Raw genomic sequence first — 114,262 nt, 5'->3', positions numbered from 1 at the left:
CCACACAGGACTTCTCTCACCAGGTGGGATACACAGCCAAGTGCTGGGACCAGCTAGCCTGGCCCCTGGTTGCTAAATTTTAGGAAACTTTGTGACCTGATTGTTACACACAATCATTACTAAAAATTAGTTTTACCAAATTAATTATTAAAAATTAAATTCAGTAAAATATGCTAAATAAAAGTAACCATACTCAAAATTCACTTCCTATTTTATTATAGTTTACTATTATCAATGGTCTCAAGGTTAGTTACAACTATTGTACCTGTAGGAAGAAAATGCTATTTTAATGCAGTCGTTTAAGAAATGAAATTGGCAAACTATGACCACAGGCTGTCTACTTTTGTAAATAAAGTTTTATTAGAACAGGGCCAGGATTAGACTAGGGCAAGGAGGCCCAAGTAAAGGTCAGATCCTGCCATTAATTTTTTAATACTTTTCCATCTTGGATTTCTTTTTTGCATTAGTTTGGATTTTTTTTTTTTAATTGCCGTAAGGGCTTCCCTGGTGGCCCAGTGGTTAAGAATCCCCCTTGCAATTTAATGCAATGAATTGACCTGTCTGCGAGTCCCACAAGGTCAGGGACTCAAGTGAGACACGTCTCTAGATCATCCCCACCACTCAGCTCAGGGAACAGCACCCACAGAGCGCTAGCTCTCTGCCTCCTCTGCTCACCCAGCTGCATGAATTTAGACAAGTCAGTCACTCTTTCTTTGCCTCCATTTCCCACTCTGTAAAATGGGAAGGGTAACGTGAAGTCAGCAGGTGAGTGGTGGACTGAACAGCGGTTCGTCTGCCTGGTGAAGACAGTCCTGGGCGCTGGGAAGGAAATGATGGCTGAGTCCCTCCAGGGTTCTAGTCCCTCAGCCCACTGGAGCCCCAGATGCTGGCTTTCTCCAGCGAGACTTACTGCCTTTCATCCTCATCACCACCACTCCCCAAAACACTTCCTCCACAGAGGAGCCAGAGGAATCTTAAAAGTAGACCAAGCCATGCCACTTCCCTCTAAAACCTCCTGAGGGTCCTCACTGCAGGTACAGACAATCCCAGCTTGTTAGATTTATCTCCTAGCACCTACATGATCTGGATCTTGACTGTGTCTCTTTTTGGGGGGAGGGGGAGAATTTTGGCCCACCTGATGCAAAGAACTGACTCATTGGAAAAGACCCTGATGCTGGGAAAGATTGAAGGCAGGAGGAGAAGGGGACGACAGAGGATGAGATGGTTGGATGGCATCACTGACTCGATGGACATGAGTTTGAGTAGGCTCTGGGAGTTGGTGATGGACAGGGGAAGCCTGGCATGCTGCAGTCCATGTGGTCACAAAGAGTCAGACACAACTGAGCAACTGAACTGACTGAATGACTAATGACACATGCCTTCTGAGATCTTAGTTCCCTGACCAGAGATTGAAACTGCACCCCAGATGATGAAAGGAAGGGCAAAAATAGAAGGGAGGGAAATATGGGTATGAAAATCTACCTAAACCATGGGCAAGGGAGCAGATAAATTCATGAATAACTACGTAAATTCTCACTGACTCCTCAGAGCAAAGATGCAGTAGGTATTACCATTATCACGATTTTTTCAGATGAGGAAACTGAAGCTTTGAGGGCTAAGTGAATGAATCGATGAAGAAGTGAATGGGAGAGTGGGTTGGTGACAGGGTGGCTGGATGAAGGGTGGGTGAGTGGGTGGGTGAGTGTGAATTTCCAGGATGGGCAGCCCTGTCCTCATTCGCCCCTGTGTGATCCCACCCCTGGAGGGCCCCTCTTGGGTTCCCAGCCCCCACCCCTGTGCACCCCCATCAAGGAGCATTGGTCCAGGCCAGCCAAGTTGCTGAATATTTATTTGGTCCCAGGAGTGGTGTAGGAATCAGACTGGGGACAGGAGTGGGTGATCCTGCACAGGAAAGGGGCATTGGGAGCCAAGGGGATAGTAGGCTGGGATCACTGATTGTCAAAGCAGAGGGCGGGACCCCGGGGTGGGGGGAGGCCAGACTGCCTCCCTTTCCCCAGGGGCCCCTGGGGCTTCTGGGTATGTGCTGTATCGGGGGAGTTGGCAAGTTATCATGATTGGCATATGGTGGGGGAGAAGGCAGGAATGGGTAGAGTGGGGGAGTGTTGGCCTTAAAGGTGGGCATGGGCGTGGCTTTGGGCAGGGGCCTGGGGGCAGGGGCTTGAGGGTGGGCATCATGGTGCTGGCGGTGGCCTCACTCGGTCAGGCGGCCGCAGCGAGTGCCACTGGGCGATGGGCCGCCTGGGGTTGGCCAGCATGTCTGCCCAGTGCCGCAGGCCAGCGCCCCCGGCCGCTGCCCCCACGGCCACCCTCCCGATGGCCTCGTTCTTGCCCAGCTTGTCGTAGTCCAGCACGGTCAGCTCCACCTGCACCTTCTGGGGTGGGCAGGGGGGGAAGAGGAGGCAGAAAGTGGGGTAAGAACGCACAGGGACTCGTTATTATTGCCAAGGAGACCCCCTCCCTGAGTTCTGGGGAGCCTCCATAGGTGCCTGGGCTAAGGTTTCATCTGGAGCTTGGAGACGGAGGGGGTGAGGGCCCTGCTGGACGGTTACAGGAGTGCACTGGAGTCTTCCTGCCACCAGGTTTTAAAGCAAATAAACCCTCAGGACCTCTGTTGCTCAGAGGCTCCTCAGCGTGCAGGGTCCTAATGGGGGCACATCTTCAAGACTGTTAAATGGGTGGGTGGGCCTGGCCTTAGGGTTGCGGGTCTCTTTTTCTCAGTAACCAGAGCTCCTACGGGCGCTGGGCGACGCTTCCTGGTCCTCATCGGGGAAACAGACTGAGGACACAATTAGACCCCTTAGACCTGGCTCCTAGGGGCTGCTAAGGAGTCTCTCCTCCCGTAGCAATGGGGGTTTCTAAGGGCCTGGGGCTCAGGGGGAAGGGCTGCTCTGGCAGGGGCGATGGGCAGGTGTGCCCTCACCTGGACCTGGTCGCAGGGCACCTCGAAGCTGAAGGCCTCGTTGTAATAGGGGTTCAGAGTGTTCTTCTTGATGGTGGTTTTCTTCTTCCGCACCTTTTTGCCGCCCTGCAGCAGGTGGACCTTGACATACGGATCTGGGGGGAGGGAGGAGGACTCTTTTAGCCCCCCTCACTCTGCTGAGTCCAAGGAGAACGCCAGAGGCTCTTCTTCGGAACAACATAGAGGTAGCCCACGGACCCCTCAGGCCCCCCTCTCTCTGTGCCCAAATCGAATCTAAACCGTCCACGGCAGCCTGGACCGTCCTCTCCCCTGTGAGACCCTCGAGGGCCCAGAAACTGCGGGAGCCTTAGTCTGAGACCCGGCTCCGCCCACCACCGCCGTCGTTTGTGGCTTCCCGCACACCTGACAGCCCTCCCACGTCCATCTTCTTCAGGTTTTTGGCTTCCAGGACGATGACGGTGAGCTTCCCGGCCGTGGGGACATAGCGGAGGGAGAAGCAGATGTCTCCTAGTTTCTCCTGCTGAGAAAGGAAGAGGGACCGGTCCCCGGAGCCCGGGCTCCGCCTGCAGCCCCTCTTCGACCTTCCTTCCCGCCCACTCGACTCGGAATGGTACGGTCCGGAGCGAGCCCCGCCCCCACCCCGGAGGCCTGTGCTCTGATTGGCCTGGGCCTGCGGTGGGCGGGCCCAGCCGTGGGGGCGTAGCCACGAGCGCTCACCTCCTCGCGAGGCGCCGCCTGCAGCTCGCGCCAGGCCAGCACTGGCCGCCCCAAGTCCACGGAGCTCATGGGGACCCGCACCTCCCCGATGGCGTCGTTGCGGGAGAAGCGGTCGAAGTCGTACACCGCCATGACCAGGACCCGGCCCCCCAGCTCCACGTAGGGGACCTGGGTGAGGGGAGGGCGCACAGAAAGCACAAAGTGAGGCGCAGCACATCCACGTGGAAAGCGGTCAGTGGGGGCAGTGGGGGTCCAAAGGAAGAGTCGGGGGAGTCCATGGAGCCCAAATGGGACAGCCCAAGGGCCAGCGGAGCAGTCCAGGGGCCAGCAGTGCTCTCGAAGGGACAGCACAGGGTCCAGTGGAATAGTCCACAGAGCTAGTGGTAGCTGCCGCCAGTAAAAGCTGAAGGGACTGTGGCGCCCAGTGTTCTAGACTGGGGACGGGCTGCCGGGCACGGAGCCCTGAGGCCATGAGCTCACCTTGAAGGCAAAAGTCTCCCCAAAGTGAGGGTTCAGCGTCTGCCGATGCACCCTGGTCTCGTGCCGCCTCCGTTTGTCTGGCAGCAGGTAGACCCGCACGTAGGGGTCAGAGGAGCCACCTATGTCCAAGGCTGCCAGCCCCTCAGCTTGCACGATGCCCACCAGCAGCTGGACAGTGATGAGAGGACCCTCTTCTCAGCTTCGCTTCTGGAGCCTCCTCCAAGAAGGGACTAGAACTCCTGGCGCCCTCCCGTCCAAAGCTTCCCCCCGCCTCCACACCCACCTGGCCACTCTGGAAATCATAGTCCAGTGAGTACTGCAATCGTCCTAGTTCATTCTTCTCGGCCACCTGCTGCCCTGGCCCCGAGGGCGTCGGCTCCAGCTCCTCCACTTCTGGCTGCACCTTAGGGAGCCAGGGGCAAGGGCTGGTGAACTCCTCCCCTGACAGTGGTGTCCTCCAGGCCCGGAAGCCAAGGGAGAGCCACAGAACCCTCTGGCTAAACCTGAACATTTGCAAGCTAAGCAGAGTCGGTGTTTGACTGGTGATGTCTGCCAGAGGCGGGGGCGCGACATAACAACACACACGGTGGCATGCTGGTCAGTGTTTGATCAGTGATGTCTGTTACCGGTAGCACACACATGCTGTGACGCACGTGCGGTGTGTTTGTCATGCCTAGACTAAAAGAACAGGCGCTGACGGCGTCTCGCTGCCTACAGGATGGACGCAGGTTTTAGTTCACACGTTAATGGACGTATTGGGGTGATGGTCCAAATTGCTACGTTGATTAGTGATCTTGGGCAGAAAAACATGGAGGGAAAGCAGCATATCTAGTGCATATTTGCCATTCTAAACTAGCACAACGAAGTCAGAAGACTTCTAGTCACTGATTTTCAAAATGTAATGTGAATAGTAGTAGTAGTGTGGTAGAATGCCTACACTTGAGAGATTCTGACTCAGTTAGTCTGGCGCAAGATCCAGGACTTGCATCTCAACAAGGACCCAAAGTGATTCTGATGCTGACGGGGTTTGGAGCTACCGGCTTTAGGGGAGAGGGCTGGAGAGTGGACACCAGGACCCTAAAGGGCATCCCTTACGGGTGATAATTGTAACAGCTATTTGTTGAAAAGGGAGGAGAGGAAATACTAGTAATGGACTATGACCTCCAGGCTCAGAGACAGAAACAGTAAATTTCTCAAGGTCACAGAGCCAGTTACTCTGTTGGAAACCTAGGACTCTCTGGCTCCCAGGAGAGCCTCATTCCGCTCTGCATTCAGAGGTATAATGCTCAGATACCTGAACCTGTAGCTTTCCGCGCCAATGGCCTCTTCCTACTCATGTTTGCGTCAACCTCTCCGGACTGCCCTACAGCCTCCTCCTTGGCCTCCTTGCCCCAGATCTGTCCTCCACGTGGGCTCCAGGGGATTCATCTTAAAGCCCATGTGACCTTGTCCCTCTCTCGCTCAAAACTTCTGTGGCTCCCAGCTCCCTTCATTACGTGGGTACCACTGAGCTCTCTAGAAGCCTCACCCTCAAGCACAGAATATACGTGTGTGTGCTAAGTCGCTTCAGTTGTGTCCGACTCTCTGTGACCCCATGGACTCTAGCCCGTCAGGCTCCTGCATCCGCGGGATTCTCCAGGCAAGAATACTGGAGTGGGTTGCTGTGCCCTCCTCCAGGGGATCTTCCCAACCCAGGGATCAAACCCACATCTCTTCTGTCTCCTGCATTGGCAGACAGGTTCTTTACCACTGGCGCCATCTGGGAAGCCTAGAGTACAGGATACCTTTATGCTATATCCCAGCTATTGTGAAAAACGAGCTTGTTCTCCGCATATCCCTCAGAATCTGGATTCCAAGCCTCAGCACGTGCTCTTCCTTTGAGGTAGAATGTCATTCTCTCTGCTCTGTTAACTGAGTCCCTCTGGGTCTCTACATGGAAGTCACCTCCGGAAGTCTTCTCAGACCCTCCGGGCTGTCAGCTCCTCCTTTCTCTGTGCTCCCACATGCCCTCTACTGCCTCTAACGTGGCACATGTGGCCCTGTGTCCTGAATGTCTGTGTGAACGTCTGACTTCCCCGTCTGATTGGAGGTTCTTGGGAGTGTCTGGTTCATCTCCAGGTCCCCAGATCCACTTTAGGGCTAGACACACAGGGGAGCTGCTGGGCCATTGAGAGGAGCATGGGCGCAGGAACGGGCAGGGTTGAGGGACTGGGTCAGGCCACACCTTGTCTATGTAGCTCCGGCCCAGCTCCTTCACTTCCTGAAGGTGAACCTGGGCTTGGGCCTGGCTCTTCTTGCCCATTCGCCTCCGACAACGCTTCCGGTAGAGACAGAAACAGCAGCTCAAGACGAGGAGGGCTGAGACCAGCACGATGGTGGCCAGAGCCCAGGGGGGCACTGCAGAGGGCATGGAAACAGCAAACACTGAGGTCCTGAGAAGCAACCTGGTCATTCAGACCTGGACCGGGTGCTAGCTGAAATCCTGGCCTTGTTTTCCCTCCAGCCATGTCCATTCCATTTTAGTCCCATGTTTTCCTTCCAGCTCATCTCATATATAAAACTGAAGCCTTATGGCAGGCTGACACCATCTAGATTTTCTTGCTTATTAGTTCTACCTCCTCTTCTACCCTCATTCTAATTTTTCTGCTCAACCCCTGTGCTTTAAGAAGGTTTAACCTCTCCCTGAGTCTCCCTATCTTTAAAAGAAGGGAGAGGTGAATCTTCCAATTCACCAATCCAAGGTTCCATTCCATTCCACACCCTTGATGTGGGTCTTCATTTTCTTGCAAACCTGTTCCTTATTCATTTCATTTAGATTCCAATCCAAGATTCCTACTATGACCTTACCCGCATTTGTCAGCCCACCAGCCTGAAAACACCCGATCCGGATCCCGCCCCCGAGAATCCCGACGAGGCTTTCCCTCTACTCCACCCCGGGTCTCGCTCACCAGGGCCATGGCTGATGCGACTCGAGTCAGGAGGCGTGTCGGGCGCTGGAGGCCCGGGTGTTGGGGGCTCCGGGAACATGACGGCGGGGTCTTATGGTTTTTCCTGCGGAGGCACGCAAACGCCCTAGCACCGCCCCCCCACCCCCAACCCCAACCACCCCGTGAGTCCATTGAGCCCCCCGAACAACAAAGAACTACAACTCCCATCGGCCCCCTGGGCAGCCGGCCGTGTAGGAACCGATCGGCTACCGCGAGGCGTGCTGGGAGTTGTAGTTTTAGCCTTTCTGCTATGGAGGGCGGAGGCTAGGCGTGGGTTCCGGGACCATGTTCCTGTCCAAAGGGACGCCCCCTCCCTTTAGGCCGCCCAGGAATCCAATCCCGATGACTTCTGCTCCTTCCTTGCCCTTCCCCGGGGCCTGAACCAGTCGTGGGCTAAGACGGGCGTGGGAACCGGCGCGCCGGGTTGCCCAAAGCAACGGCTGGCTCAGCTCGGGCGGGGTGAAGGGAGTGCTGGTTGCCCCGGCAACGGCCTGTTGCTAAGACAACGGGTGGGGCTTACGCACACCAGTGGAGTCCCGGAGGCGCGAGCTGGTTGGGAGCCCTGTTCCGCCTGGGACCCCAGACCCAGACACCCGAGACAGGCGGAGCTGGGGACGACGCGGCCTTGCCGGTCCGTGCTCGCGCCCGCAGCTGGCTCTTCCCTCCACACCTGCCCCGGAACGGGGCGTGAAGACTCAGGCTGCCCTCCGTCTCCCACTCCTGCGGGGAATGTGGGCGGCGGGCGGCTGCCCTGCTGCCTTGGCTGGGCCCCCGCATCCTTTACAGTCTGTTTATCTCGCCCGCGCGCCCCGAGCTCTGTCTTCACACCTGTCCTCGTGACCGACTGGGCCTCTATTCCTCTCCAAACCGACGCCTTCCCTATTTCTGTCCATCTCCCCATCGGCTTCTCGCCGCTCCCCCGTCTGGGTTGGCTGGCCTCTGCCTGCTGTCTGGTCCCCGTCTACCGAGGTCTCGCACCCTCTCCCCCGCCTGCGCCTCCTTTCCTAGTGGCTCTTTGTCTTCACACCTGTCTCTAAGTCCCATTCTCTCGGAATCAGGCTCCAGCCCTCCCCCTCCATCTGTTGGTCTCCCCCGGTATCCCCTCCACCACACACACACACACACACACACACACACACACACACACACACACACACACACACACACACACACACACACACACACACACACACACACACACACACACACACACACACACACGGCATCTCTCTAGGGATGGGAATGAGCATGGAGCTTGGGGAGGGGGTCCCAGCGGCTCCTACCTGTTCGGCGGCTAGACAGGACCGTTCGGAGAGACACAGAGGCGCCGGCCCCGCCCGGACCCCGCCCCCGCACGCGGGTGACTGGCGCTGTCCCCAGTGCTGATCGCGGAGCGCTGCGGGGCGGGGGCGCGGCCGAATGGAGCCACCCCGGTGTGTGCGCGTGTGCGCCTTCGTATATGAATGTGAGAGAGAGCCTCTGTGTGTGTGTGTGTGTGTGTGTGTGTGCGCGCGCGCGCGCGTGCATGTTCCGTAGGTGGAGAGGCAGCCCTGCCCCTCGTCTAGCCCCCGAGCCTGGAACCACCAGGGCGCCCACGGATATTTATCCTGGTCCGGAGGATTTTCTGCCTTCTAGTCTAGCCATCCTGGCATCCAGCCCGCTTCTCTCCACCTCAGACTCCGCGGCTGCCCAAAGAGACACTCCGGGCTCCAGGATACCGGGTTCTAGGACCCAGAAGACCCTCTCCGGAGGCCAGGGTTTTCAGATATCCAGACAGGAGACTAAGCCTGAAATTCACCAGCAAATTGGCCTCACTCCACCCTCTAAGTTCCACTAGGGCTAGGCCCAGAAGGCAAGCCTCCATGCTCCCAGCTCAGGGCACGGAGCCCATGTTGCCCACACCCTGGGCCTTCTCAGAGAGACTCAACTGTCCAAACCTACATTTTCAGGTGCCAACGGTGAATCCCCCTAGCTACCTTCCTGGGATGTTTGCCTCAGTACCTGTACATCAGGAACCCACCTCAATATTATTTCCAGACCCAGAAATCCACTGCGGGGATGGGTGTCTCTGGGGAAAATAGTGATTTAATAAGTTATGGGATAAAAGAAAAAAATATGTACAGGCAGCAGGGTAAGGGGAAACCTCAGATTCTTGAAGACTGATTTGGTTTCTGGAGCAAAAGACGGACAGGTCCCTGCCCACCCTTATTCCTCAGGTGGCCAGAATTCTGGAGCCTCATTACTTCCTTTCTTCCTCAGAATTCAGCTTGTTTCCTTGAGACCCTACTTCCTCCTCCTCCCTCAAACAAAAACCAAGAGACTCCTGGACCGCATCCCTCTCCTTCTCCAAGGAACTGGAAATCCAGGATCAGGGCTCACCCCCTCTCCAGGAAGTAGGAATCTAGGCTGCCGGTCCCCTCACTTCCTTCAGGGCCCGGGAGTCTGGGACCCCGGTGCTCAGCTGTCCCATGGGGCCCAGGCATCTGGGCTGAAGCAGAGGTGCAGAGTCTGTCTAGAAGGGCGGGGGTCTCAGCCCTCCCACAGCTCAGGCCTCTGTAGCAGCTGTATTCTCCATCAGCAGGTTCTCATAGGTGGCCCCCTTCTGAGCCTGCGCTGCGGCTGACTGTTGCAGAAACCGAAGGATGCACTGGTGCAGGAACACGTACTGGGCCTGGAGACAGAGCAGGGCGGGAGGCGCCCTCCTGAGCCTCGGGCCAGCTCTCCCTGCCCGCCTGCCCACCCAGCCAGGCCCGGGGACGCCCCTCACCTCGGTCTGCACCATCAGCGGGCGGCTCTCCCGCATCTTCTTCACGTAGCCAAAGGGCCCCACGAGACCCTCGCATTCCAGCTGCCGCAGCATCACATCCAAGGCAATGAGGGTGCCCGTGCGGCCCACACCGGCGCTAGGCAGGGACAAGGAGGCATCAGGCCATGGGGGCGCCGGGAGCCCCCGCTGACTGGAGGGCTCTGTCTTTGGAGTACCCAGGGGTCGGGTATTTAGCGGGGCTATTCTGGAGGCTACGGTGCAAGTGGGAAGTAATAAGCAATGACTGCACACAGTTCTATCTGCGAGGCCCCGTTCCGGATGCCTCATGTCTTCTGTGCACTTGTCCCACCCTTCAGAAGTAGGAGCTGTCAGCTGAGTGTGTCCACTATACAGAGAGGGCAATGTGGTGAGTGAGGTGAAGCCCACTGTCCCAGGACACTCAGCTGGTCAGTGACCAGCTGGGGTTCAGACAGAGCAGATGAGCTCCCAAGCCAGTCATTTTTCTTTAAACATAAGATGAGCCATTTTAATTTTTAAATTATTATTATTGTTATTTTGCCAAGCCGTGAGACTTGTGGGGTCTTAGCTCCCCGACCAGGGGAATGAACGCCGGCTCTTGGCAGTGAAAGCACCGTGTCCTAACCACTGGACCACCAGGGAGTTTCCCCAAGGAGGTGTTTTAAACATTTCTTAAGACCTCTGGCCATTTCTCCCTCTTGTCCTTCACCGCTCCTCCCCGCCCATGCCGCTGCCTCCTTTATTTCTTTTCCCTCCTTTCCCATGCCTTCATCTTCATCCTCATTCGCAACCTGCACCACCACCCCTTCACCTCCTGCCTCCATCTCCTGCATGCCTTCCTGGTCTCCTCCACAAGTCCCCGAAGGACCCGAGGGGCCGGACTCTGAGGCGCAGGGCAGGGGTCCGGCCCCTCCTCACCTGCAGTGCACGATCGGAGGCCCGCCCCCCACCGTCTGGTCCAGCCACTGCCGGAGCATCCTCCAGAAGGCCAGCAAAGGGTCTGGGGAGTGGGGCACACCGTGGTCTGGCCAGGTCACGTAGTGGAACTGACGCACGGGCAAAGTCTTCTTCTGTTGCTCCTAGAGGCAGGGGTTGAGGGGACCTCAGTCCGGGGCCGGTTTCTGATGCGTGGGGGCACCGCTGGGGCCCCCGGAGGCCCCTGGTGGGAGCGATGGCGCTCGGGAGGGGGGAGGAACCGCCAGCCGAGGGGGGTGGGGCTTACATGGCGGAGCGTCAGGTTTCGGACAGTCCAGTTCTCTGTCACCTCCTCCCCCATCAGGGTCACCTGCAGGGGCCCATGGGTGCAGGGCTGGGCGTCCAGAGGCCAGTAATGCTCACACTTCACCTGGGGGGAGACGGGGGTGGGTCAGGGTACAGGCGGCTGCGGAGACCCTCCCCCGGAGCACCCCCGCGGGTGGCTCTGGCTTTCAGCATCGGGGACTCGCCCCGGCCCGCGAACCAAGTGGAGAGCCACCCCAGCCAGGAGGCCTCCCCCCTCCTCAGGTCTTCCAGAGCAGCTTCGCCCCATACGAGGCCCAGCGGGTGGACTGGGGGAGGCGGGAGGGGTGCAGTCGTGCTGGGAACCCCCGAGGTTGGGTCAGGGTCCTCCCCGGGACCCGTGTCTGGGGCAGGATCACAGGCTGGAGCCTGGAGGGCGGCCCCCCCAGCCCGGGGCCCGGGGCTCCCCTCACCCGGCCGGACTCCACGCAGTTGGTCAGCATGACCAGGGTGTGGCTCTGCTGCTCCCACACCAGGCGCCAGAAGTCGCCCACAGTCTGCGGCAGGGGGCCCTGGGCCGCGATGAACTCCCGGGAGCTCCAGAGACCCTGGTGGAGGGAGGCAGGCGGGTCAGGTCCCCCCTGCCCCCAGCCCTTACCTTCCGAGGCTCCCGAGCCCAGCCTGACCCCAGCCTTACGGGGATGAAGCTGGCGTTGATGTACTCGGAGCCGGGCTGTCCGAGGAGGGCCCGCAGGGGCACACGGGACCAGTCGTCTAAGGGGAGACGCTGGAGTTAGCGCCGCGGAGGGAGCGGGGAAGGCGGGGACGGGCGGACACAAGGAGCTGGGAGTGGGGCGAGGGACCCCGTCGGGAGGAGCCGGCCGAGGGGCTCCCCGCTCACGGGGGCAGGGGCTTTATCTCTCGAGGGGAACAAGGGAGGAGGGTGTTGCCTCGTGTTGGGTGTTGCCGTTCTTGCCCGCCGACGCGGGCGAGAACGGCAGAGGCTCGAGACTCACAGGGCAGCACGTTCCTGTAGCGGTTCTTGGCGCTGTTCTCCGGGGCTGAGGCCACCATCTGGGACTGGCCGAGGTCCTCCAGGGCCAGTTGCTGGGGGCGGAGGAAGGGGAGGGTGCACGGGCGCTGGATTTCCTCGGCCCACCCCCACCCGGGGCCAGCCCCGTGGCGCCACCCACTCACCCCTTGCCCCTCGGAGTTCTGCAGCACCCACAGAGATAGGAGGCGTGTGCCCACCGCCCCCGGGGGCGTCTGAGACGGCTGCTGGAAGAAAGGGGCCCGGGGTGGGGGCAGGCGAGAGCGGAGGGACCCGGCTACCGGACACCAGCGTGAGAGTCAAAAAGGTGGCCGATCGTGGCTGAGGATTTCTATGTGAGCCACCCAGCTGGGCATGCCTGCTTCAGCTCAGCCCCGCAGGGGCGGGAGGGGCTGGTGGGCGCGTGGGGCCCGGCTCACCCCACCTGGTACTCCTCGGCAAAGCCATAGTTGCTGTCCCTCTCATTTTTCCAGACGTGCTGGGCAAAGTCTTCTGCCAGGATGTCCCCTGGGAACCTGCGGGGGGAGAGGGGTGAGTCGGTTGAACCACCTTTAACCGCATGTTCTTGGGATAAAAGGAGAGGATTTTGCTTTTTTTTTTTTTTACCACCCCAGGACTTACTTATCTTATAATTGGAAGTTTGGACCTTTTATCCTCCTTCACCCATGTCACCCTCTGCCTCTGGCACCCACCACTGTGTCCTCTGTATAAGTCTGAGGTTTAATTTAAATTTTTTTTTTTTTTTTACCGTGCCACAAAGCTTGCAGGATCTTAGTTCCCTGACCACGGATTGAACCCAAGCCTCTGGCAGTAAAAGCACTGACCACCAGGGAATTCCCTCGACCACTCCACATGTAAGTGACATCATACAGTATTTGTCCTCCTCTGACTAATCTCACTTAGCATAATGCCCTAAAGGTCCATCCGTGGTGTCACAAATGGCATCATTTCATTCCTTTTTTATGGCTCAGTAATATTCTAGCATCTATGTATGTTACATCTTCTCTGTTCATTCATCCACTGATGGACATCCAGGTTGTTACCATATCTTGGCTATGGTGGATACTGCTGCTATGAACATGGGAGGTGCAGACATCTTTTGCATTAGGGATTTTGTTTCTCATTCATCCAATCCGTCTGCGGGTATACACCCAAAAGAATTGAAAGCAATGTCTCAGATATTTGTACACCTGTGTTCATAGCCGCATTATTCACAGTAGCTAAAAAGTGAAAGCAAACCAAGTGTCCATTGATAGATGAATGGATCAAGAAGATGTGGTCTATGTATACAGTGGAATATTATTCATCCTTAAGGAGGAAAGAAATTCTGACCCATAAGGCAACATGGATGAACATGAGGGTCTGCTGCTGAGTGAAATGAGCTGGTCACAAGAGGACAAATACGATTCCATCTATATGAGGCAGCTAGTCATCAAACTCATACAACCAGAAAGTAGAAGGGGGTTTCAGGGGCTGGGGAGATTGGGGAAATGGGGAGTTAGTTTTTACTGGGTACAGAGTTTCATTTTTGCCAGGTGAAGAGAGTTCTCTAGGGAACTCTCCCGGCAGTCCAGTGGTTAGGACTCCAAACTTTCACTGCCAAGGGTGCCAGTTTGATCCCTGACTGGGGAACCAAGGTCCCACAAGTCATGCAACTTGGCCTAAATAAACAAAGCTGTGTTTTTTTTTAGAGTTCTATGGATAGATGATGGTGCCGGTTGCACAACAATGGGAGTGGATTTAGGGCCACTGAACTGGACAGTTAAAAACAGTCTGCAGTGGTGAATTACAGGTTGTCTGTCTTTTTACCACAATCAAATTTGCTTGTTTGTTTTTTGGCTATGCTGGGTCTTAGTTGTGACGTGTGGTATCAAGTTCCCTGAGGAGGGATGGAAGCCAGGCCCGCTGCACTGGGACCCCTGGACCACCAGGGAAGTTCCTTGGGATTTGTCTTGACTCAAAAAGAGGGAGAGGTGTTCCTCTGCCCTTTTGGGGCCTCTGCCCATGTCTAGGCCCCAATCCCCTGTGGCCCTGCGTGGGTCTTCCCTCTCCTCCCCGTTCGTGTGTGAACATGCTACTCTCACTTTCGAACTGAAAAAAGGAATCCTCTGGGGCTTCCTCTGGGCTCAGTGGTAAAGAACCCGCCTGCCAATGCAGGGGACACAGGTTCGATCCCTGGTGCCCGGCAACAAGAGACGTCACCGCGGTGAGAAGCCTGCGCTCTGCAACCGCAGAAAAGCCTACAGGGCAGCTGAGACGCGGCACAGCCAAAAATAAAAAGCGTCCCGCCAGCTCGAGGGGTTCCCACCTCAGGGGCCCACGCCCCCTCCCTTGGAGTGCAGTGCTACAAGGACAGTCGTCCAGACTCGGTTTTGAGTCCCTGGCTGGAGGCTCACCAGTTCAGTCCTCGTTTTGTTTTTTCTTGTTTTTCTTTTTTTTTTTTTTAACGTAATTGGTTTTTGGTTTATTTTTACACTTTTCGTTTGTATTTATTCATTTGGCCGAGCTGCGTGGCCTGCAGGAGATCCCCGGCCCGCGACTGAACCTGGCCCTGGCGGTGAACCGGACGCCAGGGAGCTCTCCAGTTCTCCTTCCTGACGAGCTGATTAAATTGCACACCCACACCACTGCCCCTTTCAGGACCACACATGCTGGGCCGTCTGCTCAGACTGCCACCAGCAACAGGGAACAGCCCTCAGGGTCCGCTGAGGTGATTCCAGTTGAACTAGTTTGGCGTGCACTGCCCACTTTCCCGAATGAAAACCAGGATACAGCCTCTTCCTTGGGGGTCCCCCGCCTCCCAGCCGACCCTGGTCTGTGTCTGTGTGGCCCTGCCTGGTGTGACATGTGACCCTCGCTGGGATCTGTGCGTGCAGGACACTGCCTACGCATGGTGTGTCTCCAGACCCAGTGGCCTCATCATACCCACACAACGACGAGACGGACGAAAACGCCCCTTTGCGTTCAGGCTCCTCAGGCAGGCCGGTTTTCTCTGCTTCCTTCCCACCCATCACCGAAGCCTGCTGTCTGCACCACGACTTCAGGGGAACAAGGACTGTTTTCAAAGTCCCCTATCTGATTTGCCTCCTTATCTCCAGTTCCAAAGGCCGCCTCTCAGGCCATCCTTCGAGTCAGTGCTCCGCAGAGTTCGGCGCCGCTGATGGCACTTCTTTTCGGGATCCACCCTCTCCTGGTTGGCACCACCACCGGCCTCTCTGCCCGCTGCTCCTCCTCCTCGGTGGGCCCCTCACCCTCCATCCATCCTAAAAGGGGGGCGTTCCCGGGAGTCCGTCCTCGAGTCCCCCTTTCCCACTGGACACACGCTTCTCATGGGGTTTGACCACTTCTGTAGCTTCATCTTCATCTGCGATTTCTAAATCTCCAGTCCCTATTTCTCCCTGTCCTGCGCTTCAGACCTGTTTCCCACCAGCTTCCAGGAATCTCCACCCGCGAGTGCCCGAGGGTCGTCGCTGGGACATGCAAACATGCACACCCAGGTGGAGGATGGCAAAATGCTCGACCTATAGGCGGGACCAGACTTGGAATCCAGCGGGTGCAGACATGTGTCGCAGGTGCCGTATAATGGGCACAGGGTCGGGGGGAGAGGTCAGAGGGTGACTGGAGGCAGGATGCTGGCCAGGACAGATTCTACGGCGAAGGAGAAGCTGGGCATCGTCGTCCCCCACACCTGTATTTACTCCTCCTCAGGCACCTACCTCTGGTGGCCATCCCCTCTTTCTTTTTGTGCCCACGAGTCCCAGGGACAGCAAGGCGATCAAACCAGTCAATCCTAACAGAAATCAGTCCTGAATATTCATTGGGAGGACTGATGCTGAAGCTGAAACTCCAATATCTTGGCCACCTGATGTGAAGAACTGACTCGTTGGAAAAGACCCTGATGCTGGGAAAGATTGAGGGAAGGAGGAGAAGGGGACATAGAGGATGAGATGGTTGGATGGCATCACCGACTCAATGGACATGAGTTTGAGCAAACTCTTGGATGTAGTGAAGGACAGGGGAGCCTGGCATGCTGCAGCCCATGGGGTGACAGAGTCGGACTCCACTGAGCAACTGAACAACAACCTCACAGCTGGTCTCCCGGCTTTCCTTAACTCCTTGCCCTGACTCTCCTCTGTTAATCCCTGGGGACTGTTCTAATGAAGAGATTTAATGACGATTGACCCAGAGTGATGAAGACATCTGCACAAATGTTCTCCTGAACTGCAGAACTTTATGCTTGTTCATAAAGTTCATACGGCTTGTTCATCTTCGCCTTCACCCGCACATCCAACAAGCATTTCAAAGTAGTGTGTCCACCGCTGAGTTCCTGACACTTTTCCCCCAAACCTGCCCCCACCATAGACATTCCACCTCGAGTCGTGGCAATTCCAGCCTTCCTGGGGCTCAGCCTAAATGCCGTGGGGTCACTCCTGAGCCCTCTCTGAGCTCCACACCAACACATCCAATCTTGAACCAGATCTGCTGTTTAAACACTCAGATGACATCTTGAATCTGATTCCCTCTAACCGCTTCCTGCTCTAAGGCTTAACAACGTCTGCATTATTAAACACATCTTGCTGCTTCCCTGCTTTTTTGCCTTTGCTTCTTAACTGTATCACGGGTCTACTCAAAACCTTACAAACACTGTGATCTCCAGATAAAATGCAAAGTCTTCACTCTCATCTGACCCCACCTGATACCTCTCCAACCCCACTTCCTGCCCGCCTCCCTTCACCCACACTCTGCTCAGCCTCAGAGACACGCCTTGTTCTCCCAACACCCCAAGAGGGGAACTGCCTCAGGGCCTCCGCCTGGAATGTCTTTTCCCCAGGTGGGCACAGGGCTCTTCCCCTCATTCGCTTCAGGTCTGTCCTCAAATGGTTTTCTCTTAGTCATCTGCTGAGTGAGGCTGCTCCTGGACACCCTATTTAAAATACTGCCCCCCTACTCTTGTCAGCCCCACCTCTCACCCTATTTGTCTCCACGGAACCATCAGGGCCTTCATCAACTTGTTCTGCTTCCTGTGTGCACGTGTGTTTGCTTTTGGCTGTGCCTCGAAGCCTGAAGGATCTTAGATCCCCGACCAGGGGTCTAACCCGTGTGCCCTGCAGTGGAAGCCTGGCGTTCCAACCCCCGGACCAGCAGGGAAGTCCTTGTGCTGGAACATAAGCTCCACAAGGGCAGGAATCTTTGCTTCCGTCGCTGCTTCCTCCAACAGTGCCTGACTCTCAACAGGGGTTCGGTGGACGTGCTGTTGGATGAATGAGCGGGACTCCCAGAGTGGAGACTGAAACCGTTCTGTAGCCACCGGCCCGGACCGCTTAGGGAGCGGGCAGCGGTGGAGGCATGATGGTCCCTGCCACAGGGGGCTGGGCCTTCGAGGCGTGTGCGGGCGGGTCCCCTAGTCCTGCCCTCTGACCTGTCCAGTGGCCAACTGGATTTGACCTGGCAGCGAGTCGCTGGTGTGCTCCCCAGACCAGCTCACCTGATCTGCAGATCCTCGGGTGCGGTTTTCTTCTCCCTCTTCCTATGCCTGGGAAAAGGACAGGGGGAGGAGAGGCTCGGGGAACGAGGTTGGAGCAGGGGTCCCCGTCTGTCCCCCGGGCCCCACTCCAGGTGCCCCGTGAGCCCTGCGCGGAGTCTCACCTCTTCAGGAAGAAGACCAGCAGGCCCACCAGAACGAGCAACAGGAGGACGCCGACCACGGAACCGGCAATGACCCCTGGGGAAGGCGGGGTGGGGGCTGTTAGAGCCCGGGGCTGCGTTCCTGCCGTCCCGAGTCCCCCAGACTGAGATCAGAGGCCCGCGGGGTAGACTCGAGGGCAGAGGAGGGAGAGGAGAACGCGCCCCCACCTCCCACCGATCAAACCTCGCCCCACAGCCCCTTAGTTCCCCAGTTGCTCCTCAAAAGTCATCAGTTGCTCAGGGGGCTTCCCTGGTGGCTCCGTGGTAAGAATCCGCCTGCCAGTGCAGGGGACACAGGTTCGATCCCTGGTCCGGGAAGATTCCACAGGCCTCGAAGCAGCTAAGCCCGTACGCCACGACTACTGAGCCTGCGCTCCAGAGCCCGGGAGCTGCGACTCCTGAGCCCACGCACCACAGCTCCTGAAGCCCACACGCCCCAGAGCCTGTGCTCTGCAACAAGAGACGCCACCGCAGCGAGAAACCGGCGCACCCCAACTAGAGAGGAGCCCCGCCCCCCACAACTGGAGAAAAGCCCTTGCAGCGACCAAGACCCAGCACAGTCGAAAACGAATTAAAAAGCAACGAAGCAACATCAGAACAGCGGATGAGCTTTAAAAGCATTACACTAAGTGAGGGAAACCAGTCACGAAGGACCACACACTGCCTGAGTGTATTCTAGGACAGATCCAGGAGGGGCAGATCTAGAGAGACACGTGTGGGTTAGAGGGCATCAACAGCTGGTTGGTGGGGGACAGGGGGAGTCGGGGGTGTGGTGGGGGGCTGGGGAAGTCGGGGGGTGATGGTGGGGGGCCGGGGAAGTCAGGGGGTGATGGTGGGGGGCTGGGGAAGTCGGGTGTGATGGTGGGGGGCTGGGGAAGTCGGGGGGTGATGGTGGGGGACTGGGGAAGTCGGGTGTGATGGTGGGGGGCTGGGGAAGTCAGGGGGTGATGGTGGGGGACTGGGGAAGTCGGGTGGTGATGGTGGGGGACTGGGGAAGTTGGGGGTGATGGTGGGGGGCTGGGGAAGTCGGGGGGTGATGGTGGGGGGCCGGGGAAGTCGGGGGGTGATGGTGGGGGGCTGGGGAAGTCGGGTGTGATGGTGGGGGGCTGGGGAAGTCGGGGGGTGATGGTGGGGGGCTGGGGGAGTCGGGGGTGTGGTGGGGGGCTGGGGAAGTCGGGGGGTAACAGGCTTAAAGGAGACTCTTGAGAGTCCCTTGGACAGCAAGGAGAGCAATCCAGTCCATCCTAAAGGAAATCAACCTTGAGTGTTCATTGGAAGGACTGATGCTAAAGCTAAAGCTTCAATATTTTGGCCACCTGATGCGAACTGCCGACTCACTAGAAAAGCCCCTGATGCTGGGAGGGATTCAAGGCGGGAGGAGAAGGGGACGACAGACGATGAGATGGTTGGATGGGGTCACCGATTCAATGGACATGAGTTTGGGTGGACTCCGGGAGTTGGTGATGGACAGGGAGGCCTGGCGTGCTGCGGTTCATGGGGTCTCAAAGAGTCGGACACGACTGAGCAACTGAACAACAAGGCTTAAGGGGACAACTTTTCTTAACGGGATGATGAAAACGTTCTAAGACTGATGGCAACGATGGCTGCAAATACCGCGAATGCAGCAGCCATTGGGTTGCACCCTTTCAGTGGGTGAACTGTTGTACGTTATAGGAATCACACCTCAACAGAGCTGTTTTAAAGAGAGTAGGAGACAAAACACAAGCATAAAGGACCCCCCAGGCGGACGGGCCTGCCTCAGAGCAGGGCCTGAAGAGGTCTGGGGAGAAGGTCGTGAGTCCCCTGTCCCCGGGGCTCCGCTCACCTGCATGCCCGCTCTCCGCGCGGCAGGCCACCGAGGCAGACGGGGCCCTCATTTCATCCCAGACGGTCGTGACGGTGGCTGAGTGGGGCTGAGCTGGCCTGCGTAACGACACCTTCATGGCACTCCCACAGGAGGACCTGTTCTGGGGGCCCGGCTGCCCCTCAACCTCCAGTTCAAAGGCCTCGTAGCCTCCCTGGGGGCAGGACCAGTTCAGGATGACCTCGTGGCCCCCCGAGGTGATGACACAGGAGACGATGTTGGCAGGATCCGGGGCTGTGTGCAGGAGGATGAGAGGCGTCAGGGGGCTCCATCCGGGGGGACTTCCCACTGCCCCGCTCCCCACCAGTCAGGCCGGTTCTCTGAGAACCAGCGCGTCCTTTCCTTCCCCCAAACCAGAATACCTCTTCACCCCTCACTCTCTGTTGTCCACACGTGGCCAGGCCACAGGTCTCCACAGGCTACAACTCCCATGAGCCCTTTGACCGTCCGTGTCACTGCAACACATGACACCATGACCCCATGGCCTGATGGGATTTGGAGTCCGCTCACCTCTCACTGCCCCCAGGCCTGACCTAACCCCCCACCACCACCAGGTAAAAGGGAGCCCCATCTCACCCGTGGATGCATTGAGGCTCTGTTTGTAACCGTGTACACCGTTGCTCTCGGCCCACACACTGAAGCGGTACCGAGTCCCGGGCACCAGTGCCTCCACCGTATAGGAAGTCCCGTTGGTCCTGCTCGTCTGGATGTCCTGCTGTCCTTGGGGATCTTGCTTCCTCTGCGGATGGCCTCTGCTGACCCACTGGACCCAGTATACATAGAACTGGGGCCGTGGGTCTGCAGGGGCCTCCCACCGGAGGGTGATGGAGCTGTTGGTCTGATTTTGCTTCTGCAGGTCCATAACCTCGGTGGGAGCTGAGAAGCGAGGATAGAGACTGAAGGGGCTGGATCCCCAAGGACCCCTGCCCTCCACCCCACACCCGTGGTGCCCCAGTCTCCTCCTCCTCAGAGCAAAGCAGAAATACCCAGGCATGGGAAGGCATCTGCTTGCTAAGAAGTGCAGATTGCAGAAAAGTGGCCGGGGGTGGGGGGCCAGGATTGCTCAGGCCCTCTGTCCGGGGTCTACAGCCCTGGGTCCCGCCCACCACCAGACCCTACATCGTCTGTCACAGGCTGCCCCAGGGACAGAACACTCTCACTTCCAGACATGTCAGCTTTCCAGATGCAGCTGCTGACTCTGGTCTTTCTGGTGTGTGTGTGTGTCTCACGTGTGTGCTCAAGTCATGTCCGACATGGACCGTAGCCCACCAGGCTCCTCTGTCCATGGAATGTCCCAGGTAAGAATACTGGAGTGGGTTGCCGTTTCCTTCTCCAGGGGATCTTCCCGACCCAGGGATCGAACCCACGTCTCTTGTGTATCCTGCACCGGCAGGTGGATTCTTTACCACTAGCCCCGCTGTAATTAATAAATTAACGAATCTATGGTTACACTGGGTCTCCATGGCTGCAAGCAGGCTTTCCCTATTTGCAGCGAGCGGGGTCTACTCTTGGCTGCAGTGTGCAGGCTTCTCACTGTGCTGGCTTCTCTTCTTGCAGGGCACGTATTCTTTCTTCATCCCCTGCTTATTGTGGCCCAAAGGGACCCTGGGCGAGGGAGTGTGCCACGTTCTCCTGTCAACTCTCCACCACCGTCTGTCACCTCCCATTAAAAAAAACAAAAACAATACATATAGCGGCTGCCTCTTACCTGTGGTGCCGTTGAGAAGCACCCAGGAGCTGCTGACTCCATCCTTTACTGCGAACACAGAGAATTCATACAAGGTCCCAGCTTCAAGTCCTTCCACTGTGACAGTGGTATTTGTTGTGTTTTGGGACCCAGTTGCATTACCATCACCAGTCCACTGGACCCAGTAGTTCTCAGGCTCAGGGCCGTTAGGCGCCTCCCAGCGCAGAGTGATGGAGCTGTTGGTCTGAGTCTCCACAGTCAGATTCCTGACTGTATTGGGGGCTGAGAAGTTAGGAAGAAGGATTTGGGGTGAGCAGGGGCAGGGAGAGTCACTGCAAGTGTCTGACCCTCAAGGTGAGCTCCCAGGCCTTCCCCAGCTCCTGGCCCAGGACATGAGGGGCACACGGTCTAGACTAGCGTCTCCCAAGCTTCAGCGTGTACACTGAGTGGGCATGGCTGTCGGTGTCAGGGTGGTGGAGGAGCTCATGGTCTGAGCCTCCAAACTCAAGGCTCTGACACCATTGGGAACTAGGAGAAAAGGGGTCAGAGGGTCAGCGTATCCACATTCCACAGTACCTAACACCCCACCCCAGAGCTCAGGTAATGTGCTTCTGCCCCCATCCCTGGTTGCTAAGGAAGATTCTCCCGAGTATTGTGCTCTGTATTCTTTAGTTGAGAACCCTGACTAATTCCCACTCAGAGCCCCATGGATAGTCCTTCTTCATCCCCTGCTCATTGTGGCCCAAAGGGACCCTGGGCGAGGGAGTATGCCACATTCTCCTGTCAACTCTCCACCACCATCTGTCACCTCCCATTAAAAAACACAAACCGGTGTGAATGGCGGCTGCCTCTCACCTGTGCTGGCATTGAGAGGCACCCAGGAGCAATTGAGTCCATCCTGTACTGCGCACACACAAAATTCGTACAAGGTCCCGGCTTCAAGTCCTTCCACTGTGACACTGGTATTTGTTGTGTTTTGAGACCCAGTTGCATTATGGCCACAAGTCCACCAGATCCAGTAGACCTGAGGGTCAGAATCTCCAGGCGCCTCCCACCTCAGGGTGATGGAGCTATTGGTCTGAGCCTCCACAGTGAGGTTCCTGACGGGGCTGGAGGCTGAGAAGTTAGGAAGAAGGACAGGGTGTGAGCAGGGGAGCAGGGAGGGGGGAAGGCGGCGGCGGGGGGGGAGAGTCACTGGGCATGTCTGACCCTCAGGGCAAGCTCCCAGGCCTGTCTCAGTGACGGGCCTGGAAGACAGATGTGGGCGCTTGGTCCCGATCAGCGCCTCCCGAGACTCAGCGTGCAAGCACATCCCCGGGGGTCTCGTTACAGTCGGGTTCTGACTCAGGGGCCCGGGGTGGGACGGAGGCTCTGCACGCACAGTCAGCTCTCGGGGGCCGCTGCCCATGCATGGATCACACTTGAGTGACAAGGATCTAGATCCCACTTTTCGGTGGGATTTCTGTAGCGATGCTGGTCTGGGCCTCTGCAGCCAGCTTCCCGGCAGAGGCGGAGAGTCCTGTCCCTTCTACCACCCCTGGCTCCTGCCCCGTGTCCGGAAAGGACCGTTCCCACGGGCACCTGCCGTGGCCACTTTGTCCTCCATAGAGACACCTCCCCACCGGCCCCCGCCCCGCCACAAAGCTCGTGGGCGTCGAGGTGCGGTGGCTTTGTGTGGGCTGTGAACTCAGGCAGGGGTCACTCACCAGCCGCCCTGGCGCCTGTCCAGCTGCACAGGCCCTGGAGACAGCCCAGAGGGGAGAATCAGACTCTGAGGCTCACCTCGCTTCACCCCAGGTGGGACGGCCGGCCAGTGACCTCCCCGAGTGCCCCTGGCCCCTCTGAGCCAGTGCTCCAGGAGGGCAGGAACAGGGCACCGCACCTCCTCCCCCAGGCCGGGCCCCGACAAAGTCACCCCCACGACCTTCCATCTGCCCTGGGGGGGTGTGTGTGTTGGGGAGGGGGAGCGGGGTGGTGAGGCAGGGGCGGGACTCCAGGGACCCAGGAGCTGGGGTTGGCTTCAAGCATAAGGTGCTGAGATAAACTGAGTGGTTTCACTTCCTGAAAAATATGGCCTTGGAAGATCAAGGGCAGGGATCAACAGGCTGGGAACGAAGGAAGAGACTGGGTCTGGGAACCAGGAAGCTGTCACCCAATCTGAGGCAGGAGGCTGGGGCCTGGACCCCTGATCTGAGGGAGGAGAGGCTAGGGGTCTGCACCCCTGGGTTTTAGGGAGAAAAGGCTGAGGATCTGGAAGTCTTGGGTCTGAGGGAGGAGGGGCGGGGGGCCCGGACCCCCCGGTCTGAGGGGGGAGGGCCTGGGTCTGACTCCCTTCTCTTTATAAAATACCTGAGTCTTGCCAATGACCAACGTTTACTTCCACAGCAAACACAGCAGGATCGTGAGAGACCAGGTGTGTGTAAGCCTCCCTAGGAACCTCCCCCAATCCGGAAGCCTGTTTTCCAGGGAATGGTCAGCCCCGCCCCCTGCGGGGCCGGCGTTCTGGGACCCCAGCATCCCTTCCCCTCAGACTCACCAGTAGCACCAGGCTCCCCCAGGCCTGGAGGCCCCCGCCGGCCCCGGTCATATCTGCGGATGCTGCCGAGGGACCCAGGTGTCCCAGCCCTGGGACCTTCCACCTGCTGGACTTTAAACGCAAGAATTCCCCTCTCCCAGTCCGACGTGAGGCCACAGGTCAGGGCAGGAAGGGAGGAGGAGGAAGTGGAGGCTTGTAGCCTGTGGCCCGCCCCGCCCTGCAGCCTCAGTCCTCACCTCTGGACACTGGGCTCCGCCTGGCCTTGAGGTATCCCCTTCCTGCCCCGAAGTTAAGGCGCCGCTTCCCGCAGCCTGGTGAAGGCACGACGCAGGTCCCGGGTGTGCGGGGCGGGATGGCAGCAAGGGGGCCGCTCCGGTGGGGGGAAAATGCCCACCCTCAAGTGGACGGTTCAGCGCCAGGCCGGCGTCTCATCTCCTATCCTGCCTTTGGGCTCTGCAAGCTCCGGCCGCCCTCAGACCGTCCCTATTTGCAGGCCCACGCACCACCGTTCTACCTGGGCCCGTGAGCACCTGGCTTCAATTCGAAGTGACTCAGATGCCAAATCGACAGAACTCGGCACAATCCCTTTTAATATGTGGTAGGAATAAGGTAGTTCGCATCAAGTCTTGGAACAACGTCTGGCTCTTTGAGGCCATTCGATAAAACGGCAGCCACACTTACTGTGGGTTAGTCCCTAGACCGCGGGTATCCAGAAGGGCCTTTCAGAAGGGCTTTGCCTTCCTGATGATCTGCACACACAAGCTGCCGTGATCTCACTTGCGGTGTGAAAGTGACGAGAGCAGGTGAGGAAGGCTCTCTGGGCAGGGCACGGAAGCGCTGGGCTCCTTCCCCACTTCCTGCCCTGCGCTCCTCTCCCTTCTCCTGTCCTGAGTGACGTCCTAGAAGAAACCAGTGATGCAGCAGGAACGTTTCTTTGTGTTCTGTGACCTGTTCTAGCAAGTTAATCCAACCCAAGGAGGGGATCTTGGGAATATCTGACTTACAGCCGGTTGGTCAGAAGCACAGGTAACAACCTGGGATTCTGACTGGCGTCTGGAGTGCGGGTTGGGGGCGGGGGGGGTCAGTTTTGTAGGGCTGAGTCCTCAACCTGTGGGATAGTGTCAGAACTGAGCTGACTTGCAGGACGCCCAGCTGGTGTTGGGAGATTTTGCTTGGTGGGTGAGGGGAGCAAGCCCTACATTGGGATTGCGTGCAGAGTCGTAATTGTTTATCATCATGAAACACTGAGGGATAAACAAGGTCCTACCTGGAGAATCCCATGGGCAGAGGAGCCTGGTAGGCTAGTCAATGGGGTTGCAAAGAGTTGGATACAACTGAATTGACTTAGCAGAGCACAGTACATATTCATATATATATATATATATACACATATAAAACTGAATCACTTTGCTGTACAGTAGAAATTAATAAGTTGTAAATCAACTATTCTTCAATTTAGAAAAAGAAAAAAACCTGGAAAACCCAAATCACTGGAAATACCAACATTTAGAGCCACATTATGGGGAATTCCCAGACAGTCCTGTGGTTAGGACTCTGGGCCCTCACTACCATGGCCCCAGGGTTAAATCTCTGCTCAAGGAGCTAAGATCCTGCAAGCTAGTGGTTGGGTTTCCCTGGTGGCTCAGCAATAAAGGCTCCACCTGCCAATACAGGAGACGTGAGTTCGATCCCTGGTTCGGGAAGACCCCCTGGAGAAGGAAATGGCAACCCACTCCAGTACTCTTGCCTGGAGAATCCCATGGACAGAGGAGCCTGGATGGTGGGCTGCAGTCCATGGGGTCACAAAGAGTCAGACACAACTGAGGGACTAAACAACAAGCTAGTGGTTGCCTTGGGCTGGAGGCGATGGGTGATGAGTTTAAGGCATGGGGTCGCTTTTTGGGGTGATGAAAATGCTCTGAGATTGCTAGTTGGAAACTCTTGTGAATATACTAAAAACCACATCTACAGTTTTGAGTGAGCTGTTGGGTGGTAGGTGAAGAAAGTGAAAGTGTTACTCCGTCATGTCCGACTCTTTGTGACCCCATGGACTGCAGCCCACCATCCAGGCTCCTCTGTCCATGGGATTCTCCAGGCAAGAGTACTGAAGTGGATTGCCATTTCCTTCTCCAAGGGATCTTCCTGACCCAGGGATGAAACCCGGGTCTCCAGCACTGGAAGCAGATTCTTTATAGTCTGAGCCACCAGGGAAGCCTGAGAGTATCCCAATAAACCTGCCACCATAACATTTTTAGGAATTGGATACAAATGCCTTCAAACAGATCATGGTCACAGTGGAGTGACCACAGACAACAATGCTGTATTATAAATTACAAGGCTGCTGAAAGACTCGATCTTAATTGGCCCCACCACAATAAAGCAACGGTCATTATGTGATGACTCAAGAGGTGTTAGCGAACATTCCCGGGGTACTCATACTGTGACGTATCCATGTATCAAATCAACACTAGCGTGCCTGAAAGGTACAGTTACGTGTCACCCGTATCTGTTTCAAAAACCAGAACATGGGGTTCAGACAGATGGAGGCTGGAAATATTGCTCCTTAGCACTTCTCCCTGGGTGGGAGGTTGTTCTGGGGGCCCTTTAGGAGGGGAGAGGGTGCTCACTTTATCAGCCCTGCAGTCACTCTGTCGTGAGCTTCCCACTCTCAGTGGCTGACAGACTGATGAGGACCTGGGCAGTGTAGCAGGTGGTCCATGACCGCCAGCTGGGTGTGCAGCTGAAGGAAGGCACCCCGGCCACTGTGGCGTCTGAGACTGTGAAGAGCAGTCACCCGCCCCAGTCAGAACACCTGCCTCATCTGGCCTGAGGCGGTTCTCTGTGGTGAGTGGGGGGTCCTGGCCTGTAGGTAGGGCAGGGACTAAAAACCAAGGGTGGGTTCTGGGGCGGGGAGGAATCCTTTAAAGCACATCTTGGATGTAGCAGTCTCCTGCCATGAGTCCCTAAAAGCATAACACGGGTGTGGAAGTCCTTGTCCCGTCTTTGCTATGAGTCTCTAAAAGCAGATCATAGCAGTAGAAGTCTCCTCTCTGCTCTAAGAGTCCCTAAAAGCACATCATGGTTGCAGAAGTCCCTGCTCTGCCGTAAGAGTTCCTAAAGGCACACCATGGCTGCATAAAGTGAGCAGGGTTTGGGGAGCGGTTCTGTTTTCTGTCCTCACGTGCAGGACCTCAGGCTCAAAGGGCAGAGGGCTGCCTGGGTCACAGCCAAGACGAGGGCCACACCTGGGTTCTTTCTTCTTCAGTACTCTATTCCCACCGTGTGGTTACCTACCCCCTCCTCCAAGCCCCCTCTGGGTTTCCTCATCTCCTCAGCCCTCTCCTCTTCTGATACTGGATGTGTCTGCAGTCAGCTGAACTGTGGTCCCCACAGGGCTGTGCCCAAGTCCTGAGCCCGGGCCTTTATGGATGTGATGCTGTTTAGGAACAGGGTCTTTGGAGATGTCATGAAGTTAAGAATCTTGGGATGAGATTGCCCTGGACTTAGGGTGGGCCCTCAGTCCAACTACCGGGTCCCCGGAAGAGGACAGCCTCGCAGAGGGAGAACACCACAGGAAATGTGGCTGAGCTGTCAGGAGCTGGGAGGGGTGGGAAGGACCCTCCCCTGAGCACGCCCTGGACAGAAGGCGCCCCTGCTGACACCGTGGATTTGGACTTGTGGCCTCCAGAATGTTAAGTCACCCAGCTTATGGTAATTTATGACAGCAGCCACAGGAACCTAACATCGGCCAGCCTCCTGACCTCAGCTCAGTAACATCCTCATCTGGATGTCAGACACGATGCATCCCTGCTGCCATTACAGGGCCCTAGGGAAGGGGGTTAGTCCACGCCCCCCCCAAGTCCTGGGCACCAGGACTGGGCCACAGGCAGCCCACTGTGGGCACAGCTAACATCACTGCGTTGTACACGCAAACGCGTGTTCCCAAGGGAGGGCTCGCAGCAGCTGTTCAAAGCATAACCCTGCAAATGGACCGACTATCACCGAATCATGGGCTTAAAAGCGGTTAAAATGGTAAATTCTGTGCGGGGGTAGGGGGTGAGGAAAATGACTCATTTGCTGTTATGGTGATCACCCCTCCCCAAATTAACAGTGATGTCACTGGTTCGACACCCACTTTACTTTTACTTTAAGCAACAGAAAAATAGATCAGGGCCACCGGGAAGGGGACACACGGAGAGCATTTGGAGTCACAGAAGTAGGCCAGGGGCTGGGGGGGGACCCAGCATGGGTCTGGCTGAGGGCCTGGAAATCAGAACGCAGGGCAGGCAGTGGGAACTCGGTGGTGGACTCAGAACTCCAGGAACGGTTGAGTCTCCAGATGAACCGGCACCGGCAGACTGGAGTGTGGGGGCCTGGCTCTAGCCCTCAAGGCTGTTTCTCTGGCTTTACTGGTCTGGGGTGGGGGTCAGATCCTTGCAGGAGGAGAGGGGGCAGATGTCTGCCCACCTCAGCCCTGAGTCAGTGGGACTTGAGCCTGGGGCTCTGGAAGGCCGACAGGGCGATGAGCATCTGGGCGAGGTAGTAGGTGGTCATGACCAGCAGGTGGCCGTGGGGCAGCTGGTGGAAGAAGGTGTTCCAGGCCAGCACGGCGTCTGAGAGCAAAAACAGCAGGGCACCCCAGCGGGCACTCTCACCCCGGGCCAGGGCACGCCACAGCATGGAGGCCAGGACTGTGGAGTAAGACAGCAGAGGCCAGACCAGGTGGGGCGGGAGGTGAAGAAGCAGGAACCCGAAGTAGGGGGCAGAAACCAGGAGGATGGGCAGCAGGAGGCCAGGCTTCAGGGGCGTGAGGCCGAAGGCCCGGAGGTAGAGCAGGTGGGCCAGGCCGAAGGCAGCCATGCCTGCAGGAGACACGGGGGTGGGGGGAAGGGTGGTGGTGGTGGGGCGCCTGGCAAAGCCTGCTGCTCCCCGGCTTCACCCTGCCGCCCTCGGCCCGAGGAAGAGGGCGGACCCCGGCGCCAGCTCCCACCCCGGCCATACCGCCCCATCTCCAGGGTGGCTTCCTCGGCCGTCCCTTCTGGCTAGTTGGCCCCCAAACCACCTCAGGCGTGCACCGCGTTCCATGCGGTTCTGCTCCTAACCGCTCGCGGACGGACACTCCCGCTTGCAGGGGCCCCGGCGGCTGCACACACCCCGGCTCCTGCACCTGCCGGCCCTCTGCCTGCGGGGGCACCTGGCTGCTACCTGCGTCCCGTTTCAGGCGTTACCTTCCCGGTGAAGCTGGCCTCTGCCAGCGTGCTCGAGACCGCGAGCCCTGCGCGCTCACGCGGCCTCGGGTAACGCGCCCAAGTGGGAGGCGCTCATGGCCCTGGGCTCCCTAGGGCGTTCTGTTGGGGAGTCACCCCACCTCCCCCGGCATCCCACCCTCTACCCGCTGGGGCGCGGGGCGGGGGGCGTCCAAACAGGACAAGGCAACATATCACGTCACCCACTCTCACCGTGGAGAAAGGCCTCCGGCCAGACGAGGCAGGCGTCCCCCACGGCCGAGCACAGCAGGGCCCCCTGCAGGAGCGAGCAGTAGCCCCCACCAGGGTGCGCGGTCCCCAGGAACCCCGCCAGGTAGAGGACGGGCAGGCTCTTGAGCAGGGCGCTGACCCTGGACGGCTGGTCCACGGAGCACTGGACGAGGAGGTAGACGGCACAGGCAAGGAAGAACGGGAGCAGCCCCAGGCCCACGCGCAGCTGTGGGTGCTTCGGGGGTAAGGGGTCCTCTGAGCAGCTGCAATGCAGCCCAGCCCCCAGTCCCCGGGACCAGGGACCAGCCCCCCTCTAGAGCCCTCCCGGCCCCCTGGGGGCCAGGCCCACCCCAGCCCAGGGACCCCAGCCTTTTTGCCCAGGGCCTGGAGCAGCCGCACAGGCACCAGGACATCCAGGCTCACAGAACCTTCCTCCACCCCCTCCGCCCCTGCCCTCAATTCTTCAAGGTCACTTAGGTTCCCAGGAGCCCAGGCCTGGTCCCCCACTCAGCGGCGCTCACTTGAGCTGAGAAGCGAGGTCTCCAGGGCAGCCCCTCCTTCCGGGCGTCCAGGTCGGACCTGCGGCCCCCCACAGTGGCCTGCATATGGGCACCGCTAGCTTTGAGGGGTGGTGGGGATGGCGTGTGGTTACACGTTAACTCAGGAGTGTCCTGTGGACTCTGGGACTGATAAGAGGCTTAGGGAGATGCTGCCCCGCCCTGAGACAGTCCTGCCTGGCACAGCTGATACCAGCCATCGGGACCCCAGGGTCTCTCACCCTCCTGCCCTCCCACTTCCTCCTTGCCTCCTAGCCCTGGTTGCCACGCCCCTCCCACCAGGCTGCGCCTGCCGGCTCAGAGGGAAGGGGCGCTGAACTCCCAGGGCGCTTGCAGAGCGAGGTGGGAAGGGTGGGGGACGCCAGGGGCCTGGCTGTCCCTCAGGAGCCCGCCCCGCCCCACCCCCTCCCCACCCCACCCTGCCGCCCCCTCCGGGAAGGCCTGCCCAGCGGACAGCGGCACTGGGCAGTGTGCTAGCCCACAGGCGGCTCCAGGGACGGCTCCCCGCGTCCAGCCAGCCACAGCGCACAGCACAGCCGGTCTCCGCCAGAAGCCACGGACCCCGGGCGCCTCGTCTGGCTTGGTTGGCTGCCCCAATCCCCCAAGCCCCACTGCTTCACCAAGGGGAAAGGGCTCTGGGCATGCGGGCTGAGAATGGGCCGGCAGGAAGTCCACCACCACAACCCCGACCCCCGAAGCCTGTGTGTGTGTACGGGGGGCAGGGACCAGGGAGTGCTCAGCGCCTCCTCCAGAAACCCTTCCCAGCTGAGCAGAAGTTCCCTCCACCAGCGGAGCAAGGAGACCCAGGACCCTAACTCCACGCTCTGAGGGTCCCGCCCAGGAGGCCCCGGTGTGGACCAGCTCAGGCTCCCCGGCCCCGTGTCCCCGAATCGAGGTCTGCGCAGCACGAGTCTTAAACTGTCCTCCTTTATTTGTTTACGTTTGCGATATCAAACAGAAGCTCCGCACGGACACACGCACACTCACGCCCGCCTGGGGAGGGGGCTGGGACAAGGGCACTTGGCAGCTGGGCTGCACCCAGACCCTCGGGAGGAGCAGTGGGACCCCAGCCAGATCCCCGCCCGGGGTCGGTGGGAGACGGAGGTCTCAGTGAATGCGGCAGGGTCCTGGGGCGATGTCACCAGGGGCGGCCCCTGGGACCAGGAACCCAGCTCCCTCCCACAGAGCTGGCTGGGCCGGGTGGAGCTCCCAGCCTGGGTCAAAGTGCAGGGTCCGGGGCAAGGGGGCTGGGCAAAGGCACGGCCCCCCACTCGGGCCCTCCCCCAAGGTGGACCTGAGCTGAAAAGCCGAGTGTGGGTGTGGGCGTCTGCACCGCAGGATGGGGGCATGGCTGGACAGGAGAGTGGTGGTCACCTTGGCACCCCCCACGGCAGCCCCAGTGGGCCCGGGTGAAGGCCTCGCCGCTGCCGCCCAGCCCTGGGTTCTTCCTGGCTCCCCACGTGCCCACTCTGCTCCCTCCAGATACATACATATATATATATATATATATAATATATAATATAGGTCTCTCTCGCGCGCACTCTCTCCTCTCTCTAGCCCACTCTATCTTTACTCTAGGAGACAAAACTCCCGTAATCTCTTTCCTCAGTGCAATGGGGGGTGGGGGCTGTCTCCCGGGCGCCGGCCTCCTGGACTCCAGCGGGGACATGTGTAGGGCGGGGTGGGTGATGGGCAACAGGGCCTCTGCGGCACCTGCCCGGCCCTCACCCGGACAGGGTCGACGCAGAGCACGGAGCGTGCGGCCACCACCACTGGACCAGGCAGTCACCTGGGAAGTGAGAGGGAGAAGGTGTAAGGCTCCGAAACCAGTGCCGGCCCCACCCCGGCCCCGCCCACCTCCATCCAGCGCCCACCTCCGTCCCCAGTGCCCACACTCACTGGGAGCCCGGGGCCGCCGGGCCTCCTGGGGCAGAGCCGTTGGGCATCGGGAGCGGCTGGAGGACCAGGGCACTGTGGAGAGAGGATGAGCGCGCAGTCAGCGCCCCCACGAAACACCGGCTGCCCCTGCCGCTGCACCGTGCTTACCTCTGGCTTTGGGGAAGCCCCGAGGACTCTGGGCTCTTCTCCCCCTCTGGGGGCTGGGGGGGCTGGTGGGCCCCGGGGGCCGGGACAGAGGTAGCAGGGTCTCTGGTTGCACTGCAGGGGGACCGCGGGGTTACCGTCACAGACGCCCTCACATCCCAGGGCCCCTGGGAGCCGCCCAGCAGCCGGATGAGCTGCAGGTCAGCGCCCAGCCCCTGCCCTCTCTGATCCGACCCAGCCCTCCCACCCCAGGGCTGAGCGGGAGCTCTGTGCTCCAGGGCCCTGTAAAAGGGGACAGCCGGGGACCAGCCCCCTGCCTCCCCAGAGGCTTGCTTTCTAGGCTCCCCCAGCAGTCAGTACCTGTCCAAGGAGCTAGGGGCGGAGCGCGTCCCTCTGAGGCCGGCCTGGAGGTCCCCGACGCTGAGCAGGGCCTGGCAGGGGGCTGTGCGGAGGAGAGCGGCCGGCAGTGAGACTCAGGAAGCCGAGCACCAGCGCCCTCCTCAGAGTGGGTGGACAGGCCCGGCACGGGGGCTGAGGTGGGGCAGGCAGGCCGAGCACCGGGGCTGAGGCGGGATGTCTCACCCGCGGGCTCCGCTGCTTTGCTGCCGTCTGTGGCTTCCTGAGGTGCGGAGTGGGGGGCGGGATCCTGAGACCTAGCAGGCAAGAGGAGCAGCCTGAGGGGTGACTGGGCCTGGCGCTGGCGCCCCAGACCCCCGGCCCTGCTTCGGGCCTCACCTGAGCTGCAGGGTGCTGGGGGTCGCAGGGCCAGCCGGGCTCGGGGCCGGGAGGTCCGGATGCTCCCCGTGGGGCTCCCTGTCCCTGCAGTCCTGGGGGCCGGCCGGGCCATCCGTAGGCACTGGGTCAAAAGCAGCTGTCCAGCTGGGGCCTGGGGGCAGTAAGCTGTGAGCCAGAGGCAGACAGCAGGGCCCCGCCCGCGCCCACGCTGCGCGCTACGCACCCGGAGGCTGGCGGCCGGCGCTGGGGTAGCAGGGGGGCCCGGGCCTGCCGCGGGCCCGGCCGTCCTCGTCTTCGTCCTCGTCGTCGTCCTCCTCCTCGCTGTCCGTGCTGCCCCGGCTCCTGCTCCACGGAGCACCTGCGTCACTGCCTTGCGGGCGCCCGGCCTGTCCCCAGCACCGCCCCCAGCGCCGCCCCACGGAAGCATCCAAGGAGCGGGGCGGGGTCGGGGTGGGGGTGGGGGGGGCCGCCGGGCAGTGGGAGGACCGAGGGAGAGTGCGCCCCCTGCGGGTCGGGGGGGAGGCGGCCACGAGCCCCGCCCGGCCCTGGCGGACTGGCCCCTCACCACCTGGCCCCAGGGAAGGCTGACCCCACACGCTTCCTCCACCTGCAGCCTCGCTGGACTTCTGTCACTGCAGCCTCCTGGGCCCCAAACCTAACGGCCGAGTGCCGACAGACATGAGACTCGACACTGTGTCCAACCGGGAACCGCGAAGGAAACCCAGAGGCTCCTAAGACGCTGCCCCGCCGTCCGCACAGTGCACATGAGCCAGATGCCCGCAGAAAGGGTGCAGGCAGCTTCCGACCCTGGACACCTGGGATGGCGTCTCCAGGGCCCACAAGCCACACTCAACAGCGAGCCCTGGGGCCCCCAAGATCAGGGCGTGGCACGGCCCTTCCCACCTGGAGGGGAAGGAGCAAAACTCTGACTGCAGCAAGCGTGGCTTGTGTGCGGGAAACCAACGGATCCTCTCAAGCTGACGGAACAAGCAAGTCCCGCGAGCATCAGTGTGCCAGTGTACTTGTGTTTTTATACACTTGCAGCCACTTCAAAACAACTCTGAGGAAAACATTTCTCTCAGAATTACACCAAAAATGTTTAAGAATAAATTAAAAAATGTATTGCTTAGGAATAAATTTAACAAAAGCACCATAAAACTGAATACTCTGAAAACTACAAGACACTGTCAAAAGTAACTAAGACCTAAACAAATGTAAAGCGAGCCCAAGTTCATGGACTGAAAGACAAAATATTGTTAAAATGGCAACACTCTCCAACTGACCTATAGATTCCAGGCAATCCCTCTCAGAACCTCAGGCGGCTTTCTCTGCTGAAATTAACAATCACCCGGAATTTCAAGGAACTGAACCCAGAATTATCAACACAATTTTAAACAGAACAAATTGGATGCTCACATTTTCAATTTCAGAATTCAGTATGATGCAACAGTAATCAAGGCAGGGGCCCTGGCATAGAGATGTATAGACCAATGGGCCAGGAGAGACAGGCCCAAAATAAATGCTTGCACGAACAGCCAAAAGACTTCTGACAAAGGTGCCCAGACCAGCCAGCAGGGAGTCTCTTCAACCGGTGAGCTGGGACATGGGCATTTCCACACCTAAAAATGAAGCTGGACCCCCACCTCACACACCTAAAAAACTAGCTCACAACACGTCAAAAACCTAAACATTAAGAACTGATGTTACCAAGAAAACCACAGGGGTGAATCATGACCTTGGATTTGGCAATGACACGTGTAAGTGCAAAGCAACTTGGCAGTCACACAGGACACACTCAGCTGATGGCAAGTGACGGACAACCACGCCAACCGGAGGGACAGGCCTCACTCACAGGATAAAGACGCAAAAACCCAAAGGGCAAGGGTCAGAAGAGTGTCAGCCTCGGAGGACAGCGGGCGGCCAGCAGGGGGCGGGGAGGGCCGCGCTCTCCCTCTGGGTGCCACAGCGGGGGGCCCATGCGGCCAACACTTACGACCTATCTCCTTGTTTCTGTGCCAGGCACATGTCACAGGGGTCAGGTCCCGAGCGGGCGTTCACGCCAGCAAGGCCGTGCTGCCCAAGAGCAGCCAGTCAGTGCTCCCGCGCCAGCCACTGCTCGTACAAAGGGCTGGACACGGCTCACAGACCCACAGGCAGACTGAGCAAGGACAATCGCCAAGTCCCACTTCACTGGCGTGACGGGAGGGAGCTGACGCACACCCCACTGCCCTTTTGGCAAGAACACTGAGAGAGCTGCTGCAAGTGAGAGCGGAGTAGAGGGTGGGGGCGGGCAGGCCACCGCCCCACTGGACCAAGCCGTGCCCGAAGGACCACCTCCTGATGGCCCCACTGACTTCTGGACCAAGCCATGCCCAAAGGAGCGCCTCCTGATGGCCCCACTGGACCAAGCCGTGCCCGAAGGACTGCCTCCTGATGGCCCCACTGACTCCTGGACAAAGCCACGCCCGAAGGAGCGCCTCCTGATGGCCCCACTGGATCAAGCCGTGCCCAAAGGACCTGCGTCCTGATGGCCCCACTGGACCAAGCCATGCCCGAAGGACCGCCTCCTGATGGCCCCACTGACTCCTGGACAAAGCCATGCCCGAAGGAGTGCCTCCTGATGGCCCCACTGGATCAAGCCGTGCCCAAAGGACCTGTGTCCTGATGGCCCCACTGGACCAAGCCATGCCCGAAGGACCGCCTCCTGATGGCCCCACTGGACCAAGCCATGCCTGAAAAACCTGCCTCCTGATGGCCCCGCTGACACCTGGACCAAGCCCGAAGGACCTGCACCTGCCTCCACACGCACATTCCTTTTCAACCTGAACTCATCTGAATTGGGTTTCTGTCGCTCAATATTGACAGCGCCCCACATCACACATGCACTGCATTCTCCTTGTTTTGCCCGCAGGTCCTGCAGCCCGACTGTGCTGGGGAACCTGCAGGAGGGGAGGGGAGCGGGGGGACTCACCGCACGCCCGAGGGCTGGCCCAGGCGGCCCGCCCTGGCCAGCTGGCCGCCCTGCCAGGCACCGTCCTCCCCGTCAGACTCCCCAGAGCCCTGGCCCTCCTCCTCGTCCTCCTCCTCGTCATCGTCGAACTGCTGGATGCGGTCCTTGTAGCAGATCTCCAGTAGGTTGGCGTTGGGCTGCAGGGCGGGCAGGAGGGTGAGGAGGGCCGCCTGCCCGCAGCGAACCCCCGCCCCCAGCAGCGGTCGGGCAGCTCACGTTGTCATCGTCTGCGCTCAGGGAGAAGGTGATGCTGGCCGTCTTGTCGAAAGGCGCGCTGCGGGGGAGGCACAGAGGCAGTGAGCGACCCTCTCTCCTGGGCCCGGTTCCAGCAGACGCGCCTCCTGCTAGGGCTGCCTGTGAACCGCAGTGGCCCGGCGGCACCCCCGTGGGCGGGACGTCTGCAGAGTGAGCCGCCCTGCCTGTGTGTCCCCAGTCACGCAAGGCCCCACACGGAGACCTAAGACGCCTGCCCCTTGCTTCCTCTTCACAATAGAAGGGACACAGACCCTCGCCGGGCAGGCTAGGCTTTCAGGCTTTGAGATCACAGCCTGAGGGAGACACTTATTTCGAGGCACACAGGTCCCCACGGCAGGACCCAGGTGGGGGCCAGGGAGCCCAGGGATCGCGGGCAGTGCCCATGCCCACCACCACCTCGCACCGCCGGCCTTTCTGCGTCCACACGCGCCCACACCCGTCTCTGCTCGGCTCTCTGTCCTCCAGAAAGCCGCACAGAAGCCCCACTCCTGGATGAAGGAATCGAATCCACACGCTTTAAGTACTGGCGCACGTCGTGGGAAGAGCTCTGTCCATGTGCACTCCGACCCGCACAGTGTGCAATCTCCCAGCAGCGCCTACTTGTCCTCCTTGCCTTCCTCCCAGAGCGGAAGAGCACCGTGTGTCTGCACTGAGGTCCAGGCCCTCCTGTGACGGGGCTGCTTCCAGGCTGTCAGCTGCTGTCTCCGACCGAGGAAGCACGTTCACAACCCCTGCGGGCTGACTTGGCACGGGGAAGATGGGCTCACAACCCCCACCAAGGCAGGTCCCCTCAGCGCCCTCACGGGGAGGGAGCAGCCGCGGGCATGGCTGGAGGACCAGTGAGCAGCGCCTTCAGCCCTGAGTTTGCAAGCGTATTTTCTGTTCCAGGATACTTCATACTTTGGCCTTTTTTTTTTTTTTTAAGTTAAAGCTCTTCACCTCACTGGCGTTTATCTTGATGGAAGAGGTGACAGTCTCATCCTAAAAGTGCAGCCAGCGGTGCCCGGGCCGCTCCCTGAGTGTGGCCGCCCCCTGGCCAGGGTCTTCTCCGGGGGCTCCCAGCACACACCGGCCGGGCAGAGTGGCAGCTGACAGAGGTTGCACTTCTGCTCCCAGGGCGTCTCTGTCCACCTCAAGGCACGACAGACAGCAGCTGGCGCCCTGTCTCCCTGGTTGCAGACAGGCTCCCGAGCCCTGAGCCGGGGGTGGTCCTGACAGGTAACTGGTCAACACCCGACAGAGGCCCAACACGGTGCCCTAGACGACACGGGTGGGGCCAGGGCCCAGCCCCCGTGCAGCCCAAAGGGGCAACGGCTGGGAAACCTCGCCCTGCGGCATCCGCAGCTTTCCCTTGGGCATCCCAGGCGCATCTGCTCCTGCGCACTGGCTGCACCCGTCACCACGCACGGCCCTAGGGCCCAGCGCGAGGCCACGGGCGGCTGGCCCGCTCCCCCCAGTCTCCCCTCCGGATCCCAGGTGCCTGCCCTTCCCTTCACTGTCCACCCACGGCCGTCACAAGGCAGCTCATGAAACCGACAGAACACCAGAACTTTTTCTCAGTTAAAACAACCAGTGTCCATGGCAGAGAATTCGGACATTCAAGAGAAAGGTTCCAGGGCGATATCAGAGCCATCGATATCGACATGCGGTACAACACATACGGAGAATCAGAACTGGTCACTAAAAGCACCCTCCCCGGTCGGCCCAAGGCCTCTGAAGGGGAGGGGAGGCAGACGAGATCGGAGTCTGTGAGGGCGCGCAGCCAGCCCCGTGTCCCAGGACGCCCACGCCGCTCCTGCCCGCTGCGGAGGGTGAGAGGACTGCAGCCCGCAGGCTGAGCCCACCTGGGCCGGGTGGGCACGGGGACGCCGGGTACGAACCAGGCGAGCACGTGCTCTCCCGCCGCCTCGCGGCCCTCCGTGTCCCTGCCTGACCTGGCCTGGCCGGGGCACTCACTTCACACTCTCCTCCTGCTCCCCGAACTCCTCGTCGTTGAAGCCGAAGTGGTCGATGAAGGCCGAGGTCATGCGCTGCATCTGGAAGTCCATGAAGGCCTGCGGGGGGGGCGGCAGTCAGGGCAGGCCTGCACGCAGCCTCCCTCCCCTGCCCTCCCCGCCCGCACCTGCTGCAGCACCGCCTCCTCCGGGAAGTTGAATTCCTTGAGCCTGTCATCCTCGTCGTCGCTGGAGGAGTGCAGGTGGTGCGTGTTCACCTGGGCAGGGGTGGGCAGGGGTCAGGGCCTGCGGGGCCCCCGGGGAAGCCTGGGGCAGGCTGGGGCTGCGGGGCGGAGGTCGGGGCCGGGCTGGGAGGAGGAGGACCGGCGCAGGAGACTCACCAGGTCTACCGTGTTCTTTTTGTTGGTCTCCGCCAGGGGGCCCGACACGAAGGCCTCCCAGCGCTCCCGCTGCTCCTGCGGCAGCTCTGCCGGAAGGGGCGGTGCAACGTGAGGACGGAGGCCCCGCCCACCCCACCCGCCCCCAGGCACGCCCCACCCTCACCCTTCAGGAGCTGCTGCAGCTGCTCTGCATTGGGCCCCTTCTCCGAGTTCTGCACCAGGGCGTTGGCCACGCTCGTCAAATGGCCCATGTAGCCTTTCCGAGGGCCCCCTGCGGACCTGGAGAGAGGGAAACCAGGGCTGGACTCGGGCTGCGCCAGCCCTTGCCGCCACCCCCGCCCTGGCCCAGGACCCCCTGCTCACTGCACGCGGTCGTTCTCCTCCCAGGAGGTCAGGATGCGCTCCACCAGGCGGCAGCGCTGCAGCAGCTGTGGGGGTGGGGCGGTGTGCAGTGGGTGTGAGCACGGCCCGCCTCCCCTGCTCAGCCATTCGGGGCCCACTCAGCCTGCACAGCAAGCCCCAGGGCCACGCCGCCTGCCTCCCGCTCCAGCTTCGCCCTGAGGCCCGGGCCACATCTAGGAAGGCACCTCCAGGAGCGCGGGGCCATCACCCTGGGAGAACCCTTCCTGGTCCCCCAGGACACCCACTGCCCCTGAGGTCACCACTCCACCAGTCCCCACCCTCGCACAACACCTGCTGTTTTCCAACACTCCGCCCTTGAGGAACCTGGCTGCACATGACAGGCAGGGGGAGACCTGGAGCAGAGCCCCCCACAGACCAGAGGGGATTGGGATCCAGGAGCCCAGCTCACGTGTTTCACGACAGGGTTCTCCGAGGGTGTGTCTGAGCTGCTGTCGGCAGGGGGCCCGGAGCTCAGCATCGTGCTCACGCACACCTCCACTTGGGCATGCAAGAAGTTGTTGAACACGTAGTGGAAGAAGAGGTCCTGGGGGTGAAGGCACAGGCTGGCTCTGAGGGGCTCCCCCAGTGTTGCCCCACCCCCCCCGCCCCCTGCACCCCCGCCCTTTGCCCCCAGTACCAGCATGGTGTTGGGCACATCCAGGGCCAGGAGCTCCTGGGTCAGGGCAGCATCATTGGCGCTCAGGGCGCTGGCCAGCAGCTTGACCACGTGCAATCTCGTGTTGCCCAGGGGTGGGGCCAGGCTGCCCCACGTCGTGCGCAGCGGCTCCAGCTGCAGGTGGAGGGTGGGGTTCGGTTCCTGCCCCAGCTCTGCCCTGACCCCAGGACTGCCCCTCCTTCCCCCAAGCACCCTGCCCACCTCAGGCGGCTCCAGCAGGAGCTGGTGGAAGCAGCTAAGACGCGGGCGCAGGGCATGCAGGGCCCCCGCACTGGACACGGCGCCATCCAGGGTCGCCTGGGCCAGGAGCTCCAGCTGCCCATCCACGCTGCTGAAGAAGTTGTTCACGGTCACGGACTCAGACCTGCAGCAGGCATGGTGGAGGGCAGTGTGAACCACCCAGGCGGCCTGTGTACACATGTGCGCGTGCATGCGTGCACACACCGGGGGCGGGGGCGTGCCTGGGGTGCTCACCTGGGCCTCCTGGGCTCCAGTAGCGTCAGCAGCACCTGGATCCCACTCACGAGGACGGATGGGTTGCGCTCCCCCTCCAGCATGTTGCTCAGGAGCTGCTCAATGGTCTCCTGCCTGGGGCAGGCGCGGGGGCGTCAGGGAGGAGGGCCCGGGACGGCTCCCCCCTACTGCCTGGGCGACCCCGCAACCCACTTCTCCAGGGTGGTCAGCAGCTGGTCGGGCTCTGGGCTGTCCTGCACTTGGATCATCTGCTCCCGGCTCAGGCGGATGATGTCACACAGGGACTGGGACGCGTTGGAATGTTGCTGGGGAGGGAGAGAGAGCTGAGGACCCCGGCCCGCCCTGGCGTCAGGAAGCCCCGCGTGCTGGAGGGGGGCACCTGCCCTCGAGGACAGAGCGCCACACAGACCCGGGGAAACACGTGGGAGGGAGAGAACACAGACACTGGGCAGGAGAGACGGCCGAGAGAAGGAAACCAAAGAAGACTTCCTGGAAGAAGAGATCCCGACGCAAACCCCACACACGCCATCACAGCTAGTGGCCAAGGGGTGCAATGACCCAGGCATCCACCAACTCGTGACTGGAGAGGCTACTGAGGTCTGTCCATACAGTGAAACACTGCTCGTCTTTGGAAAAGGACAAAGCACTGAACACACTCCAGCTCCGATGAACACAGCAACCTGGTGCTAAGGCCAGGGCCAGTCATAGGCAAGCACGCGTCACGCGTTGCACCCACAGGAAACCACCGGGAGCGGCAAAGCAGGAGGGAAAGCAGACAGGTGTCTGCGGGCCGAGCCACCCTGTGGGGAACAGCGGGTGGCAGCTACTGGGACTGGGTCTCCTCTGTGGAGCGATGAAGCGCGCTCTAAAACCGGCATCATGAAGGCTGCACGAGCCTGTGTGCGCTGAACGCCACTCGGTTCTGTGTTTTCACTGGGTGAGCCTCACAGTGTGTGGTAAGCTGCTCTGAGATAAACTGAGAGAAGCACGGGCAGAGCCCGAAGTCCAACCCAGCAGGCGGCTGCCAGAGCCCAGCACGCAGACCCGCAGACCCCCCCCAGGCCACCGCCGCACCTCAGAGCCCTGCGCTGTGCCCTGCCACCTGGCTGCCAGCAGACGCCCCCTGTCCCTCTGCCACGAAGGCAGGGTGGTCCTCATTGCCCCAGGCCTGGCCCTGGCTGAGTGCCTGGGGTGATGACCCATGCGCATGAACCTCTGCTCTGCCAGCCAGTGGGCCAGGAGGACAGACGTGGGGCCCCTGGCATTATCTCTGAAGGACCAGCAGGGCTGACCCATGCACAGGAGACGGGAAGAGCCGCCAGGCCCAGAGGCGAGGAGGGGCGCCTGGGGAAGGGCGGCAGTGAGGGCTGGGTCACAGGGCGGTCTTTAGAACCCCGAGCACTCCTGGGATGAGGAGCTGGTTCCTGAGGAGTGGTCCAGGGGCATAACCCTCACCTGTTCTAACCAGGAGCCCCCCCCCGCCCAAGCTCCGAAGGCTCCCTTCTCTCATCACTCATTTAAGGGGGCACGGGGCCTAAGCTCGCGGGCAGCAGCACTCACATTGTCGTCCTTCGACGGGTGGATCTGTTCGATGAGCCTCTGGACGATCTTCTCCTCGTTGAGCCACTGCGGAGGGAGGAGAGGGTGGGGCTCCGCGCCCCGCTGCCCCCACCCCGCTCCAGGCCCCGCCCCGGCCCCGCCCCGCACGCACATTGACCACGTCCTGCCTCAACTGCGGCCGTTCCACGCAGGTGAGGAGGCGCAGCAGCAGGTCCATGATGGCCGAGGTGCCGATGTGCTGCAGCAGCAGGTCCACGAAGTCGTCCTTCTTCCGCAGGAAGGACACGAGCTGAGGATGCGGGCTGCGGGTGAGCGCTGGACCCCCGGGCCCACCAGCCCACGCTCACCTGCCCGCCCTGCCCGCGGCCCGGGCACCTGGTCAGTCTTGCGGTTGATGAGGACGCCCATGACCTTGCTGAAGAAGCTGGCCAACAACGGGTTGAGGCTGCCGCTGCTCTGCAAAAAGCCGTAGAGGCGGTGCAGCAGGGACTCGTCCGCCCCTAGCGCGTCGTTGATCTGGGGCACATCCGACGTCAGGATCTCGCAGGCCACGCTGGGGTACCTGTCAACCCAGAAGGGTTGCGGAAGGGGCGGCAGGGACCCGGCTGCCCCGACCCCCAGTCCCGGTCCATACAAGCTCCCCTCCCCCCAAGCCGGCGTCGGGCCCCCTAAGCCTGGACCCAACCCTGCAGGCTGACCCCCCCGGCCCCAAGGACCTTTCACCAGAAGGGAGGGCTGCCTGCCTAGAGCGCCACCCAGGCCCCGGGGACCCCAGCCTGCTCAGCTCTGCCTCACGAGCTGTCAGGCCCTGGCAAGTGAGTTCCTCGGGGCGGCGCGAGGAGCCCAGGGCCAGGCGGGCACAGGAGTCAGAACTGAGGCGTGGGACACGCTCAAGCTGGCAGACAGGGGACAGAGCCAGGTGAGCAAAGCCGAAGAGGGAGAAGACACGAGGGAGCAGTGACGGACAGGTGGGCACTGAGCCCCTCCCCGCGCCAGGCTGACCACACCGCACCGAGCCCCCACTTCACACAGAGAGAACTGAGCAGGAGTCAACCACTGCCCATCTGGCTCGAGGCCTCTGGGGACAGAGGCAGGACCTGTGAGGCCCGGTGCGTATGTCAGTGTGAGGGGCCAGGCAGAGGGCGACCCGGGGAACCAGGAGGCCTGTCTGGGACGGGCGGGGCAGGGCTGGAGAGGGGCAGCAGAGACCAGGGCAGACAGGTCCCCTGGACAGCGCCTGCCCGCCTCTCCCTCCCTCCCCGGCGCCCCCTCTGGCGGGAGGGGCACAGCCACACCTTCAGGGCCTGAGTTCTCAGACAGGAACAGAAATCCAAGTAAAGAACCACCAGGAGATAAAGTGGGGGCGGGGCGGGGCAAAGAGACACATGGCCCGCCCCCTCACTGCTGGGGGAGGGTCCTCGGGGGCTCCTCCCACCCCTCCGGAGGCGGGGCAGGTCTGGCAAGTCGCACAGAAACGGGGCCAACAAGGTCCAGGGCAAGTCGGGGGCTCACTTGTAGCGCAGCCGCTCCTCGCCGCTGGCCGGCGGCTCCTGGGTGACCCAGGCCACCATGGCCTGCAGGTGCAGCGGCTGCAGCAGGAAGTCCAGCAGCTTGCGGTTGACGACCTTGCACTCCTGCAGCACGTCCTCCTCGTCCAGCAGCTCGGGCAGGCTGAGGTCCTCCCGCTCCAGCAGCGCGTCGAGGTGCGAGCTCGTGTGCAGGTCAAACTTCCAAAACATGGCGCCCTGCAGGCAGCGCGGTCACATGACGGCCCGCCCACCCACCGCCTCCACCTCCCAGCCTGCCAGCCCACTCCACGGGCGACTTCCTGCCCACTGCCCAGCGCCGGCGAAGACCACTTGCTTCAGAAGCCTCCAGGCTGTGTGCAGGGCGGGGGAGAGGGAGGTATGCGGTGTCTCCAGGCTGCGTGCGTGCACACACACACACACACACACACACACACACGCACACACACACGCCCCAACCCCTGTACCCGGTGCCAGGACAGGACAAGGAAAAGTTGGAGGGGAGAGCGCGCTGGCCCCCAGAATAGCCACTGACGGGGCCCACCGGCATCAGACAGGGAAGCACCTCCAAGGGACAACGGCGGCTGTGGCCTGCCCACCCAGCATTGGCCTCAGGAGCATTTCGGGTGGAGCATGCGCTAGGTGCCTGGAGGGTCCAAGCCCTGATGAGCAGACTTGGCTGCCCCTCTGGGGATTCCTGCGGCCCCTAGCCTCGACCCCAGGGTGCACAGCTGCCCTGAGCTGGCCGCCAGCTCCCCAGCCACTCTGTCCAGCCATCCCCCCAGACACCGGGGCTGTGCCTACGGCCCTGTTGAGGGCTCTGGTCACCCCACGGAACGGCAGACAACCATACCCAGGTCAGCTGGGCCCCCGAGCACCATGCTGGCACTGCCCAGCGCTCATGTGTCACCTGCCTCCTGAAGACCCCCGAGGCCAAGGCTGCTGCAGCCAGACCTGGAGGCCAGGATGGCCCTGCTGGCACCATCCCAGCTGTGGAGAGCTCGCCCACCGGACGGGCAGCAGCCCGGGACAGAGCCGAGCGGCCAAGGGCGGGCGCCTGCCTTCCAACCCTCAGCTCCCCCAGGAGGCTGCCAGCAGCCGGCTCTCCCATCCAGCCTCCTCAGGAGCCTCTCGTGTCTCCTCCTAGCCCCCAGGACGACCTCTCAGTGACGGGGAAAAAGTGGCCCCCGAGGTGCAATGATCCTGCGGGACTCGCCTGGTTCCTAAGCCCTGGCTGCCTGCAGGTGGAGCGGAGGGGCTGTGACCTCACAAGACAGCAGTGGACACGGGCCCCAGAGATGGGGAGGACGTGGGGGCACCTGAGAGCTCCCAGGGCTGGGGCCTGGCCACCCGCACTCCGGTGCTCGCCCCCTGGGCTGCACCCCACCCCCTTAGGACGCTTTTCTGAAACAGACTTGCGCACCTAGCACACGGTACCCCGAAAGGCCCCAAGGTGGCCCCCCAGGAGCCCCCCACTCAGTCCTGCCAGAGTCTGCACCCCAGGCCCTCACACCCGCCTCCCCTTGACCAACAACTTGTGCGGGCCGAGCCCAGGCCACGGCCCCCGGACCTCCCTGACCCCCAGCGAACCCTGGCCTGGCTCCGCACACATCACCCCAAGACTGCCACGTTGGGGTGTGTCTCCGTCCCAGCTAGAAGCCCCCGAGCAGTGCCCACTATGCCGTGGCTAACCCAGCCCCAGTCCTTGGGGCGAGAACAGCGGCGCCACGCAGACAACGCGCAGACACATGAGGCCAGCAAATCATGTGAGCTGCTCAGCCGTCACCTCAACTGATTCCCACAACCTGCCCCACCGTACGGGGTGTGAGGGCTGCTGAACTGCGGAGCGGTGCGCGAGCCCCACGAGGTCCCTTCTCAGAGCGCAGGCGCCTCGTCCGTGCAGGGGAGCCCAGCCACGCCAACGAAAGCTGACAGAGCCAGCGAGTGCGCTCCGGGCCGGCCCTCCCCCCGGCCCGCGGGACCCAGGCACCCATTCAGCGACGTCTCTGAGGCCGGGGAGGGGCTGGGTGCAGACCCACAGCCTTGAAGACCTGTAGAGCAGGCACCCCGCGCGTCCCCCGCCGGCTGTGGACAGAGCACAGAACCTTCCTGCCTGGCGGCCATGACCACCCTGGACAGCACCACGTGGGGACACGCGCTTGGAAGCCAGGACTGAAGGGCGGGCCCTGCTCTGGAGGCGGGAGGCGAAGGACCTGTCAGGGCATCAGGAGGGGGCTGCTCCCGCCCCGACAGCCCCAGCCACACCCAAGGGCGCCCATAAACCACCCCAGGTGGGGTGGAGACTGCCAGGGCTGGCAGGCCGGGGAGGGGAGGAGAGTGGGCTGCTCTGCGTGCTGAACGCGGGGCCCTGTCTCGGAGCGGGGACACTGCTCCCGGAGGCAGGCGGGCAGCGCCCCAAGCCCACAAGTGCACGAGGGCCATCCCCACTTCTGCCTGGGCCCCAGGCCCACCCACCTCACCTGGAGAGATGGCGGGCCTAGACAGTTTCCTGAGCTGGGTGCTCGTGGGGCCAGAACCACTGCATGGGGCAGCCGCTGACCTGGCCCAAGGGACGAGGCCCAACCCCCCCCGCCCCCCTTGAGAACACCACCTCTTTCTAACCGCAGATTTTTGTGAGGACAAAAAGACCAGAGAGGTCAAAAGGTCATCCCGGGGGGCATGAACAAAGCCAGCCACCAAAGACCACACGTCAAATGTGTGTGCGCGCGCAATCAGTCGCTCAGTCGTGTCTGACTCTACTGTGACCCTGTGGACTCTAGCCCACAAGGCTCCTCTGCCCATGGGATTTTTCAGGCAAGAAGACTGGAGTGGGTTGCCATTCCCTTCTCCAGGGGATCTTCCCCACCCAGGGACTGAACCCGTGTCTCCTGCACCGGCAGGCAGATTCTTCACTGTCTGAGCCACCAGGGCAGAGCCCACATATCGCATACTTCCATTTAAATGAAACATCCAGAAAAGACAAATCCGTAGACACAGAATTGGGATCAGTGTTTTTCAGGAGCTGGGGGACAAGACAAGGATGCAGGGAGACAACTGCAAGCAAGTATGGGGTTTCCTTTTAGGAAAGGGGTGTTCTTTTCAAAAAAAAAGTTCTAAAATCAATTGTACACAATTTTATTTGATACTATAACTTACTTTAAAAAATCTATGGTGGTGACTGTTGGTTGCACAACTCTGAATAGACTAGATATTGAATTGTGTAGTTTAAATGGATGTCATATATTACATTACATAAATTATATCTCCCCCAACACACACACACACACACACACACACACACACAAATCTATCGTCAACAAGACCAGGACTTCCCTGGTGGTACAGTGGATAGGAATCTACCTGCCAATGTAGGGGGAACGTGTTCGATCCTCAGTCAGGGAACTAGATCCCACATACAGCAGAGTCACTGCGCCTGCCCACCGGAGCCATGAGCCCAAACTACTGACGCCTGCTCACCTGGAGCCTGTGCTCCTCAATGAGGGGCCGCGGCCAGTAGCCCGTACACCTCTACAAGAGGACCCCGGCTTGCTGCAGCTGGAGAAGGCCCACGCAGCAACAAAGACCCAGCACAACCAATAAACACACAACTTGTTACAAAACAAACAGAACCGAAGCTGCCTGAGGCTGCCGTGAGAGGGCCAGGCCTTGGCCTGCTCTGCGCCCAAGAAGCCAGGAGCTGACACGCCGCCAGGGCCGGGCCGGGCTGGGCCGGGGTGAGAAGGCACAGCTGCGGGCGCACGCCCAGGCTCCCCCACCCTCACTACCCGCCGGGTCCCCGAGCTAAGCAGGCCCCCTCAGCTGGGGGACGAGCCTGCAGAGAGCCTGTGCACCCGCACAGGGACACGAGCTGTGTCCCTCGTCAAGACGGCCAGGGACAGCACTGCTCTCGTTTCCGTCTGACAGCCGAGGCGCAGGGGGCCCGCAGGCGTCAGCCACAGCAGAAGCAGGCCTCAGCACACTCTCCAGGCTGCAGGAGGACAGCCTCGGGGCTGAGGCCCACTGACCGTGTCCAAAGCACCTGCACGATGCCACAGGCTACGTCCTCCCCCACAACCCTGCCACCCGCCCTGGACCACAGGCAGGACTTCCCTCCCAAAACTGGCTTGGGCTGGGGGGTGAGTGGGGTATGGACTCCAGGGACTTCAGAAACCAGGCGGTCCCTTAAACTCTCAGAACCTCAGGTCCTCCTCCGAAAGTCAGAGGAGGCTGCAAGGATCAGAGGTAGCCGAGGGGTGGTCAGTACCCTTCCCTCCCGAAGTCAGCTCCCAAGCTCTACACGGGACAAGATGCAGATGCAGGAGGCACGGAGTAAGGAAAACATCCCACAGAAAACACTCTCCCCCACCACACACTCCAGTGCACCTAGCCTCAGGTCCCAGCGGTCAACTTCCCGGAAGCCCTGGACGTGGACAGCAGAGGAGCTTCCTCCTCACTCTCTAACAGTGACATGCATACCACGCCTTGTCTCCTCGTCCATGAAACAGGCCCAGCCGCCAGGAAGGGGCACGTTCTGAGAACAGCGGGGTCAGGCCCGTGGTCCTGACAGGGCAGGTCTCCTTCAGCAGGTGTCCCTGGGACCAGGCTGAAGGCTGGACACTTCTGAGCAGGAGGGAAGGTGCAGCCACTACCCAGGGGGACAGCGCTAAAAACAGGAGCCCTGAGGAAGATGGCCCGTTCGCCTGGGTGGCTGAGCTCACTCAAATACTCTGGTGGGTGCCCCACACCCCACCACCCCCGTGCTTTGCAACTTTTAGCAAACTTCAAGAAAACGGAAGTGAATACCACTGGCTTTTAGCGACCGTTTGAAAACCATGACTCTGGCTGCAAACGGAAGAAGGGGAAACTGTAAATGAGAAAGGAAGCCATTAAGAACGAAAACTACCTCTCTCTGCGCCAGCTCCGCACCATCGCCCCGGGTTTCCGGCTTCACTGCGTGGTTCTCAGGCCTTGGACACCAGCGGCCCTTCTCGGGAGCCGGCAGCCCTCGCCCGGTGCGGGCTCAGTGAGGGCCCAGCTGCAGCCCCCACAGAGTGCCCCCACAGCCGCAGCAGCGGTCTATCCACACACGGCCCTGCCTGCCTGCCTGCCTGGGAGCCCGGGGCGGGTCCTTTACCTGCCGCCCCTTTCTCGCCCGCCTTTGCCCCACACACCCGGAAGTGGAGATCAAGTCTGAAGAGGTCGCTGGGAGGGCCCTGGGGTGGCCCCCTGAGATGCCCTGAGGCTCAGGAGGAACTCCAGCCTGGGCAGAGGCCAGAGCCCGCAGCCCTCAGCCACCACAGGCCACAGGCCCCTAATGAGGTGCCGGCCAGGCGTGGAGACCCCGCTGCTGGCTGACAAGCCCCCAGCCTTCACAGGGCCCACAGGTCAGAGGACAGTGAGACCATCGCCCTCTAACTCCTCGCAATCCATCAGCTTTCAGCCAAATGTGAAATGGGGGTGAGGGACTTCCATTCCAGGAACGGGACCATGGTAACATCAGGACCCATCAGAGACTCGGCAAGGTAAGCCGTGGGACACCCACGTGGAAGTAGGGGTCACAGAGGCCAGAGAAGGAGAGGGACCTGGCCAAGGCCTCATGCGACATGGGCTGGGACTTTACCCGGGACTCAGGAAAGCTAGGGGTGGTGGCGGCTGTTAGGGGTCCCAGACCATGCTCGCCCGGGTAGGGTGGCAACTCTGCTCCTACCCAGGGCATGGAACAATCAGAAATGTAAGAGAGTGGGAGAGCGGCTGAGGATGCGGAGGGGCCCCAAAGCTCGCCATCAGGGGCACCTCCTGGATCAGCCAGGGGTTAAAAGGGGAAAAGAGCAGTGAGGAGGTTCTGAAACGGTCCGTGGGGAACAGGGGGCTGGACTGAGTGTTCTAGGGAGATCCAAAGTCAGGAAGGCCTGCGCTCCCAGCCTGCCTCGCCAGGCCCCAGGCTCTGCGGCCTCAGAGCAGGCACCCAACTCCACTGAACCCCGGTCTCTCCCAACACCTCGCGGAGGACTGCCCTGCCCCTGGCAAGATCCACAAAACCGCTGTTCTAGGGACATCCTGGTTCAGCCTGGAAAAGAGTGTGTGTCCCCACCCCTGGCCTGCGCCTGCCCAGGGACCCTGCAGGAGCCGGGGAGGCGGGGAAGGCGGGCATCTCCACCAAGGCGTCCACGCCTCTCTCACCTCATCTCTCGCGGCAACCCGCATGGCGCTCAACACTCCCGCCACTCCTGACTGCTCGTCTGCGCCCTGGCTCTGCCCGGGCTTGGCTGCTCCCTCTGCCTTCCCTCCAGCTCTTCGAGCCTGACTAGCTAGGTCCTCCTGGGTCCTTCAGGCTTCAGCACAGACACCACTTCCTCCAGGAAGCCTCCCCTGACTGCGTGAGAGGCCTGCTCCACACTTTCACGGCTTCCGTGGTCACACTGTGACGGCATCGGAGCGCTCGGTGACAGGACCTGCCTGTCCAGGCACCTGCCTCTGGCAGCAGGACGCCAATTTCCCAGGACCAAGCCTAAGGCAAGGCCCCCTGACCAGAGCTACTTCTGGAATTAAAGTCACGAAGGGGCCGGTGACCCGCTACGGTCACTTGGCCATGGATCCTGGAAAAAAACATTGGGTGGGTGGGTGGAGACCAGCAGATGCTCCCCTACTGGAGAGAAACAGTAGGTAGCCCCATGACACTACCTACCAAAAACACAAAAGGAAATCGAAGTACACAACTCAACACATGCCACTCACAGTCGCAAAAGAGCAGGTTAAGTCACACTGTACCCAACACCCGAGCAGGAGAGCGGGGCTTGTCCACCGCTCCCAGGCACCACTGAGCTGGGCTGTCCTCTGCCCTGGAGGAGGCCCCACAGCATCCCGGCTCTCACCCGCCACCTGCCAGTAGCATCCCGAGCTGTAACAACTGAAACCATCTCCACTGCCCTTAGTGAAGGTCCCCTGGGGGATACCATCGTCGTTCCCCCCACCCCCCAGCTGAGAACCCAGGCAAGACAATCCCAAACTGAGTTATAACCTTAAAGCTGCTGACCCTGGAGCACTTCCTGTGCTGCAGGCTTCTACAAACGCACACGGAATCCCCAGAACCGCCCTCTCCACACCCCACGGAAGTGTCTTTGCAACTCTGAAGCCCGCCCCACACCTGACAACACATCTTCCTTCCAGAAACATCCTGCCTTTCAGGCTGGTGTGACCGGTAACTAACGTCTGTGTCCTCAGCACAGATGTCCGAGTGTGTAAATCACCGAGCAAGACAGACCCTAGCCACCATGTTCCAGGGCCCGGCGAGCAGCCCCAGCAGGGCGTTCCGCCCCTCTCTCCTGCAGCCTGCGAGGCTGGGTTCCCACCTTCACGTATCTGCATGTGCTGTTCCTTCCACCCGGAAGGCCCTTCTTCCCACTTTCCATCTGTCAACTCCTACTCATCCTTCCTCGACAGAAAAAGCCACCCGCGGAGTCAGTCTCCCCGGTCGCTCCGAGGTGGCCCCCACAGCGCCCTGAGGTACCCCCTCACCACACCAGCAACTGTGACTGTCCCCCCAGCCTTTGTTCCCTCCGGCCCTCCCTCCGCGCCGGCACCAGGCCCCTGCTGGCCCTCAGCAGGCCTCACCTCACAGAGAGGGGCCGCGCCCCAGGCAGGGTGAGGGGGAAGCCCCGCTCCTCGAGTCTCCTGAGCCCCAGGGTGCCAGGCCAAGGCCATGGATCTCCCAGGCAGGCCTCGGGAGGAGGGGGTGAGGCAGGGAGAGGAAGGCCAAGGGTGGCCGGGGAAGGGGCCCCGAGCGGGGCAGGGTGGGAGGAGCAGAGAGAAGGGGGAGCCCCGGGGGTCGGAGGGGGAAGACTAAGAAACCAGAGGGGAAGCCCGCAGAATCTAAGGAGGCGAGGGTGGGAGTCAGGAGCGGCAGGGGAGGTGGGAAAGAGACACTGAGGCAGGGGTACGGAATGAGAGGGGAAGGAAGTGGGGCTGGAAGGGGGGAGCCTAGGGGATTTGGGGGCTGAGGAAGAGACCAAGAGACTTGGGGGGCTGAGGGGAGAGACTAGGAAACTTGGAGGGCTGAGCGGGGAGAAGTTAGGAGACTTGAGGGGCCTGAGGGGGGAAAACTTGGGGTCTGAGAAGAACAGACTAAGAGACTTGGAGGGGCTAAGGGGAGAGACCTGGAGTCTTGAGGGGCCGAGGGGTAAAGACTAAGAGACTTGGGGTCTGAGAGGGAGAGACTAGGAAACTTGAGAGGCTGAGGGGGAAAGACTAAGAGACTGGGGGTCTGACAGCGAGAGACTAGGAGACTTGAAAGGCTGAGGGGGAGAGACTGGGAGACTTGAGGGGTCTGAGGGGGGAGACTTGGAGGGCTGAGGAGGAGAGACTTAACAGGCTTGGGGGGCAGAGGGGGAAAGACTAAGAGACTTGGGGTCTGAGCCGGGGGAGACTAAAAGACTTGGAGGGCTGAAGGAGATAGACCTGGAGTCTTGGTGGGCTGAGGGGAGATGGAGTAGCCTGAGGGGAGAGACTAGGAGTCGAGAGGCTGAGGAGGAGAAACTAAGAGAATCGAGGGTATGAGGGGGAGACACCAGGGCTGGGGAGCCCTCATGGACAAAGGGAAGGGTCCGAAGGAGAAGGGGTGAGGAGACTCGAGGGTACCTGGGCGGTGTTCTCGGGGGTGGGGAGGTGACTCGGGTGCCCAGACTGCGGGGAGGGTCCCGGGCCGCCCGCTTACCTGCGCGGGGGGGGCGGCGGCTCCTCGCACTCCGGGCTCATCGGGGCGCCCCCCCCGCCCCGCCACCGGCGGCTCCGGCCCCGATCAGGGACCCGGTATGTGGGGGCGGGGGGCAGCGGCGGGGGCTCGCGCTTGCGCCGGGGCTCGCGCACGCGTCTCGGGCCTAGGGGGGCCCTCGAGCGACGAGTTCCAGAGTTTTGGGGGTCAACGCCGGACGGGCGGGGGTCCGGGGCCCGCGGGCGAGGTGGCTGAGGGAGGTTGGTGGGGTCGCGAGGCCCGCGTAGGCCCTCGGCTGAGAAGTCGCCCCGGTTTACCCGGCCCGGCGCCCCGCGAGAAAGCAAGGGCTGGTCAGGAAAGGCGTCCTACTCCGCGGTCCCAACAGGCCGCAATGCTGAGCAACGGCTGACGGAAGCCGAGGCCCACTTCCTCCACCGCCCCCTTCCCCAAAGCGGCGAGGTCCCGGGCCTTTGCAGTCGGCTTCAGGGCCTCGGCCGCCCGGCTCCGTCCGCCACTATCCCACAATCCCCCTGGTACGGGGGCACGCAGGAGGCCCCGCCCTCCCGCCGGCGACTCGCTGCGCAGGTGTGTGGAGGCCGCGCGCCCGGGCCCTGCAGTGCGCGTGCGCGCCGGACCAGCCGCGCCGGGCCACGCCCAGCCTGAGCAACTCCGCCGCAAAAGCGCTCGCGCCGGTTTGTGCCAACGGTCTCTCCCTGAGTAAACCCGGGCCACCCGACGCGCAGGCCCCGCTGCACACGCTGGCAGCGTTTCTCTGCGACTCCGTTCCTCAGCCCACCCTGCTCCAGGATTTCTCTATCCCCTCGCCCCCTTTTGGACATCCACTTGCTAGTCTATCTCCTCCAATCACATTATTGCTTTGGCTCCAGGGTCGTTTCCTGAGGAATCCAGCTAGGGTTTTGTCTCCAACCCCGGCCGGGCGCTTTTGTCTCGCCGCGATCTTTTTCGACGTCTGCCTTCTCTGAGCTTCAGGCTGACTTCAGTCCCATTTCTAGGCCTTCGCCCAGCCCGTGTCTGTACTGTTGCAGCTGCTGCACAAGTATCCTCTAACATAAGTCTAGGTGCTAAGTCTAGGTTCTCCTAGACTTTAGACCCATAGTCTTTAAGATCCCATCTAGCTGGGAGCCTCAGTTTCCTCAGTTTCCATAGCCCTTGCTTTCCATGATACAGGCCAGAATCGGCGCTGTGCGTGCTTGTAAGGACTCGGCTTTTTAAAAAAAAAAAACACGCATATTTACCTTTCCCGTTTCAGGGACATTTTTATTGACTCCTATTCTAGTTTGTTCTCTATTTCAAGAATGTCAGTCATGCGTTTGTGCTTCACATCTGTTAGCTTCTATTTGCTTTAGTCCTTGTCATTTCTACCTGCATTTACTGATTACCACAAGTCAGTAAAGTCATTTTCCAGCCAAGTCTTTTCCGGTCCTTGCTATTTCCAGTGTCTTGTGTTGCATGCGATGTTCTTAGCTACTGCTGATTGATAGGCAGCCACAGCCTGTCGTGTTCACAGCTGAGAGCTGCAGGTGTGAAGGTTGGTGGGGCTGCTTCTATTCCCCTTTGTCTCTCATACTCTGGGCACCAGTGGGCATCCCAGGCTACTATCCCACAGGAAAAGGCAGAGGTGCCTCAGTTATTCAGTCGCAAGTTGTCCGACGACTCTTGACCAAGCCCAACTGTGTTAGCACAGTTTCAAACCTCAGGTTGCCTCACATCTGCCACCATCCATTGGCCAAAGCAAGTCATACGGTCAAACCCAAAGTCATGGGGCTAGCACCTACACCTCAGCCACCACCGTGTGGGAAAGTGTACTTCTCTCTTGGAGGTGGCATGAGAGTGAGCAGATAACCTGTTAAACCCTCTAATTAATTGCCACAGTCCTCAATTTGTTTCTTTAGGTTTGCTAATCTTACCTTCTCATCTTTGAGGTCTTGTTTTAAAATGGACCAAGGTTCCTAGTGTTATACAGCTTAAAGCAATTGTGAGACATTTCCTTCTGTTCCTTGAGTGGTTTTCTACATCAGGGTCTTTTGTCATATGAGCAGCATTTTGCTTGCCTCCCCCACGCCGACACCTACCCCACCCCCCACCTCCCCCCCCCCCCCCCATCCCGGAATGTGATTGAAGTTGCCACGCTGTTTTAACACATAAACTTGGGAACTGAGGGGCAGGAGGTTGGCCATATTCAATCACCAGATGGAACCTGAGAAGCTGACAAAGTCAGTCTCCTCCAAGAACCTGGGAAACTGCAGAGGTTTAGGACAGAAGTCTGGGTCTTCACCTTGTCCAAATTCACAGGCAGATGATGCTGTGATCTGTATTAGAATTGGAAGGAGCTTCTTACAAGTTTCCACAGGGAGAAACTTCTGCTAAACTTCTGCTTCTTACAGTCTCTTCCCTTTCGTCTCCACCCTTCCCAGGGGCTGAGGAATGATTTACCAGATGGGATGGGCATCTGCGCTCAGTCCTCTAGCTCCCTCCTCTTGGAGCCATCCTGCCCAGTGTTCTGGCATGCTGCCTGCACATAGGGGAAAGGACTGCGCTTCTCCAGTACTGCCTGTGACCAGTTGGACAACCATGTCTAATGCTGGGATGAACAGGCAGCAAGACCAATGCTCAAATTTCTCAAATCTGCTCTAAAAATGATACAAGTGACATCTGATCTCCAATTCTCGGATCCTGTAGCTACCTTTTGATTTATTCTGAATTTGGGGAGTGAAAAATATAATCAACCTCTCTCACACAACTAAATTCCACAGGAGAGAAATTAGTCTGGTATTAAATGGGGCTAGGAAGCCAGAAAACAGGGAGTGACACAGCTTCGGATGTGACCCAGGTATAAATTTTGGCTAGGAACTTGGCCACAAGATCAACCACCCTGGGCTCCACTTCCTCGTCTCAAATAAACCATCAGTCAAGACTCGGTTGTAATGGAAAGCTCCTTTAGTTAAACTGAAAGGAATTTATAAAAGGAGGCAGTTTTCCTGTCCCCTGTTTGCTCCCCAATCTCAGAGAAGGCTGGAGAAAAGGCCTAGTCCTTTCCTGTCAGGACGAAGCACACACCCAAACTCAAGCCTGCCCCAGGCACCCAGAGTGGCCTCCATTGCTGGCGTGGGAGGTGTCCCACTGCCTCCAGTTCCTGCTCCCGCCTTCTCCAGCGGTGGTTCTGAGCCTGCGGGCGGCGAGCTCTGATTGGTGGAGCAGAAGCCACGCCACACTGCATGCTGGGAAAGAACATGGCTTCCATCTTAGACGCGGAAGCGTGAATGTCAAAAGCATATTTCTTCAGAGAAGTTATCAGAGATGCCGAGGGGGGCGGGGGGCGGGCAAAGAGAAGGACGAGTATCCCACACACTCCCTCTCCAGAGATGCTGGGAGGATGAAAGACAATGGCTCCGGACTTTAGAGAGCAACATTTTTATTATTCCAAGGTTCCGCCCACTGCTGTTCCCTCCTTGGCTCCCTAGATCCTCTGATTGTGCCCCTCCTCCCCTACCAAGGCACTCTCCAGGCGAGGCGACAAAGGTGGCAGTGAAGGAGGTGGAGGAGGAACACCTTAACTGGAAGAGCAGTGTGGACATGAGAAGGGGAGTGGAGTGAGAGTGCGGGAGAGGCGGGATCCAAGGAGCCAGCGCCTTTTTCAGCACCCACCCTGGGGGCTGAGTAGAGAGAGGCTGACACGCCCGGGCACGGCACCAACAAGGCCCTTCTCTCCTTTGGGAGAGGGCTTCATGGGTGAGGGGAAGGCAGGAGGCCTGGGGTTCCCATGAAGAGGGGGAGAGAAGCCACCGGGTTTCACCGATCCATGCTGTCATCAGTTGGGGTGGAGAAACAGGTCTGTAGCAACTTTTCACAGAACTCCAGCTCCTCCTGCATTGGGGTGGGAAATTGGAAGCCCTGAGTGTAGAGGCCAGACCCTGCCTCCACCAGCTCTGCACCCAGAAACGGCTCCTCTTCCCTCCCACCCCTGATGGAAAAATGAAGGTTTCCACAGGTGTATACATATGTCAAAACTTCTCAAATTGTACACTTTCAATATAGTAAGTTAAACGTCAATAAAGCTGTTGAAATTTTTTTGGAAACAAAAAGCGGGCATGTTGCCCAGTTCACATGAGGCTTCCCTCACCAGGTTGGTCCTCACGGTCAGGTACCAAGGTCTGGCACACCAGAGATTCAGAGAATAGATGCATGGATGCATCAAGCAAAGCCGGCTGAAACTTCAGGACAGACCAGGGCAGGGGATCCGCTGCTCACTCCCAGGCACATATCTCCACGGGTTCATGTGACAAAGTCAGAGGACAAGCCCCTAGGGGGTGGGTACTGTGCCTCTCTCCCAGTCACCCCTGCTCCTCACACCTAGTACCCAGGACCCCTCTGGAAATGCCTGACAGTGTTCACAGAAGCATGATCTCAGCAGAAGGTACGTCCCAAGAGGGTGGCACGTTTTCTGTGTCCAGCTTTGCTGAAGCAACAGCATCTGGGTGGTATCATAAGGGCTGAATAAATTACTAAGGACAGTTAACTAAATAACTTAGTCATCTAAGTAACTAAATAACTACTGAATATGTTATTTGTTGCTCTTATCACTTACTAGTTACTTACCTATTTAATTAAATATCTGAGTGGTTATTTATCACATTACTATCTATATAATTAAATATCTGAGTTATGTTATCACTTGTTACTTATCTATTTAACCATCTGGTGAGTTATTTATTATTTGTAATTTATTATTTATCCTTTATCTAATTAAAAAGCTAATGAGTTGTAATTTATCACATATTTCTTACTTATCTATTTAATTCAATATTTTAACTGGTTGCTATTTATCATTTACTTATTATTTATCAATCTAATAAATACTTAAGTATTTGAATGATATGATATAAATAATGATATTAATTTGGATACTAATTAGATGAATTTGTTAACTTTAAGAGACCCTGAGCTGCTGTTTCTCCTTGCCGTCCCCCTGATGCTAACAGAGCATGAAGCATGTGGGAGGGGGCAATAAATGTGTGCTGAATGCTGCCTAGAGAAACACATGAATTGGAAATAAGGTGTAAACAAAGGCATGGGCAAATCGGGCTTCTCTGGTGGCTCAGCGGTTAAGAATCAGCCTGCCAGTGCAGAAGACATGGGTTCGATCCCTGATCCGGGCTGATCCCACCTGCCGTAGTGCAATTAATCCTGGGAGCCACAAGCACTGAGCTGGCCCTCTAGAGCATGTGCTCTGTAACAAGAAAAACCACTGCAGTGAGAAGCCTGCGCCCCACAAGTAGAGAGTAGCCCCTGCTCTCCACAACTAGAGAAGAGCCTGCCCAGCAACGACCCAGCCCAGCCAAAAGTAAGTAAGTTTTTTTTTTTTTAAAGCATGGGCGAATAGACCACAGGGGCCTAGAAGGCAGGTACCAGGCTGCCCCCCGCCCCCCAGCAGTACCTGATACTCTTCGTGCTGCTGCAGCAGCTGGCACCGGTGCCGCAGAAGCTCCTCCAGGCCCAGCTCGGGCTCCCGGCACTCCCGCACGCCCTGGGGGAAGTCTGTCACCAAGCTGCGGGGACAGGACAGCCATCCTTGGGACCTCCCTCTGCCCAGCTGCCCTCCACCCCACCCCATCCCCCCACCAAGCCTGGGCAAGCCGCCACCCCCCACTGGGCCTCAGTTGCCCCGTCTGCAACGTGGACTTCTGCCCCCACCCTACCCAAGGGACTTGGATGAGACTTGTACGGAACAGGGCGCTTAGCAAAGTGCCTGGCCTGGAGCCCACTCCACCCATGAACATTGCTGCCTGCTCGCTCGGCTGCTCCATTCTGCTGTCTTACGGCTCTAACCTGCCTGTGCTTTATATGCAGGATGGGGAGAGTGAGTGGGAGGAAGACTGTTTCCCTCCTCCCCAGGCTGCTGTGTCAGCCCCCACAGTGAGGAGACGGAGACTCCGGGAGGACCAGCACCCTGGTTTCTGCTCCTCTCTGACCCTAAATCCTTCATCCCCTACCAGGCCGGTCCCCTGGGGCCCCAGCGCACCTGCACAGGGCTCCAAGCACGTGCTCGTGGAAGGGGCTGTGTTCTGTCCGCACGAGGGCCACCAGCTGCTGGACCATGCCCATGGCGCACAGGGTCCCTGGGGAAGAGCCACGGGGTCAGAGGAGTAGCCATCCTCCCGTACACTCCCCCGGGAACCACCCTAGCTCACCGCCCGGGCCGCCCCACCTTTGTGTTCAGGGTGGCCCACCAGCAGGTTCTGCAGCAGGAACGCCGACTTGACCTTGAGCTTCTGCACCTGCTGCTGCATGGCCCGCATCAACACGGAGAAGCCGTCCAGGCGGAGGAACTGCAGCAGCCCGGCCTCCTGCTCCCGGACCAGGCCTGGGGAGGGGGGAGGCAGAGCCTTGAGCTCCCAGTCACCATCATCACCACCAGTGCCATCATCGTTACCACTACCATCAGCACTAGAAACACCAGTCATCACCACCACCACCATCACGACCACCACCACCATCATCATAAACACCACAGCCGTCACCTGCAAGACCACCCCCCTCATCAGCATCAACTACAAACATCATCATTACCACTACCATCACCACCACCGCCATAAACACCACAATCATCACCTCCTGGGCCACCAGTCTCACCACCGTCACCATCACCACCACCGGGGATTTCTATGGGTCCATGCTTTGTAAGCATCACCTTTAAATATTTTTAGCTGAGACACAATTCCACAGCCTGTACAATTTACCTTTTTAAAGTATACAATTCAGTGGCTTTCAGTATATTCACAAGGTTGGCTGACCATAACTATCTAACAACAGAATGATTTTATCACTCCCAAAAGAAGCCCTGTACTGGTTAGTGGCCTCTCCGGCAACTGGCAACCACTGATCTGCTTTCTGTGGATTTGCCCATCCCGCACATTTCACAAGAATGGAATCATACACTCTGTGGCCTTCTGTACCTGGCCTCTTTCACTCAGCATAATGTCTTCCAGGCTCATCCACGTTACAGCATGAATCAGTAACTTCTTTCCTTGTAATGGCTGAATAGTACCCACTGTATGAATATCCATTTTGTTCCTGCATCCTCTGATGAGCACATTATCTCTTTTTAACTCTCTACACTACCCTAGGAGGTGACTCCCATTTTACTGATGAGGAAACTAAGAGCAGAGAGCCAGACTACATCGTGAGGGTGCTAGGAATCCTGCACGGCCTCCACCCACGATGAGAACCAGCCTGCAGGGTGCACTTCCAGTTAGGTGCCCGCCCTTGGGCAGGGTCTAGGCCAGGACAGATGGGAGTTTCCAGAAACCCGTGGCCACTAAATACCTGACAAGTGCCCCTGAGGACCTGAGTTGTTAATCTCAGTTGAGTTTCATTCATTTCAACTTAAGTTAAGCAGTGGAGCAGTGGTATGATATTTTCCCGTGAAGCACAACTTTGTCCCTTCACTAGAACTTCGCTCCATGCTGACTGCTGAAAATGCAGCCTGAGTTGAGATGCTTATGTGTAGGATACACACCAGGTTTCAAAGACGTAATGTGGGGGGGGGGGGAAAGATCTAAAGTAGCTTATTAACATGCCACATTAAAAAAAAAAAAAAAAAAACATGCCACATAACGACGGGCTGAAACGATAATAGTTTGGCTAAGTGGGGTTAAATAAACTGTTACTCAGTTTAAAAAAAAAAAAGAAAGACCGGCAGACAGGGAGGTAGACCTGATGACCTTCCACGTCCGCTCAGTGGGCACAGCCTATTGGCTCTGCCGTCAGGCCGTATCCAGGAGCAACGGCGCCCCTCCACTCAGGGGCCTCTCCGCTGGGCCCGCTCCCTGTGTCCTGGGGCTGCACTGTGCGCTGGAGGAGGTTGAGCGGCACCTCGGGCCTGAGCCCAGCCGGCGCGGAGCCTGGAGCCGCATCTGCCGGGGCACTCCCCTCCCCCTCACCACACCCACTCCTCCGCCATCTGACCCCCTCTTGGTCTGCTGCCAGAGGGTCAACCGCTGTGAGCCTCCGCGCACCGGGCAGCAGGAGCAGTCAGGAGACCGACCACCAAAGCGGCTGGTAGCCCCAGGGCTGGCCGGTCCCAGGCACTTTCCAGATGGTAGCTGCTGCACGACGGCGTACCCCGCAACCACGCCCACCACCCCAAAAAAAGACCACAGATGCCACTGCCTTGTACACTTTAAAATAGTTACGTGAATTCTACATCAATTTTCTAAAAGATAAAAGGCCTCAGCCATAAGACAGAAAAATGAAATCTCGTCACTTGCAACAGCATGGATGGACTTGGGAGGTTTTAGGCTTGGGGAAGTCAGACAGAGAAAGACAAATACAGTGTGCTGTCACTTATGTGTGGAATCTAAGAAGTAAAACCACTACTGCATGTAACCAAAAAGGAGACTCACAAATGTAGTGGCTACCAGTGAGGTAGCGGGGAGGACAGGGCAGGGGTGGGTTTTAAGAGGTACCAAAAAAAATGAATAAGAGGCATTACTTTCTGAGCGCCCGCGGGGTGTCCGAGACTGCGTTACGTTCTCTGCAGAATTGGACTGCCACGTTGTCAGGACACTCTCCCCCCACCTCCCCGCCCGAGGAACCCCCCCTCCCGCCGGAGGACCCCAGTGACGGGGTTGATCAGCCCGGACGTCCACAGCGCCGCGGCCGACAGCCCCGAGGGGCCTCAGAGCGCTGGGGCTGGGCCTCGCCCCTCGTCCCAAGGGTCCGCTCGCTGAGCAGATTGGCCCCACCCCCCACCCCCGCGGCCCGGACACTCACAGGAGATGGCGAAGAGGGCCTTGACGCGCACCGCGTCGCAGGGGTCCCGGTCCAGCAGGCGCAGCAGCTTGCGCAGGGCGCCGAGGCCCAGCACCTGCTCCTGGATGGCCGCCACGTTCTGGCTGCACGTGCCGATGAGCTGCGCCGCCCGCCACCGCAGCCCCGCCGGCCCTGCTTCCAAGTAGCGGCCCACCAGCAGGTGCATGCCCGACAGCTGGCAGAAGTCTGGGGGGAGAGGGCAGCAGGCAGGCCAGCTGTGACGGCTGAGCTGGGTCCTACCCCCAGATTTACACAGAAGCCCCAACCCCCAGGGGATTCCCAGGGGACGCTAGTGGCAAAGAAGCCACTTGTCAATGCAGACACACAGGTTTAATCCCTGGGTGGGGAAGATCCCCTGGAGTAGGGCATGGCAACCCACTCCAGTATTCTTGCCTGGAGAATCCCCATGGACAGAGAAGCCTGGTGGGCTACAGTCCAAGGGATCGCAAAGAGTCTGGGATGACTGAAGCGACTCAGGATACATGCATGCAAGGTGAAATAATGTCACAGGATGGGGCCCTAATCCAATTGGAATGGGGCCCTTATGAAAAGAGGAGACTAGGACACAGACAGGCACAGAGGGATGACCATGTAGGACACAGCGAGGAACTCCCTACATACAAGCCAAGGAGAGGGGCCTCAGAAGAAACTGACCCTTAGACTTCCAGCCTTCAGAGCTGTGAGAGAACAGATTTCTGGTGTTGAAGCCCCGCAGTCCATGCTGCTTTGTTAGGGCAGCCAGAATGGAAGGCAAACCGGCTGAAGCTGAGGGGAGCCTGCCTCCAAGGGCTGGCCCTCCCCAGGCACCCAACTGGGGGTCTGTCCAAGGCCAGCGTGTCTCAACAAGGTCAGGGGCCCAGGGTCCAGCCCACCAAATGCCAGTTCTGACACCCAGTCTGTGACAATCTGAATATCCCCTGGGGAAACAGACCATACCACACCAGAGGTCTGCAGTCTACAGCCCAACACCTGTTTTCTGAACTGGTCAGCCTGGCTGTATTTCAGAAAGTGAAAGAGAGTTACCATGTGACTGATCCAACATATGTATCCATAAGCCTCAAGAGCAGAAACTTTGAACAGATGCTTGCTTGTACCCAGTGTCCACAGCAGGATTATTTACAATAACCGAAGGGGGAAATGACCAAATGTTCATCAATGGATGAACGGCACATGGCCTAGCTATACACTAGAATATTAGCTGCAAAAAGGAATAAATTTCTGATACAGCTGTGACCTGGAAGAACCTTGAAAATATCACACTTGCAGAAGGAAGCCCATAGCAAAAAGGTCACAAATTCTACTATCCCTCATACATAAAATGTCCAGAACAGACAAATCACATCCTCAACAACTACGCCATGCCACACCACTCCAAGTGGAAGTGGCGACTCATCCTTCTCGCAGCTTCTCAGCCTTTGAGATGAAACCCACAGCGCCATCCTTGGCCTGGGAGCCGCTGTATGCCCAGTGCAGGTCACTGCCCGGCCCTCGCCTCTCACTCACTCCGCTCTGCTCTGCCCACCTCACTGCTATTCCCACCCCGGCCAGGCAGGTTCCCACCTCAGGGCCTTTGCATGGGTCGATCCCTCTGCCTGGGATGCTTTTTTCCGGAGCTGATCCCATGACTTACGGCCTCCCTTCAGGTCCCTGATCACGTGTTACCCCTCAGGGAGGCCTTCCCTGACTACCCCATCTAGGACCACCTCATGTCTCTTACTCTGGGGAATGCCACGGGGCTCCCAGTGGACCAGGGTGAGATGGTCAGTCCCATCAGGGAGGCAGTGGACGGGACCTGGTGCCATCGTTGCCCCTGATGGCAGGCAGACCAAGCAGGGAGGCACAGGGCAGTCTCAACTGGGGCCTGAGTCAGAGCCAGACTGGAGGGGGGAGGCTGGGAGGCTGGGGAGGAGGTGGGTTGCATGGTGACTGAGGCAAAGGACAAAGGGCTGGGCTGCACCAGGACCTGGAGGGGAGAAGGAAGAGGCGGCAAGAGACAGAGGCAGACGGAGGCAGAAGGGCAGGACCCTGGCGGCGGGGGCAGGCCGGGGCGGGCCTGGCTGTACCTGCTGCATTGTCCATGTTCTCACACAGGTCCGCCAGCAGCTCCAGGGCTCCCTCGCGCTCCTGCTGGTCAGCGGCCAGTTCAACCTCGCCAGCTGAGGACGGCGTGGGCTGGGACAGCACCCGGAGGCAGTTCTTCATCTGCTCCACCTCCTCCCGCTGCCCCCGGAAGGCGGCCGACATGGCCTCCTGCAGCCACTGGCGCCTCTGCAGGGTGAGGCGGGGCGGGAGAAAGAAGCAAACCTTATCAATAATCGACTCAGGAGTAACTGCTGCTGCTAAGTCGCTTCAGTCGTGTCTGACTCTGTGTGACCCTATAGACGGCAGCCCACCAGGCTCCCCCATCCCTGGGATTCTCCAGGCAGGAGTAACAGTCATTACTAATAACAGCTGGGGCGTCCCTGGTGGTCCACGGGTTAAGAGTTGGCGCTTCCACTGCAAGGGAAACAGGTTTGATCCCTGGTCAGGGAAGTTCCCCATGCCAAGAGGCACGGGCAAAGGAACAAATAATAGTAACAGCCAAAATTAAGGGCGGGGTGTCCTTCAACCAACAGACACCTCCCAGGCACCTTTCCCACTAACACTCTTTTCTGGACATTGCATCTATGGAGAGACTGGCTGTGGGGCGTGACGGGAAAAGAAGGGTCAGCGACACCTAGGTTCTTGTCCTGAACAACTAGGAGGAGACGGGGCAGATGGCAAGAGAAGCAGGTGTGGAGTGAGATGAGTAGAAATTGGTGCTCATTTTTGAACTTGTTAAGTTTGAGGGATCCATGACACACACAAGGCAAAATATTGAGAAGGCCACCTGAAGCTCAGGAAGGAGGGCCAGCCTGGACCTGGATTTCTCAGCCTTGACCCTACTGACACCCTGAGCTGGGCCGTTCTGCAGTGGGGGTCATCTGTGCACTGGAGCACGCTGAGCCGCATCCCTGACCTCCACCCTCGAGATGCCAACAGCACTGCCCCCACCCGCACAACCTGCCAGTTTGCAACAACCAAGAATGTCTCCGCCCATTGCCAAATGTGGTTAAAACCGTCCCTCCAGGAGAGAACCACTGGCCTAGATATAAACTTGAGAGTCGACAGAGTAAAACCTCAACCCAACGTGAGATCACACAGGAAGTGAGTGTAGAAGAGAGAGTGCTGCTGTGCTCCATGGTCGAGGGACTGGAAAATGAGGATGAACCAACAGAGGCGATGGGGAAGAAGAGCCAGTGAGTGGGATGAAAACCAGAAAACCACGCTGGTCCATGTTCCAGAAGCCAAATGAAGAAAGAGCTCAAGGGGACGGGTTCGTCATTGAATGCTGCCAGTAGGTCAAATAACGTAAGCACTGAGAAATGGCCACTGGGTTTTTTTTTCTTTTTGGCCCGACTCTGTACTAAGTGTTCATGTGAAGGATCTGAAGTCATAGTCCAGGATAAATTTGGGCAAGATGTTGATCTTTTCCGTGCCTGTTGGCCCACATCGTGGTCCTAGAGGTTCAACGACTTCATGGATGTTACTGTATTAGCATGTTTCATACACTGCAATTGTCACCGCCAAGTAAACATCACATATAGCAAATATTGTTCTCGACTTCCAGAGCAACCTTCCATGGTTAAGTAGTAATATTACTGCTATTCCCACTTCACAGATGAGAAAATGGAAGCACAGAAAAGGGTGAATTGCCCAAGGTCACACAGTCAGCCATCCACAACGCCTAAGTCAAACCTAAGTGGTCTGTCCACAGAACTCTTATGAGAGTCTGTTCTTAATGAGAATATCCTGCTGCCTTCAGGAGCACAGCCTGTGTACCAGGTGTGATGTTGAGACCCACTTCAACAGGACTCTCAGAACTACCCTGTGAAGGGCCACTCTCCTTCTTATCATCAACTTCAACTTGCAATTGAGAATTGATGCTCAGAAAGATGCACTGATACCCCCAAGGTCACACAGCTGTAACATACTGAAGCCATGTCTGTCTCACTATGGCGGTGCCCTTGGCGTTTTCTTTTTTTACCATGAAGTTATTCTGCCTTCCCGCACAGTGCAGGGTCCTGGGATCTGACTTTCAGTCTACAGTAACCCTATGGAGCACAAATACAGCCTCCTATGCCTTCACACCGGCACGACCGCCCTTCCCCGGATCTCTCTGTTCCCACACCCCTCACCCCACCTTCTCGGGCCCCCGCCCTTTACCTCCTCACTCATGGGTTCTGGAGGGGGGTCTGGCTCTTCAGAGCCCGCCGTGATGGCCATCTGCAGCAGCCCTTGGAGGTTTCGCGGGGGCGGGGGATGGCCCGAGCCGCCCTCGGAGGAGCCGCTGCCCCCTGACGAGCAATCCTGAGAGGCTGAGGGCAGAGCCAGGGGAAGGCGACTGCCCCCGGAGCCCTGGTTCGCCATGGGCAGTTTGCGAAGAAAGGAAGAATGTGTTGGGGTAGGGGGTGGCCACCGCTGAAGTAGCTCTGGCGTCCCGACGGGTCGACTCCTGGGGGTCTGCTGAGAAGGTGGCGCTTTAGGGGAGCTCGGCGACCCCGCATGACTCCAAACCACGCTGCCCACACCTCCTTTAACCATGGCCCCCTTTTCTTCCTTCATACCAACAGGCCCCTTCCCCAAAGTCAGCAGTCCCTCCCTCCTCCCTAGCAACAGGCCCCACCCACTATCCCTAGCAACCCCCTCCTCCATCTCCACCGCGGTCGTTCCCATCTCTTAGCAACCCCACTGCCCAGCCTTCAAAGCAAGAAGCCCTCCCTTTGGTCATCTTAGCGACAGGTCCCCTCCCTCCTGTCCGACGAGGGGAGCCAGAGCGGGGTGGACCTCACCTCCCCGAGCCTCTTGTCGCCTCCGCTACCGAAGATAGACTCGCCCGCACCTGACTCTACTGGGCGCCGCCATATTGACCGGAAACACGCACGGTCTGGCCCGGAAGTTCCTGGCGCAGGCACACCAATTGGGGCCGTGAGGCGGCTTCCCCGGGCTCTTAAGTTCTTCCCACCTGGCGGGACACCTGGCTCTGCCCGGCCCCTCGCTCCGGCCACGCCCGGCGCGCGCACACCCCGGCCAAAGCCCCGCCCCGGCCCGGGTCCCGCCCCCGATAAGCCCCACCTCCTCATCCTCACGACAAGCTCCACCCCTACCCGTAGGCCCCGCCCTCCTACCGGCTCCGCCCCGGCTAGGCCCCACCCACGCCCACTGCCCCGGTTCTGCGCTCCGTCCCGCCCCGCCGCTTCAGGCTCTGCCCCTGTTCCAGGGCTTTCGGCCACTCCCAGCTAAGACCCGCCCCGCGGGCCGGAGCGCCAGCAGCTCCCCGTTAAGCCCCGCCCCACTCTGGCCAGCGGGGGGCCCCCCCACCCCGTTATAGCTAACAGCTGGAGTCCTGCAGCCTTGGGGGTCTTTGAACTCTGCCTGGGCCTCACTGTGTTGTCAGCAATAATATCTGAGCCGGGCGGCGTCTGGCCTATCCCAGACCGCTCTTGGCCTCTATTTCCCCTTTCCTCGTAGGGGGCTCCCCATTCTCCCCACTGCACTTCCTGTGCAGACCACTCTTAGCGTTCCCCCAGCGTCTCCCTCGTGGGATCTTCTCTGGGTCCTGCGAGGTGCGCCAGAGGTGATTCTCGAAGCGGGGAAGTAAAATGCCCGCGCAAGGTGGTTTCAGGCAGCTCGAGGCCTCCCTGCACCAGATTTAGGGTTCAGGTCTGGGACTGTGGGCTAGGCTTAAAGAAATCCTAATTCTAGTCTCCCGTACAAGGCCCTCCCACTCTAGGAGAAGGTTATACTCAACTTTGGTGGGGCCCCCAGTCAAAGGTATAGTGAGCGCACTGCTGGGTGTGGGATGTGCTGGAGATCTTTCAGACAGAGATAGGAAGACCAAACGTGTGTGTGCGTGGGGGGGGGGGGGGGCCCAGTCAAAGGTATAGTGAGCGCACTGCTGGGTGTGGGATGTGCTGGAGATCTTTCAGACAGAGATAGGAAGACCAAACGTGTGTGTGTGTGTGTGTGTGTGTGTGTGTAAGACCAAAGATCTTTCAGACAGAGATAGGAAGACCAAACGTGTGTGTGTGTGTGTGTGTGTAAGACCAAAGATCTTTCAGACAGAGATAGGAAGACCAAACGTGTGTGTGTGTGTGTGTGTGTGTGTGTGTAAGACCAAAGATCTTTCAGACAGAGATAGGAAGACCAAACGTGTGTGTGTGTGTGTGTAAGACCAAACGTGTGTGTGTGTGTGTGTGTAAGACCAAACGTGTGTGTGTGTGTGTGTGTGGCACCGAGGAAGACGATTGTCAGACATGGATCTGGGCCCCTGGGTACTCCATTTCCTATCTCTGCTGTTAACAGATTACTGAGAAACTTGGTGGCCTACTTACAGTTCAGAAGCCCAAGGAGGGTCTCACTGAGTTCAAGTAGTTAAAATCAAGGTTGTGTTCCTTCCGGAGGCTCCAGGGAAGAATCTGTTTCTCAGCCTTTTCCAGCTTCTAGAGGCTGCCCACATTCCTTGGTTTGTGGCTGCATCATTTTGGCTTCTTTTTTTTTTTTTTTTTTTGGCTGCCCTGGGTCTTAGCTGTGGTTGCAGCATCTGGGATCTATTTCCTTAACCTCAAATTGAACCCAGCCTCCTGGACCACCAGAGAATTCCCCATTTTGGCTTCGGTTTCCTTCCTTATCCCGTCTCCTCCTCTGACTGATCTTCCTGCTTCCCCCTCATAAGAATGCTTGTGATTACATTTAGGGCACAAATGTAATAACCAGGAAAATTTGCGCATCTAAGATTTGCAGCTCCGTCACATCTGCAAAGACCCTTTTGCTGAGTAAGGTGACATATTCACAGGTTCACAGAATTAAGTGAACATCTTTGGGCATTCCCTGATGCTGCTACTGCTGCTAAGTTGCTTCAGTCATGTCCGACTGTGCAACCCCATACCCAGCAGCCCACCAGGCTCCCCCGTCCCTGGGGTTCCCCAGGCAAGAACACTGGAGTGGATTGCCATTTTCTTCTCCAATTCGTGACAGTGAAAGTGAAATCGTTCAGTTGTGTCCCACTTGTAGCAACCCCATGGACTACAGCCTACCAGGTTCCTCCGTCCATGGGATTTTCTAGGCAAGAGTACTGGAGTGGGTTGCCATTGCCCTCTCCGATTCCCTGATGACTCAGTGGTAAAGAATCTGCTGCAATGCAGGAGATGCAGGTTTGATCCATAGGCTGGGAAGATTCCCCACCTTGGAGGAGGAAATGATCACCCATTCCAGTATTTTTGCCTGGAAAATCCCATAGACAGAGGAGCCTGGTGGGCTACAGTCTGTGGGGTTACAAAGAATCAGACATGACTAAGTGACTGAGCATACAGATGCAGCCTACTGTACCTATGTACATGTATGTAAAAGTCCATCTAACTATAATACAATTTACATACATTATGATACATAATGCTGTATATATACCTGTGGCATGTAATTGTACATGTCATTACACATATGAACATATGTGTAACACAATGGTAGCCTAGATGAAAACTCCCCAGGTACCCTATAAAAGCCATGGCCTTTACAATGACCAGTAAGAAGGATGATCATATAATTTTTCATCCACAAGACACTTGAGAGTGAAAACAGACCCTATTAATAATTACAGAATAAAAGACATAAACCAGGACATATGGTCACCCTGGTTTTTTTGGTTTTGTCTTGTTTTTTGTGTTACATCATATGGCTTACAGGATCTTAGTTCCCTGACCAGGATCCCACCCATGCCCCAGCAGTGAAAATGCTGAATCTAGCCACTGGACCGCCAGGAAATCCCCTGGTCACCCTGTTTCTAAGGCCCTATTGGGTCTCCTTCCTCACCGTATTTCCTCCCACTGCACTCTCCACTGTGCCCTCCAGCCACGCTTCAGCCTTCCCATTACACACCAGGCACACTTCTGCTCCAGGGCCTTTGCACAGCTGCTTCCTCTGCCTGGAAGGCTCCTGGTGCTTAATCCACATGGCCTCATTTTCCTTCAATGTCCCTTCACTGAGGAGGCCTCTCTTGGCACTGTAACTGAAAATCACATAGAAAAATCACTCAAGAAGCACCTCCTGGACTTCCCTGGTGGTCCAGTGGTTGAGCAACCACGTGCTAAAGCAAGGGACATGGGTTTGATCCCTGGTCCGGGAGATTCCACTTGCTGTGGGGCATCTAAGCCCATGCACCACAACTGCTGGCTGGGCCTGTGTTCTAGAGCCCAAGAGCCACAATTGTTGAGGCCCGTGTACCTAGAGCTGGTGCTCTGAAACAAGAGAAACCACTGCAAGAGAAGCCAGCGTACAATAACTAGAGAGTAGCCCCCTCTCACTACAGCTAGAGAAAGCTGCGCGCAACAATAAGAGCCGGTGCGGCCAAGAAATAAATAAAAATTTAAAGACCCCCTCCTTCCTTGTTTCCTCTTTGTCACTGATCACGACTCTGTAACATACCATATATTTTCCGTTTGTTTGCTTGCTTTGATTTTTGGCCTCACAGCTGGTGGGGTATTAGTTCCCCAACCAGGGATGGAGGCCGTACCCTCTGCAGTGGAAGCACGGAGTCCTAACCACTGGACCGCCAGGGAATTCCCCGCATATATATTGATTGTTTATCTTGCTTATTTCCGGCCTCACCCACCGCAATGAGCAGTCCATGGGACAAGGATCTTGGTTGACCTGGTTCACTGCTGTAGCCTCACCACTTGGAACAGTGTCTGGCTCAGATTCGGCACTGAGTATAGCATCATGGAATGAAAGTGGTTGACTAGGGGACTTAAGGCTCATGGGTACACTCTATAGGAGACTTGGGGATGAAACGGGGACCTTACATCCTTTCGTATCTGACATAGCGGAATCCAGCTGTGCACAGGTTCATGATGACCTAGAGTGGGGATACATGATTATAATACATGGATGACCTAGACTGGGGACATATAGTTATAGTGGAGCCCACATGAAGAACTAGGGAATCTGGTGGTGGACACAGAGAATAGATAGTGGCCAGAAAATTCACAAGGACCTCAAGGGGTTCTGGAAATTTCTCTGTAGGAGGATTGTGGAGTATTCTCAATGGAGGTATGGATCCAAGATATTTAAAAACATGCACCCTGATCTGTGGGTGGATATGGGGCCCCATGCTAGTGGGAAAGGAGGCTGGGATGGGCAGATTGGGGGTCAAGGGGAACAGAGACAGGCGTTGGATCAGCAACTCCCCAAATTCTTTCCCTCTCCCGCTACTCTCCTTTTTTCCTCTGTCCCTCCAATCTGTCCTATCTCCCCCCAGCATCTAGACCTCCACCTGTGTTTACCCCCCATATTTTGGGGTTCCCAGCCCTATGCTTATTTGTCGCTCGCTCTCTCCATCTGTCTGTCTTCCCTCTGTCCACCTGTCTCTCTGCTCTTCCTCCTCCCTTGTCGGTCTCCCTCTCTCTCCCACTCTCTCCTCTCTCTGACCCTCCATCGTTCCTGTCATCTTCCCCCAGTGCCCCCACCTCTGTATCTTGTCCCCTCTGCCCCCGTCCGTCTATTTCTGTCCATTTCTCTCCCCGTCTCTCAACCACTGTCTCTCTCCTCCATTACGCTCAGTCTCTCCCTGTCTCTGGCTCTGTTTTCGGTTCATCTCTTTGCCCGGCCGTCCCTCCGCATCTGTGTGTCTCTGACACCACCACCCCTGCCCCCATCCCCTGTCTCTCCACCTCTCTTTCCCTTCCCTTATCTCTCTCCATTTCTCTCTGTGATTTTCTCCATCCCTCTGTCTCTCCCAGGCACCTTCTCCCCTCTCCTCCGTCTCCCTGTGTCTCTGCTGCCCCTGGCTCTGTCCTGTCTCTGGCCGCCTGCGCGGCCCCCCGTCTCCCTGTCCGGCCTCAGCCGCGGTTCTGCCGGTCCCCGTCTCCCGTGCCGTCTGTCTCCTTTCCCCACTCGTGTCCGGCTCCGTCTCCCTTTGTGTCGCCCCGACTCTGCCCCTCCTGTGCGTCCCGCTCGTCCGCCTCCACGGTCCCTCCTGCATCCTTCCGTCGCTCCCAGCATCCTCCCACCGCGTCTCCGCGGCTCCGGCGCCCAGGCCCGCCCCCTGCCCCCGTTCCCCCTCCCCCTCCGAAAGGGTTAACTTTGGGGAAGGGCCCGGAGTCCCCGGATGGTGATGTCAGCGTGCCGGAGAGAAAGGACGAGGTGGCGGGGGGAGGCGGAGAGGAGGAGGAGGCGGAGGAGAGAGGGCGCGTGGGGGGGCGGGGGGGACCTCGGCCTGCAGCATCCGCCGGCCCGCACCTCAGACCCCCCCCAGCGGGGGGAGGCGCAGGAAGGGGGGGGCCGGCCAGAAACGGGCTGGGGAGGGGGGGCCGCGCAGCCCCCCCGGGCCATGCTGACTCCCGGGGCCTGACCCCCCCGGGCCAGCCCCCCCTCCCCCAACTCCGCGGCCCGCCAACCGGGGGGGCCCAGCCCAGCCCCCTGGGGACCCCCGGAGAGGTGGGGGGCAGCCGGGGGGGCCGGGACGGAGCGGTCGCCGGCCCCCACCGGAGGGACGGGGCGACTGGCCGCAGGGGGGGCGGCCGGGGGGCCGGTCGGGCCGGGACCAAGGGCATCATGTCGTCCGGGGGCAAGGATGGGGGCGGGGGCTCCCCCGCCTACCACCTCCCACACCCACACCCACACCCACCCCAGCATGCCCAATATGTGGGCCCCTATCGGCTGGAGAAGACGCTGGGCAAAGGACAGACAGGTGAGCCAGGGGAGGGGGCACCCGGGGTGGGGGTGAGGGGGGATGAGGGCAGAGGGCGGGACTCCCGGGCCCCCCCCCCCCCCCCGAGCCCCTCTCAGAGAAGGGACTCGGGTTCCAGACTGCCCGATCCCCAGGCTGAGGGGGTGAGGGGTCGGACTCTGGGGTCCCGACTTCTGGGGGAGGTGTGGGGCCCAAAGGCTCCCCTGCTTTGGGGGCAGAGGTTGGAGGGTCCGGCCCCAACATGGGCAAGGAACCTCGGCCTGCAGCCAGGATCCCGGCCGCCGGGAGCCCAGGTCCTTGGTGCAGTACAGCCGCAGGCTGGGGTGAGGTGCCGGCATGGGGGTGCGCCTCCCGAAGCGGCATCTCTCCGCACTGTCCTCTGGCCGCGGAGGGCCTCTGTTGGGGTGACAGGGGCACTGAGGCTGGGGCGATGGGGTCTCCAGCATCCTGCCCTTTCTCCAGCATGCTGGCTCAGAGTGGGGACGGGGAGGTGGAAAGGTGGATGCAGGAGGCAAATCCCTCAGGGGTGGGCGGTCATCTGCTGTTGTTGCTTAATCTCTGTAACCTCTTTCCTGCCAGGTGGGCGCTGGGTGGGGGTAAGACAGGAGCTGAATATCTGAGTCCTGGGCCAGAGCTTCGGGATCAGGGGCCAGGCCTGGGGGAGGGTCAGACTCCGCGTCCCAGGGCGAAAAGTGTGAGGGTGTTGCTGACCTCAATTCCTGAGTTGTGGGGGAGGAAGGGGCCATAAGGCTGCACTTAAGGGTCTGAGGGAGGAGGGGCTGGGGGCTCGGACTCCTGGGTCTGAGAGTGGAGGGGGCTGGGGGCCTGCATTCCTGGGTTTGGGGCTTAACCTTGGGGAGTGCATGCTCCCAGCTGCAGCTGCTGTTTTTGAAAGATCCAAGAAAGGACTTGAGAGGTCCGGGTTTGAGAGGAGGTGGAGGAGGATGGTCTGGGAAGGGGGCAATCACAAGATTATATTCCTTGGGAGACATGGTGTCTCCAGAAGATTAAAGGGCAGAGAACTCAAGTGATGGGCAGAGAGAGGTTTGTCTGAAGGAGGCAGACTGGAGGACACAAAACTGTGGAGGCTCAGTGAGGCAAGACGGTGTGGAGAGGTGAACTGGAAGGGGCACACGGGAAGGATGGAGAGTCCAGGGTGGCTGTGGAGGGAGGGGGAGGCAGGTAGGTGGAGGGACAGCCAGAAGGGACAGAATTGGACAACAGGGAGTGGAAAGAGAGTTGTGTGTGGCGGGAATGGCTGCTGTCAGCCCCCAGGAGTTCAGGTCAGGGTGATTCGGGCCAGGAGGGGAAAAAGGAGGAAGCAGGGTGGTGGGGGGGGTGGGTGGCGTGGTGGTGCTTAGGAGCCAGAGGTGGGGAGACTGCCCTGGGAGCACTCCCCACATTTTCTGTCCCATTCCCCCAGGTCTGGTTAAACTCGGGGTCCACTGCATCACGGGCCAGAAGGTGGCCATCAAGATCGTGAACAGGGAGAAGCTGTCTGAGTCGGTACTGATGAAGGTGTGTCTGTGTGCTGGGGGAGAGGGGGCCCTTTGGGGCTGGGGACAGGGAGGGAGGCAAGGCTGACTGCCTGCCGTTCCTTTTCCCCCAGGTGGAGCGGGAGATAGCCATCCTGAAGCTCATCGAGCACCCGCATGTCCTCAAACTCCACGACGTCTACGAGAACAAGAAATATTTGTAGGTATTTATAGACACCCAGCCCTCCATGCATCCTCCCCAAGTTCCCAGGGTGGGACGTTTCCAGAATCAAGGCCTGGAGGAGCCAGGGGAAACTTAAGCTCTCTTGGCCGGGCCACTGAAGGTCCAGTCCCGTCTCTACTGCACAAGGACAACCCCCCCCCACACACACTCATAATCCTCTGTGTTCCCATGCTGACCTGGCCTGATGCTCTGGGCCGATTGTATCCTGGCAGCAGGGCAGCTAAGCCTGAGCCGTCCCCGTGCCCGATGGGGGACAAGGTTGACCCTCCCCCTTCCTCCCCAGGCCCCGTCCCTCGCTCTGCTGCGCTGTGGGGAACACTCTGTACCGCATAATCTGGGTGCCCTTAGCCAGATCTGACTTGCTAAGGGCAGATCCCCCTGCCCTTCCCATGTGCTAGGGCAATGGAGCCTAACTCAGCCCCAGGCTCAGTGAATCCTGCCTCTTCCCAAACCCTTTCTCTGCAGCATTGGAGGCTTCCTTCCTCCCGCAGCATAACTCTGGGTGCTATAACTGGACACCCCAACAATGGGTCTGCTCAGGAGTTCTGAGTCTGTATCTGGAAGTCGATTACCCCCCTTAGGTTGGGGGTGGGGTCCAGCTGTCCCGGCTCCAGACAACAGGCCTTTGTCTGGACTCTGGTGACCCAAGGGACAGCTGGACTGGGCAGCAGGAGAGGGGACACCCCCCCTGCGCGACCTCGCAGTCCCCAGTTTGAACTGACTCCAGCACCCATCAGAGGCTGGATTTCCCCGGGAAGGAAGCTGCCCCGGCCCCAGGCGCTCATGGGATTTGTAGTCCTCAGGCTTTCCCCAGGTGTGGTGGCAGGGAGGGGCCATTGTTGCCCATTGGTGGAGCTATCACTCTCACTCCACCATCCTTGTGGGGAGGGAGGGCCCGTGGGACTTCTGTCTCACAGAGGAATCTCAGCCTTCCACTGAGCTCATAGAAATTGAGCTTTTGTTTTCCTGGGGCTGATGGGAATTAGAGGTTTAGCCTCCCAGAGCCTGATGGGATTTGGAGTCTTTAAAATCCAGGTGGCTGATGGGAATTAGGAGTCTCCATGTCCCAGAGCCTTATGGGAGTTGGGAGTTTTTAACCTCTCAGGACCTGAAGGGAGTTGCAGTCTTTTACTTCATGGAAGTTGACTTAAATTGGTGCACAAGCCAATCTGTTTTTGCCAACAATTAATGAGAATTCTAGTTTCTTCATCTCAGAGACATGGGAATAAGAGGCTTGCCTTCCCAGGGGCTAATGGGAGTAGGTGGGGGTGGCATGGTCTTTATTGACTGAAGTCCTGTGAGAATCGGGGGGATCTCTTTCTTCCAAGTGCTAATGAAGTTGCCTTATCTCCGGAAACAACTGGAATTCAAAGTATTAATACTCTTGAAGTTGACATGGGAATCTGTGCTGCCAGGGGGCTGATGAGAATTCAATTTTGACTTCCCAGAGGCTGATGAGACTGTCTCTTTCTCTCAAGGACTGATGGGAATTGAAGTCTTTACTTCCCAGGGGCTGATGGGAGTTGTAGTCTTTACCTCACAGATGTTGACCGTTTGGATTAGTACACATTGCGAGTGTGATTGCCCAAGAATAGATTAGAATTCCATTACCTGCATCCCAGACACTAATGAGAATGAGAACTTTGGCTTCCCAGAGGCTGATGGAAATACGGGGCTTTATTTCCTAGGGGCCTGTGAGAATTGGGATCTCTGACCTCCAGGTGCTAATGGAATTGCCTCATCTCCTGAGGAAAACTAGTCACAGTGTTGACCTCTGGAGTTGGCATGCTGGCCAGGGCTAATGGAATTGAGTTTCTGCTTCCCAGAGGCTAACGGAAATTGGAGCCTCCTCCTCCCGGGGACTCGTGGGAATTGGGGTCCTCTGCCTCCAGGGCCAATGGCATTGAGGGCTTGCACTTTTGGAAGAAGGAGGTCAGGCTCTTTGGTCCTCCACATGCCCCTTGCAGCCCTCTGCCCCCTCCGTGTCCCCCAGGTACCTGGTTCTGGAGCACGTGTCTGGAGGTGAGCTGTTCGACTACCTGGTAAAGAAGGGGAGGCTGACCCCCAAGGAGGCCCGGAAGTTCTTCCGCCAGATTGTGTCAGCGCTGGACTTCTGCCACAGCTACTCCATCTGGTGAGGGGCAGCTTGGGGGCGCAGCTGGGACAAGCATTACCCAACAGGCAGGCCTTGAAGCCAGAGTGCTACAGCCCGCTTTTCCAAAATTGAGATATAAGTCACACGTCATAGGGAATTCCCTGGCAGTCCAGTGGTTAGGACTCCATGCTTCCACTGAAGGGGGCACAGGTTCAATCCCTGGTCGGGGAACTAAGACCATGCAAGCTGCGCTGTGTGGCAAAAAACCAAAAGAAACAAACAAAAGAGCTTCCTACAGCATAAAATCCATCCTTCAGAGTGTACAATTCGGTAGTTTTGTGCATATTTGCAATGATATGCATCACTACTATGTAATTTTAGAACATTTCATCACCCCAAAAATCATTACCCTGTACCCTTTAAGCAGTCACCTCCCCCCACCCCCAGCCTTGGGTAACCACTAATCTACTTTCTGTCTCTGTGGATTTACCTATTCTGGACATTTCCTATCAATGCGGTCTTTTGTGGCTGGATTCTTTCACTTAGCAAAATGTTTTCAAGGTTCATCCATGTTGTAGTATGTATCAGTACCCCATTCCTTTTCATGACTGAGTAATATTCCATTGTATGGCTCTGCCATATTTTGTTTATCCATTTACCAGTTGGTGAACATTTTGGTTGTTTCTTCTTTCTGGCTATAATGAATAATGTGGACATATGAATATTTACATACAAGTTTTGGTCTGTGACCTATGTTTTCAATTCTCTTGAGTATATACCTAGGATCAGAATTGTTGGGTAGGGCTTCCAAGGTGGCTCAATGGTATAGAATCAACCTGCTAAGCAGGAGATGCAGGTTCGATCCCTGGGTTGGGAAGATCCCTTGAGAAGGAAATGGCAACCCACTCCAGTATTCTTGCCTGGAAAATCCCATGGACAGAGGAGCCTGTCAGGATACAATCCATGGGGTCATAAAAGAGTCGGATACAACTTAGTGACTAAACAACAACAGAATTGTTGGGTCATATGGGAACTCTATATTTAGCCTTTTAAAGAAGTGCCAAAAAATAAAGAAAGAAAGAAGTGCCAGCCCATTTTCCAAAGCAGCTGCGTCATTCAGCATCCCCACCGGCAGTCTCTGAGGGTTCCGATCTCTTGCCAACACTTGTTATTATCTGACTTTTTGATTCTACACATCCTAGTGGGTGTGAAGTGGTATCTCATTGTGGTTTTGATGTGCATTTCCCTGATGGCTAATGATGTTGAGCATCCTTTCATGTGCTTATTGGCCATGTGTATATCTTCCTTGGAGAAATGTCTGTTCAGATCCTTTGCCCATTTTTAATTGAGTTATTTATCTTTCTATTATTGAGCTGTAAGAGTTCTTTATTCCAGGAATGAGGGATGACTCTAGGAATAACTCCCAAGAGTTGCTTATTCTAAGAAAAAAATCTTTTTATCAAATGCATATTTTTTTCAAGTAATTTCTCCCAGTTTGTGACATGCTTTTGCATTTTTATAACAATATCTGGGAAAAGCAAAGGTTTCACATTTTGATGAAGCCAGTTTGTTGGGTTTTTTTTTTTTTCATTTTACAATTCTTTTTTTTTTTTTTTTTAATTTTTTTATTAGTTGGAGGCTAATTACTTCACAACATTTCAGTGGGTTTTGTCATACATTGATATGAATCAGCCATAGATTTACACTTATTCCCCATCCCGATCCCCTCTCCCTCATTTTACAATTCTTGTTTTTTCTCTCCTATTTAAGAAATATTTGCCCAAGGACCTCCCTGATAGTCCAGTGGTTAAAACTCCATGTTTCCACTGCAGGGCACACGGGATAGAGCCCTCCTTGGGAAACTAAGATCCCACATGCCGTGGGGTGTGGCCAAAAAAAAGAAAAAAGAAATATTTGCCTAGCTCAAAGTCATAAGGTTTCCTCTGAGGTATTCTTCTAGAAGTTGTGTAGTTTTAGCTCTGGCATTTAGGCTTGAGGTCCATTTCAAATTAATTTTTGTATATGGTGGAGGGTAAAAGCTGAGGGTCATTTTTTTTTTTTTTTGCATAAGGACGTCCATATGAAAAGATCTTCCTTTCCTCATTCAGTTGCTTTCAGCTCTCAAAACAAGATATTCAATATGCAGCATTTTAATGATTAATTAAGGTGCAAAATAGAAGCCTCCAGTTCATCTTTCAGCCTCATTTGTTTGTACACCTCCCTCTCTGGGATACGGGATTGGAGATGGGGTGAGGATCAGGCTGAAGGGGCTGAGACCTAGGACCAAAGCTTGGTGATGAAAAGGCAGCCCATTTAAACTGTCAACACCTCCCTGTTGACAGGTGTCAGGACCCTGACATTAAAGACACTGGCCTCCAGGGGGCGAGAGTCAACAGATTTCTCAAGTCTGACCCAGTTAAGGACCTCTTCCAACAGAAACTATAAAACCTTCTGCCCCACCTCCCCCGGGACATCATTAACCCTTACATACTAAGGAGTTTGTCCCAGGGTGGGGGGTGAGGGGTGGGGGGGCGAAGGAGGAACCAATGATGGGCTTTAGTTGACAGTATTTTTTTTTAATTTATTCTTCAGTATTGAAATATTTGATTTTTGTTTTGTTTTTGGCTGGGCCATGTGGCGTCTTAGTTCCCTGATCGGGGAATCCAACCCCTGTTCCCTGCAGTAGAAGCTGGGAGTCCTAACCACTGGACCACCAGGGAATTTTCTGAAATATTTGAATTTTTCAAAAAAATTTTTTTATTTCTTTTTGGCTGTGCAGGGGCTCCTCTCTAGTTGTAGTGCGAGAGCTTCTTGTTGCGGTGGCTCTTGCTGAGGGGCAGAGGCTCTCAGGAGTGCGGGCTTCAGTAGCTGCCCCTCTTGGGCTCTAGAGCGCAGACTCAACAGTTGTAGCCCAGGGGCTTAGTTGCTCCGCGGCACGTGGGATCTTCCTGGATCGGAGATCAGACTCCAGTCTCCTGCATTGGCAGGCGGATTCTTTACCATTGAGCCACCAGGGAAGCCCTGAAATATTTGAATATTTTCAGAGCCAGCTCAGTATCAGCCCTGCTTACCTCAAAAAAAGATTACTTTGCACATACTCAAATATCTGTGGATAAAATGATACACCATCTGGGGGTCTCCTGCGAAATCACCCAGTGGGGAAAGGAGCGCGTATGTAGGGGTGGAGATAAGATGCACCTCGAGCTGATAACGGGTGAAGCTAGTGGGTGGGTACATGGGGTTTCCTACATTCTTGTCTCTGCTTTGGGGCGTGTTTGCAAATGTCCCTAACTAGAGGTTGCCAGACACGTTCCCCCTCTGAGAAATAGTGAACAGGGGGTGGGGTTGGGGGGTGGTCCTCAGACTCCGGGTAGAGGACGGAGGCCTGAGCCCCACCATCCTGTCTCAGCCACAGAGACCTGAAGCCTGAAAACCTGCTTCTGGACGAGAAAAACAACATCCGCATCGCAGACTTCGGCATGGCATCCCTGCAAGTGGGGGACAGTCTTCTGGAGACCAGCTGTGGGTGAGTGGGGGGCCGCCACCTGTGCCCCAGGGAGCAGGTAGAAGCCCGCCAGAGGCTCACACCCCCTCTGTCCCTCAGGTCCCCCCACTATGCGTGCCCGGAGGTGATTAAGGTGAGCGAGGGGCGGGCAGAGGGGGAGAGGAGCGGGCGGGGGTGGGGGGCCCGGGAGAGGTGAGCTTCAAGGCCGCCCTTCTCCACCCAGGGCGAGAAGTACGATGGCCGCCGGGCTGACATGTGGAGCTGCGGAGTCATCCTCTTCGCCCTGCTCGTGGTAAGGCCGTCCTTGCCTCTCCCCACCCCATTTCTAGAACAGTCCTCCGCCTGCTGGAAGCACAGAACATCTACTTCCACCCTCAACTCAGGGGTTATCTCCCAGATATTTAACTGGTACCAGGAAAGTGTGTGTGTGGGGGGGCTATTTACCAACAGAGCAAAATCCTGGGGGCACCCCTCTCTGTGCCCGGAGCTAACTATCCAGTCACAGAACCGTGAGAAAGTCTGGAGGGTCCCCTGGGAAGGGATGGGGCGGCCAGGAGGACTTGGAGCACTCGGGCGAGCAGCTGCTTACTAACTGATCCTAGGGTGTAGTGATTAATAGGGCCTTCCCTGGTGGCTCAGTGGTCAAGAATCCACCTGCCACCGCAAGAGACGCAGGTTCAATCCCTGGTCCGGGAAGATTCCCCTGGAGAAGGAAATAGCTACCCACTCCAGTATTCTTGCCTGGGAAATCCCATGGACAGAGGAGCCTGGTGGACTACACTCCAAGGAGTCGCAATGAGTCAGACAATACAGCGACTGAACAGCAACAACTGGATTAATAGAACCTACTGGGGAACATGAGCTCTGACTACAGGGCCTTTGCACCTACTGTCCTGTCCCTGCCAGCCCTGTTGCTCACCTGGTTAACACTAGAGTTCTTGTAGCTCTCAGCTCAATCGTCGCCCTTCCAGGAAGCCTCCCCAGGGCCCCCTCCCTCCCGCCATGAGGTCAGATTTCCCAGTGGGAGGCTGTCTGCTCCCTGGCGGCTAACAGAGTTGTCATTGTGTGTGTAAGTCCTTGAAGGGTGTCTCTCTGTGCTCGCCCCTCCTCTTCCAGGCACTGGATTTAGGGTTCCCCTCCCGAAAGCCTGGTGGAGTTCACCTCCAGATCCTCAATGAATTACATCTGCAGAGATGTAATTGTAAACAGGGTCGTTGTAAACAGGGTCACATTCTGAGCTTCCGGGTAGACAGGAATTCTGGGGGGACACCAGTCAACTTGCTACACCCCCAGATTCCCACAGGCCTCGCTTGGCCTGGTCTGCCTAGTTCAGCCCAGTGTCACCTCAGGCACCCAGGCACTGTACAGCTGTTTGCTGCATCACCAGCCTCTCCCACTCCTGCAGGCGGAGCTGCAGGCGGTCAAGGGCTTGCTTTGTTCACCACTGGATCCCCCACCTGTAAGGAGGCTCGGTCTTTGTGGAATGAATGAAGATTACCTACCCCTCCCTAACCTGGGGAGAAGCATGTTTTTAAAGGACAGCCTCCAAGCTCCAACCCCAGCCTTTTAGGTGCTGGACACACACCGCCCATCGCCAAATCACTGTTCTGCCACTTCTGAGCCAGGCGGTCTTGTGCAAATGGTTGGATGCCTCCATGCCTCAGTTTCCCCATCTGTAAAGTGGAGACAGCCCCCGCTCCCCACCTCCCGGGGCTTGTGGCGAGGACTGACCGTGTCACTGCGTGTGAAGCACTTAGGCACTCGTCTGGTATACACTGAGCTCTGTGTGTAAGGGCTCCTGTCATTCCTCACGCAGGGGGCTCTACCCTTCGATGATGACAACCTCCGCCAGCTGCTGGAGAAGGTGAAACGGGGCGTCTTCCACATGCCCCACTTCATCCCTCCAGACTGCCAGAGCCTGCTGCGGGGGATGATCGAAGTGGAGCCCGAGAAAAGGCTCAGCGTGAGTTGGGGGACGGGCATGGAGGGACGGTGGGAGGTGGGGACAGAGTCCCCGGGGCGTCATGGAACAGGTTTCCAGGGCCCGTCCCTCTGTCCCCGAGGTGACGGCTGGGAGCGGGGTCGCTGGCTGAGCCCCATGCTGCATCCTGCCCGCCTGCCACTCCAGACTGGGGAGGAGGAAACACCACACACAACGTGCACACACCACACCACACCACACACACACACACACAAACGCGAGAGGATGCATGTGCATAGTGGACACACACACACAACACCACACCACACACACACACACAAACATGAGAGGACACATGTGCATAGTGGACACACACACACACCCCCCACACCACACCACACACACACACACAAACGTGAGAGGACACATGTGCATAGTGGACACACACACACACCACACGGACACACACCACACCACACACACACACACACAAACGTGAGAGGACGCATGTGCATAGTGGACACACACACACACCCCCCACACCACACCACACACACACACACAAACGTGAGAGGACACATGTGCATAGTGGACACACACACACACCATATCACACCACACACACACACACAAACGCGAGAGGACGCATGTGCATAGTGGACACACACACACCACCACGCACGCACACACACACACACACACACGAGAGAACGCATGTGCATAGTGGACACACACACACCACACACACACACACACACACACAAACACGAGAGGACACATGTGCATAGTGGACACACACACACACCACACACACCCACACCCACACCCACACACACACCCACACACACACGAGAGGACACATGTGCATAGTGGACACACACACACACCACACACACCACACACACACACACACACACACACACACGAGAGGACACATGTGCATAGTGGACACACACACACACCACACACACCACACACACACACACACACACACGAGAGGACACATGTGCATAGTGGACACACACACACACCACACACACCCACACCCACACACACACCCACACACACACACACACACACACGAGAGGACACATGTGCATAGTGGACACACACACACACCACACACACCACACACACCACACACACACACACACACACGAGAGGACACATGTGCATAGTGGACACACACACACACACACACACACACGAGAGGACACATGTGCATAGTGGACACACACACACACCACACACACCACACCACACACACACACAAACGTGAGAGGATGCATGTGCATAGTGGACACACACACCACACCACAAACAAAGACACAGACACACACCCGGGAGGCCGCATGTGCGTACTGGACAAACACACTGACACACACTCACACACCCCACACCAAGAAACACCCCCGCCCCCCCCCCGCAAAAAAAAAACCTGGGAGGGCGCATGCGCATACTGGCCCTTGCAAGGCCACGTGGGCAGGATGCCACTGCGCATGCGCATGCGAGAGATGTCGCCAGGGCCCCCGCCCCCCCCTACTCCGCAATAGTCAGGCTGCGCCGCGAGCCGCCACTAGGGGGAGACATGAGCCGGCGTGCTACCCGCCCTTTTGGGGGGCGCATTAGGGATCCCCCAACGCCACCTAGGCAACTTTAATTGCGCACCTGCTGTGTTCAAACGACCTCACTTCTGCTTCTCTACCAACCACGCCCCTCACAGCTGGAGCAAATTCAGAAACACCCCTGGTACCTGTGAGTATGGGGGAACTGGACACCTGGGTCCTGGGGGAAGGAGAGGACCCCAAATATCAAGGGCCCCCAAAGTAGGAGAGCCTGCTAGGGAGCTGGGTGCCAAGGGTCCTGAATGAGGAGGGGCTGGGGGTCTGGACTCCTGGATCTGAGGTGGAGGTGTGCTGGGGCCCTGACTCCAGGGTTCCCAATAAAGGAGCAGGCTGGGACGGGAGACCCCGGAGCCTCCGCTTTAGGAGACATAGGAGACGCCGGGTTCCCTACGATTCTTCTCCTCCCCAGGGGCGGGAAACACGAGCCGGATCCGTGCCTGGAGCCAGCCCCGGGCCGCCGCGTGGCCATGCGGAGCCTGCCGTCGAACGGAGAGCTGGACCCGGATGTCCTGGAGAGCATGGCTTCACTGGGCTGCTTCAGGGACCGCGAGCGGCTGCACCGGGAGCTGCGCAGTGAGGAGTACGACCCCCCCCCCCCCATCCTGACAGACACCCTGGCCACGTGGGGTGAGGGGGTCCCCCAGGACCCTGCTGGGCGCCCACAGACAGAGCCCCCTTGTGGGGAGGCCTGGCCACTAGAAGGGGCGTGGAGCTGTTCCAGGGGGAACCAGGCGGAGGTGGCTGGTAGGACCAGTGGGGAGAAGAAAGGATGCTGAAAAGTATGAATAGCTGCTGAGGACGACTCAGCGCCTCACATAGTGCTTAGGTACAGTAAGTGCTCAGAGGTTGAAGTGAAAGTGTTAGTTGTTCAGTGGTGTCCGACCCTTTGCCACCCGCATAGACTGTAGCCCGCCAGGCTCCTCTGTCCATGGGATTCTCCAGGCAAGAATACCGGAGTGGGTTGCTGTTCTCCAGGGGATCTTCCCCATCCAGGTATTGAAGCTGGGTGTCCTGCAGTGCTGGCAGACTTTACTGTCTGAGCCACATCAGCGTCACTATTATATCATTGAGTAAAACGAGGCTGAGCTGTATACTGAGACCAAGGGGCCAACCCTATTGATACCTAGAAAAATGGAGCCATCGGCAGACAGCCTGAGTGCACTGAGCTCCACTGAGCCACAGACACAAGGAGGGAATGAGACCAACCCTGGGACCTGACCTCTGACCCCAGTGCTCTCCTGCCCCCGCCCCCCTTAGGGAGAACCAAGAGAAGATGATATACTACCTGCTTTTGGATCGGAAGGAGCGGTACCCCAGCTGTGAGGATCAGGACCTGCCTCCCCGGAATGATGTTGGTGAGAAGGGCAGTCCGGGGAGTCCAGACCCCAGATTCCCCAGGGAGGGACGGAGGGGCTGCAGGCCTTGAGCTTCTAACTTTAGACTCCCTGAGTTGCCCCGAGGCCCTTGTCAAAGCCCCTCTTCACTCTGAGCCTCAGTTTCCGCGTCTGTATGAGTGTCATGCCCAGCTGCACCAGTGCACCCTCTGATCAGGATGATACTCTCGGCCCGCAGACCCACCTCGGAAGCGTGTGGATTCCCCCATGCTGAGCCGTCACGGGAAGCGGCGGCCAGAGCGGAAGTCCATGGAAGTCCTGAGCATCACAGATGCTGGGGGTGGTGGCTCCCCAGTGCCCACTCGACGGGCCCTGGAGATGGCCCAGCACAGCCAGAGGTGAGGGCCCCTGCCCCTCCCCTGGAATGCACAGCCCTGGGTGGAGAGAGAGTTCAGGGCTCCAGCGCTGCGGCCACCTCAGAGGTGCTGCGTGACTGGGACAAGTCTCCTTCCCTCTCTGGGCCTCATTTCCTCATCTTGAAGGAGTGTGGAAGGGAGAAGACATCCGAGCCTTCTGAAACCCTCCCACCTGATTTTTTTCCCCTTAATCTGTTCTGGAAACAGATCCCGTAGTGTCAGTGGAGCCTCCACTGGTCTGTCGTCCAGTCCTCTGAGCAGCCCAAGGGTAAGGCCAGGTCCCAGATGGATTAAGGGGGGTAAGGGAATGAAGACCCTGTGGAGCAAAGCTGAAGCAGCAGAAATTATAATTCCCATGAAGTCCTGGGACATTGCCTCCTTGTCCCCAAAGAGCCAAAGACCCAAGGCCTTGTTAGTATCTTAGTCCACTGACCGACCATTTCCCATGTCATTTCCCATGTTGGGTTTTCAGTGTGCTTGAAGGGTCCCATTTATTCATTTAGCTAAAGTTAGTTGAGCACCTACTCTGTTCTTGTCACTGCTGGGTTTACAGTCCCTGAGCATGATAGAAAAAGTCCCTGCCCCCAACTCAACAGTGGGGGTGGGGGTGGGGGTGTTGGGGAAATAATTGGACTGCAAGTTCCATCATGCTTTGGGGTGCACGTGTGTGTGTGTGTGTGTGTGTGTGTGTGTGTGTGCGCGCGCGCGCACGCACGCACCTGTGGGGCTCCTAGGGTGTCCTGGGAATTGTAGTCCACTCTTTCACTTGACTCCACTGCTCCACAGAGTCCAGTGTTTTCCTTCTCGCCGGAGCCCACTGGAGATGAGGCCCGGGGTGGGGGCTCACCGACTTCTAAAACGCAGACGCTGCCTTCTCGGGGCCCCAGGGGTGGGGGTGCCGGGGAGCAGCCCCCGCCCCCTAGTGCCCGCTCCACCCCCCTGCCCGGCCCCCCAGGCTCCCCGCGCTCCTCCGGGGGGACCCCTTTGCACTCGCCCCTGCACACGCCCCGGGCCAGCCCCACTGGGACCCCAGGGACAACGCCACCCCCCAGCCCTGGCGGCGGAGTCGGGGGAGCCGCCTGGAGGAGTCGTCTCAACTCCATCCGCAACAGTTTCCTGGGCTCCCCCCGCTTTCACCGGCGCAAGATGCAGGGTACGGGGGTCCTTTGAGGGTGAAGGGTGTGGGACGTGTACTCCTGAGTCCTAATGTGGGGTGGGGGCTGGGGTCTAACATCTGGGTTCCCAGGAAGGACCAGGCTAGGGGCGTGGACTCCCACGACCTATGAGAAGAAGCTGTTGGGAGCAGAGATTAAGGTGCTGGGGAGAGGCAAGGTCGAGCCTACAACTCTGGAGGAGGAGCTCGTCAGAAGGACATCCCCCTTCAGTGCCGTGGCTCACCTTCCCATTGGCTCATGGCTAACAAGCTCCACCCCCAGAAGGCGTGGCCCAAGCAGGGAGGGGCCACATCCCTGGGGAGAACGTCACGCAGCGCACATGCCTTTTGGGGTTTAACTGCTGGGAAGTGAACAGACTCTGGGGTCTGGAATCCCTGGGTGGAGGTCCCTGCTGGCCTGTGTGCTGGACACCAGGTGATGGACACGTGTTGACCTTGCTCTGTCTTCCCCAGTCCCCACTGCCGAGGAGATGTCCAGTTTGACGCCAGAGTCCTCTCCAGAGTGAGTCTGACAGGGAAGGGAAGAGAGTGGATGGAAGGGGTGATTCCGTTAGCCTCCTCCCAACCCACCTCCAACCTATCTGTTCCCACTCAGGCTGGCAAAACGCTCTTGGTTCGGGAACTTCATCTCCTTGGACAAAGAAGAACAAATATTCCTCGTGCTAAAGGATAAACCTCTCAGCAGCATCAAAGCGGACATTGTCCACGCCTTCCTGTCGGTGAGGGGCGTGGGTCCCCATGCACCCTGGCTTCCACAGAACTACAAATCCCAGCAGCCTCTGGGGTCCACCTCCTTAGTGCTGGCCTGGGGTCCACCTGGGGCTCATGGGATTTGTAGTTTTTTAGCCAGAGTTGGTTGTGGAGACAAGGAGCCAGGTATATTGCGCCCTGGGGCCTGGAAGTGAGAAATAAGATCCGGAATTACTATTCCCTGCATGTTAGCATCTACTGAGGACTAGTGAGTTGCCATTCCCCTACCACCAGGTCTGAGATTGGCAAAAGGAACTATCAATACTTCTTCTAGTGGACTCAGGGGTTGTCTGCTGGGTCCTGTGGTTCTTTGCCCAAGGAGCTCATGGGACTTAACGTTTCTGAGACAGATGTGACTTTGGGCAGGGTTTGTGGAAGAAGGAAGGAATTCGTTTACGGTGGTCCTGGGGCCTGGGGCTGGCACCAGATGTGAAAGTCCATATTACCATGGGATTCAGTAGCTCAGCCATTTTTCTGATGCCCTGTTTATAAGATAGAGAAAACTATAAATCCCAGCAGGCAGTGGGGCCTCCCAATGCCTCTTCTGTTATCCTTTCCCCCTGGTGGCTGAGGGGACTGGTGTTTCCTGGGGCAGAGCTGGTCAAGGGCTGCTTATCTGTGCCTTGGAGTCAGGTCGCTGAAATCACCCTCTCCTCTTGCTCCCGTCCCTCTCAGATCCCCAGCCTGAGTCACAGCGTGCTGTCACAGACCAGCTTCAGGGCTGAGTACAAGGCCAGCGGCGGCCCCTCCGTCTTCCAGAAGCCCGTCCGCTTCCAGGTGGACATCAGCTCCTCTGAGGGGCCAGAACCCTCCCCCCGGCGGGACGGCAGCGGTGGTGGTGGCATCTACTCAGTCACCTTTACGCTCATCTCCGGTAAGCGTCCCGTGCCGCGGCTGCCCCCTCGTGTGTGGGATGCTCAAGACCGCTGAGGGTAGAGGGTAGCAGTCCTCTAAAGTTTCAGGTTATCAAAGTCGGAAGGGGCTAGTTTAGATAGACATTCCCCAAACATAATTATCCCAAAAGAGTTTACCTAAAGGCACTTATTTATGTCTATTTTATTAACTGAAAAGTTTTATCATATCTAGTTATTTTTCTTGTGGACAAACTTTGTAACAGGAATAATAAGATCTTATTTATTTGATTTCTAGGAAGCCTAGATACAATAAAAATATTATACTTAATGTTGATGACTCTAAAAACATGTCTGTATTAATTAATGCAACAAACTTAAGCTAAATTTAGTGCCAGGTATTAATGCTATACTGAATGTTTCCCAATTCATGCAAACCTGAAAGTCATTAGGGTTAGTTTCTTTTCCATTTCTGAGCATTTACATAAGTGCCTATTTTCCTATAAGCCAATAAATAGAGTTCATTTACAGATTAATTTTGGCAGTAACACCCATCTACAACACACACATATAGATGCCATACAAATGCACCAGTAGACACCCCATAATTTCCATTTCAGAATTTCAGCCAGGAGTCAGTTACAATAATGTAAAACCCAACAGTCAGAAAAGAGGTTGGATTCAGATCACCTGTCTCCCTTTTGTTCTCTCTTTCAGAGTTACCTTGCCTTCAATTTTCAGTTTACTTTTTACATTTTTAAAAATTATTTTTCAATATTCATTTGCTTATTTATCTGGCTTTGTCAGGTTTTAGTTGCAACACACGAGCTCCTTGTTGCTGCACATGGACTCTGGTTGTGATGTCCTGGCTCAGTCCTTGCTCCGACGCACATGGGATTTTAGTTCCCCGACTAGGGATTGAACCTGTGTCCCCTGCATTGGCAGGCAGATTCTTAACCACAGATACCACCAGGGAAATCCCTCAATGAGGCATTTTTGGAATTTGGAAAACTTTGGGGGCTTCTGCATATGAATGAAAATAGGAAAATGTGATGAGAGCTCTCTAAAATTTTATAATTTTGAAGTTTTTCCAATCCGAAAGATCCAAGAAGCTAGCCCTACAAATATTTTCCCTGCTAACCTAATTTTTAAAAAGAGGAAAAACTCTTACCACTGTTGTTTCCAGTACACCCTGCAGGCAGAAGTCCAGGAGACTGCAGGCTTTTAACTGTGTGTGAAAAATCCGTTGTAGGGTGCTGAAAAGACCTATGCTGGCCATTTCAGGGCAGGATTTCCTTTAATTCTCAATTAAGTGGTTGCAAGCATACATAAGCCCAGCTGGTATTCCCATCAGTGGCTGTCTGTACAGGAGCTGTTTGGCCTTTGAGGCGCAATTTCCCATTATTAATTTTGTAGCCTAATTCAGATAGGAAATACAACCTAAGCAACTTTCTGAGGGCACTGTGGCAAATCGCCTGCGTGCTGCTTCCGAATCTAGCAAGGAGTTACCCCGGGTTACTTTTTTCAACTTTTTACGTGTTTTAATTAAAAGATATTTTTTGGCTGCGCTGGGTCTTTGTTGCTGCACGTGGGCTTTCTCTGGTTGCAGGGGTGGGGGCTGCTCTCTGCTTGCGGTCCTCGGGCTTCTCACTGTGATGGCATCTCTTGTTTGGGAGCGCAGGCTCGGGGGCTTGCGGGCCTCAGTAGTTGCGGCGCACAGGCTTAGTTGCTCCGTGGCATGTGGGATCTCCCAGACCGGGGACCAGATGGGGGCCCCTGCCTGGTAAGCTGGATTCTTAACCACTGGACCATCAGGGAAGCCCCCAAGGCTGCTCTTGACTACTTGTTTCTCCCAGGTCTCACACCGCCTCCCTTCCCTAATTAACAACTGCTTGAATCTGCCCCTTGGAGCTCAGGGAAGGTCATGGAGGCTGAATGAAGGCTGTTTCCTAAAATCAGAGAAATGGGGGACACAGAGAGGCTTTGTGCCCAGGAGCCCCACAGGGCCCTGCTTGGTATCATTAAGAGCTGAATAACTCAGTCTCTCCTTTCACTAGCAAAAGTTTCTTTTCAGACCATATAGCAACTTGTTTAATTTTGAATTTAAGTCAAATTTAACAAAAACCCAGCCAGTTATGTTTCCCTGGGCCTCTTGCCCAGGTCCTGCCTAGGAAATGCGCTGGAGCCCCTTCAGATCTCAAGCCTTAAGTGAAAATAGTGCAAATAAAATTTACAGGATCATCACTCAAACAGTGAGAGCTGGGTAGCAGGAGAACTCATCAGGACACCTGAGAAGTACCGAGAAGCCCGGCGGGCCCGTGCTGGTTCTTAGCGTTGGTTCTGGCGGACTCCCGGTGCCCTCTGGTGGGTGCCTGTCATATCCAGCCAGTTAGCCCAGCACGGCAGATGAAAAGATGAATCCGTTGATTTAAGAAAAACATGGAGGGACTTCCCTGGCGGTTGAGTGGTTGAGAATTTGCCTGCCCATGCAGGGGACACAGGTTCAATCCCTGTTCCGGGAGGATCCCACATGCCACGGAGCAAGTAGGCCGGTCTGCCACCACTATTGAGCCCGTGCTCTGCCACAAAAGAAACCACTGCAGTGAGCACCGCAACTAGAGAGTGGCCCCCGCCCCCCGAAACTAGAGGGAAAGGCACGCACAGCAGGGAAGACCCAGTGAAGCCAAAAATAAATCAAACTTTTAAAAGAAGAAAAAAATGGGACAATTTTATTCGAGTCAAACTGAGTACTATAAGCCAGGAGCAGCCGCTCAGAAAGTCTGAGAACTGTTCCGCTCATGAGCGGTCCACACGCCGTTATATGCGTTTGTGAGACAGAGGGCCATACATGAAATGACGCGTTACTGACAGTTTGCACGATCCAGGTGCAGAGCGAGTCGTGGGTCATGGGTCATCGTCAGGGTTAGGAAGGTTACCTCCTAGGCAGGCGTGCTCAATGCAGGTGCACGACAGAGACACACCAAGGAGGAGAGGAGGCCCAAACGGGTGGAGAACATTGTTCATGTTTGAATTTTTCCCCGCTTGCCGGAAAACATGGATCTTGCTTCATCGGTCTGTTGCCCTGCCCCTTGCAGGTCCCAGCCGCCGGTTCAAGCGGGTGGTGGAGACCATCCAGGCCCAGCTGCTGAGCACACACGACCAGCCGTCCGTACAGGCCTTGGCAGGTGGGAGGCACTTGGGGCACCCGAGGGGGCAGGGCAGTGGGGTGGAGGGGGCACTTCTGGTGGCCAAGTGGGACAGGGGCTTGTGTTACCGGCGAGGCTTCAGCTGCAGGGCTCCCAGGGAACCAGGCCTTCCCGAGCCTGAGAAGGCCTCGCCACGGAGGGAGGGGACCTCCAGGGTCCCTAAGGGGCCACCGGTCTCTGGAGGTGATGGCTCTCCCTGCCACCGGAGGCTCCTGAACTATGTTCTGGAGGAGGGCAACCAGCCATCCCGAGGTTCCCGACACCAAGGACTGTCAGTGCTAAAACCAGGACAAGGTGGTCTCTGTCTCACAGACCCTTCTGGCCCTGCTGGGCCTGGCTTTCACAGCCTCGGGCCTCTCCCCGGGAGGGGGTGAGGTCTGTGCTCCAGGGGGAACGGGCTTCTCTGTGCCCACCTGGTCATCAGGAGGGGAGTCCCCTAGCCACCAGGGATCAAGGAGGTCAAGGTCACAAACAAACTCTGTGGTTCCAACAACATCAATTTATTATCACGCAGCCCTGGGGTCAGAGGTCCGACACAGATGAACAGGGCTAACCTCGAGTGGAGGGCCGCCCCGATAGGCAAGTAGAGGAATTCTGCCCTGTTAGTCTGCTTCTCCAGGGCGACCAGAAGCCAGGAAGGCCCCCTGAACCTCTCTAGACCCGGCTGCCAAGGAAAGGTGGCTTTGACGACCAGAGTTTCTTAAAGGGCACACCTTCAGAGCTGTAGGACCCACAGGGACCCGGGGTCTGAGACACGTGCCTTATACGGGGAGTGGGGCAGTGCGGGGACCTCCGACTGAGCCCCAGAGAGGGGCAGCCCTGGGGGTTGCTATGGCAGCATGGCCTCCAGCGTCAGTGTCTCTTAAGGGGTGGTCTCTGGTACGGGACCTCAGGCCTTGTTTCAGGCTCCATGGAAACTGCTGCCTGACCACTGGGAACCAGCCCTGGCCAGGTCTGGCCAGTGGCCCAGTCATGCAGGCACTGCTGGGAGAGCCGGAACAACCTGCTGGGGGCTCCCAAAGGGAAGGGGGCGCTTTGGCCCCGATACGGGGCCTCGGAGAGTGCAGTAACCAGAGTCTCGGCTGTCTCCTGAGCTGGGCCCACCAGGACTCCCTGGGGCTTGGTCTGGTCTCCACGGCCGCAGGCTGGAAGGCTGCGCCCTGTTGGTGCAGGCAGGCAGGCCTCGTGGTGGTTGGCATGAGTGAGCCCTGGCAGCCGCCCCCCACCCCCTCACCACCAGAGGTTTGGCACCCCTTCCTGAAGCCAGACCGCTTCCCCCCCCCACTCCGCCCCTGCACAGACGAGAAGAACGGAGCCCAGACCCGGCCCGCCGGGACCCCACCCCGAAGCCTGCAGCCCGCGCCCAGCCGCCCAGACCCGGAGCTGACCAGCTCTCCCCGCCGAGGCCCCCCCAAGGACAAGAAGCTCCTGGCCACCAACGGGAGCCCCCTGCCCTGACCCCAGGGGGCCGGGGAAGGAGGGGCGCCCCCTCCACCCCCCTTCCCTGCCCCCCCAACTGTGAATCTGTAAATAGGCCCCAAGGCATCCGTGGGGAGGGGGGAGACACAACACACCCGGCCCTGCCCTTCGGGGATGGGGCTCCGGGGGCCATGCCCAACAAGGGGGGGTTTCTGGGGGGACTGCGGGTGGGGGAGCCGTTTCTATTTTATTTATTGATTAATTTATTATTTTATTTATTGATCAGTCTCTCTGCGGGGTGGGGTGGGGGAGGGACGGGGCTGGTTGGGGTGGCTTAGCAGATCCGGACGGACAGGGCCGTCTGTCCTTGTGTGCCCAACTCCCCCTTCCTGGGCCCCCCCGCCCCCCCAGTCCTCTCCCTCTCCCCCCATGACCTTCTGTACGGATTTGCTCTCCGGAAGGAATTCTGATTTCGCGTGATCCTGCCTGCGTCCGTGTCTCTGATTCCGCCGGCGGCAGCAACAACAAAAAATTAACAATAATAATAATAATAAATATCCTTGATCAGGGATGGCTGGCTGGCCTTGGCCTCTCGCTTCCTGGGTGGCCCCGACTGCGGGGGCGGAACCGGACGGCAGGGACAGGAGGTGTGAGGACGGCTGTTCACAGCTGCACGTGCAGGGAGGTGGGGGAGTCCGGCGGGGGGCGGAGGCTGCCAGAGCCCGGCTGGAGACACAGGGTGCAGCCGTCCAGGCGGGAGAAGTCCACGGCAAGGAGGCCGAAGAGGATGAACAGCAGCATGGCGACGACCCACTCGCAGATGGCTGAGATGGAGCGCATGGACCAGGAGTGCAGGACGACCACTGGGGCCAGGGTCAAGGGCGCACGGCCACAGGGAGGAGGGGGACTCCCAGGGGCCCGACAGGCGGAGCCCGCCCCTGCCACGCCCAGCTCGCCCCAGCAGGAGCAGCCCCTCTCACCGGGCAGCCTGCCCCCTCCTTGGCAACTCCTCCCAGACGCTCTCAAAGGGGCCCTCCTCATGCCCCCTCTGTCTCAGTCGCTTCCCAAACATTTCCCGTCGCACGTTCCTCCTGTTTGTGGCAGCATTCCCACCGTCTCAAAAATCCTCCCACCTTTGGGGTGTCCTAACGGTACTCTCTAAAGAATTTGCCTGCAATGCTGGAGACCTGGGTTCAATCCCTGGGTAGGGAAGATCCCCTGGAGGAGGGAATGACCACCACTCCAGTATTATTGCCTGGAGAATCCCCATGGACGGAGGAGCCTGGCGGGCTACAGTCCATGGGGCCACAGAGTCGTGTCGGCTCAGTCGTGTGGACTGAGCAACTAACACTAAAGTTGCCCTCGCGCCCCACCCACCAGCCTGGGGCTGTGCTTGCAACTTTCTCCCCCCACCTGTGGCTCACAAGCCCCTCCTGCTCACTCGCAAGCAAAGGCTCACCTTCTTCCTAAACTCTCTTCCTCTTTCCGGGAGTCCCCACTCCATGACTACCCCATCCACTCCGGTGCCCCAACCCCCTCCCATCTCCGCCCCCTGGCCAGCTGGTCACTCCAAGTCTTGTCTGTCTTTCTCATCTCTTTCTGGTCTGGCGTCTCTGCTGACCAGCCTTATCCCTTCTCCAGCTCCGCAGTCCCAGCTGTTTATAAAATGTTTCTGTGACCACTGGCCGACATACACCCCCAGCTCCGGCCTGGCAGAGACGCCCCTCATTTTCTGGGACCACCGCCCACCTCACTGAAGTGCTCCTCCTCTTGGCCAACCCAGCTCCGACTCACCTCTCCTAGATCAGACTAGACATTGTTTCGTTCATTCAAGGATTTTTAGACAGTGAGGAAGGCCAGTACCATCCCCTAGCCCCACTGATCCTCAGACAAAATGTGAGCCCCCAAACACAAGTGCTGACCCCAGCCCTGACCTTGTACCTCCCCTGCTCACAAGCTTTCTGGGGCTTCCTGTTGCCCTCAGGCAGAAGCCCAAGCCTGTAACCCCTCACTTTTCCGCAGGAGAGCCTGACCTCTGGCCCTGCCAGCAGCCTTATCGCCTCCCCTGGGCAGCTTTCCTCCCCCCTCACCCCCACCCCGCAACCACATACCTAAAGAGGCAGCCCCCCCCGACCCGGCACCAACCTCCCAACACAGGCCAGTTCTGCAAGACCAGCTCAAAGCATAGCATGTCTCAGAGCCCTCCGTGGCCATCCAGCCCTTACCACGCTCAGCTGACCATCTTACAGTCCCATCTCCCCCGCCTCCCCACAGTCAAGGGATGTTTGGGGCCCCCAGGACGAGGACCCTGTAGCCAAACAGATCATGAGCACAGGCGGGGCTCGAGAGGGGCTGCCTGGACCTCGTGGTCAGTTGCGCCCGCCACCACGGAGGACCTGTGCTGGTTCTGCAGCTGCAGTTGCAGAAGGCTGAGTTCAGGAGCAGCCCTTCCCGCCCGTTTCATGGGATCCAATCCGCTGCTCTGGGAAACCAGATCACCACCTCCAATTTGCTGGGAAAGTGGATCCAAGTCTCCGAAGGGATCTACTGAGGGCAGCCCACCCAGGGCCTCGCTGGATCCCCCTAGCCTCTTCCGGATGCCCATGACCACTCAGGCGCCCCTTCCCTCCTGTCCCCACGGGGGGCAGTCGGCCCCAGGGCTGACCCCGCTCTCCCTCAGGGCACTCTGCTAATCAGTAGCAATCACCGTTCTGATAAAGGCAAGGCCATTCCACAGATAACGGAAACTGGGACTCCGAGACTGGTTTGGCTCGAGAAGCGGGTTGGAGTCGAGGCTCCACCCAGAGGCATGCTGGTAAACGTGTGACAACCAGCTCTGATTTGTAAAACACGTCAGTTTCTGGGGGAGAAACCACGGCCATCTCCACCGTTTCAAGCTGCTAGCGTGGCTTCCCAGGTGGTGCTAGTGGTAAAGACCTGGCCTGCAAATACAGGCGACCTAAGAGATGCAGGTTCGACCCCTGGGACAGGAAGATCCCCCGGAGGAGGGCATGCCAACCCACTCCAGTATTCTTGCCTGGAGAATCCCATGGACAGAGGAGTCTGGCGGACTACAGTCCATGGGAGTCACAAAGAGTCAGACACGACGGAGCACAGTCACAACATTGACTGTTCACTTGTTCTGTGCCAGGCACCCATCTAAGCACCTCACGTGCTCCTTCACTCCTCACATTCCTTACCATCATCCTCATCTGATAGATGAGGAACCCAAAGCACCAGGAAGTTAGGAAAGAAGAGGAGGCCCCCCCTCCCCACCCCCCACCCCCAGCTAGTACACTGAGGTGGTGGGATTCCAACCCGGGACTAGCTGACAATCCTCTGTAACGCTGGACGGAGACCGAGGCTGAAGAAGGAAGGGGCACCCAGGATGGCGCAGAGCAGACCCACCCCATCGGAGAGCCACCCCCACTCCAGGGAAGGATACTGGCCACCTCGAGGATGAAGCAGGCACTGCAGAGCACCAGGCGGAGTGGCCCGATCCAGGGAGCCCCAGGCTGGGGCAGGTTCTTCATCCGCCAGGAGAGGAAGAGCTGCAGCCAGAAGTATAAGATCCCCACGAAGAAGACCAGGAAGGCGCCTGTCAGGTGCGTGGGCCGCTGATTCTTCTCCTGGGAGGAGGAGGGCGCAGAGTTGAGGGGCGGACGTGCGGAGAGCCAGGGGCCAGGCCCACCACCACGGGCTGTGCCGGGAGACTGCCTGCCATACCCAGCGACAGGCGTGTTGATTCGGTGCACTGGCTGTTTATTGTCCGCTCCACCCACGAGGGCCCCCATTTAAAGCTGCTGTTTCCTGCTGGCACCTCTGTCCCTAAAACAGTGCCTGGCACATGGTGTGTGCTAAGTGGCTTCTGTCCCGGCTAACTCTTTGCAGTCCCATGAACTGTAACTCACCAGGCTCCTCTGTCCATGGGATTCTCCAGGCAAGAATACAGGAGTGGGTTGCCATGCCCTCCTCCAGGGGATCTTCCCAACCCAAGGATCCAAGCCCCCATCTCTTGTGTCTCCTGCATTGGCAAGTGAGTTCTTTACCTCTAGTGCCACCTGGGAGGCATAATAGAGCCTCGCAAATATTAGGAGAATAAATACTTCATTCTCAGCCTTGGTGGGAGAGAGCAGATTATTGCCACTGCTGCTGCTGCTGCTAAGTCGCTTCAGTCGTGTCCGACTCTGTGCGACCCCATAGACGGCAGCCCACCAGGCTCCCCGGTCCCTGGGATTCTCCAGGCAAGAAGGGGGTAAAAATTGGCTCCTGGAGGCTGGAAAAAAAAAAAAAAAACTTAAATATTGCAATGGTTTGTGCCTTACTGATATCATTTGTATTATATTTAAAATTTTTAATATGAAATATTTCATGGGTAACCCACTCTACTGTTCTTGCCTGGAGAGTCCCAGGGATGGGGGAGCCTGGTGGGCTGCCATCTATGGGGTCGCACAGAGTCGGACACGACTGAAGCGACTTAGCAGCAGCAGCAGCATTTCATGGGTAAAGGGATGATCGGGAGAAAATGTCTAAAAGAGGCTTATGGAGAATTCCCTGGTGGTTCATTGGTTAGGACTCAGCACTTCAAGGCTGCCCTGGTGGCTTAGACGGTAAAGAATCTACCTGCAATGCAGGAGACCTGGGTGTGACCCCTGGGTGGGGAAGATCCCCTGGAGAAGGGAACGTCTACCCACTCCAGTATTCTTGCCTGGAGAATCCCATGGACAGAGGAGCTTGGTGGGCTACAGTCCATGGGGTTGCACAGAGTCTGACAGGACCAAGAAACTAACACTTTCACTTCTTTCAGTGCTTCGACCTCAGGGGGCACAGGTTCAGTCCCTGGTGGGGAACTAAGATCCTGCATGCCAAGTGGAGTAGCCAAAAAAGAAAAAAACAAAAGCTTCTGAGTGGAGGGCAATAATGATTACAGAAAAAGAAAAGTTAAGGAACACGGGAATACATCAGTGAGTGAATGATTTGCTATGCAAATATGATGTGGAATTTTTACTAAGTTGTAGGCAGCCTCTTGTCTAAACACTGTGAAGCTCCCCTGGCCCTTTGGTAGGAGAAGTTTGGCGTCAGAGGTAATCACAATAGAAAAATAAAAAGATAAATCAGAAAGATTTCTCCTATCACTCATCCGTTTACTTATTCTACCAATACCTACTGAGCTTCGTGGTTAAGAATGTGGGCTCTAAGAATCAAGGAATCTGGGTTCATCTCTGACCACCAAGAACCTGGTAATAAAGAAATATCTCCGGCATTTGACCAAAAAGAACCTCCCGGGAGTTCTTGCGGAGATGGGTTAAAATAACCCAGCACAATGTAAAGCTAGTGCCTCCTACAGAGTGAGCACACATCCACAGGGCGATCCAGCGGTCAGGACTCCGCGCTGTCACCCCCAAGGGTCTGGGTTCTATTGGTCTGGGAACTAGTATCCTCCGCTAAGCCGAGCGGTGCGGCCAAAAAAAGAAAAAGAAAAAGAAAACCGAGAAATTTCATCATTAGACGGAGGGGTACGACAGTGAATTACCCCAGACTCCTAGGGGTCCACAGAATGATTACAAACAGCCTCCTGCGAGATCTCTACTCAGAGAGTGGAACTCATCACTGCATCCACGGCCCAAGAGCCACAGAGAAATACAAGTCCCAGGAGGCCGTGCGGGGAGCAGCCCTTCTCGATGAGGACTCTGCGCCCCGGAGGATGCTGGGAGTTGTAGTCCCACACTCCGGCGGGCTGGCCTACTCCGTCTCACCTGGAAATTGCCCACTATGGAGGTGCCCAAGGCACAGAGGAGCCCCGTCCACAGGATCACCTGGTTAGGCCACTTTCGGACGCCCCAGTCCCGAAGCTGGTAGTAACGGAGAATGCAGATCCAGGCCCCTGGGAGGAGAAGGAAGTGGGTGGGAGACGGGAGCCCCAGACTTGGGGATAGGGCATGGGTCCAGGGGTGGGAGCCCAACTCCAGGATTTGGTGGGGCGGAGGAGGCAGGGACCCCGACGGTCCTGGCTGGGCGGGGCTAGCACCTCATGGAAAGCATGCGCAGAGCGTTTACCCGAAGCGGCTCCGAGGTTGAGCACCTGGCTGAAGATGCAGCTCTGGGGAGGCGCGTTTCCACACACACTGGGGGAAGATAAAGGCTCACCTCCTTGCTCCCTCCCGACCCCGGCCTCCCCGCCTGCGCCCTGACTACCTGATGTACGGGAAGCCTTCGGTGAGGTTCACGGCCTTGTTAACCACAGCCAGCGAGAACCTGGGGGCCGGACGCCAAGGTGAAACGAGGGCTTGCCACGACCCTTTTCCTTCTGTTTCCAGCACAAACCCGGGCTCCTCGCTCCCTCTCTCTCAGGCCCAGGAGGCCAGTGCCCAGCCCCTCCTCCAGACCCGGGGATCCAGACCCCCAGACCCTCCTGCCTCAGACCCGGGGATCCAGGCCCCCAACCCCTCTTTCCTCAGACCTGGGGGTCCAGGCCCCCAGTCCCTGCTCCCTCAGACCCAGGGGTCCAGACCCCCAGCACCTCCAACCCGGGGGTCCAGACCCCCAGCCCACCCCCCTCAGACCCGGGGGTCCAGGCCCCCAGCCCTCCTCTAGACCCGGGGGTCCAGGCCCCCAGCCCCTCTTCCCTCAGACCTGGGGGTCCAGACCCTCAGGCCCTCATCCAGACCCAGAGGTCCAGGCCCCCAGCCCCTCCTCCAGTCCTGGGGGTCCAGACCCTCAGCCCCTCCTCCAAACCCGGGGTCCAGGCCCCAAGCTCCTGCTCCCTCAGACCTCGGGGTCCAGACCCCCGGCCCCTCCTCCCTCAGACCCGGGGTCCTGGCCCCCGGCCCCTCCTCCCTCAGACCCGGGGTCCTGGCCCCCGGCCCCTCCTCCCTCAGACCCGGGGTCCTGGCCCCCGGCCCCTCCTGGCTCAGACCCGGGGTCCTGGCCCCCGGCCCCTCCTGGCTCAGACCCGGGGTCCTGGCCCCCGGCCCCTCCTCCCTCAGACCCGGGGTCCTGGCCCCCGGCCCCTCCTCCCTCAGACCCGGGGTCCTGGCCCCCGGCCCCTCCTCCCTCAGACCCGGGGTCCTGGCCCCCGGCCCCTCCTGGCTCAGACCCGGGGTCCTGGCCCCCGGCCCCTCCTCCCTCAGACCCGGGGTCCTGGCCCCCAGCCCTTCCTGGCTCAGACGCAGGCATGTCTCCTGCCTCTACCACTCACGCCGTCCATTCCCTGGTGGTACAGTGGGTGGGAATCTGCCTGTCCATGCAGGGGACGCAGGTTCCATCTCTGGTCCCAGCAGATCCCACATGCTGCCGGGGACAAAACCCGCGTGTGCGCCACAACTCCTGAGCCTGCTGCAACTACTGAAGCCCAAGCGCCTAGAGCTGGCGCTCTGCAGCCAGAGCAGCCACCACAAAGAAGAGTCGCCCGGCTCACCGCAGCTAGAGAAAGACTGCGGACAGCAGCGAAGACCCAGCACAGCCTAACATAAGTAAATAAATGGAAGAACACAGACACACACTCACACGGTCCAGATGCCAGCAATAGCCCCGAAGGCCAGGCAGATGGGCAGCAGACACAAGTATCCCCACATGCCGGGGTCTGCAGGGGAGGAGAGGGGAAGGGACTGAGGTCAGCGCTGCCTCTGCGTCTCTGTCCCAGGTGAGGAACCAGCCCTAAGGGTTTAGGTGTGTCATATTCTGGGACCGTCTTTGAGGCCCTGTTTGGCTCCCAGGCATAAATAGTGGGCAAGTGTTCAGGATGATAACACCAGCTCTCTGCTTGGGGCACTTTCGCTTTTTTTTTTGCACAGTCCTTTATCCTGATGTCCCAGTGTCTCTTGGCTGTCCTGCCCCCACCCAGCTCCTGAGTCTCTCCAGCCCCTCCCCCAGTGCCAACCTCTGCCCGCCCCCACCGCCCCCCCCGCACCCCCCGCACCCCTCTGCCAGACGCTCACCGGTCCAGGCTCTCTCAGGCTCTCTCGGTCCTGGGGCCGCGTGAGAGTTTGGGGAAGAAGGCTGAGCGGTGGGGGCGGGACTGTCTGCTCCCCAGCAGAGCCAAAGTCCATGATCGAACGCCAGCAGAACACTGTCAGGTCAAGAGGGTGACCTCCGCTGTCCCGCTGTCCCGGGACTTCACCCTCAAACTAACTGCGCGTTCGGTCTCGGAGCGGACCGTGGCTTAGCTCCCAGGGCCCTCTGGCTCCCTTCCTCCAGCTTTCTAGCTTCAGCGTTCAGGCTCCCAGACGGGGAGTCCTCCCCAAGAACCAGAAATCTGAGCCTCCGGCTCTGTCCATCCTTCCTCCCTGGGGGACCCAGAAGTCCGGGCCTCCAGCCTCTTCCAGAGCACGCGCCATTGTTTCTAGCCCCTGTGGTCTAGCCTCCCTGCTGTTACCTCCTTGGGGCCGAGAACCCAGATCTACAGGTGCCCGCTCTGCCGGGTGCCGTTTCTGTGTGGACGCGGCGGGGGCAGGCCCGGACCTGGTGCCTGGATATTGCCCACACTGGCCTCCTCGTTCCCCACAGCCAGGGAGTGAGTGGGGAGGGTGATCCTTCAGAGAACGTCCCCGTCAGGAGAACCTCCCTCCCCAAAAACCACTGCTTCCTCTGACCGTTTTCTTTTCTCTCCCACAGAACAGCTCTCGGCTTCCTGGCTTCCTCCCTTCTCACTACTCAGGTGCCTGGGCCCCGGCCCCCCTCCTGCGTCCCCAGGACCCGAGGGTCCAGGCCCCCGGCCCGTCCGCCCTCAGCCACAGGAAGCGTCTCCTCCCTGAGACCCAGAAGTGCCAGCCACCCGCTCCCTCAGCTCCCACCTCTTTTGATATTTTTATAATTGAAATAAAATTCACATAAGATTAACCATTTCACTTTATTTTATTGTGCTTTATTTAAGTTGTACTTTATTTGACTTTGATTGCATTATGGTTTGCGGCACGTCGTGGCTTGTGGGATCTTGGTTCCCCGACCAGGGATGGAACCTGGGGCCCCCGGCAGTGAGAGCACCCGGTCCTACCCGCTGGAGGGCCAGGGAATTCCCTAAGCGTTTTAAATTATACAGTTCAGGGACATTTAGCTCATTCACAGTGTTTTGAAACCAGTACCGCTACCTCATTCTGGAACTTTTTCACTACCCCAGGAGGAAGTCCCTTACCAGTTAAGCTGACACTCCCAATTCCCTCTTCCCCTGGCCACATCCAAACTGCTTCCCTTCTCTATAGATTTGGCACTTCTGGACATTTCATATAAATAGTGTGTGCCTTTTCGTGTCTGGCTTCTCTCACTGTGCGTGATGTTTTTGAGGTTCATCCATGTTCTCAGGTGGGTAAAGAACCTGCCTGCCAGTGCAGGAGATGTCAGAAACATGGGTTCGATCCCTGCGTGGGGAAGACTCCCTGGAGGAGGGCATGGCTACCCACTCCAGTGTTCTTGCCTGCATAATCCCATGGACAGAGGAGCCTGCTGGGCTACAGTCCATGGGGTCACAGAGAGCCGGACACGACTAAAGTGATTTAGCATGATAGCACGTTGTAGCACAGGTCAATGCTTCATGCCTTTCCGTGGCTAAATAATATTTCATCAACGCCCCCCCATCACGGGGACTTCTGAAGCCCGCTTCTCTCGTCCCTTGCACTTCAGGATTTCCAAGTGCCCCAATAGCTAGGGTTTTCAGCTCTCAGATTCCTTGAGAGCAAAGACAAGAGAGCAGAGAAACAGACAGACAGGGATCACGAGTATTCCTTGAAGGCGGAGGCCCAGTGACCAATGAAGAATGAGATCTCTCGGGACTTCCCTGGTGGTCCAGTGGTTAGGACTCTGCGCTTCCACTGCTGGGGGCACAGGTTGGAGCCCTGGTCAGGGAACTAAGATCCCATAGGGTGCAGGGTGCAGTAAAAAGAAAAAAAAAAAGCCAGAACACGAGATGTTATAGTAGTGCAGAGCAGGGCAGGGTGGGCCCAGAAGGGGAAGTGGGTAACCAGCAATGGTGGCCAGTGCCTGTCTGGCTGTGGGGGAAGTTTAGGACAATCTCACAAGCCGTGCTTAGAGGAGGCAGGCGAGCTACAGGAAGGCTTTCTCAGCAGGGCCCAGGTGGTTCCTGAAACCTGGCCCCTGAGGGTTGAGTGCTTTTGTCTTTTGACCAAAATAGAAACGGCTAACCTGCGAGTTTCCATTTTATCTGGGGTCATGCTGAGTCCTGTGGCCCATGAGACCGCCTCTCAGGGAGTTCTCAGGTTCTGATACCAGCATATCAGTAATTTTGCAAAAGGGATTTGGGCAACCCAACAGATATCTCCTTAGAAGCTTGCTGCTAGTCACAAGGCACGGATACCTTAGTTAATGACTTCAGTGCTTTTCGAAGCAGAAGAAGGTGCAAGAATTTGGGCTGGTAACATTTTTTGCCTGAAAATATCTGAAGGCCTGTTCTTCCAGTTTTCCCAGAGTGCAGAGCACCTCATCCAAGGGTGTTAAAGGTTAGTAACTCCAGTTAAAGGTGGGTTAAAGGTTAGTGACTCCAGTTACAGGTGGGTTAAAGGTTAGTGACTCCAGTTAAAGGTGGGTTAAAGGTTAGTGACTCCAGTTAAAGGTGGGTTAAAGGTTAGTGACTCCGGTGGCTAACCCCTCCATGCTTCTAGAGTCAGGTGGAGAGCGACATTCCTTAGGGGGCAGTCTGCTGGGTTCCAGAGTATGGGACCCACTAGGAGAAATGAGCCAGGACCCTAAGTTCTCAGTCACATAAAGGGCTTGGATGTTATCCTGAGAGTACTGGGGAGCCATGGAAGGTTCTTGAGCAGGGAAGAGAGAGGAGCTGACGCTGGTGGTGTGTAGCCATGAAAGAGATGTAATACGTGTTAACTCACCTTATGTGTCAGGCCCTGCCCTGTGTTAACTGGGCTCCCCTGCTGCTCCCCTGCTCCACGGGGGTTAACTCACTAATTCTCACGACAGCCTGAGTTGTCAGTGCTGGAGTTATTCACCAGATCCCCTAATCCTCATGAAAGTAGAATTCCTGGTTTCTTGACTCACTTCTACATCACACACACACACACACACACACACACATACAGCCCAGCGAACTTGAGGATGAAGCACCTGGAATAATTCCACACTTCACACCTCTAAGCGATACCCCAGAAGATCCAGAACTTTCAACTCCGCAAGCAGCTCCGTGAGATTGGTTTCGAATTCCACCTCTGCCAGTTAAGAGCTGGGTGCCCGTAGAGAGCACTGCAACGGTTGTACCAGTAAACCACAAGCATAGTGGCTTAAGGCAACACAGATTTATTAGCTTCTGGTTCTAGAGGTCAGAAGTCGGAAACGAGTCTTTGTCCCCGTAGGCTGAAATCAAGGGGCGGTCAGGGCTGTGTTCCTTCTGGAGGACCCGTTTCCTCATCTTTCCCAGCTTCTGGTGGTGCCCACATCCCTTGGCTTGGGGTGCCTACCTCCCTTTGCACGGTGAGAGGTACTTCGTCACCACACCCCCTTCTCTGACTCTGACCCTTCTGGCACTTGTGAGGACTCTGTGGTTATGTTGGGCTCACCCTAAAAATCCAGAACAACCTCCCCATCTCAAGACCCTTAATTTAACCTCATCTGCAAAGTCCCTTTCGCCGTGGAAGGTACCATTGCCACCCGTCCTGGAGATCAGGATGGACACAACCCAGGGAGGGGAGTGGGGTGGGGGTGCTGGACACTACCCACTGCTCACCCCTGCCGGGAGCAGCGACCCACACACACACACCTTGCCCCATTTGTGCTAGTGCCTGTCTCATTCCTGCTCCTCTTTCTTTCTTTCTTTCTTTCTTTTTTTAATGCATCTTAGGTTACTAACTTCTCTGTATCCCAGCTTATGGCTTAATTTCTTTTTAAAATATTTATTCACTTATTTGGCTGCACCGGTCTTAGTTGCAGCATGTGGGGTCTTTAGTGGGGGCCTGAGAAGTCTTGGTGGTGGCGTGTGGGATCTAGTTCCCTGACCCGGGATGGAATCCAGGCCCACTCGGCATTGGGAGTGTGGCGTCTCAGCCACTGGACCACAAGGGGAGTCCCTCCTGTGTCTCTATCAAAAGGAAACAAAGATGCCGACCTCCAGGTGATCCTAGGCAAGAACACCCCCCCACACACTTCCCATGGTCTGGGCCTTGGTACCCACATGCCCACATCGGCACAGAGGCTAGGCTGACGTGTGTCCTCTGCAGTGCCTGTAGCAGCCTCAGGACACCCCTGCAAGGACCCAGGGGCAGGGAAAGGTAGCTCTGGGGGCTGCTTTTAATGTGGGCACCAGGCTCTGCCCATGTCCATGTGCAGGCTGGGGGCCTGGAATCTTCTGGATCTTTCTGCTACCCTGGTTCAGCTGAGGGGAGGAGGCCCCAGAGGTCCTCCTCTGGGTGAGACCATACTACACTTTCGCTTTCAGGAATCTTTCCCTTCCACTCCGTGGTCGGATCATTTTCTCCAGAAAAGGGAAATCGCCCACTTCGGGGATGGAGGCCTCCAGGCGTTTGTCTTCTCATCTATAAAAGCGAGGGTCATAATGGTTCCTCCGTCATGAGGTTTGGGAGCGAGTCCACCCGGCTTCCCTGATGGCTCGGTGGTAAAAAATCCGCCTACCAGTGCAGGAGACGCGGGCTCCAGCCCTGGTCCGGGAAGATCCCACAGGCCGCAGAGCAGCAAAGCCGGCGAGCCACGACTACTGAGCCGGTGCTCTAGAGCCCAGGAGTCACAACTGCTGAAGCCTTCACGCCTAGAGCCTGTGCTCCGCAAAAGTGAGTACCCCGCCCCCCACCACGCCACAGCTAGACAAGAAGCCCGCACAGCAGTGGAGACCCAGAGCAGCCAAAATTAAATAAATACATAATATACTCGTGCACACACACACATATGGGCTTCTTCGGTGGCGCAACAGTAAAGAATCTGCCTGCAATGCAGGAGACGTGGGTTTCATCCTTGGGTCGGGAAGATCCCCTGGAGGAGGAAATGGCAATCCACTCCAGCACTCTTGCCTGGAGAATCCCCATGGACAGAGGAGCCTGGCGGGCTACAGTCCATAGGGTCGCAAAAAGTCAGACGCAACGACTGAAGTGACTGAGCGCGCGCGCGGGCACACACACACACACACACACACACACAGGACATGTTTATATATAAGGAGTGAGTTCATGGAGGGACTTGAGCGGTCCTGGCACATAGCGAAAGCAGCACACGGTTCGGTCTTCAGTTGACGGCTCCTCCAGGAGGTGTTCAGAACCCCCACACAGCTTCCTGCACCCCTGAGAGGTTGGGCTGCTCCGTAGGGTGGGGAGCTGGAGCTCAGAGCAAGAGGCTTGTGGCGTGGCCGGCTCTTCCAGGAAGCAGATGCTGCTGTGGCGTCAGCGATGCAAGGGATTTATTGGGATGACATCAGTGTTTCTGAACTGTGGTGCTGGAGAAGACTCTTGGGAGTCCCTTGGACTGCAAGGAGATCCAATCAGTCCATCCTAAAGGAAATCAACCCTGAATATTCACTGGAAGGACTGATGCTGAAGCTGAAGCTCCCATACTTTGGCCACCTGATGTAAAGAGCTGGCTCATTGGAAAAGACCCTGATGCTGGGAAAGGTTGAAGGCAGGAGGAGAAGGGGGTGACAGAGGATGAGATGGCTGGATGGCATCACCAGTTTGATGGACATGAGATTGAACAAGCTCCAGGAGTTGGTGATGGGCAGGGAGGCCTGGCGTGCTACAGTCCATGGGGTCACAAAGAGTCAGACACGATTGAGCCACTGAACAAGTGAAAGATAAATGTAAGGAAGAACAGGAGGAGGCAGGAAGTCATTCTGCCACCTGTGAAAGGAAAGGCAGGAGGATGGTATAGTTAGGAAGAGCCTGAGACCATGCAACTGCAAGATCCCTCAGCCTGAGGGGAGAGGCAGTGCAAAGATTCACTGTGGACAAATCCATAGGAACAGAAAGTAGATTAGCGGTTGTCGGATGGGTGGGGAGTGATTGCTTAATCACTTCCTCTCAGGGTGGTGAAAATGTTTGGAACTTGATAGACATGATGGCGGCACAAGACTAACTGTACTAAATGCTACTTAGAATACTTAAAGGGAATGATTTTGTGTTCTGTGAATTGTTTCTCTTTTCATTTTCTTTTTGGCCACACAGCGTGCATGTGGGATTTGTTTCCCCACCAGGGGCAGAACCAGTGACCCCTGCAGTGGAAGCTGAGTCCCAACCACTGAACCACCAGGGAAGTCCTGTGTTGCCTGAATTTTATCTCAATTCAAAGTTAAAAAAAAAAAAGGGAGAAAGAGAGAGATCAAGAAAGAAACAGGGAGGAGTAGAGGGAGGGAGGGCCTCAGCTCAGTTGGCGCTGGTGGTAAAGAACCCGCCTGCCAATGTAGGAGACATAAGCGATGCAGGTTTAATCCCTGGGTTGGGAAGATTCCCTGGAGAAGGAAATGGCAACCCACTCCAGTATTCTTGCCTGGAGAATGCCATGGACAGGGGAGCCTGGCGGCAGTCAGATAGGACTGAACTACTAACACTTCACTTTCAGAGGGAGGGGGAGAAGGGCGGGGAAGGGAAGGAGAAGGAAAAAAAGGAAAAACAAGAGAGATTGCTATTAGATGAGTCCCACATTGGATGGAAGTGGCCAGGCCCTAGCACGGCCCCCACCCTAAGGCTTAGTCATTGGTTGGGGGCTGCCTGGAAAGAAACTTGATTAAAAAAACCAAAACAAACTAGTTACAAGTAGTGCAGCTGGGGGCAGTTGGCCAAATACACTTCTCATAGTTAAGTAAGTTCTTTCTTGAATGGAGATCCACCTTGGCTTCCAGGCTTGTACAATATCACCATGGGGAGCTGGGGTCAGAACCCAGCTCTGTCTGGTTCTAAAATCTGATTCTTCCTCCTACGCTGTTGGGAGAGAATGTAAACTGCTATTGCCACTACAGAGAACAGCATGGAGGTTCCTGAAAAAAATAAAAACAGAGCTACCATATAATCCTGCAATTCCACTCCTAGGTATATATCCAGAGAAAAGTATAATTTGAAAAGATACATGCATCCCAATGTTCTTCGTAGCACTGTTTACAATATCCAAGACATGGAAGCAATCAGCGTGTCCATTGATAGACGAAAGGATAAAGAGCAGTATGTTTATGCAGTGGAATATTACTAGGCCATGAAAAAGAAGGAACCAATGCCCAAAAAGGAATAAATATAATTATATTTTATGTTTATGTTTATTTATAGTTATATTGAATTATATATATTATATATATATATTAATAACTGAATCACTTTGTTGTACATCTGAAGCTAACACAACATCGTGATTCAACTAGACTTCAATTTAAAAAATAAAATAAGAAGGCTTTCTCAGTGGTCCAGTGGTTAAGAATCTGCCTTGCATTGAAGGGGAAACCAGTTTAATCCCTGGTCTGGGAAGAACCCACATACTGGGCGAGGGTGGGGGCAGGAGGGGGCAGACAGCTAAGCCCATGTGCCACAACTATTGAGCCTATATGATGCAGCTACTAAAGCCCCTGGCGCCTGTCTTTTGCAACAGGAAAAGCCACTGCAATGTGAAGCAATGAAGAGTAGCCCCTGACTGCCACAACTGAGCAGCAAGAAAAACCACAGTCAATAAATAAATAAATAAACCCTTAAAATAAAATAATAAATCTGATTCTTCCCCAGCGTGTCATGTTTCCTGCTTGAATGCCCATCCACACGTCCATCCATCCAAACTCCCGCCCAACCCACCTTTTCATCTGTGTATATATTCTTGCCTTCATGCATTCATCCAACTAGCTATTTATCCACTCAACCATCCACTTGCCTATCTACCCAACCATCATTTCTTTAGCTACTCTTCCAGCTGACCAAAGCTCCATCCATTCAACTATCCATTCATCCACCCGTAAGGTCCTTCATTCTTTAATCCATTCTATCGATTCCCTCTTCCCATTTATCCTACAATCCACCCATCCCTCCAATCACCCACTTTCCCATTGATCCAGTCCACTTAATCAACCATCTGTATTAGCTTCCTGTGACTGTTGTAACAAACCCCACAAACCTGACAGCATAAAAAACAGAGCCAGGTGAGGGGATGGCTGGGGTGGGTGGGCATTTCCAGCCTGGGCTTTCGGGAAGGCGTCCCTGAAGAAGGGACATTGCAGCAAAGACATGGAGCATGTGAGAGAGTGAACCCTGTGGATATCGGTGGGCAGAGAGAATGGCAGGGATAGACCTGTAGAGGTTTGGGGGTTTTGGTAGTCTGGTCAAGGCTACAGTTTTTCCAGTGGTCATGTATGGATGTGAGAATCGGACTGTGAAGAAAGCTGAGCGTCGAAAAATTGATGCTTTTGAACTGTGGTGTTAGAGAAGACTCTTGAGAGTCCCTTGGACAGCAAGGAGATCCAACCAGTCCATCCTAAAGGACATCAGTCCCGGGTGTTCATTGGAAGTACTGATGCTGAAGCTGAAACTCCAGTACTTTGGCCACCTCATGCGAAGAGTTGACTCATTGGAAAAGACCCTGATGCTGGGAGGGATTGGGGGCAGGAGGAGAAGGGGACGACAGAGGATGAGATGGCTGGATGGCATCACCGACTCGGTGGGCATGAGTTTGAGTAAACTCTGGGAGTTGGTGATGGACAGGGAGGCCTGGCATGCTGCGATTCATGGGGTCACAAAGAGTCGGACACGACTGAGCGACTGAACTGAACTGAACTGAACTGTAGGAAGCCAATGGGACTATAACAGAGTGAGCAATGGGAAGAATCAATTCAGTTCAGTTCAGTAGCTCAGTTGTGTCCGACTCCTTGCAACCCCATGGACTGCAGCACGCCAGGCCTCCCTGTCCATCACCAACTCCCAGAGTTTACTCAAACTAATGTCCATCGAGTCGGTGATACCATCCAACAATTTCATCCTCTGTCGTCTCCTTCTCCTCCCACCTTCAATCTTTCCCAGCATCAGGTCTTTTCCAATGAGTCAGTTCTTCGCATCAGGTGGCCAAAGTATTGGAGTTTCAGCTTCAGCATCAGAAAGAAGAATAGTCAGCGATAAGACCAGAGGAAGAAAAGAGGCCATTGTAATGACATTGGATTTTGATCTATTTTGTGTATTCATTGCCTGTAGCTTAGAAGGATGGTAAATACTTATCTCACATGGTTTCTCTGGGTCAGGAATGGTTTAGATGGGTGCTTCTGTCTTGGTATTTCCCTTGAGGTGGCTGTCAAGCTGTGGACAGGACATCATCCTCTGAAAACTCAGCTCAGATGGGAGGGCTGTTTATGGGGTGGTTTATTCACATGACTGTCAGACTATGGGAGGAAGATTCAGTTCCTCTCTAGCTGCCGGCATAAGGCCTCCCTGCCTCGTAGATTTCACCATGAGGTGGCTGCAATGACCTTTTGACTCAGTGCTGAGTTCCTCTAGAGGACTGAGTGATCCCACAGAGGATGGTGTCTCTGATATCCTAGCCATGGACTTGCAATCATTTCTGCAAAATCCTGTTGGTTACACAGCTCAGCCCTGTTCATTGTGGAAGGGCATGGGGGGGTGTGGAGTGAAGGTCATCTTGGGGGCTGGCCACCATGATGTGAATCCATTGCAGAATTTTGAGCCTGACGAGGATGATTTTACAGATAGATGTGTATGTGCATGTGTGCATATGCACAGGTATGCATATCTATATACAGATACAGGAATATTATATAAATTAACATATGTACTGCTTATATTTTATTCAATTATTATATGCATTTTGCTCCTTGGAAGGAAAACTGTGACAGACCTAGACAGCATATTGAAAAGTAGAGACATCACTTCACTGACAAAGGTCCATAATCAAAGCTATGGTTTTTCCAGTAGTCATGTAAAGATGTGAGAGTTGGACCCTGAAGAAGGCTCAGCAAAAAAAAAAAAAAAAAATTGATGCTTTCGAACTGTGGGGCTGAAAAAGACGCTTGAGAGTATTTTGGACAGCAAGGAGATCAAACTAGCCCATCCTAAAGGAAATTAACCATGAATATTCAGACTTAAACTGAAGAAAGTAGGGAAAGCCATTAGACCACTCAGGTATGACCTAAATCATATCCCTTGCGATTATGCAGTGGAAGTGACAAATAGATTCAAGGGATTAGATCTGATAGACAGAGTGCCTCAAGAACTATGGACAGAGGTTCGTGACATTGTACAGGAGGCACTGCTCAAGACCATCCTCAAGAAAAAGAAATGCAAAAAGGCAAAATGGTAGTCTGAGGAAGCCTTACAAATAGCTGAGAAAAGAAATGACGCAAAAGGTAAAGGAGAAAAGGAAAGATATATCCATTCGAATGGAGAGTTCCAAAGAATAGCAAGAGAGATAAGAAAACCTTCCTCAGTGATCAGTGCAAAGAAATAGAGGAAAACAATAGAATGGAAAAGACTAGAGATCTCTTCAAAAAAATTAGAGATACCAAGGGAACATTTCACGCAAAGATGGGCTCAATAAAGGACAGAAATGGTATGGACCTAACAGAGGCAGAAGATATTAAGAAGTGGTGGCAAGAATACACAGAAGAACTATACAAAAAAGATCTTCATGACCCAGATAACCACAATGGTGTGACCACTCACCTAGAGCCAGACATCCTGGAATGCAAAGTCAAGCGGGCCTTAGAAAGCATCACTACGGGAGAAGGAAATGGCAACCCACTCCAATATTCTTGCCTGGAAAATCCCATGGACAGAGAAGCCTGGTAGGCTACAGTCCATGGGGTCGCAAAGAGTCAGACACGACAGAGCGAAAAAAAAAAAAAAAGAAAGCTTCACTACGAACAAAGCTAGTGGAGGTGATGGAATTCCAGTTGAGCTATTTCAAATCCTAAAAGATACTGTGATAGTGCTGCACTCAATATGCCAGCAAATTTGGAAAACTCAGCGGTGGCCACAGGACTGGAAAAAGTCATTTTCATTCCAATCCCAAAGAAAGGCAACGACAAAGAGTGCTTAAACTACTGCACAATTGCACTCATCTCACACACTAGCAAAGCAATGCTCAAAATCCTCCAAGCCAGACTTCAACAGTACATGAACCATGAACTTCCAGATGTTTAAGCTGGATTTAGAAAAGGCAGAGGAATCAGAAATTGCCAACATCTGTTGGATCATTGAAAAAGCAAGAGAGTTCCAGAAAAACATCTACTTCTGCTTTATTGACTACACCAAAGGCTTTGTATGGATCACAACAAACTGGAAAATTCTTCAAGAGATGGGATACCAGACCACCTTACCTGCCTCCTGTGAAATCTCTCCAGGTCAAGAAGCAACAGTTAGAACTGGACATGGATTAACAGACTGGTTCCAAATAGGAAAAGGAGTATGTCAAGGCTGTATGTTGTCACCCTGCTTATTTAACTCATATGCAGAGTACATCATGAGAAATGCTGGGCTGGAAGAAGCATAAGCTGGAATCAAGATTGCTGGGAGAAATATCAATATCCTCAGATATGCAGATATCACCCTTATGGCAGAAAGTGAAGAAGAATTAAAGAACCTCTTGATGAAAGTGAAAGAGGAGAGTGAAAAAGTTGGCTTAAAGCTCAACATTCAGAAAACTAAGGTCATGGCATCTGGTCCCATCACTTCATGGCAAATTAATTGGGAAACAGTGGAAACAGTGAGAGACTTTATTTTTTGGGCTCCAAAATCACTGCAGATGGTGACTGCAGCCATGAAATTAAAAGACACTTGCTCCTTGGAAGAAAAGCTGTGACCAACCTAGACAGCATATTAAAAAACAGAGACATTACTTTTCCAACGAAGGTCTGTCTGGTCAAGGCTATGGTTTTTCCAGTAGTCATGTATGGATGTGAGAGTTGGACTATAAAGAAAGCTGAGTGCCGAAGAATTGATGCTTTCGAGCTGTGGTGTTGGAGAAGACTCTTGAGAGTCCCTTGGACTGCAAGGAGATCCAACCAGTCCATCCTAAAGATCAGTCCTGAATACTCATTGGAAGGACTGATGGTGAAGCTGAAACTCCAATACTTTGGCCACCTGATGCAAAGAACGGACTGATTGGAAAAGACCCTGATGCTGGGAAAGATTGAAGGTGGGAGGAGAAGGGGATGTCAGAGGGTGAGATGGCTGGATGGCTTCACCGACTCAATGAACACGAGTTTGGGTAAACTCCGGGAGTTGGTGATGGACAAGGGAAGCCTGGCATGCTGCAGTCCATAGGGTTGTAAAGAGTTGGACACGACTGAGCTACTGAACTGAACTGAACTAATTCATTGGAAGGACTAAGGCTGAAGCTGAAGCTCCAGTCCTCTGGCCACCTGATGTGAAGAGCTGACACACTGAAAAAGATCCTGATGCTGGGAAAGATTGAGGGCAGGAGGAGAAGAAGATGACAGAGGATGAGATGGTTGGATGGCATCACCAACTCAATGGACATGAGTTTGAGCAAGTTCTGGGAGACAGTGGAGACCAGAGGATACTGGAATACTGCAGTCCATGGGCTCACAAAGAGTTGGACATGACTCAGTGACTGAACAACAGCAAAAAATGCATTGTTATTACGAAAGTAATACGTGAAAACAGAGACAACTCCCCACCAATCATTTATTTTTTTTCCAGCTTTTTCCAAGTATGACTGACAAACAAAAATTATGGATATTTAAGGTGTGAAACATGGTTTTTCTGATATACATAGATTTTGAAATCATCACCATTATAAAGCTAATTAACACTTCACAGTTTGTTTGGTTGTTTTGCTGCGATGTGGCATTCGGGATCTTAGTTCCCTGACCAGGGGTTGAACCTGTGCTTTCTGCAGTGGAAGTACAGAGTCCTAACAGAGCTACTCTGTTAACACATTTCAAATGTACAATGTCTTATGACTAACTATAGTCACCACACTGTATGTTACACCCCTGGAATTTATTCATATTATAATTGGAAGTTTGTACCCTTTGACCAACCTCCCCTTACCACCTCCCAACCACCGTTCCACTTTGTTTCTATGAGTTAAACTGTTTTCTGGATTCTACATATAAATGAGTTCACGCAGTATTTGTCTTTCTGTGTCTGTCTTTTCTGACCGAGCATAATGTCCTCCGGGTTCATGCATGTGGTTGCAAATGATAGGAATTCCTCCTTCCTCATAGCTGAAAAACACTGCGTTGTGTTTATACATATTTTCTTTATCTAGTCACCTGTCCTCGGACACTTAGCTTGTTTCTATGTCTTGGTTATCATGACTTCTGCTGCAATAAAGTTGGGGGTGCAGGTATCTGTTTGTGACAGTGATGTTATTTCCTTGGGGTGTTATCCAGAAATGGGATTGCTGAATCATATGATGATTCTATTTCTAATCTGTTGAGGAAACTCCACACTGTTTGCCATAGTGGGTGCACCAGTTTACATACCCACAGTGTACCAAGTTTCCTTTTCTCCAAGTCCTTCCCCCAATCATTTAATTTATACATACACATAAGCAGATAATCCTTTCCCCTCAAAATATGACCATCTAGGAAATTCCCTGGATGCCTGGTGGTTAGGACACCGAGTTTTCACTGCCCAGGTTATGTGTTCAGTCCCTGGTTAGGGAACTAAGATCCCACAAGCTGTATGGTGCACCCCCCCTCCCCAAGAAAAAAGATCATCCTGAATTTGCTGTTTTAGAGCTAGCTTTCCCCCTTAGTAGGCTTCCCTGGTGGCTCAGTTGGTAAAGAACCTGCCTATGATATAGGAGACGTGGGTTTGATCCCTGGGTTGGGAAGAAGGAAATGGCAACCCACTCCAGCATTTTCGCCTGGGAAATCCCATGGACAGAAGAGCCTGGTGGGCTACAGTCCACGGGGCCACGATTGGGCAACTAAACAACAACAATAAAACTCATGCAGAAGCAATTGTTTAATTCATTTTATAGACGGAGGACTTACCCCGTGGTCCGGTGGTTAAGACTCTGTGCTCCCAACGCAGTGGGCATGGATTCACTCCAGACAGGGAACTAAGATCCCACATGCCACACAATGTGGCCAAAAATAAATAAAAATCCAAATAGGGAAGTGTACTGAGGTGCTAAGAGGTTGACTAATTTACAAAAATACATTGCAAAACTGGTCAATGACGGAATTAGAATTTGAGGCCAGGCAGTAATTCCAGATTCTCACTAAGCTACGGTGGCCTTTTTGACAGATTAGAAAATAAATGTTCAGTAAATGGGGCTTCTCAGGTGGCTCAGTGGTAAAGAATCTGCCTGCCAATGGGTCGGGAAGATCCCCTGGAGGAGGAAATGGCAACCCAGTCCTGTATTCTTGCCTGGAGAATCCCCATGGACAGAGGAGCCTGGCGGGCTATAGTCCATGGGGTCGCAAGAGTTAGACACGACTTAGTGACTGAACCACCACCCCCTCTTAGTAGTTGACTTGCAACCTTGAGAGTTATCAAGCCCACAATATCTCGCCAGCAATGAATGTCCGGTCTGAGAAAGCCACCTGCAACAAGGCATCTTCTAAGGGACGCTTCTCAAACATACTGGGAATCTGAGTCACCAGTCTGGGAGATTTTGATTTAGGAGGTCAGGGGTGAGGGCCTGAGACTCTGCATTCCTACCAAGTGACTAGGGGATCCTGCTTGATTCACTGGTCCACAGTGACATTTTGTGTAGCAATGTCCTGAAATAATTAGTTATTAAATACTTGACCAGGCTTTCTAGAGGGTAAACCTTGTAATCCATATTTTCACTACATTCTCAAGGTGATTATAATTTTCTCTCTCTTGTTTTTTAGTGGGGTTTCTATTTTTGTTGTTGTTTTTATTTGCTTGATTTTTTGGTGGTAGAATATATGTAATGTCAAACTTGCCATTTTAACCATTTTGTTTTGTAGAAAATATTTATTTATTTTTAGCCGTGCAGGCTCTTCTCTAGCTGCCTGAGAGCGGGGGCCACTCTTCTGTGCAGATTTTCTCGCTGCGGTGACTTTTTT

At 56.7% G+C, this 114,262-nt stretch overlaps 7 protein-coding genes across 20 annotated transcripts; 1 reads left to right on the top strand and 6 right to left on the bottom strand.

The window, feature by feature from the left end:
* Positions 1-1,833: 1,833 nt before the first annotated feature.
* SYT5 (synaptotagmin 5) lies at positions 1,834-8,634 on the bottom strand. 3 transcript variants are annotated; one of them, XM_043900229.1, is made up of 9 exons: positions 8,409-8,634; positions 7,087-7,189; positions 6,363-6,535; positions 4,422-4,541; positions 4,139-4,306; positions 3,659-3,826; positions 3,344-3,458; positions 2,942-3,075; positions 1,834-2,393 (listed from the first exon to the last, which is right to left on the bottom strand). In XM_043900229.1, the coding sequence occupies exons 2-9, from the start codon at positions 7,163-7,165 to the stop codon at positions 2,193-2,195; spliced, it is 1,158 nt and encodes a 385-aa protein (XP_043756164.1). In that variant the 5' UTR covers positions 7,166-7,189; positions 8,409-8,634; the 3' UTR covers positions 1,834-2,192. The 3 variants fall into 3 exon arrangements, with proteins under 3 accessions (XP_043756164.1, XP_043756163.1, XP_043756162.1); XM_043900228.1 differs by having other exon boundaries at positions 3,344-3,461; positions 7,087-7,210; positions 8,409-8,629; XM_043900227.1 differs by having other exon boundaries at positions 3,344-3,461; positions 8,409-8,628.
* A 556-nt stretch (positions 8,635-9,190) lies between these two features.
* Positions 9,191-24,882, bottom strand: PTPRH (protein tyrosine phosphatase receptor type H). Its single transcript, XM_043900213.1, has 16 exons — positions 23,952-24,882; positions 23,122-23,155; positions 22,271-22,531; positions 21,437-21,697; positions 20,305-20,604; positions 19,690-19,962; positions 17,826-17,901; positions 17,665-17,712; positions 12,604-12,694; positions 12,145-12,235; positions 11,826-11,902; positions 11,602-11,736; positions 11,133-11,255; positions 10,829-10,989; positions 9,893-10,028; positions 9,191-9,796 (listed from the first exon to the last, which is right to left on the bottom strand). The coding sequence occupies exons 1-16, from the start codon at positions 24,000-24,002 to the stop codon at positions 9,671-9,673; spliced, it is 2,244 nt and encodes a 747-aa protein (XP_043756148.1). The 5' UTR covers positions 24,003-24,882; the 3' UTR covers positions 9,191-9,670.
* A 3,188-nt stretch (positions 24,883-28,070) lies between these two features.
* TMEM86B (transmembrane protein 86B) lies at positions 28,071-30,756 on the bottom strand. 2 transcript variants are annotated; one of them, XM_043900233.1, is made up of 3 exons: positions 29,950-30,756; positions 29,411-29,663; positions 28,071-28,813 (listed from the first exon to the last, which is right to left on the bottom strand). In XM_043900233.1, exons 1-3 carry the CDS (start codon positions 30,031-30,033, stop codon positions 28,431-28,433), a joined length of 720 nt encoding a protein of 239 aa, XP_043756168.1. In that variant the 5' UTR covers positions 30,034-30,756; the 3' UTR covers positions 28,071-28,430. The 2 variants fall into 2 exon arrangements, with proteins under 2 accessions (XP_043756168.1, XP_043756169.1); XM_043900234.1 differs by having other exon boundaries at positions 29,411-29,591.
* Positions 30,757-30,896: 140 nt separating this feature from the next.
* PPP6R1 (protein phosphatase 6 regulatory subunit 1) lies at positions 30,897-52,267 on the bottom strand. Of its 4 annotated transcripts, none has more exons than XM_043900209.1 (24): positions 51,712-52,267; positions 42,988-43,220; positions 41,851-42,037; positions 41,627-41,764; positions 41,476-41,541; positions 40,108-40,220; positions 39,916-40,029; positions 39,643-39,805; positions 39,403-39,555; positions 39,175-39,309; positions 38,727-38,791; positions 38,527-38,642; positions 38,364-38,449; positions 38,151-38,240; positions 37,985-38,082; positions 35,990-36,047; positions 35,735-35,910; positions 32,987-33,105; positions 32,764-32,914; positions 32,611-32,681; positions 32,389-32,470; positions 32,032-32,142; positions 31,885-31,956; positions 30,897-31,774 (listed from the first exon to the last, which is right to left on the bottom strand). In XM_043900209.1, exons 2-24 carry the CDS (start codon positions 43,212-43,214, stop codon positions 31,771-31,773), a joined length of 2,595 nt encoding a protein of 864 aa, XP_043756144.1. In that variant the 5' UTR covers positions 43,215-43,220; positions 51,712-52,267; the 3' UTR covers positions 30,897-31,770. The 4 variants fall into 4 exon arrangements, with proteins under 4 accessions (XP_043756144.1, XP_043756143.1, XP_043756142.1 ...); XM_043900208.1 differs by lacking the exon at positions 51,712-52,267 and adding an exon at positions 49,182-49,322 and having other exon boundaries at positions 31,860-31,956; XM_043900207.1 differs by lacking the exon at positions 51,712-52,267 and adding an exon at positions 49,182-49,321.
* Positions 52,268-54,977: 2,710 nt separating this feature from the next.
* HSPBP1 (HSPA (Hsp70) binding protein 1) lies at positions 54,978-65,664 on the bottom strand. 6 transcript variants are annotated; one of them, XM_043900216.1, is made up of 8 exons: positions 65,412-65,656; positions 64,786-65,085; positions 62,604-62,808; positions 60,502-60,726; positions 57,935-58,090; positions 57,749-57,845; positions 57,164-57,275; positions 55,125-55,593 (listed from the first exon to the last, which is right to left on the bottom strand). In XM_043900216.1, exons 2-8 carry the CDS (start codon positions 64,987-64,989, stop codon positions 55,519-55,521), a joined length of 1,074 nt encoding a protein of 357 aa, XP_043756151.1. In that variant the 5' UTR covers positions 64,990-65,085; positions 65,412-65,656; the 3' UTR covers positions 55,125-55,518. The 6 variants fall into 6 exon arrangements, 5 of the variants coding, with proteins under 5 accessions (XP_043756149.1, XP_043756150.1, XP_043756151.1 ...); XM_043900218.1 differs by having other exon boundaries at positions 64,786-65,082; XR_006340682.1 differs by having other exon boundaries at positions 55,557-55,593; positions 57,957-58,090; positions 65,412-65,662.
* A 5,053-nt stretch (positions 65,665-70,717) lies between these two features.
* On the top strand, positions 70,718-91,888 carry BRSK1 (BR serine/threonine kinase 1). 2 transcript variants are annotated; one of them, XM_043900202.1, is made up of 19 exons: positions 70,718-71,302; positions 72,726-72,820; positions 72,912-72,997; positions 75,015-75,155; positions 78,526-78,642; positions 78,721-78,754; positions 78,845-78,913; positions 80,438-80,584; positions 82,266-82,297; positions 82,577-82,747; positions 83,425-83,522; positions 83,740-83,899; positions 84,125-84,185; positions 84,704-85,070; positions 85,545-85,593; positions 85,687-85,810; positions 86,517-86,715; positions 89,788-89,877; positions 91,199-91,888. In XM_043900202.1, the coding sequence occupies exons 1-19, from the start codon at positions 71,167-71,169 to the stop codon at positions 91,354-91,356; spliced, it is 2,334 nt and encodes a 777-aa protein (XP_043756137.1). In that variant the 5' UTR covers positions 70,718-71,166; the 3' UTR covers positions 91,357-91,888. The 2 variants fall into 2 exon arrangements, with proteins under 2 accessions (XP_043756137.1, XP_043756138.1); XM_043900203.1 differs by lacking the exon at positions 70,718-71,302 and having other exon boundaries at positions 72,912-73,001.
* On the bottom strand, positions 91,603-99,855 carry TMEM150B (transmembrane protein 150B). 2 transcript variants are annotated; one of them, XM_043900235.1, is made up of 8 exons: positions 99,692-99,854; positions 99,255-99,385; positions 98,824-98,899; positions 97,513-97,572; positions 97,375-97,442; positions 97,074-97,201; positions 94,763-94,946; positions 91,603-92,180 (listed from the first exon to the last, which is right to left on the bottom strand). In XM_043900235.1, the coding sequence occupies exons 3-8, from the start codon at positions 98,889-98,891 to the stop codon at positions 91,981-91,983; spliced, it is 708 nt and encodes a 235-aa protein (XP_043756170.1). In that variant the 5' UTR covers positions 98,892-98,899; positions 99,255-99,385; positions 99,692-99,854; the 3' UTR covers positions 91,603-91,980. The 2 variants fall into 2 exon arrangements, with proteins under 2 accessions (XP_043756170.1, XP_043756171.1); XM_043900236.1 differs by lacking the exon at positions 99,255-99,385 and having other exon boundaries at positions 99,692-99,855.
* Between the last annotated feature and the right edge of the window lie 14,407 nt (positions 99,856-114,262).

Source organism: Cervus elaphus, chromosome 4 (assembly GCF_910594005.1).
Source record: "Cervus elaphus chromosome 4, mCerEla1.1, whole genome shotgun sequence".
NCBI lineage: Eukaryota > Metazoa > Chordata > Mammalia > Artiodactyla > Cervidae > Cervus > Cervus elaphus.
The sequence above is the reverse complement of the archived record's forward strand: the minus strand, read 5'-3'. Positions and strand labels throughout refer to the sequence as shown.

Excerpts from the sequence above, each read along its gene's own strand:
- PTPRH (XM_043900213.1), bottom strand. The coding sequence starts at position 24,002 with ATGACCGGGGCCGGCGGGGGCCTCCAGGCCTGGGGGAGCCTGGTGCTA. Across the intron at positions 10,990-11,132 it reads GAAACCTGACGCTCCGCCAT|GAGCAACAGAAGAAGACTTT; the intron begins GTAAGCCCCACC and ends CCCTGCCTCTAG. Across the intron at positions 10,029-10,828 it reads CCTCCGATCGTGCACTGCAG|CGCCGGTGTGGGCCGCACGG; the intron begins GTGAGGAGGGGC and ends GTCCCTGCCTAG.
- PPP6R1 (XM_043900208.1), bottom strand. The coding sequence starts at position 49,205 with ATGCGGGTTGCCGCGAGAGATGAG. Across the intron at positions 41,765-41,850 it reads TCAACCGCAAGACTGACCAG|CTCGTGTCCTTCCTGCGGAA; the intron begins GTGCCCGGGCCG and ends CCGCATCCTCAG. Across the intron at positions 35,911-35,989 it reads TGAGCGCAGACGATGACAAC|CCCAACGCCAACCTACTGGA; the intron begins GTGAGCTGCCCG and ends CCCGCCCTGCAG.
- HSPBP1 (XM_043900214.1), bottom strand. The coding sequence starts at position 64,989 with ATGGCGAACCAGGGCTCCGGGGGCAGTCGCCTTCCCCTGGCTCTGCCC. Across the intron at positions 58,091-60,501 it reads GGCCCTCTTCGCCATCTCCT|GCCTGGTCCGGGAGCAGGAG; the intron begins GTGAGTGTCCGG and ends CCCCCTCCCCAG. Across the intron at positions 57,846-57,934 it reads GGGCCACCCTGAACACAAAG|GGACCCTGTGCGCCATGGGC; the intron begins GTGGGGCGGCCC and ends GCTCTTCCCCAG.
- TMEM150B (XM_043900236.1), bottom strand. The coding sequence starts at position 98,891 with ATGTGGGGATACTTGTGTCTGCTGCCCATCTGCCTGGCCTTCGGGGCT. Across the intron at positions 97,443-97,512 it reads GAAGGCTTCCCGTACATCAG|TGTGTGTGGAAACGCGCCTC; the intron begins GTAGTCAGGGCG and ends ATCTTCCCCCAG. Across the intron at positions 97,202-97,374 it reads CAACCTCGGAGCCGCTTCGG|GGGCCTGGATCTGCATTCTC; the intron begins GTAAACGCTCTG and ends TTCTCCTCCCAG.
- TMEM86B (XM_043900233.1), bottom strand. The coding sequence starts at position 30,033 with ATGCAGGCCACTGTGGGGGGCCGCAGGTCCGACCTGGACGCCCGGAAG. Across the intron at positions 29,664-29,949 it reads GACCTCGCTTCTCAGCTCAA|CACCCACAGCTGCGCGTGGG; the intron begins GTGAGCGCCGCT and ends TTACCCCCGAAG. Across the intron at positions 28,814-29,410 it reads GCCGGAGGCCTTTCTCCACG|GCATGGCTGCCTTCGGCCTG; the intron begins GTGAGAGTGGGT and ends TGTCTCCTGCAG.
- SYT5 (XM_043900228.1), bottom strand. The coding sequence starts at position 7,165 with ATGTTCCCGGAGCCCCCAACACCCGGGCCTCCAGCGCCCGACACGCCT. Across the intron at positions 6,536-7,086 it reads TCGCATCAGCCATGGCCCTG|TGCCCCCCTGGGCTCTGGCC; the intron begins GTGAGCGAGACC and ends TGCCCTCTGCAG. Across the intron at positions 3,827-4,138 it reads GGGAGACTTTTGCCTTCAAG|GTCCCCTACGTGGAGCTGGG; the intron begins GTGAGCTCATGG and ends CCCCTCACCCAG.
- BRSK1 (XM_043900202.1), top strand. The coding sequence starts at position 71,167 with ATGTCGTCCGGGGGCAAGGATGGGGGCGGGGGCTCCCCCGCCTACCAC. Across the intron at positions 71,303-72,725 it reads GCTGGGCAAAGGACAGACAG|GTCTGGTTAAACTCGGGGTC; the intron begins GTGAGCCAGGGG and ends CCATTCCCCCAG. Across the intron at positions 82,748-83,424 it reads CGGGAGCTGCGCAGTGAGGA|GGAGAACCAAGAGAAGATGA; the intron begins GTACGACCCCCC and ends CGCCCCCCTTAG.